Source organism: Vigna angularis, chromosome 1 (genome assembly GCF_016808095.1).
Source record: "Vigna angularis cultivar LongXiaoDou No.4 chromosome 1, ASM1680809v1, whole genome shotgun sequence".
Lineage (NCBI taxonomy): Eukaryota > Viridiplantae > Streptophyta > Magnoliopsida > Fabales > Fabaceae > Vigna > Vigna angularis.
This window is the reverse complement of record NC_068970.1, coordinates 42,313,822-42,458,000: the sequence shown is the minus strand read 5'-3', so window position 1 is coordinate 42,458,000 and position 144,179 is coordinate 42,313,822. Positions and strand designations below refer to the sequence as shown.

The following is a 144,179-nucleotide window of genomic DNA, read 5'->3' as shown; positions in this document are numbered from 1 at the left end:
CTATTATTAAAAACAAAATGAAAGGAATTTAATTCTAAAGTACTGGTGGTATTATTACTAAGGAGATAAAAGAGTCCTTGGTATTTTTTAGCTACTCCAATCATCTAGTAAGTATTCATCTGCACAATGAGACAATTGTTTTGATGAAAAATAATGAAACAATTATTGGAATGTAACAGTTTCGAAAAAAAAAAGATGAACAGAGAAATTGGGAACAAATAAAGTATTGTGCAAAACCAAATTGCCTAAAATGACCTCAGCGCGGACGCTTAGGGCCCTTGACCTAGGGCGCTCAGCCTGACTTTTCTGCACTGCATCTTTTTGTCTTTTTCTGCAATTCTGCTTGCTTCTTTTGGTTGGTTCAGCTCTATACATTGTTGGAGATTCCTCCAAACACATTATTACCTACAAAATAAAGGGATTATAGATGAAATTACATCAAAGTAGCCCAAAACACAATTATTAATAAAACTAAGATAACGGAGAGGATTAAGCAAGTTACAAGTTAGAAAAAAGTTGATTTTGTATCAAAATTGCATCATAAATAACGGTAAAATCAACCGTTATCATGCAGCTTCATTGCCTCTGTATGCAGCTCCTAAAATGCGTCCAGCAGTAGATCATATCTGACCTCAATTGGCTCATTGTTGAAATTATTGTCACTGCTTTAAGAACATACAAATTCATCCATGAGACACAACTCTTCCTCTAGACTCTAATCATCATCACTGGATGACTCCTCGTCACTGATCTCCCAGGCAATATAAGTTTTTCTCTGCTTTCTCCTCCTCCTGTCTTGAATGTATTTTACATCAGCCTTTTGCTTGATCTTCAAGCCTGGGCAATCTGGCATGATGTGACCTTCTTTCCCACACTCATAGCAAGTGAAAGTAGTGATCTTTGCATTCCTTTTGCCTCCTTTTGATTTTCCTGCAAAGCTAGTTGCAACATTTCTATTTTTCATAAACTTAGTAAATTTCTTTACCATCATGTTCATCACCTCCTTTTCTGAGAAGTCTGCATCTGATTCAATTCTTCTAGAGGTATTTTTACTAGTTAAATCTTTGGATTCAGATATGGTTGTTACCTTTGGCTGCTAACTCCTGTTGAGACTCTTTAAAATCTTGATGTTAATCTCGTCCTTCTCAAAGACTTACCGAGGGCTATCAAGTGATTGACAATGTGTGTGAACCTCTTCTGCACATCATAGATGGTCTCTCCAATTTTCTTTCGGAATATCTCATATTCTTGCACCAAGGAGTTCTTTCTTGCTCTCTTTACTTCATCTATGCATTTATGTGTTACTTCAAGTACCTCCCACATCTCTTTGGCACTCTTGCAAGTGGATACCCTGTAAAACTCATCAATAGTAAGAGCAGAGGAAATAACATTTCTAGCCTTAATATCATACTGTGCTCTTCCATTTTCCTCTTGACTCCACTTAAAAAAAAAAAATTTAAATGGGTTTTCCATCAATCAATTTAGTGGGTTCAAAGGAACCATTAAGAACAAGATCCCATACACCTTTGTCCACTCACTCAAGAAAGATCCTTATTCTAATTTTTCAAAATGGTAATTTTCACCTGTAAATAGAGGTGGTATTTTGTAGATGCACCTTCACCAAAAGTTTGAGAAACAAAAGCCATCAGGATCACTTAATCGATTTCACAGAAAATATAATTGATTATTTTTCAAATAATTTTTGAAAAATCTGCTCTGGTGCCAATTGTTAGAAATAAGGAGGCTTGTTTCTCAACACCAAAAGGGGGGTGAATTGTTGTTTTATAAAAACTTGCACTTTTAAAATCTTTTTGAGAAATTAGAATAATCTTTAAACTTTCTTGTGTTAGAAGTAAATGCTCATGCAAAGAAAATAAAGAGATAAGGATAGAAGATCAAACTCAAGATTTTTATCTGGGCCTCAATGTCTACATCCAGTCACTCTCCCAATCAACCTTAGTTTGGAGAGTATTTCACTATAATAATCAGAGTATTACAGCAAAGGTTTTATAGAGCTCTCTCAAATGCAAACACCTTCCAAACTCTTAATCAAATATATAAACAGAATACACCTGCACACATAGAACCGCTTGTCCTTGTTAGAAACCCTTTGAGAATCCCCTCTCAAACTCCAAGAGCTCCTCACCCTTCTTTCTGATGCGCACATCCAGGGAAACAGCAAATAAAAGATTGCAGAAACTTCTTCTGATCAAAACCAGATACACCTTCAGTAATGCTAATGTGATCAGTCAATGTAGCCCACGAAAATGTCTCTCAAGAATGCCTCAAGATTCTTCAAATTCTTCGCATTCTGGATTCTTGGAGCGTATGTGCAACGTGTAAAATCTTTTCTCATAGAGAATATCATATATGACAATTTACAATTGATCAAAAGTCCTTGAATTGTAAACAATGCATAAATATATAGTTTTTATCAGTTCAGACACAAAACAATCGATTACGTTATTTATGTAATCGGTTACATTAAACCAGATGTAAAAATATTACAACAAACTCAGCTCTCAATTGAATGCTCAATTAATGTAATCGATTTGCAATTAATGTTGGTCAAAAAAATTTAAAAATATGACCGTTAAAGTAGTTATGACTAGCATGAAATCAATTTTCAAAACTTAACAGACTTAATTGAATACACTACACATGTAATCGATTAAGCTTAAAACTTAAACATATTTTGAAAATGTTTCTTCTCAAAAACTCATCACAGCACACTTGAAAAAAAAAATATGCAAACACACGAGTTTTAATCGATTTAACAACTAATGTAATCGATTCAAACTAGCTATTTTGCCACAGTTCAAAACATAAGCTGTCTAATGACCTTAATTGAATACTACAACATTGTAATCGATTATGTCATGCAGATATGCCTTTGTGCATGTGGTTTTCATTACACAAAAACATACATTGTGCATACATAGATATAATCACATCATAATCACAATAGTATGCATAACCAACTCAGTATGTCCAACATACGCATTTACCATAGTATGTGCATATTACATCATAAGCATGTGCATATTCCACATATATATAACATAACACAGAAACACTTTTTTGTTGTGACATGACATCATTCATGTGTTGCTATTAATGTGTTGTCATCATAAAAAACAACATAACAGAGATTGGGTTCAACGATCACATTGCTCCCCCTATCAACAAAAGTAATGATAATCCTCTGAATCAAACACCAATAATGTTGATTAAAGTCTTGATTCTGGTATAAAGAAAATCTTCCTAGAAGATCTACTAGACACAAAATTGCTCCTAGTTATTTGGAAGACTTTTAAACTTCTTTTATCATTGAATCTGAAAAAAGGTCTAGCTATGTTTCTTGAGCAAGGTTGTCTCCTTCTTTCAAACATGTTGTTTGTTCCATTGATTCACATGAAGAACCAGACTCCTACAAAATTGCTTCCCAACATGCACACTGGTAGAAAGCCATGCAAGATAGCACTTGAACAGAATAGGACTTGGACTGTGACTTCTTTGCCAATAGGGAAACATGTTATTGGATGTTGATGAATATACAAAGTCAAATACAAAGTTGATGACACCATAAAACGCTATAAAGAGCGTCTTGTGGCAAAGGGATACACAGGAGGATCTCAATTACTTACATCCTTCTCACCTTTGGTCAAGATAACAACTATCATGTTGCTTCTATTCTTGACTTCCATACATAATTAGCACATGAAATAATTAGACATCAACAATGTACTTTTACAAGGTGATTTAAAAGAAGAAGTTTATAGGAAATTGCTCCCATGTTTCAATACTTATGATAAAAATCATGTTTTTTTGTCTCCGTAAGTCTTTGTATGGACTTAAGCAAGCTAGTAGACAATGATACTCTAATTTTCCAAAAATTTTATGTTCTTATGGATATAACTAATTTTTTTGTTGATCATTCTTTAAATCCCAATTTAATGAATCTCGCATCTTAATCTTACTTATATATGTAGATGATGTCATATTAGCAGAAAATCAATATATATGAGATAAATGACATTACTAATTAGCTTGATTGCACCTTTAGAATAAACGAAAACAATTCTTTAAGAACCAATTGGGGACAACATTTTAACAACACCAACTATCACTATCTGATTAGTGCATTTCAAATATGTTTTAAAAAACTAAAATGTGATGTGGAGGTGAATTTTGGAAGAAAAGAATGTTTCACAGTTTCTCCAAAATTAATTTCCTTCCACCTTTTTGTCTTCTCTCTCTGGCCATTTCTCATAGCTCTCTCTCATAATTTCTTATCTCGCTTTTTCTCCTTCTTTTTCACCGGTGTTTCCTCCACCATTGCTTCACCATCGTTTTCGCGTGATCTTCCTCCTCTCTCCTTCTTGCCATTTCTCCTTTGTTTCCCACCACCTATGACTTCGACAGTGACCTCCACCATCACATACATTGTTACTCCACCATCGCATTCTGCATCTATCACGTTCTCGACCATCGTTTGAAGTAGTGATGTCATTTCCTCCACTTGTTCAAGTTCTTATTGTGGGAAGGGGTGTCTTGGTTGGACGACCAAGGAGTAAAGGTGTCTACTTTTCTCATGGTGTGGGCATTTTTGGGTCAAAAAAAAGGAGTCTTCGGCAGTGTTGATGTGTGTAGAACCATAAAGTCATGGGCTATGCTTTCTCTTAGTGTTAATTTTTTTTGTTAATGATTGGGTTTTCTAAGAACTGGTTAGTTGATTTATACGTGTTGTTGTGTTATGTTGGTGTTATTTTGCTCTGATTTATGTTGGTTTGTAAAAGTTGTTGGTGATGAATTTTTTTTGGGTATATGTTATTATAGGAGATTTTGTTGGCATTGGTGACAGATGTTCTATATAGTTGGTTCTTTACGCGCATATTGTTATTATCAATTTAGATTAATGGAATCATCTAATAGCAATATAAATGCAAATTGAGTCATTTTACTTTTGTGTATTGTTGATTTAGTGTTATGGAACCATCATTGTTACAAAGTTTATTATCTTTTGACAATTTTATGAAGTAGCGTGTGCGAACATGTGTACATTCATCACCTATTATCGAGATGAATGGTATACTACGTGATGGTGAGACCTATCAACATTTCTTGTACTTTATTGAAGGAGATGGTCAGTCTCTGGGTTGAGGTTAATGAATCTTTTTGAGTCATGCAGCGGATGGTGCCCTTCACTAAGGTGGACGTATGCATGTGCTTAGGGTTAGTAGTAGGTGGTTTAGAGGTTACTTTTGATGAAAATGTATGTGGTGTTGTAGGTCAAATGTTTAGTATGAATTCAATATCTGTAAAAGACATTATAAATATCATTAAAGGGATTATAGAAAATTATGAAAATGATGTAGATGTTATATGTCGATTGTATGTATTAGTGGCAATATTGTTGTGTTGCAAGTAAGATTATTAAGCATTAGTCTGTTATTTTAATTCAATCACTTCATTGTGTTTTATACTTTTGCTAATGATGGTTTAAATGTAATTTGTAGCTTTGGGTTGTTGAACGTCTTGGTTTGGCTGGTCCTGATGCTGTTACATTCCCTCGAGTCCTACATTCCTATGGTAATTGATTACAAATGAACACATTGAGGATTCTAGTTCTTATACCCTGGGAGTCAGGTTGTCGGTTTTGAATATTCATTTACATAACTTAATTGGATGTCCTAGAACCATATAACAGTCACCAATGATAACAATCATCACTTAAAATCACATTGGACACTAAGTTTTTACTCAAACAATAAGTGACATCAATTATCACAATCATCACTCCAAATCACATTGGAAACTAACTTCTTACTCAAACTATTTTAGCCTCCAATAATGGCAATCATGACTTCAAATGACATTTCACACTAAGATTTTACTCAATAACAATGTTGAATAGAAATATGTGGATATATATTAGCATTGTCAATAATCATTTCAATTGATTTTTATTTAGTTTACTTTACAATGATATTAAATTTTTTCTAGGCAACCTCATACAAACAAAAACACTTAATACATATATCACAGCCATTTGGGATCATATCCGACGTAGGGAGTTGTTAGCGCATGAATATTGTAGCGAATGTGTCGTCCTTCCTTCATTCGCTTGTACATATTGCTTTGATCAATGCTTCCTTCGCCTTCAAACTAAGTGTTGATGTGGTCATACTGAACAGGCATATTGCCACAACAAAACTCCATTTCTGTCGAAATACACGATGAGCACCACTTCCACCAACACCTTCTTCGACCTTTTCACCACCCTCATCTTTATACTTCTCTTCAACCAACTTCTCTAAAACGGAAACTAAAGCTTCAAGTTCTTCAATTAACAATTGTTGTTCCTCCAATCCATGCATAAGAACTTCTTTACGTGTGGTATTATGTGTTCCTTTTTGCTCGTTATAATGCTCACCACTTTTTTCACCTGTTGTTTTCACAATTACATGACAAAGTTCTTCTCATGTCACACCAACATCATTAACCACCTGAAAATTTAAAAAATGGTTCATTATAAAAAGCCATTAATTCCTAAGTGACAATATGTATAACACAAAAATTTCAAAAAATTAAGTTCACACCTCAACCTTTTTCATAGCACGTTTGATGAAATTTTCACCCACATTTATATTAATCCAATGCTAACATCATTAACCACCTGAAAATTTAAAAAATCGTTCATTTTAAAAAACCATTAATTCCTAAGTGACAATATGTATAATACAAAAATTTCAAATAACTAAGTACACAACGCAACCTTTTTCATAGCACGTTTGATGAAATTTTCACCCACATTTATATTAATTCAATGCAACACCCTTGGAAATTTACCTACATGAGAGTGTGAACTCATAAAATGATCATAAAACAACAACTGAAGAATGTCAAAAACCAAAAACTAAGTCACATACCATTGCACACCATAAATAATTTACATTTAAATAAATATACATGATTTACGTGCAACATGTAAACGTATCCAACAACATGCACGTTGGTTGTACCTTTTCCTTTCTTGAATGCTAAGGAAGCATTGCATAAACTACCTACGCAATCATGATAAACTAAACTACCCCAACTATATTGGCCACACACCCTAAGTCATCAACAATGTTAAAAAGAATAGGAAATATTGTTCTGTTTTGATTAGGTATCAATACCATATCCCTAACAAAATATACAAGCTACAGATATGTGATAAAGGAAAGTTTTCATGTTCTTCCAACAAAAATTGATATATGATATTCACATATATTTTTCCAGCACCAAAGTAATTCCTACATTCACTATGTACACCAACCCCATTTAAATTTTTTCCAACTAAACTCAACCATAACCCTAAGCATATATCCATTTCTTTAAATTCTACAACTTTCTCTCTGAAATAAAACTCACCCCTCCAATCAACCCATCTAACACATAAATCATTTAAAAGACTCCTATCAATCTTACAATTCTCATACAACTCTAAAAACCAACCAAATGATGTGCTATGAATAAAACACCTTTGTTCTAGAGTCAATCTTCGACTCAAAGCACCAACTAACTTTGTCTTGAATGAATGTCATCGAGACAATTGGATTAAAAATTACCCTATTATGTCATAACAATGAAAAAAGGAAAAGGGGAAAGGGAAAAGCGGGAAAGGGCTTCCCAACAACTAACAAATACCTTGCTCCCATCACCACAGTCACTCGATGTTTTCATTTCACAACCCACAACACAAAAAAGGGAAAAGTGGAGAGGTGTCACCATTGGAGGTTGAATCAAAAAAAAATTTGTCCAAACGAAGGAGGACAACGTCTTAACGCCGATGATGGTGGACAAAACAAGAGATGTGTCATCGGTTGAGGTTGAATTTCCAAAAAACTCACTGTGGAGGAGAGAGAATGGAGAGATGCAAAAGCTTTTCCAAAAACTGAATTGCGAAATTTTGAAAAACAAAATCCCATTTTAAACTTATCTCCAATTCCATGTCAGTTTTTAGCATTAAAAAAATTCAAATGGACTAATTGCTTTGACACATGGCATTGTGAAAAGGTTGTCAAATTTTTGTTGTTAATATATCACGGTCCTTTATTTTAAAAAAGCCTTTTGCGATTTTCATAAGGTTGGATTGAAGATTTACCAAATAGTTGTTAAATGCTCGACTTCAAATGATTGTAAACGATAACTTCTTTTCATGTACTATTCATAATGTATATACTGCAGAGTTTATAAGAACTTCCTTAATTATAGAACAACAGTTTAGTATGGGAAGATTCTTGTTTTGTAAAACTAAAGTGCTACTGCAGGATTTTATGAAAGAAGCGTTTAAGTAGAGATAAATAATAAATGTACGGATATTTTTATACTAGTTCACTCCAACTGAGTTACGTCTAATTTCCTCTATCCACAAAGGTTCCACTATAATCTTCAACAAGATTACAATTGAGTATTCTCACCACTCTTGGTATCCTTAGTCGGCGAATAACCTTCTGTTACCCTAGACTAGATGAGTATTCGCACCACTTCTAGTATCCTCAATTAGCGAATAGCCTTTTGTTACCTTAGACTACAGGAGTATTTGCACCACTCCTGGTATCCTCAGTCAGCGAATAACCTTCTGTTACCCTAGACTAGATAAGTACTCGCACCACTCCTAGTATCTCTGATCAGTGAATAACCTTCTGCTATCCTAGATCAGTTGAGTATTCGCACCACTCCTAGTACTAGAAAATCTCGGTATCCTCTGATACGCTACCTAGATTTCCTTAACTCGACTAAGATCAACAAGAGTTTTAATTCTCTTCAGAATTGCAATCAACAATTTCTTACAAGTTGATCAGACTATTACTCTCGTAGAGAGGATGTGTCTACAATACAATATCGTCTAAACACTAGCAGATGTTTTTCTCTTTTCTCTTTTTCTCTCTTCTTACAACAGTAAGCAGATAATACAATGAAGCTCAAGAGTGTTGCTTGACTTCTTTTCTTCTCAGATATTTTCTTTTCTTTGAGCTCTTATGTGCTTCTCTTTTGAATGTTTTTCGTAGGATGAATTTTTCATTGTATGTTATCCTCTTGATTCTTCCTTTGAGAGTTATTCTATTTAAAGGCTCTCAAAGAAATATTCGTTAGATCGAGGTTTTAGATTTGATTCTTGTGTCTTATCTTTCTTTGTGTACAACATTCATTAGTTAAAATCAACTTGTCAAAGCAGGCATGCTTTTTTAGTACTTTGCTTGAAGTAGGTTGTACTTTCTTTCAAACACCACTTCTTAAGTAAAGAAGATTCCATGAATACCTCTTTTGTCTCTAACGTCCGCTTTTGATATTTTGAATAAAGCATGTGGATGTGTGTAGAGTAGGTTATCTGCAAGGAATATAGTAGATTGTGCATGTAATAGATGTGTCTTATCTCTTATTACTTTTGTTGTTCTTGAACGTTAAGCATTTAATGTCATTTAATGTTTGCTCAGAACAACAAAATGTTTTTTTACATTTTCTACCATTGAGGTAGCATTTATAAATTGAGCTTTTTTCTAAAGATACCAAGTGTAGAGTAACAACTTCATCGTTGGACGAAGTAACAGTTTTAGCTCATGATATCGTCTAGACTGATGAAAACACTTTTTGTGATATTGTCTTTAAGAGCAATAGCGTTTAGTAGGTCACATTTTCTTTAGGTTTTTGGTTTAAGCTTTTAGAGTGTTTCTTCAAAGATATAGTCTTGACACTTTTTTTCTGTTTTCCAAGAGTCCAATTGAATACCCTTTAGGTATAGTATAACTTTCGCATTTAACATAACTCTATTAGACGTTTTTAACTTACTAGTCGTTTAACATTGTGTCTGGGTGTTTTGACTTAGATATTTTTGTGTTTTCTACAATCCTAAGTATTTTCTACAATCTTAAGTGTTTTTCTCTAACTTTTCTGTTGTTAGAGATTTTGAACCTATTGTTACGTTTCTACCTATGGTATTTTCATATTCTTGTTTCGTTTAATGTTATTTAATTAAACTTTAAAACATGAGAGCGTTTAGACGTATAGACGATTTTGTTTTAACAATATCCCCCATTTTGATGTTTAACAAATACACATCTAAATGATATAATTTTTCTTAGTTTAGCACAAAGTTTTAGATTTTTATAGTTCTTTAGTTATTTTAAGTGTTTTGTCTTTTTAATTGTTTTTATCTTGTGCATGCAGGTTAGTGGTCACAATCGAAAATATATATAGCAACAATTAACTAAAACATCTTTAAACAATCAAAGCAAAAGGAATTAATAGTTTCCAGAACGACTAAAATAATAAACAAGAATAAATGTTTGATATTAAACACATAAACATATTACATGAATGTAAATATGGATCCTAAGATGAACTTCTAAGAATCTGGAGACTCCTCCTAATTTTGTGTTATCCTACTCTATCCTATCTTCTGGTGTACTCCTCCTTAGTACATGCTCCTAGATGTCGACGTGTTTACTCTTTTTCTCCCTCTTATTTGATAAACATCAAAAGGGAAAGAGAGAAAGGACATCACAACCTGACACAAGGTAGTAGTGTTGAAGAAAGAAAAGGGTTTAGATGTTCAAAGAAGGGTTAAGGGCAAAGAAAGAGGATGAAAGGAGTGAAAAGGGAAACTGAAAGACACAAGGTGAAACACTAGTACAAAAACAACGTATAACATCGCTGTTTTTCGGCCTTTCACGTCGAATTCGAGGTCGACGTCATATTGGGAGACGTTAAATTGACATCGAATTTAGAACAATTTGACGTTCATAGTAAAGCAAATTAACATCGAATTTTGTCAATATACAACATTAATAAACTTTTTTGTTTTTTTAATTAATTGTGATCCTTTTTTACAACTCTACGAGACTTGAAAAGTAGAAAAACAACAAATTTCAGTTTTTGGTATTTTATAAAACATGAGCTGTGAACTTGCAGTGTAGTATCAACAACAAACAACAATAACAAACAACAATAACAAACAACAAACAAGTTCAATCAAACAACAACAACAACAAACAAGTTCAACCAAACAACAACAACAAACAAGTTTAACAAAACAAAACAACAAATAAGTTCTTCAAAACGAAAACAAAACCTAACATTCAAAAGGTGGGTTCATCAAAATAAAGTGTTGCCACTAGTGAGAGAGAAAGCAGAAGAACACGAAAATAATTGGTCAAAATAAACAAAAATCATACCTAAAGTAGTTAATTAACTTGCATTTGTAATAAATGAAAAAAAGATTACATGTGATGGTCGTCAAACTTCGTTCCAGAAAAGTTTGAGCAAAGAAGAGAGTCTCGCGCATTAAGATAAAGTTAATGAATTTTCAATCTCCCACTCAAATTTTTATTGAATTCACTAACCTTTTAACGTCTAACGCTGTGACATTCGACGTTTTATATCCTTTTGAAGTCTAATTCTAGTGCATTCGACGTCTTACGTAAATACATTTTCACCTTCGTACCATGCATTTTCGCAAAATTTACCCAATATAACAAATTGACATCGAATTACAATTCTAAACGATGTCTAATAATTTCATTTATTTACAAAAATATCACCGGTCATTTTTGACGTTGGTTATTCAATAGTTGGACGTTAAACAAGTGACATTATACGCTGCTTTTGCACTAGTGAAAGTTGGGTAAGGCAGGGTTCAGCCCGTGAAGAAGGTAGGTTAGGTTGAAGAACTGCTTACGTAAGGTCGGTAAGTTCTGATAACGGGGGTAGGAAAGGGTGTTGGGATATTCATCTTGGTCTGCTAATCAGATGAGATGATGATGACAGTCTGGAGGTTTGGAAGAAGGCTTCATTGGTTTGGAATGTTGAGAGTGAGAGATCAGAGATTTGTGAGATCATGAAGGCAAGAGAGAAGAAGAGTTAGGGTTTTCGAAAGATTGTGTTGAGAATGAGAAGAGTAAAGTCTAGTTAAATAGAGGGAAAAAGTTAGTCATGAGAGATTGATTTGTCTTGTCTATTTAATGTGCTTCGTACGATTAGATTTGAAAAGAGATGTTGTATCTCTTGAAGAAAGAGAAATTTTGGAATCGTGTGTAGGGTGCAGCGAATAAGAATGACAAGAGTGGTAGAGTTAGAAGTTTTGTCGTTTTAAGGAAGAGAAAAGAGAGAGAATTGATATTAGGAGTGATGGTTTGATTGTTACATAGAAGATATTGGACATATTGGAAAGGGAAGGGTTTAGGTTTTGGAAATCCTAAACAAATTCTAGAGATGGGCTCAGTATTTAGACACAACCTAATGCATGGATGCAGATGTCTTATAGACGATTTGTCTTAGACATTGAAATGTATGACGTCATACAGACTATGTGTCTTAGACATTTGACTCTTTAGACACTATATGAGTACATTTGACATGTTGAATCAAATTCATTCAACAATTCTCATACCAATAAGGGTGATTAGGCGATTAAGTTTATCTTCAACTAATGGCTTAATGAAGATGTCAGCAAGCTAATCTTTTGTGTTTACATATTGTAAATCCATAATATCCTTATTAACATGATCACGTATGAAGTGACGTTTGACCTTAATATGCTTAGCGCGTGAATGCAATCTAGAATTCTTAAATAAGCTAACTACAGCATTGTTATCACAGTAGTTATGAATCTTACCTTCAAAGTGGTTGTAATCTTCTACTTAATTTCTGATCCATAAGAGTTATGAGCAGCAATCAGTGAAAGATAAGTATTTGGCTTCTACTGTTGAAAGTGGAATTGTGTTTTGTTGATAGTGCAACCCGAAATCGTATTATGTTGATAGTGCAATCGTATTTAGCTTCTTTTAGAGTGTTTTGTCAAAGATATAGTCTTGACACTTTTTTTGTTTCCCGATAGTCCAATTGAATACCCTTTGGGTACAATATAGCTTTCGCGTTTAGTATAACTCTCTTAGATGATTTTGACTTACTAGTCATTTAGCATTGTGTTTAGGTGTTTTGACTTAGGTGTTTTTGTGTTTTCTATAATCCTAAGTGTTTTCCTTTGACTTTTCTATTGTTGGGATTTCAAACCTAATACATATGTTTCTACCTATGATATTTTTATATTTTTAATGTTATTTGATTAAACTTCAAAACATGAGAGTGATTAAACATATAGACGATTTTATCTTAACATGGATGACCTATTACAAAGAAATTTGTAACCGGTGACATCATCTACATTAGAAATTCTCCCGAAAATCTAAGAAGCAACAAAATGTGTCAAGATACTTTTTCAAGAAGAGTACCACGCCATTCCCTTCACAACATGTGAAATCCAATAACTCCATCACCTCATCACTTAATGCAAGATCTTAGGATTCATTATCAACAATTTTTTCTTTTATATTGTGACAACCTTTCTGTTATACCAATGGTCTCCAATCAAATTTTTCTAAAAGACTAAACATAAAAAAATAGATTGTCAAAGAAAAAAGATTAAGAAAATATCGTCAAATTTTTTTATGTCAACACTCATCATCAACAAGCTAACTAAAGCCCTCTCTCTAGTTGTTTTCAACAATAGGTTTAAACTCCCATTTGGTCCTCATATTTGTTGGTCAATCTCAATATGGTCCTCGTTTCTTTTTCGGTCTCAATTGGGTCCATAAACTTGTAAAATTAAGCTAATTAAGCCCTCTCCGTTAAGTTTTCACTGACACCGTCTGCAGATGCTGACGTGGTACACACTTAATAGGTTGATGTACTGTTTGATTACGTGGAATTTTTATTTAAATTAAGACATTATGACATGACAAAATTTAATTGGTTTATGTTAAAATTTAGGGATTTTATTTGCTTTGAGTTAGGAAATTGGTCGGAGTGACGAACAAGGGTTGAGGTTGCTGGTGAAGGCGCGACGAGGAGAAGTCGCGGTTGGTTTTCGTGGTTTTGTAAAAGCGGCATTTGTTTGATAATATTTCTTTTTTTTTTAACTTGCTGAAGTCACGTATACAAAATTCATGAAAGGAGAAATATTTAAGAAACTTCATTGTTTGATTCTATAATTCCCATTGCCATAGAAATTCTAAAATATATCGTGCATTTTCAAATGGGGTTTGGTGGTGGGCGCAAATTACATGGTAAAACTTTCTCTTTGTATTATTGATGGAGATCAAGTCAAACTTAAATTTCTTACTCAGATACCAGTATTATTGTTATGCTTTGTTGTTGCAGTTGGTGGGGTCAGGTGGAAAAGTCATGGGGAGTACTGCGAAATTTTCCTGGACCATTACCATTCTACACTAATTTTGATTAGGTTAATAATTGCCATTCTTGCACCTTCGTAGTTTTTCTTTCTTGTCTAAGGAAGTTTTCTTTTTCCTTTGTGCATTTGGAATGCGTTTTTTTCCTTAGATTCTGAATAAAACTTTGAAGATAGTTTTTGCACATTTTATACAACAAGATTTTTTTTTAATTTAATTTCAGTGAAACTGATTCTAAGACTAATTTGTGAGTTGCAAGAGGCTGATGGTGGGTAGATTTTTTTTTCCTTAAAGACAAATTTTAGCTGAGTGCAGATAAAACTAGCAAGGAAGAGGTGAACTGGTGAACAACCCAAATCTAGTGTGGAATCTTCATTAATGAAATTTTTTTCTTCAGGTTATCTTAAAAGAAAACTTCATTGTTTAAGAAAACTTTTCTCCTTGATGAAAAGTGTTCAATGGCCTTGTGCCTCTTCGTCTCTATCCTCTGGGACTCATCATTTCTCTTCCGCTTATTCTGCTTCCTCAAACCCCCACCTTGGTGTGAGGGATTTAGATCAGAAGCACTTTTGTCGCTAGTGATGGGTCGTTGTTCAATTAGGGATTTGCTTTTAGGGGTGTCATATGACACAGAATCAGGGACGGAGGCAGAAGACACGGCGGCAGAGACAGAGATATTGAGAGATTGCGGTGCTTGAAAGAGGAAGGGCGACGAGGATGATTGAGGTTTTATGGTGTTGGCGGTGAAAACCTTTTTTGATATCTTGTAATCTCAAAACCCAATTTTTTTTCTTGCTTCCTCGTTTTCCAGCAGATGTTTGTTTTGGCGAGGTAATCTTGAAGGCGTGGTTGTTGTCGTCCATTTGAATATCGAAATCTAGAATAGAATGATTGTGATTGGTCATATTGAAAGTAAAAAGTGGTGAGGATGAGATGAGGTGTTGCGATGAAGAAGATGATGCGCGAAGATGGTGTGAGAACTGGTTTCGCATGGAAGTTGCAGTCGTGGTCTTGTTAGAGGAGGCCACGTAAGTTAATTTTAAAAAAATTCCACGTAATAAAATATTTTTACATCAGTGTGCATCACGTCATCGCAGTTAGACGGTGTCAATGAAAACTTAATGAAAAAAACTTAATTGACTCAATTTTACAAGTTTATAGACCTAATTGAGACAAAAAAAAAACGATAACTCACTTAAAATTGACCAATAAATATGAGGATGAAACGACGATTTAAACCTTAACAATATTATGTCAAAGCCGGGACTTTTTAACATATACTCTCAACTTGTCAAAATAGTCAACTTCTTAACCTAGTTTTGCGTCCAGCGTCTACCATCATTCAAGTTGCGGCCAGCCGTGTGTTCCCTCACCCGACGCATTTGCAGTCAAAATAATTATTACAGTTTAAGTCGTTTTGTTTTACGCGTGTATATATACCTCGTTTCCTTTCATTGTAACCTAACACAATTTTCTATCTCTTTTTAATACAAATATTCTGTTTTCTTTGTTTTCCTTCTCCCTCTGCTCATGACTCTCACCACCGTTAAGCTTATGCAAAATATCAATGACCTCTTCTTGCACATAAACCACATTAAGAAATATAATTATAAAGTTTATGAAATGGATATTTTATGTACTCAAATTTTCATTTTCATCTACTATATCTTATTTATTGAATATCTGCCAAAGTAAATTAGGTGTGGTAATCAGCGCCTCCAACCGCTACCATTTTAATCATGAAAAAAAAAATGAGTACGGTACGTTTTTTTTTTCAATTTCAATGCCTATCAAATTATATATATATATATATATATATGATTAATTGAACTTAAACTCATCAAAGTTATGAATAGGTAAAAATTGAAGAACACAAGTACAAAACTAAAATAACTAAATTGAAAAATAAATTAGGAACTAAAATCGCATATTTTATGTAAAAACGAAAATAAAATTGTACTAAAATCTTTATGTACGAACGATTCCTTTTTTAACATAATTATGTAGTTATGAAATTTAAAATAAGCTAATCTTAGTAATCATATGCACTTGAACATATCCATTACATTTAGATGTTATTAGTATTGACATTTCTAGAAATAACTGAAAAAAGTAGTATGAAAAAGTATTTTTGAATAATACAGTACAATAGTAATTACTTGCTTCGGGTTCTATAAAAGCATAAAATAGTGAATAGTAAGGAATGTTGGATACTTAGTAGCTAATATAAAATCCGAAAAGAAGGAAGAAAGTAAGAAATGAGTGAAGTGTGTGATAAATATATAGTTTGAGAAACGTAGGTCAGATATTAAAAAATATTAAATTTTTGGTCAATATAATTACAAGATTTCATTTTAAATTCTGGCGTGGGGGTGTGAGCTGTGGCCACAGATGAAATGGATAAACTTCTTACTTTTTATATATTATTTATGTGTGTGGATGGGGATAATAGTAGCAACAATAATAGTAATAATAATTATTATTATTATAATAATAGATTGAGTAAATAGAAAAGCAATACTATCTGGAAAAAGAATAAGATGGGTCCGTGATGCCGCGATCTACGAGAGGAAAGAAGGAGAGTGAGATGACGTGGCGGATATGCATGCAGTGGTATGACACGTGTTGACGAGACAGTGTTGGACCCTCAGCCAAACATGCCCTTAAAATCCTTTCTTGTTTTTTGTCTGTTTGGTAGCAGGGCTTCTTCTTCTCCTTCTTCTGCATACACAATCTGCTAAAATGACAAATATAACCCTTCACATTATTCCTATTATTACCCTCTCCCTCACGTGTCCTTGAAAAACGCTCCTGCACACTAATCGCCTCCGTGACCCTTCATTTAAAGTTATGATTTATCTTTAAGATAAAAACTATTCTAAACTATACTACCCTACAGTCTTATAACAACTATTTTAAAGTCATATTAAATATTTAAAAGATTATTGTTTGTAGTAGTTTATGAATGAATTACATTAATATCTTAAGATTTCATCAATCTTTTTCAATATTTATTTTTTAATTTCATGTTAATGCGTTTTTATATATTAAATAAACTCTCAATCGTGTACTCGCAAAAGAAACTACAGTAAATATTAGAAAAACAAAAGTCTTGTATAATTTCAAAAACTATAAATAAATTAATGAAATTATTCTAATAATTCTTTTTCAAGTCAAGTAAAATTGTTTCTATAAAAAAGAATATTTTCTTTTATCAAAAGATAATACCATTACTAAATTTGTCTTCTTTTACTTTTGTTTTCTTTTTCTAACGGTCCAAATGTGTCATCAATGAGAGACTGAACAGAATATTTCAGGGAGGTACACGCCACTATTAATAAGTCAACAACATTAATGTGTCTTCAATTTCTGGAACAAAATTAACTTCACAATACAATTATAATCCAGCAACCACTGATGGCCCTTTGATGTGATATAAAAAAATAGTATTTATGAAATTAAATATATTTATTTTATTTTAATAATTTTAAATAAAAAAATATACCTATATATTAAGAGTATCTATGAAATAAGGAAGAAAAATATATTGTTTACCAAAACAAAATAACACTATTAATGATATACTCTTTAGGTTTGTTTGAGTCAAGCTTAAATATGTTTTAATTTTTTAATTTTTAGTGAAAATTAGAATGAATTGTTTTTTTAAATTTTAACTTAATTTAATTTTTGCAATTTTAGAAATGTGTGGATTTAGTCTTTTTAATCAAATTTAGTTAAGTTTATTTGACGTTTTAAACGTATTTTATATAGTATTTGAGTTGTTGATTGACATATTTTTTCAGTATTAGTTGATAAACACATTTGAAACCTCAAATGAATTTAACAAAAGTTGATTAAAAGAAATAAATTCATGCCGTTCTAAAGATAAAAAATTAAATTAGTCCAAAGTTTTAAAAATTAACTAATTCTATTTTTCATTAAAAATTAAAAGGAAAAAATATATTTAACCTGTAACACCCTAGAAAATGGCATTTTACAAGTGGTGGTGGTGTAAAAATAGTGAAACTCGATTATTTTAATATTAAATAGTTTTAATATAAATAGTTTTGTTATAAACGAGTTTTATTATTTTAAAACACATCATCTCTAGAAACCACTTTTCTAGAGTTATATGACTTCTCTTCAAAAGTTCTTTTTCTCTATTCATCTAATTGAAGAACTAAGACCGTAGGAGTGATCCTGACGGCGAGCTCTTCAATTCAGACCGATCTGTTTCTTCGTTTAAGTAAGTTAAGTTTTGACCAATTTTCTCTGGTCCTTTCTTTCTTTTGTTACATGTGGACTCTGCTCATTTTGCATGTAAGGTCTGAGTCTTCTATAAGACTCTCTATTGATCAATGGTACTAACGATATACCTTGATTGTGTTTATGTTGTCTATAGGTATAGATAGAACTCTTTTGAGTTGTGTCAGCGGAATATGGTCTCTAAAGCGGTTGGTCTTCTAAAGAGATAAGGGAAGCTAGTGATTTCTTTTAATTGAGCTACAAAGTGTGCTTTGGTAGTTAATAGTATGTGAGTTGAATGTATGTTAATCTTGATGCTTCAATTGTGTGTTTTGCCATAGTATACATGTTTGATTGAGTGAATCTACTAGTATGAATCTGGTTGAATGTTCTAAAAGGTGATGAATCTGTTTGGAATTGATCCTTATATTGAATTTCTTGTGGTTCAGAAGCTATTGATGATATTTGATTGGAATTTTGGGAAAAGAATGGTTAAGTTAGCAGGAGTTTGAGAAATAATGGTCTAGAAGGAGATATTGTAAGTTAATAACTGTTGTGTGATTATTTGAGACTTAGTTGTGTGGTAAATTAGCAAAGAATTCGTCTAGAAGTGTGTAGTAGACAGTAAGTGGTGTCTTGGAATGAATTTTAGTGCATTTTAGAGGTTTTGAGTAGTGAGTTTTCAAAGTAAGTGGACTTAGGTCAAGTGAAGTGTTTGGGGTTTGTTATTGGGTCATTTGTGATTTTGTCAGACCCCTAAATGGCTAAGATGTGAGTTAGAAGTTGTAAATTGGAGTTATGGTCTATATGTTGAAATTGTAGTTAGTTTAAGTTAGAATTTCATTACAAAATGAGTTTAGTTTTGGTTTTAGTTGAATCGTATTTAGATAGGTCAGTTGTAGCTTAGAATACAAAATGGAAGTGTTAGAAGTTGGTAAAAATGGTTAGAATAGGTTATGAGTGATTTAGGAGTGCTAATTCTTAATTTTGGTGCTGTAGAATTATGCAGCAACGAGAGGCGAGCACGAATGGCTCACTGGGCGAGTTTAGAGGAGTTCTGGTAGTGAGTTCTAGAGGCTGAGTGTAAGTTTGGGGAGCTTGTTGTTTTGGCTCTCGTTGGGCATGTGGGGACTACTCGTTGGGCGAGTCTTTGGGGTTTTTGGCAGTAAAGTTTAAGGGTTGAGCGAGCTTCCTCGCTAGGCTGGGGAGGCTCCCTGTTTGGACTCTCACTGCGTGAGTTGTCTATGTTCGCTGGGCGAGCGCTTTGAGTTTGTTTGGTTGTTTTTGCTTTCTATTTCTCATTTGTGTTTAGATTTATTTGGTGAAATGTTTATTTGATACTCTATCACATGATGAAAAGTAGTGATGACATGTGAATGATGGTTATAAAGAGTTCAAGGAGAATTTCTATGAAATGGTTATGTGTGTAAGTGTATTTATTGATATAGGAAGCTAGAATTAGAGGTCATTCTGATGCTCTCAATAACCTCTAGTCTCAAGAAGAGAAGGATGATTATGTGGTGGAGAGTGGCAGGAGGCCTTAGTGTACTAGTTATTCGTTAGCCATAGATGCTTGAAAGGATTAACCTTGGAGTGTTTTGATTTGTTGATGAGGATGTTGTTGTTGTTGATGTTGTTATACCACCTCAAAGGCAGGATCTCTATAGTTCGATATCAATACATGTATCCAAATAGTTAGTCTAAAGTTAGATGATGAAATGTGTATGAATATTGTTTGGTTGTTGATAGTTGAATTATAAGAACGGCATTGTATAAATATTTTATATGTATTCTTTGATAAACTAGTTTACCCTTTCTTCTTTGTGTTGTTTGTTTGTTTTTCTTCTTCTTTTTTACAATGATCACCTAAATGGTGTGAGCTTAGGAAGATGTCTCTAGTGAGCAAGTGCTAGGAAGAGGTGGATCTAAGGCGTAGAGTAGAATGTTTGGTTTTAGGCTTCGTTCGTTAATGTAATTACCTTATTATGTTTTCGGTTTAGTGTAATATATTTTTTTAGTAGTCCAAGTTTTAGTATATAAAACATATCATAGAATACTCACAATTAACAATATTACAATTCAGTTTCTGAAAGAAAAAAAAGGGGTACGTTTATGGCCGAACGACCTTACAACATTACTCCAGAATTTAAATTTTACAAAACGAAAGACTAAATCGAACGGTTCCAAAACTATTCTTACACCGAACAGTTATACAAAATAAAACTAATTCTAACAACCAAACGATCCTTTGGTTCAGCTTTAACGTTCACTTCTTCCAAAGCCTCTTCCAGCAAACAGTCGTCTCCTTGTGCTCACATCCACATAATGATCATTGCAATAAGAAGAATAATCAGACGAACAACATGACAAGACCAGAAAGTAAGGTAAGCTTATGTAATTTAATTAATCCAGTAAAACATATAATTCACACAAAATCTCAGATTTAATAAAATGAATAGGTCAATCATGCAACAACCAATCATACATTTCCAACAATAATCGAACGGTAAAACATGCAATGACCAACCACTTTACTCTGACTGTCCGGACTATATGAATTATGTGTAGATACAACGTTTGTGCACCCAGGTGATGTAGTAGCTGGGATGCCCTCAACAGCTGCCACCCGAGGTCAGTCTATTATATCTCGCCCAAGTTCACCTTATGGACTAGGTCCTCCTGCCATTCTCACACATGATTTACTCCTCTCTACTTGAGAATGAGTAATCACATAATATCAGGATAAACGCCAGCTAAGCATAACCACATTCATACTCTACCATTCAATAACCAATCTTGAGATATTCCATTCATATCACACTTTAAATACCATCATACTTAATCATCAATACAGTCAAACCGAACCAAGAAAACAAGATCCCATCTTAGAACAGAATTGAAAGAGATAACATTAATCTTAGAAGCAAGACCGAAAGAGAGAAATTTTTTAGGCTAACATAACCGAACACTTAGTGTAAGACCGAGCGGTCTTTCACTTATCCACAGAATAGGACCAAACGATCCATACTAGGTAAGACTCATTAGAAGCTGAACACTTATGGTAATACTGGACGTTTACTCGCTACTCAACAGTTATGACCGAACGTTCTTTACTAGACAAAACTCCAAGAATGTACGGAAAACTATAGAATACATATAATTAGACCTAACTGAAAATCATGAAAGCTTTTATCAGAGACCTAAGAGTTTAAACCAAACACTACAAACTAGGGCCAAACACTATTGAGCTTGGCCGAACACTCTTAATATCTAATGAAGATAAATTACGAAATATATTATAAGACTGAGCACTTAGTTCGAAACCGAGCACTACTGAGACCGAACTCTTGGTTTAAGCACTCTAAAATTACATAACAGGTATAAGTTAGTTAAAAACACTAACATATAAAAATGCTTATTATCTGTAGAGAAACCTAACTAGACTGACTATTAAATAAAAATAGAAAACTACTAATTAATCAAACTCTTAAATTTTAATTATATTCAATAGATCACCTATCGATCATTAACTGAAATTGTTTCTAGAAAAGGAGTGGAGATGAAAGATTAAGATTGCGAGAGTGGAGATTTCCATCCAAACTCACGTGCATGCCATCCATCCAATGCTGCCTCATCAACCAATACGATTTACCTCGGGATCCACCCACACAAGATCCCATTCCCCATCTCCATGTCACCCAAGCGTGGTTCGCTTCCCGTGCACGTTAGAGACTCAGTGTTTCCCTGCTCTAAAATGCGCAGGCACAGCAGAAAACAGTGACAGGGTTGGATTGCAGTTCCTTTCCCAATGGAGAAAAGAAAGGAAAACTTTTAGTAATCCTAATAGGAAATTAATAGGACTGTTTTGAATTATAATAATAACAATAAAGCAATAAAAAAAATAAAAATAATAAAATATTTGCATGAAGTGTGAAGGGTGATTGGGTTCGGTTTGCGAGGAGGCACGTTAAGAAGAAAGAGGCTCGGTGAGAGTCCGTGAGTGACGGGAAAGAAGCTTGGATTGTGGGAACTGAAATAGAAGTGTGTTGAGTTTATGAGTGTAAAGTGGGGTCCACTCAAGGTAACGGCTATTTCACACTATCTATCTATCCTCAGCTGTCAAGCACCTTCAACAAACTTCCACATCATTGCACCATCTTACATATTGTTAACCTCTTAATAATGCTACTATACTTCTTTTCTTTTTTTTTTTAAATTAAATTTAGTTTTATTTCATACCAATCTCTAAATATGATTAAGAAAATCATATTTATAATGTTCCCGCTTTAACTATGTTAAACTAATATCTTTAGAATCCCTGTGTGTGGTGTTTATATAGAGCTATGAATTCCGTGACGAGTTGACGAAGACAAGGTCCAACTAATTAAGGGATAATCAATGTTTTATTAATTACTTTACCATGAATTCAGTTTTATTTAATTGATAACAGTTTTACTATTAAAAATATTTAATTGAAATCACTATTATAATAAAAGTTCAAATTATTGTTATTATTCATTGTTATTTTTGTAGTGATTTGAGAAAGATGATTTGAATGAATTTAAGTGGATTTGAGGGTAATTTTTTTGTTATTTTTTTGGGTGAATTTGTGGATAATTGAGAGTGGATTTGAAATTAAAGTTTGTGAGAATTAGTGTAGGATTTGATTGATGTGACAGATTTAAAAAATTAGTTTAATTGGTAGAAATTAAAGATTATCAAAATGCCCCTAGTTATTAAAGTAATATAAAATGTTGTTTATTAACGTTATATTTAATTGTAAAAATATTTATAAAGAGTAAAAAAATTAAAATAATTATTAAAATTAATTTTTAAAAATTAAAAAAATTATACGTAAAATAAATTTATTTTTAAATGTAGTATTTGTTTGTAATATAATTTATTATGAAGTAGTATGAACTTATTTATTATGAAAGTGAGATCGATTAATTTTGAGTTAACAAATAAACATGTAAGTATTGTTAATCATATCTAATGATATCTCCACTCAAAAAATTTTTCAAATCATTTTAAAGTTTCTTTTTTTGTAATTTTTAATGTGATATTATTTTTATAATGTCTTATTTAGATTTATTCCATTAATAAATATTTATTTATATTGAAAATAATATTTTTGAAGTTATCACAAGATCTAATTATACCAAGATATGAGTAAATATTCCTTGTCTCTTTTGCTTTCGGGGAACCCTCCTTTCATATAAAACAACTCTGTTTCTTTTGTATTTCATAAGTATTCATTCTCTTCCTCTTAACTTTTATCTTTATTTCTTTATTTCTTCACTATCGCTCAGAACACAAACCCTAACCCTCTTACCTCCAATTTACTGATAATTACTTTTCCAATTTCCAACACACACAGCATCAGCCATGGGTTACGAAGACGGTAAGCCATTAATGGATTACAATGACATTCAATCCGACTGCGAGCCTTCTCCGGAGCTGCGCCACAAGCTCAACGATTACGAGGATGATGTCAACAATGAGTGACAGGGCCGGGATTGGTCGCAGACGCCGATTTACGACAACGATTCAGCACGCTCGAAGCTGCAGAAGAGGCTGATCAAGAAGAACAATGCTGGAATTTGATAAAACATTGAGGACACATATGACTTTTACCTATAAATCCCTCCTAATCTCTTCACTATTGCAGGAAACCGAAAATTCATCCATCCCGTAAATTCATCGTCATCCATCGTTATATTTCCTCTCAAGCAAACACGAAAAACAACTTAATTCCTCGCTCACAAATATGTGAACAGTAAAATCGCTTCAAGCGACACAGTGTCATCAGTGATGAAGCAGTTTGATTGGTTTATTAATTAATTTACCAAGAATTCACTTTTATTTAATTGACTACAATTTTACTACTAAAAATATTTAATTGAAACCACTTTTGTAATATTATTGTTATTGTTCAATGAATGACGCGCTTTGATTGGATGGGAGTGTCAAAATAAGGCGCCGAATTTTGAACGCTGGCCCACGCAATTCTTATTCCTCTTTTTAAAACCCTCCCTTCAATCCTTATTCACGCATTTACCATGCCCATTAATGTCTTTTTACTTTCAATTCAACTGTCTCACGCTCTCAACACCACTGTCACTTCTTTTTTTTATTACTTTTTTTTTCCAAATCGTATTCATAAAATAACTACAAGCAAATTCTTTTAAAAATAAGTTTTTAATTTTTTTTCAACCAACTATTTTTATTTGAAAGTTAAAATCAAATTAAATTAAAGCAAATCTCTCACTACGTTAAAATAATTTTTTAAAGATTGATTTATTATTTAACTATATCTTGTATAATATTTATATTTATCAAAATATTATAATAAATTTGTATTATAGTTTCTAATTATATAATATATATATATATATATATATATATATATTATATGTAAATATAGCAAATTTAAACTTATAAATACGATAATTATTGTGAAAAAAATGCATTGCAGTAAACTTATATAATAGAAATATTGCAAACCGTTTAATAATATTGTTTAGTGACTATTATAAAAATAATAGTTTTATATAATAGAACTTCTATAACTTGTCTAAATTCAATCACTAAATATTCATTTAATTTGATTTCAGTTTTATATTTAAATACGATTTTTTTTAATTTAAGTTTCAATAAAATAACATTATTAAACTTAATTATATAAATTATTATTTATTTTAGATTTTGAATTAATTTTAATTTTATCTTTAAAAAGTCTCAAAGAATTAAATGAAGAATGTACATTTAAATTACTTTTTACCTCAATTTCTCGTATATGTGAATTCTTTTATTCGTAACATAATAAGAAATCAAACTTAGTTAAATGTTATTATTTTATATTTAATTAAAATAAAAAATGCAAACAAGACAACCTGTAAATCTTAATGTATTCCTTCTTCCAAAGTCTTGTCTAGCCTCGTGAATATACCTTTTTAATTATATATTATAAAGAAATAGGAAAATGAAAAGTATAAAGTGGATCTCCTTTTTTAGTACAAAAGGCTTAAAAAATATTATTATTTTTCCTATAATCATTCGTATGTCTCTGCTGTCCTCTACTTAGTTTCTTCCTTTTTAGTACTTTTATTTTTTAGTATCATAGTTTTTGCCACTTTACCTCTCCTTATTTTTCAACTCTTTTTAAATTTCAGCCTTTTCCTAATTTTTAAAATTTTAAAGCATCAAGTCACATTCTCCAAGGCTATCAAATAAATTAAGAATACTTTAATAATCTAAAATGGAATAAAGATATTTATACTCTAAGTATTCTTCAACAAAATCAGAAATGATATGATAATAATTATAAATACAAATGTATTTAGTCAAAGAGATATACTATTGACATTTAAACTCAAAATTCACTATAGAAAATTCTTTTTTCTGAATAAAAACACTTGTTTTTTTTTTCTCTCAACAATATGCGTCCTATGTAAATTATATCTTTTTGCTATAACAAGATTTAACCCATTTATAGAAAGGTAGTAACAGAAGAAATATTTCATGATATATTTATTTTAGATTAAAATATACGACTTATAGAACTTATAGAAAGTGATTTGATTTTGCTTCTCAATTCAACATTCTCTGTGTTTTTATTTGATGTATATTTCATTCATTATTTTTTTAAAAAGTAAATTATTTTAATTATCTAAATTATTCTGCTCTTTTCTTTATTATAAAAGTTTATTTTCTATAATAACTATATTATGACTAAGATAAATGATTATTTACTCCCATATATATTAAAATATATTATGGCTAAGAATCAAGTACTTTATAATTTAATTTAAAAACAAAACATAAAATTTTAAAATGGTTTAAAAAAAAATAAACAAACATATTTAATCTTATTTTTTAATATCTCTCTTTATATTAAATATCAAAATTGGTTTAGTCTTTATACAATAAAGAGTTAAGTTAATTGAAGACTGTGCAAACTTAAAAATAAATATCTTTATATCAAATTATAATATAATTTATATATTGAAAATATTTTACTTGTGAAATGTTAATTATAGAGCTTGGAGAAAAAGAATATTTATTTGTTATAATTTTGATGCACAAAAATTAAAGATTTATCTTATGAATATCATGCACAAATATCTATTAATAATGTGAGAACATTATAGTGTCTCCATTTATATATCAAAATAATTAGGTCAATAATTATAATACTAAACTAATTTAATATCAGAGCTAACAGAACTCATTATTAAAATAATGAGTTTAAACTTAATCCAATTTTAGAACAATATGACAAATTTAATTTAATATTAGAGCTAACAGAATTCATTATTAAAATAATGAGTTTAAACTTAATCCAACTTTAGAACAACATGACAAATTTTAAGGTGGTCAATCTTACAAAATTATTTAGGAAAAAGAAAGCTTATTTCATTTATATTTTATAGTTTAGTTTTATTTTTAATTTGAAATCTTCCAATTTCATTAATATAAATTTAAGTAAAAAAAAATACTATAACAATTTCACTATTCATTCTTACACATTTATTATATTATTTTATTCCTTTAAGTTGATTTGAACATACTCTTTTTTTTATGTACACCCTTGGTGGTCCAACTCTCAATATTTCCAAAAAATTGTAAATTCTATGATAATACAAAGCTCCTTTGACAAGGATCAGTGTTCCAACATCCACATAAATACATTTCTAATTAAGAGGAGAAATTGATAGAGTCTTATCAATACCATAATATCTTAAGACATGTTGATGAACAATTAAGACCATTATCATAATGTTAAACAACAAATATAAATTATAATTGACAAGAGTTTATCAACTAAACCCATACAAATAAAAGCCTAATACAACTAGGATAAATGAGTAAAGTAATATACTATTCATTATTGAATGTACTTTATTTATTCTCTAACTTAAGTGGGCATTAAAGTATCTTTGCATGGAGACCCTATCCATTGGTCCAAAATAATAAGAAGAAATACTAATAAAAGATGCCATTTCTAGGTTATAGAAGAAAGACAACAATGATCTTATGGAATAATATAACATACACACTAAAATATATATATTAAATTGAAATGAAAAAGTGTGAAGTATAAAGTTTCTCAAACAGAAAACTAACCACAAACTTAATAGTGTTTCTAGATGCGTTTACTTAATTTAAGCAAAGTGAAACATAAAAAAAGGGCAGAAGGACAAGTTTTCCTGTACAGATTCATTTTCAATTTTGCGAGATATGTTTAAGATAACAGAGCCCGTGTTGAAGCCTTTGTCAACAAGTCTTTGTACTCATCCAAAACAAAGCACAAAACTACACTACAACAATGTCCAAGAGAGAGAAAATAATATTTTTATAGTAATAATCTATTACCTCTAATAACTCAGACAGCTGAGAAATTGTTGTACAATTGTAACGTATTTCTCATTTTCCACATACATTTATATTCCCCAATTAAATACCAGTACGTTTCTTAAAAGAAAAAACAAACTTTAATTAAATAAAAAATGAAGAGAAATTTGTCTACATTCGGACACAGCTCAACACTCTCTCCCACACTCTCACCAATACAAATAAGCTTTAAGCTTTCCTTTGGCTCTGTCTTTCTCTCTAATCAGCCTCTTTCTGCTCTCTCTATCGCTTCTAGCTGTAGAGATTATTCCATACCTCTCTTTTTCTCTCATCTTTTTCCCTCTCCTTCTTCGTCACCCTTCTTTGCACCACTCCTTATATATCCCAAAAGAAACACTCCCAGTAAACACAATCATGGAGGGGTCTCACATGGAGTTCCTAGTAGTCTTTTGTTACTCCATGCTTTTTGCCTTCGTTACTGCCTCTTACGGGAACTCTCCCATCGTATCCTTTGATGAAGGTTACGCTCCCTTGTTTGGGGACAGTAACTTGGTCATCCACAGAGATGGCAAATCTGTTCATCTTTCACTGGATGAGAGAACAGGTTTTTCTTTTTCTTTTTCTTTTCTTTTCTTTTTCTCTTGCCACCTTTGTCAATCTAGGTGGGGTTATTGAGATGGTGATTTCTGTGTTTAAAGTCTTCACCTTTTTGGGTTTACCATTTCTGTGATGTGTTTGCAGGTTCAGGATTTGTGTCTCATGATCTTTACCTTCATGGGTACTTTAGTGCTTCTATTAAGTTGCCTGCTGATTACACTGCCGGAGTTGTGGTTGCCTTCTATGTGAGTATTTTGCCTCAATATTATGATTAATGAAAGTGATAACTTTTTTATTTTTTTTCTATGAACCGATTTTATTCCTGTTTTAAAAACTCAGCCATCCATCTTCATCACCAGCTCTCCCTTTTACAAAAATTTCTCCTTCACCTCAATCACCAAGTCTTTATAATATCGTTTTGTTTAAGTAGCAGCTTTTCTTATTTTCGAAAATATAAGCCAAACAGCTCTCAGGGATTGATTAATAAGGTTCTGAAATTGAAGAATACCAGTAAGTTTTTTATGATAAAATAAAAAGTTCTTATGTTTCCATTTTCATCCTGAACAGTGGAGAATGAAATTTAGGATTTTTGAGCATAAAATTTAGAACTTCTTCCTGGGCAAAAGTGCAATTTTGTTTGTTTGAACCTGAAACGTCATCCTGGTTTTGATTTTAACATTATGCGGAAAATAGGAAAAGTAATTTATTTCATCATGTTATCTGTTTGCAGATGTCAAACGGTGACATGTTCCAGAATAACCATGATGAAATCGACTTTGAGTTCTTGGGAAACATTAGAGGCAAAAACTGGAGGATTCAGACAAATGTTTATGGCAATGGTAGTACCAATATTGGCAGGGAGGAAAGATATGGTCTCTGGTTTGATCCTTCAGATGATTTCCATCAGTACAGTATTGCCTGGACTGATTCTCAGATCATGTGAGTAAACCATATTTGGTCATATCTTGCATTATGTCCACAACTTTGTTATGGTAACTTTTATCATCATTCTTGTTTCTTACCACACCCCCTCACACTGTAGTTTGATGATCTCTTGTTTATAAGTAGAAATTTGATGGATTTTGCTGGTGTTTGATATTCTCTATTGGTCTGGTTAAGTTTCATCAAAATATTTCATCTAGTTTTCTTTTTCCTTTTACCTTAATGTGTGTGTGTGCAATATAAGGGGTAAATGGCTTGTTAGAACCTCTCTTTTTTTCTTGTGGTTACTTGGTTTGGTTACTGAGAATGAATAAAACCAGATAGATACCAAGGTAACTAGTATACTTGAATGGTACATATCCTTGTATGGATTCCATGTTTTTCTCATTCAACTATGTTTTTCTTACATCAGAAATTGTTTTTCTTAATTGGGTGTGGTGTATCCATGTGCAGATTTTATGTGGACAATGTTCCCATCAGAGAAGTGACGCGAACAGAATCTATGGGAGGAGATTTCCCCTCTAAGCCAATGACACTGTATGCAACAATATGGGATGCATCTGATTGGGCTACGAATGGAGGAAAATACAGGGTTAACTACAAGTATGCACCCTATGTTGCCAAATTCTCTGACCTTGTTCTGCATGGGTGTGCAGTGGATCCTATTGAGCTGGTTGCCAAGTGTGAGAATGATGAAAAAGGCATTGCTTCTGGTGTTACACCAGCGCAAAGAATCAAAATGGAGAATTTCAGAAAGAAGCACATGACATACTCCTACTGCTATGACAGAATCAGATACAAATCACCTCCATCAGAGTGTGTCATCAATTCCCAGGAAGCCGAGAGGCTAAGAAAATTTGATCCTGTAACTTTTGGAAGCGGTCGGCACCATGGAAAACGACACCGCCACACCAGAGGAAGCCAGACAGAAGCAGCTTCATCATTTTAAGAATACCATAATTTGTTTTATTTCATCCTTTCATTTAGTTAAATTCCTGGGTTGATTTTTTTTTTTTTTTCTGTTTTTTCTTTTTTCTGGTGTATAGAGAGGGAATAGAATTCTTGAATATGATGATAGTTTTGATATGGTGGTTAATTAGGTTATTGCTGGTGGTGGTTGGTGGGTATGTGTATAGTTCACACCTTTAGGTTCCCAGGTATTTTGCTATTGTAATTCACGTCTTTTTGTTTACAAATTAAAATCCTTTGATTTTGTACTTATATTTAGACCATACCTCAGCGGTTCGGTTCAATAATTTATTTAGCATTGGTTATCTTTTAACTGCAATTCAGGCATTTATTTTATTCTTTTCTCATCACAGACAGACACATCTGAGTTAGGTCATATTTGTCAGTTGATCGTTACAATTATTTAATCAATCTTAATGGGATTCCAAGGTCAAGCTGAAGAATGATTAAGTGTTGTGCCGCTGATTCTTCAATTAATTTTGACCACAGTATCTGTCTTTTTATATTTTGTGTTTTGCAACATTCTGGTATATCTACGTGGAAACGAAAAGGCTAGTTGTTTTTGTTGACCTGCGTATCTGTTATCTTTTTACAACGAAAAGAAAAATATTTGCTTTCCACTTTCAAACGAATTTTCTTGTATCACTCTGTATCATGGTAATTGCGAATTCAGATGTTAAAGCAATAATGTTGTATCAAGTAGGAAGTTAATTCTGGGCTGATTGAAACGGGAGGGATTTCAACAAAATTTTGTAGATTTTCCTTTCACTATAATAGTCAATTTTTCAAGGAAAATTTCATCCATTTTATTCTTATTTTGAAAATTTTAAAATCAAATATATATATATATATATATATATATATATATATATATATATAAATTATAACCTTAATTTAATTTTTCTATGCATGAGAAAATAAAAAAAATATAGTATATAATTTAGTTTTTAATTTTTAACATGAAATTATAATTTATTTGTATTAAATTTTGATACAGTTTAATCTTGAAACTTAAATAATAATAAATTTAAATAATAAATAAATATAATGATTTTAATTTAACTGTTACATTTTTTAATATTAATTAATTTAACTGTTATATTTTTTTAAATTTGTTAAATAATGTTTCTAATTAACTTTTGAGTTATATACACAACTCTAAAAAATGTTATAGATGAAAACCAACTTTTATAATAAACACTTTATTAATTTATTATTAATTTTTTAGTATAAATAAAAATAGGAAATTGTATAAAAGTTACTATCTTTCTAGAAAATAAAAACTTCCCTTTCCTTTAACTTCTTCTAAATATTTGACTTTTTTTTACCCTTTTATATGAGATTAAAGTATACCATACGATTCTTGATGATGAGATCTATCTTTTTATCCAATCAGTTTGATGTAGAAAGTAAGTTTCTCCTGTGCTCTTTCTAAAGTCTTTTCGATTTTTGAAATGAATGTATAATTTTTGGTCTTTTTGTTTTTGGTTTTATCCAATCATATTCTCATAGATTGTGGTAAAAAGAGAGTAATGCTTTTAGACGCAAGGTGTTTAAAGCTAGTGTCTACATAACAGAGGTGGAATGAAGTGAAATAAGTGGTTAATGTTTTGTAATCTTAACTCAAATAGATGTTAATAGTGAAGAAAATAAAAGTTAGATACTAGTTGTAAAAAAATGTCTTATATCTCAAGCTAAGAGGGGGTGAATTGGATTAATTCTTAAAAATTGTTCTTTCCAAAATCTTTGTGAAATCTTTGGCTTTCTTGAAATCAATAAACAGGAAGTGATGCATCGACAATAAAAGAGAAGGAGTAGAGAGAAATATCAACACAGACAATACAAGACCTCAAGAAGTTTTTTTGGTGGTCAGGAATGAAGAAAGATGTGGCCCAATTTGTTGCTTCTTGTTTAACCTATCAGAAAGCTAAGGTGGAGCATCAAAGACCTGGAGGTTTATTACAGTCGTTGGAGATTCCGGAGTGGAAATTGTTACCAATAAGGAGTATTGGTAAATCTTGAAGAAATTTGTTTTGATGATGCTGCAAGAAGTTTTAGTTGAAGAAGATATTAGAATTAGTTAAAAGCAATTTGTAGAAATTAAATGTAGTAGGAAATTCTTGTAAACGTTGTAAACTTGCATTTTTAACTGCAATAATCGATTATGGAATGACAATAATCGATTATCACAGAGTCATACAGGAATAATCGATTATCACATCATATAATCGATTATCACATTTTGAAAACCCTGTAACGGACTTGAATAATTGATTATCACTTACAATAATCGATTATTCGTGGCAGTTGAAACTTAACCTTAGATATTCAGAGCAGCTGGCTATATAGTGGTTTTTCTGTGAAGATTAGAAAAAGAGAAAAACGGAGTTGAACACAGAGCTTTTGAGAATACAGTGTGATCTGAGGAAGTTCCAAAAGCTAGTTCATTGCATTGCCTAGTCTTGTGAAAAGGAGAAGCTCGCGCTTTGTGGGTCAAAGGTTGGAGCAGTTCTCTTCAAGTTGGCAAAGTTGCTGTTCTTCTGGTTCGTTCGTTCGAAGGAAGGTTTTATCTTTTTCTGTTTCATTTACTCTATTGTAAACTTGTGAAACTGATTTTAGTGAAAACGTTAATCACTTTTTATAGTGATTAACAACTGGACGTAGATTCTTTTGAATCGAACCAGTATAAAAATTGCTTGTGTGATTTTTTCTGCTCTCTGTACTGTTTACTGTTTTATGCACATCAACTATTTGGAAATTTGTCTCTAAGAAAATTAAATTTCTAAAACGGACCATCCTATTAAGAGTTTGACCGAACACGCTTTCCACTTTATAAGTTATTCCACTGCGTAACTCTATAACGGTACCGATTGTTCCGACAATTGGTATCAGAGCTTGCTTTGATATTTTTTCAAATTTTTCGAAAATGGCCGGTCATCAAAATCAAGTATATGCCGAGAGTGCTTCCATCAACAGACCACCACTCTTTACTGGTGATAACTATGCATTCTGGAAAGTCAGAATGGAAATTTTCATGGGGTCTGTTGACAGAGGCATCTGGGAAGCTGTACTAAATGGTCCCTATATTCCAAAAAGAACTATTGATGGTGTAGAAGTAGAAAAACCATACTTCAACTGGACTCCAGAGGAAAATAGAAGAGCTCAATTTGATATTAAGGCTCGCAACATTATTTCATCTGCTGTTGTACTTGATGAGTTTTATAGAATTTCAGTTTGTAAGACAACACAAGAAATGTGGGAGGTTCTCAGAGTCACACATGAAGGAACATAGGACGTGAAACGTGCAAGGAAGAACACTCTCATTCAGGAGTATGAGATGTTCAGAATGCAACCTGGAAAAACAATTTCTGATGTCCAAAAGCGTTTCATTCACATAGTGAACCACTTGATAGGGTTGGGTAAGACTTTTGATACTGATGAATTGAATGTAAAAATTTTGAAATCATTGGACAGGTCTTGGCAACCAAAGGTGACTGCCATCTCTGAGTCTCAAAATCTTACTCAAATGTCGATGCCAATTTTGTTTGGGAAACTCCGTGAGCATGAACTTGAGTTGAGAAGATTGACGACTGAAGAAGATCAAGGCAAAAGAAAGACACTAGCCTTCAAGTCCGAGATCTCCAAAGGAAAGAACTCTAAAAGGATTGAAGATGATGACTCCGATGATGATGAAGAAAACATGAGTCTTATGATTAAGAAGTTTGCAAAATTTATGAAAGCAAAGGGAAAAGACAAATACCGTGAAGAAAGGAAAGAAAATCATGGATCTTCTTCAAGCATTAAATGTTATGGATGCGGAGAAAGAGGTCATGTGAAGACTAGCTGTCCAAAGAATAAGAAAAGTGAAGAAAAGAAAGAAAGAAAGTTTCCAAAGAAAAAGAAAGCTTACATAGCCTGGGAAGATAATGCTTCAAGTTCTTCAAGCTCAAGCGATTCAGATGAAGAAGCAAACTTGTGCTTAATGGCAGACTTAGAAGATGCAGGAAGCCAAGTAAGTGACTCTAGCTTAGAGTCGAGTGATGAATTTGATTTACAGAAGGCATTTCTTGATTTGTTAAATGAATCGGAAAAACTTGATGTTTCTCATAAGAAGCTAAAGAAAGAACATAATGATTTGAAGTTGAAATATGAAAAAGTACTAGATGATGAAGTTGTTTTGAGAAACAAAGTTAGTGATCTGGAAACTAAGTTGTCTGAATTTGATGTTGTTGCACAACTTGTTGAGTGTCTATCATGCAAGAGTCATATGTTTAATATTGATATACTAGAGAATTTACTTGCAAAGGCAACCAGGTCTCAATCACATGTTAAAACAAATGCTACTAAAAACAACGTGAAAAATAAAGTCATGCATCAAAGCAAGAAGTCAAAAATAAAAAAGAACTAGTAGAGTTTGGGTTGAAAAAGGAACCTTGGTGAAAAATAAGGTACATGAGGTTTGTTGTTTTTACTGCATGAAACATGGTCACACATCAAATAAATGCAACATTAAACATTTTGGTGTACCAAATGGGAAATATGAATGGGTTAAAGTTATGAAATAATATTTGTTTATTTAAACTAACCCCAAGGACCCATAACAAGATTGGGGACCTAAGTTCTTGCTCTAATTTGTCTTGTAGGAACTTACTAAGTCAAAGAAGTCATTGTGGTATCTTGACAGTGGTTGCTCAAGACACATGACTGGTGACAAGAAAAAGTTTATATCTTTTGAGAAGAAGAAACAAGGTTTTGTAACCTATGGGGATAACAACAAAGGTAGAATCATTGGAACCGAAGACATTGGAGGAGGAAACACCTTAACAATAAAGGACGTGTTATGTGTTGAAGGTCTCAAACACAACCTACTAAGCATAAGCCAACTATGTGACAAAGGTCTCAAGGATATTCCTTAACTAGGAAAGCATACCGGGTGTTTAATAGAAGAACCTTGAAAGTTGAAGAATCAATGCATGTTGTTTTTGACGAAATTGTGGACCTTGAGGTGACTCCTCTTGAGTCAAATAAATCACTTGCAGGTGATGAGGATTATTTGAGGGAAGCTCTTGAAGAGATGTACCTAAATGAAAACTATCCTTCAGAAACACAAAACGAACATCAAGTAGTTGATCCCAAAAGCTATCAGCAACCAAGAGGACTTTCTCTGGACAACATCATCGGAGATATATTAAAAGGGGTAACTACTAGACACAATCTTAACAATTTCTGTTTAACAGTAGCTTTTGTGTCTCAGGTAGAACCTAAGAACATAAAGGAAGCTCTTCAAGATGATAAATGGTGTGTTGCTATGTAAGAAGAATTGAATCAATTTGAAAGGAATGATGTTTGGGAACTCATCCCTAGACAAGATGATTATCAAATCATTGGAACAAAGTGGGTGTTTAGAAACAAGCTTGATGAAGATGGAAACATCACCAAGAACAAAGCAAGGTTAGTTGCAAAGGGCTACTGTCAAGAGGAAGGTATAGACTATGATGAAACTTACGCTCCGGTAGCCAGGTTAGAAGCAATTAGATTGTTACTTACTTATGCCTCTTTGATGAAGTTTAAATTGTACCAAATGGATGTGAAAAGTGCATTTTTGAATGGTTTTATTAAAGAAGAGGTATATGTTAGTCAACCTCCTGGTTTTGAGGATTTTAAATATCCTAATCATGTTTATAAGTTGAAAAAGGCCTTGTATGGTCTTAAACAGGCACCTAGGTCTTGGTATGAAAGACTTAATACCTTCTTGATTGAAAATGATTTCTCTAGAGGAAAGGTTGATTCCACCTTGTTTATTAAGAAAGTAGGAAAACATATCTTGATTGTTCAAGTATACGTAGATGATATTATTTTTGGGTCTACAAATGATTCATTATGTGAGGGATTTGCACAAATAATGCAAGGTGAATTTGAGATGTCTATGATGGGTGAGCTTACCTTCTTCTTAGGACTGCAAATAAAGCAAATACATGGGGGAACTTTTGTCTCCCAAACTAAATATTGTAGAGAAGTGCTTAAGAAGTTTGGTATGGATACTTGTAAAGAAGCCAACACACCTATGGCAACGTCTTGCTATTTAGATAAGGATGAATCTGGTGAAGGGGTAAATGAAACCATGTTTAGAGGAATGATAGGATCCTTACTATATCTAACTGCTAGTAGACTAGACATTATGCAAACTGTATGTGTGTGTGCTATGTACCAAGCTAATCCTAAAGAATCTCATCTAATTGCTGTCAAAAGGATTTTGAAATACCTTAAAGGAACCACTTCTTTTGGACTTTGGTATCCATCTGATGCTTCACTTAGTTTAATAGGTTATTGTGATGCAGACTATGGTGGTTGTAAAATTGATAGGAAAAGTACTAGTGGCACTTGTCATTTTCTGGGTTGTTCTTTAGTGTCTTGGCATTCAAAGAAACAAGCTTGTGTAGCTTTATCTACTACTGAAGCTGAATACATTGCTGCTGGCAATTGTTGTGCCCAAATCTTATGGATGAAACAACAACTAGAGGACTTTGATATCTTCCTTGATCACATTCCTCTGAAATGTGATAATACTAGTGCTATCAACCTAACTAAGAACCCCATCATGCACTCAAGAACTAAGCACATTGAAATTAGACATCACTTCTTGAGAGATCACATTCAAAAAGGAGATTGCCAAATTGATTACATTGACACGTTACATCAATTAGCTGATATCTTTACTAAAGCCCTGCCTAAAGATAGATTCTATGAGCTTAGAAGAGAGTTAGGGGTATTAGACATGTCTTAGACTCCAGATTTATGATTCTTTGCAAATTTTCGTAAGATCAGCGTTAATAATCGATTATCATCAGGTCATAATCGATTATTCCCAACCTGGACAACATCCTCTACACTGAGATAATCGATTACCCCACCCAATAATCGATTATGAATCTTCAAATTCACCCCTGGAAAATCATGAGCAAATAATCGATTATCTTCATACATAATCGATTATCACACAATTTCTGGAATGTGACCAACGAGCAGATAATCGATTATCACTTACGATAATCGATTATCACGCTAACAGTTTCGAAAATAGAGCCGTTGGAGCCTCCCATAACGGCTGAAAACGACCATAAACGGCTAGTTTTTCCCTTCTTCTTTTAAATAGCCCCCTATAATCGATTATTAGACATCTCTTTGCACCCAGAAACTGCTGAAATCAAAATCTTGAGCTCCCAATCTCCATTTTTACTCACTTTCTCAAACTATCACAACCTCAACCTTTCTCCATGGCAGATTCAAGGAGACATCGCCGCAGAGCTGCTGGAGCATCCTCTTCCTCTCAACCACGTCCGGCAACCATTAATGGATGGATTTCAGATCAAGGAAAACATGCGGACTATGTTACTTCTTGGCAAGAAAGAAGAATCATGGCGGTAAAGTATATTCGCCTTGATTTTTTCCATTTCTATGGATTTCAATTTCTAGAGATTTTTAATGTTCAAGGACTCTCAAATCTGGTGGAGTAAAAAGGTTGCATTTATCCCGATCTCATCAGAGTGTTCTACTTCAACTTGAGATATCGAGATGGGATTATTTCCACTAAAGTCAAGGGTGTCCACATAATTTTAGATGATGATGTGTGGACCAACGTTGCCCAACTACCCATCTGGGATGATGCTGTCAAAGTTCATCTCGGACTCCAAGATTTCGATCGCTTGATGACTTTCCAATCCTTCCTGCGTCACCCTGAACAACAGACTAATCGAAGGCAATTGCTTGTTGGAGGTTTCAAGGTTGAAGAAAGGATGATTCACTACTTACTTGTCTGGATCCTATGTCCTAGAGCAACCAATCATGCTCAATGCTCTGAATAGGATCTACTTCTTCTGTATGGGATCCTAAATCAAATACACATCGATTGGCCTGCTCTCATTGCTGACACTATGGTAAAAGCTAAGAAATCCCACTCCTATCAATTTCCTTATGCTCTTCTTATTTCTAGAATCTTGGAGTACAAAGGTGTAAATGTTGAAGGAGAACTTGTCCAAGCCATTCAAGTTGTTGGCTCGGAAATTGACGATACTACCTTTCGTCAGATGGGATTCATTACTAGAGGAAGAGTTCTCATTCACAAAGATGATGACCATCCTGATGAAGATGAAGATGATGACATCGATACTCATATGGCAGAACCAGTTAATGCTGCTGCTCCTTCTGATGCTGGTCCATCTACCATGCCCTCATCCTCCTCACTCTCCATGGAAGAACATTTTGCTAGATTATCTAAGCAATTAGAGGATATGAGTCTAGCACAAAGAACACACTTTGAGGAGATTTATGAGTGGCAACAATCTGTTGATGAGTACATGGTTGATCAATTTCTTGATCTTGATGTTCGCCTATCTAACATCGAGAATCATCTCAACCTTCAACATACAGAGAGATCTCCTAGTCCTGAGTTTTAGATATAGGTTCTATGTTAGAATGTTTTGTTGTTTGCTTGCTATTTCATCTATGTTATAATTATGTTTGTTATGTGTCTTCTTATAATGTAATCCTTATTTTCATAAATAAAATGATCTCTTGATTATATGCATACTTTGTTTAATTGAGGGGGAGATCATACTTAGGGGGAGCCTTTAACATCAAATCTTTTTGCTTCTGATCAAAAAGGGGGAGAAGAATAATACAAGGGGAGAAGTATAAATTAATACAGGTATTGCTAACTTTGTTGTTGTCTGTTAGCTTGTATGTTTTGCAGGTAAGCCAAAATTGCTTTTAAAATTGAATTTTTGATCATCATAAAAAAGGGGGAGATTGTTACCAATAAGGAGTATTGGTAAATCTTGAAGAAATTTGTTTTGATGATGTTGCAAGAAGTTTTAGTTGAAGAAGATATTAGAATTAGTTAAAAGCAATTTGTAGAAATTAAATGTAGTAGGAAATTCTTGTAAAGTTTGTAAATTTGCATTTTTAACTGCAATAATCGATTATGGAATGGCAATAATCGATTATCACATAGTCATACAGGAATAATCGATTATCACATCATATAATCGATTATCACATTTTGAAAACCCTGTAACGGACTTGAATAATCGATTATCACTTACAATAATCGATTATTCGTGGCAGTTGAAACTTAACCTTAGATATTCAGAGCAGCTGGCTATATAGTGGTTTTTTTGTGAAGATTAGAAAAAGAGAAAAATGGAGTTGAACATAGAGCTTTTGAGAATACAGTGTGATATGAGGAAGTTCCAAAAGCTAGTTCATTGCATTGCCTAGTCTTGTGAAAAGGAGAAGCTCGCGCTTTGTGGGTCAAAGGTCGGAGTGGTTCTCTTCAAGTTGGCAAAGTTGCTGTTCTTCCGGTTCGTTCGTTCGAAGGAAGGTTTTATCTTTTTCTGTTTCATTTACTCTATTGTAAACTTGTGAAACTGATTTTAGTGAAAACGTTAATCACTTTTTATAGTGATTAACAACTGGACGTAGATTCTTTTGAATCGAACGAGTATAAAAATTGCTTGTGTGATTTTTTCTGCTCTCTATACTGTTTACTGTTTTATGCACATCAACTGTCTGGAAATTTGTCTCTAAGAAAATTAAATTTCTAAAACGGACCATCCTATTAAGAGTTTGACCGAACACGCTTTTCGCTTTATAAGTTATTCCGCTGCGCAACTCTATAACGGTACCGATTGTTCCGACAGAAGTGGGATAACATAGCCATGGACTTTGTTACCCATTTACCACGCACAGTGAGAAGTCATGATACTGTATGGGTGGTTGTAGATCGGTTGACCAAGAGCGCTCATTTCTTGGCAATCAACCTGAGGATGTCTATGGCGAAGCTGACACAACTTTATATTAAGGAGATTGTGAGACTTCATGGAGTACGTTCCAGTATTGTGTCAGACAGAGACCCTAGGTTTACTTCCAGGTTTTGGAAAACACTGCAGAGTTAGATGGGTAGTAGATTGCAGATGAGCTCGACCTATCATCCCCAGACGGATGGGCAGTATGGAAGGACGATCTAGTTGGTTGAAGATTTGTTGAGGACTTGTATCTTGGATCACCTAGGGGTTTGGGATGAGGTGTTACCATTGGTGGAGTTCACTTATAATAGTAGCTACCAGGCTAGTATCGGCACAGCGCCATTTGAGGCCTTGTATGGGAGGCGTTGCCGAACCCCTCTGTGTTGGTTTCAAGAGGGTGAGTCCTTATTGACTGTGCCAGAACTTGTACAACAAACTACGGATAAAGTGAAGTTGATTCAAGAAAGAATGAAGGCGTCTCAAAGCCGACAGAAATCATATGCTGATCAAAGGCAGAGACCATTAGAGTTTGCAGTTGGGGATCATGTGTTCCTCCGAGTGACTCCTATTACTGGTGTAGGAAGAGCCATTCGTGCTAGGAAATTATCTCCTAGGTACCTTGGTCCTTACCAGATTCTGAGGCGTATAGGATCGGTTGCCTATGAGATAGTCATGCCACCTCAGCTTGCAAATCTTCATCCAGTATTCCACGTCTCTCAACTCAGGAAGTATGTGTCGGACCCTTCACATGTATTAGAGGCTGAAGATGTTCAAGTTAGGGAAGACTTGTCTGTGGAGGTGCAGCCAGTTAGAGTTGAGGAAATCCAAACCAAACAGCCCAGGGGGAAGACTGTCAGACTCGTCAAGGTCGTTTGGGATGATAGGACAGGCGACTCTACCTGAGAGCTAGAGGACAAGATGAGGGAACCTTATCCCCACCTATTCACTAGTGAGTCTAATTTTCGAGGACAAAAATTTTAATTGTTGGGGAGAATGTAAGGGCCTGTGAAAATATAAAGGGGCCATTGGGCCTTATGTGAGGCAGCCAAGCCCATCAGACCAAGGCCAACTTAACCTTAGGAAAGACTTCTTAGAAGTCTGATTCATTTGCGAGAACTCTTTCTCTCTCTCTCTAAAACTCTTTTGCCCTAAATTCTCTCTGCCTTCTCTCTAAAAATTTCCATTCACTGAACCGTTCAATCTTGGATTTGAAGGTGCTCAGGCGTTCACCACACCGAAGGCTTCCTTTTGACGCGATCATATTTTCGTTTGGACTGGGTCAGATTGAGTTCTCGCGCTTTGAAGGGTACTGTTAGGGCAGTTTCAATTAGTTGTGCTTGGAGAAACCCAGGTAAGGGAAGCAAACCAAGAACCTTTCATTTTAGTTGGTTGAGTATTATTTTATGAAATATTCACTGTTTGTTCTGTTTATCAATCACTGTGTTTCTTGGCTTCTATATATGGTGTAGCGTTTCGTTTTAGTGAGAAGCGGGTTATCGGTTGGTTACTCCTCTTATGATCTTTGGTGTCTAGGGTTTCTCTTAGTTTATTTTCTGCAACCCTGAGAGAGAACTAGGGGGTTGGATGGGGGTTAGTGGATGTTGTGTAGGGTGACGAAGGTAGGTAAGTGAAGAAAGGTTGGTAGGAAGGGAATGACTTTTGTGTGGAAGAAAGAAAATAGGAGTGAAAGGAAGTTTTAGAGATGTTAACTGAAAGAGATAGGGGTTGTTGTAGTATTGTGGGGTTGTTCTATCAAGGGTGAAGGAGAGAAAGTTTAAGGGAGGAGAAAGAAGAAAGTAGGATGCGTGAGAGTATGAGTGGAGAGGGAAGACTGGTAGCTTCTTTGGGTGCGGTTTGTAATAATCCGTGAAAATCTTTTGGCGCATGGGTAGGTGTATTACGTGAGAAAATGGACATAGAGTTTTACTGTGATGGAAAGGAAGTGGAACGAATAAGAAAAGGGTTTAACTATTGGGAAAGTTAGTAAAAGTAAGAAAAGCAAAGAGTGTTAGGGATGGCATAGGGTCTTAAAATATTAGTATGGGAAGAGGATTTCAGAGAAAGGCAAACAGATTTTTAGTGTTAATGGAGGGTGGAAAGAAGTGAAGTTTTAGAAAAAGAAGAATAATAAATGGGTTGTTTAAAATGGCTTTATGGGGTGTAACTCTTTGGAATGGTGGACGTGATTTATGAACAGAAGGGAGAATATATGGTAGAGTTTAAAGTGAGGGTTACATTATTAGATGAGTATGTAGAGTAAATAAGTAGTTGAAGAGCATTGGTAGTTCTCGTGAACAATAAAATGAAAAATATGAGTGTGTGAGAGGAAGAAGGAGGTATACAGGGTTGCTGTTTAGGTTTCGTTTTGTTAGTAAAATAAGTGAGCTTTTATTTGTTTAAACATGAAGGGCGTTGTTATGTTGGGTACATTGTTTTGAAAGACTTGCATGTAGAGGAAGAATAGGATGATGGGTTGTTTGGGTTTTGTGGGAGTAGCTTCTAGGAATCGGAAAGAAGAGAAAAAAATAAAGAAAGTGGAAAGGTTGGGGTATGTTAGGTTAATATTGGGAGTAGTGCTGGAGTTAGCAAATATATATATTATTAATATAATATGGATATATAAGTTAGGAAAGTATGATATATATTATATTAATATAACATAGTTATATATATAAAATTAGTAGGAGAGATGTATAAAAGAAAATGATGATAGTTGGAGATGTTCATAATAATTTATAATATTATAATATAATAATATGAATGAATGTTGTTACGTTCGTTTAATATAAATATTAGAAATGTTTGTTAAGCTTAATGGTGTCTAATATAAATATTATAATAGAATTAGGTTTCATATTTTTGAATCCAGAGGAGTTTATGCATTGGAAAAAAATTATAAAAAAAATTTAATGTGTAGATTTTGTATTGATTTGGTTAAATATATGTGTTGGTGAGTTTCGTTGATGGCATGGTAATTTAGTTGAAAAGTTTTTATAAAAGTATGGTTCATGGACGTAATTCCATGATCCTCAAGGAGAGTATACATGGTTGTGCCCTAGTAGTGTGTAGAATGATTGCATGGTAGCTCAGCCTTGGGGGTTTTCCTGACGCTCCAATGGTCTTTCATTCTCAAGTAGAGAGGATTGATCCATGTGGTTAGGAATAGCAGGAGGTCCTAGTCTTGGAGGCTTCCAGTATGCTCCAGGGCGCGAAACGGACTAACCTCGTGAGTGTGGTAGGGTGGAACCCATTGGCAATGGTTTTGCAAAGCAGTAGAGGCCACCACAACCCGCCATAGCCCGACAGTCATTCTAGTCCGGACGAGTCGGTTTATAATGCAACAAGTCTTATAATGTCATTTACCATGTTTTGAGTGAACTATGCATGCTGTGTGTGACTGTATAACATGCTTTTTATACCTAGCTCACCCTTGCTTGTTTGTGTTGTTTGTGTATGATTCCTTTTGCGATGATCATCCACTTGGATGGGAGAAGATGGCGAGGAGGTTCCCTTGGAGACAACTTTGGAAGAAGACGACAATGCTGCAGTTTAGGCTTCCTAGGGGTTTTTTTTAGTCATTTGATGATATTTTGAAATACTTTTCCTCTTTAAGTTTACAGTTTAGACCTCTTTTGTTAAAGTTTAAATTCTGAAGCTATTTTGAGGATAACTATAATCCTAATTATTCTTGACTGTTTTCCTATATTATGCATGATGATGTCTTTATTATATATGTTTTTCTATATAATCGGGATGTCACATTTATGCTGGTTCAGCTAATCGCAAGCCTACATCCAGTCCTCCTTCAACAACCTGAGTTGAAGGGATTCCACTATAAATTGATTGATCTTACAAAAATATAGAGATACCCCTTTCAATGCACTTCTCACCACACTCAAAAACAATATAGCTACCCAAGAGATGAATAATCCTCAATCTCTTAATACAAGAGCACTCACAGCCCTTAAACCCCTGTAAACATGCATAGGAACACAAACACAAATTGTCTATGATGAAACTGATCTCCAAGTCACACTCCTTTAGTGCATATAAAATCAAATAGAGTTATCCCACTTTTCTTGAAAGAATCTTGATGTATAAGCAACCAATGTAGCCTTGATTCTCCAAGATCTCTTCTTGAACGTTCCTGTATTCAAAACTCAATGTAAACGTTAATATTTGAAAATGATATCATTGATTATTTTGAAACAAAACTCAAGTCACATATATATAGGATTTTATGAATCCTGACGCATTACAATCGATTAAGGTTTTTGTGTACTCTATTAAGCTTTTGCTTTTGTTTTAACAATTTTGCTTTTGTTTTAACAAATTGTCCTAAGTATGTAATCGATTATTTAATCACATAAGTCATTTATAAATTTAATTGATTGTTATAACATATTAGGCTATTAAATGAAATGAATTTAAACAAAGTAAACTGATTTAATCAATTGGACAACTTATGTAATCGATTAATCGTACACTTAAGCAAATTTTCAATCCAATTTCCATTCTAAACAGATTAACCCACTTATGAAACAGATTGTGGTATTGCTTTATGTTTTAATCGATTAGAGAACTTATGTAATAAATTACTACAGAGTAGTTTGCCCCTGTTAAGCATACAAAGTGATATAGTGAAATGTTAAATCGATGATTTCATCCAGAAATGATATCCTTAATATGTTTAATACATGATTCATTTAACACAAATGAATTCTCATATCAAGCACAAACAAGATATAAATAAAACAATTGTTATGTCATTTGTTGTGCAAGAAACTATAAAACCATTATCTTGTTCATCATCAAAAACAAAGATATGAAGGGTAGGTTTAGCCTCGTTTATCAACAATCTCCCTCTTTTTTTTATGATGATCAACAAGAAACATGTTTTTCAGTTATTCTCTCCCTTTGGACATTAGCAAAAAAATGGCAGAATAAGTAACATGGAATAAGATACTAGCTCTATGTAGCAGAATATATGATACAAGTATCAACACAACTATAGCAGAGATAGAAACACCTGCTTTATCTCACAATGATGCATATTTCACACTATATGATGGATTTCCAAGTGAGTTTGGGCTATATGCAACCCATGATATCTATTTCATGATAAACATATATATATATATATATATATATATATATATATATATATATATATATATATATATATATATATATATATATATATATATATATATAATGACATTTAAAACTTGTTCAGAAACCCACACATGCAATTAAAAGCATATAAATCCAGATTTAGCCGCATAATCGATTACATTATTAATGTAACAGATTATAAATTAGAGTACAATTATTTAACAGATTATGGAATTGTTTAATATGTTAAAAATTGCAAATATGATCAAAAACACGATATACGATCACTTTATAACCTGCAAAAACAACTTTCTGAACATTTTACAGTGTTAGTATCACAATAATCATGATTTGAGCAACAATTGTATACCAATGCATTATCAATGAATGATATAAGCAAATGAGCATATGACAGTGTGCAATTTCAGAATGCTATTCAAATTCATTGTGCACAACTTTGATCTAGAATGCCTAGCTAATTTCTAATTGTATAAAATCTTTCCTTTGATAATGGTTTTGTAAAAATGTCAGCCCATTGGTGTAAAGTATCTACAAATTTAATTTTAACTTCACCTTTTGAGACATGATCTCTGATAAAATGATGTCTTAATTATTTCTATATGCTTTGTCTTTGAATGCAAAATATGATTCTGTGTCAAGTTGATTGCACTTGTATTATCACATTTTAAGGGTATGTGATATAAGTAAATGCCATAATCTTTCAACTGACTTTTAATCCAAAGAGATTGAGCATATTAGATTTCAAATGCAATATACTCGACTTCTGTGGTAGATTACGCCACACAAGCTTGCTTCTTCGAATGCCATGTGATCAAAGAGCATTTGAGTAAATGACAAGTGCCATTGGTGTTTTTTCTATTAAGCTTGCAGCCACCAAAGTCAGAATCGTTGAACCCTTCTAAGGATATGTTAACACCTCTAGGGTACCATACGCCTACTATTTTAGTACCTTTAAGATATTTCATAGTTTTTTTTTTACAGTAGTTAAGTGAGATTCTTTTGAACAAGACTGAAACCTAGCATATAAATATATGCTATGCATGATATCAAGATGAGTAACAGTCAAGTAGAGTAAGGAACCAATCATACCTCTATACATTTTCTGGTCAATGTAGACCTTTCTGATCTCTATCAAGATAGTAGTTAGTGACCATCGGAGTTGTAGCTTCTTTGCATTCATCCATCTTTAGAATCAAACTTACCAAGGTTGTTTTTACCATTATTCAATATAAAGCATTTGCAACCGAAAACCCTTAAGTGAGTAATATTAGGTTTTCTACCTCTGAACAACTCATAAGGGGTAAGCTTAAGCATGGGTCTAATGATAGTCCTAACACATATCAAGTTCTGCTAACGACATCAGCTCAAAAGTGTTTGGGCAGGGATATTTCACTTAACATAGTCCTAGCAAGTTCTTCAAGAGCTCTATTTTTCCTTTCAATTACACCATTTTGCTGTGGTGTTCTGGGTGCATAGAAATTTTATGATATGCCCCGTTCATCATAAAAGTTCTCAAAATTTTCATTCTAAAACTCTTTTCCAGATCACTTCTAATTGCCTTTATCGTAAGCTCTTTTTTCGTTTTGAATAATAGAGGCAAATTTCTTAAAGATCCTAAAGGTATCACTCTTAGATGCAATAAAGAAAGTCCAAATGAACCTAGAATAATTATCTACAATAACAAGACCATAAATATTTCCTCCTAGACTTTTAATTCTTGAAGGGCCAAACAGATCCATGTGTAAAAGTCAAGTGGTCTAGTAGTAGATATCACCCGCTTTGATTTAAAAGAGGTTTTGATCCGTTTCCCTTTTTGACAAGCATCACAAAGTCCATCAGATTCAAACTTTATGTTTGGCAGCCCTAGTACAAGACCTCTAGATGCAAGTTTATTCAAGTGAGGCATGTGAATATGTGCAAGTCTTTTTGCTACAACCAAGGCTCAACTTCCTTAGACAACAAACATATAACAAATTGGAAAGATGTCATTTTGAAATCAATCATGTATATATTGTTATATCTCTTGCCTACAAGCACAAGTTCATTTGATGAAGCATGACAAATTAAGCAATGATTTGATTCAAATGTAACCTTTAAACCCTTATCAACAAGTAAGACATTTTCAATGATGTATGAGGAAGGGGTTTGTATTTTACCGATACCAATAACTTTACCTTATTATTATCCCCATATGTGACGTACTGACTTGTTTTGTGAGACAAGCTGCTGAACCTTGAAGGATCTCCAGTCATGTGTCTAGAGCATCCGCTGTCCAGATACCATATGGCCTCTTTTTCACCTTTCTCTCACTGTTTTCAACTTGGGCATATTTGGCCATCATGCTTACATTCGTTTGCTGTTTAGGGTGCTTTCTGACTTCACTTCTGCCTTCATTTTCTTCTTGAAGAGCTTGCTTTCTAGACTGCTCTTTACTCCTTGCAAAATTCAAGTTAGTTTTTTCTTCTACATATAAAAATTTTAGTAAACCTTTCTGCCATCATATTTGTTTCTCCTTTCTCTGAACTTTCTGTAGATTTCTTAGCAATTTCAGTAGCAGACTTCAAGGTGTTGATGTATCTTTTCTCCTATTGATTTTGCTTTCTTGATCTAAAGAGCTCTTTGACTTTCACCTTCTCAATTCTTGTCTTGATTTGTTCATGGGAATTGTTGATGACAACATCCCTTACACCTTTGCCTATTGAATTCAAGAAATCATTATTTTCATCATCAATTACACCTTTTCTCCAAAGGTTTGAGATATATTAGCCATCAGGAACGATTTAATCAATTATGTAATGAAAGTAATCAATTAAAATTCAAGTAATTTTCAAATTCCAGCTATGGTGCTAATTGTAAGAGAAGAAATGCCTTATATCTCAAGCCAAGAGAGGGGGGAGGAGGGGTGAATTGGATTAAGCCTTAAAAATTGATCTTTTCAAAATCTTTGTGAAATCTTTAGCTTTCTTGAAATCAATAAACAAAAAGTGATCAATCAACAATAAAAGAGAAAGAATAGAGAGAAAGATCAACACAAATAATCTATATTGGTTCGGCTAATCCCAAGCCTACATCCAGTCCTCCTTCAACAACCTAAGTTGAAGGGATTCCACTATAAATTGATTGCGTTTACAGAAATATAGAGATATCCTTCTTAATACACTTCTCACCACACTCAAAATCAATATAGCTACCCAAGAGATAAATAATCCTGAATCTCTAAATACAAGAGCACTCACAGCCCTTAAACCTCTTGCAAACCTGCACAAGAACACAAACACATATTGTCTATGATGAAACTGATCTCCAAGTCACACTCATTTAGTGCAGATCAAATCAGAACAACTTTAGCCTACTTTTCTTGAAAGAATCTTGATGTATAAGCAACCAATGTAGCCTTGACTCCAAGATCTCTTCTTGAACGCTCCTGTATTCAAAACTCAATGTAAAGGTTAGTATTTGAAAATGATAGCAATTGATTGTTTTGAAACAGAACTTCAGTCACATATATATAAGATTTTCTGAATCTTGATGCATTATAATCGATTAAGGTTTTTATGTAATCTGTTAAGCTTTTGCTTCTATTTTAACAATTTTTCTTCTGTTTTAACAGATTATCCTGAGCATGTAATCAATTAATAAATCACATAAGCCATTTATAAATTCAATTGATAGTTATAACAAATCAGGCTATCAAATGAAATGAATTTAAACAAAGTAAATTGATTTAATCGAATAAACAATTTATGTAATCGATTAATCCTACACTTAAGCAAATTTTCATTCCAATTTCCATTCTAAACAGACTAACCCACTTATGAAACAAATTGTGGCATTGCTTTTTATTTTAATCGATTAGACAATTTATGTAATTGATTACTTAATAGCAGTTTACCCCTATTGAGCATACAAAGTGATCTAGTGAAATCTAACAGATTATATACAATGTTAAATCGATGATTTCATCCAGAAATGATATCCTTAATATGTTTAATACATGATTCATTTAACACAAATGAATTCTCATATTAAGCACAAACAAGATATAGATAAAACAATTGTTATGTCATTTGTTGTTCAAGAAACTATAAAATCATTATCTTGTTCATCATAAAAAACAAAGATATAAAGGGTAGGTTTAGCTCCCCCTTTGAGCACTAGTGATGAGAGATTATATGGACATATTTCTAGATGAACTCCTTAGATTACTCTAAAAGAGGGAAGTGAAGTTTGCTCTAAATTTGATACCAGGTGTTAGACTAGTATCAATAGCCCTTTAACAAAATTGAAGATGCAAATAGAGGAGTTGCTTGAAAAATGGTTTATCAGACTAACTGTGTCACCTTGGGAAGCTCCAATGTTGGTTAAGAAAAAGGATGAGAGTTCTAAATTACTTGTTGATTATAAGCAACTAAATAAACTCGTTATTAAGAATAAATACCTTCTGCCAAAAATTGATGATTTGATGGATTGGTTACATGAAACATTAGTGTTTTCTAAGATAGATTTAATGTCAGGGTATCAGTAGGTCTTGGTAAAGGATGAGGATGTACAAAAACAACTTTCAGCTCAAGATATGGGCGCTATGAATATGTGGTGATGCCATGTGGAGTGACAAATACCCTAAGTTATATTCATAGACTACATGAATATAATTTTCTAACCGTCTTTAGATGAATTTGTCATAGTTTTAAAATATGATATCCACTTTAGAGAAGCAACTTTATGCCAAATTCTTCAAATGTGAGTTTTGGTTGAAAGAAATGCAGTTCTTAAGACATATCATATAAGCTTAAGGGGTTTAAGTGGATCCTACTAAGGTTGAGGGAGTGGTTAAATGTGATGCCTTTACACTTTTCTTGAATCGCAAGGTAAATGATTAGCAATGCAGCGAAAACTTAATCGAATATGCAAAGAACTTAATCGAATGAATAAAAGAGAGTAGGGATCAGAAAATTCAAACGCTATGTTTTTATTCTGGTTCGGCCAAGCCTACATCTAGTGTCTTTCCAACCACAGGAAGCAAATGCACTATAAAGATCAAGGTTTTTACAACAAAATTTTAATAGAGACCTCACGTCAAAAATATAAAACACCTCTCTAACCCTCTAATCTAATATAGGTAGTAATCAACAAGACCAGCAGCAAGAACACCCTCTTCTGCTGTCTAACCCTTTGAGGCACCCTCAAAGTCAAGAACACCATCGTTCTTCTTCCTGTAATCACAACAGGGAAACCAAGCCAATCTTCAAAAGATTGCAAATCCTGATCATCCAGTAAACACCCAAATGTGCAGATTGATCAGACGTTTGAAACACAGCAAGTCCTGCTCCTCAACAAATCTCAGAATCCTTGATCACCACGGTCAATCTTGATTCTTGGAGCTTTTCCCTTTTTTGTAAGATCACACAACTTTCTGTAAAAATATGAAAGTGTTAGAATCACAAAAGTTCTTACAGAATTCAAATCAGCGTCAATTTATAGTTAAACACATATCATACGCATTTTAATCGACTTTGCTACTAACGTAATCGAATATACCATTAAGTTATAACAATTTAGCAGCAATCACAACAATTCATTGAATGTACAATTAATGCAATCGACTATCATTTAATGCTTGGTCAACACAATTAAAAATATGACCGTTATGTTAGTTGTGACAAGCATTAATCAATTTTTCAAAACATCAACCAACTTAGTCGAATACAAATCACATGCAATCGATTAAGCAACAATACTTAGCACAGTTTTGAAAACTTTTCTTCTTGAAAAATCTCACAGCACACTTGAAAAGATTCTGTGCAAACACACGAGTTTTAATCGATTCACCCCATAATGTAATTGACTTAAAACTGTTGTTTTGCCACATATTTAAAGTTCAACTAAAGTGCATGTGGTTTTCCTTTTCCAAAAACACATGTCATGCATACACATATAAAATCACATATTTAACATAGTGATATGCAATGAACAACACAATCATGTTCTCATATATGCTCATACAGATTTAACACAGTAAAGAACAACATATAACATGTAAACACAGAACATGTAACACAAAATATACATGTGTTATTAATTATGTGTTGTCATCATAAAAAACACAGATAAGCAAAACCTATGCTCCCTCTATCAACAATCTCAATAGTTAGTCACAAAGATCATGAGTTTTATGGGTCTAATTGACTACTATAGTAGATTCATAAAAGGTGTCTAAAAAATAGTGGCTTCTCTAAGACAAATAACTCGCAGAGGTAAACCTTTTGAACGAACGAATAAATGTGAGCAGATATTTTAAGAGTTGAAGGCAAGGTTGACTAGTGCCCTAACTTTTGTGATACTAGATACAAACATGCTTTTTGAGGTATATTGTGATGCATCACATAAGGGTTTGAGATGTGTGTTAGTGTAGAAGAAGATGATTGATGAATCAATATTTTTCTCAATTTCACTTAGCTTATTGTACCGAATTTAATCAGGGAATTGTGCTAGAATATCCAGTATTATCCCGTTTTGCTAATTGTGCTTAACTTGACCAGAAATTCTAATTTTGATTAATTTGAATCATCTGAGCTAATTATTTGCATTAGTAATTGCAAGAAAAATATTGGAAATACAATTTGGGACATTTGGAAGAATATTCATTTACACATAGTGTTATTTACTTGAAAGATTTATTTTGTGTGGTGATCCGTTGAAACTTGAGATGAAATATTTTGTTTGGATTGGCTAAAAATTAGAAGTGCACGGTCCAAAGGTTTTGTGGGAACATCCAAAAATTACACATGCTTTCACATGAACTCTTTCATTTCTTGGATTTTAAAGAGCATTAATTGGCTTGGTACATGGCATGTCACGGCTGAAATATCAATCAGTGGAGGGCCCCTTGTTGAAGAAAATATGGAAAGAAGGTGGACACTTCACGGCTGCAAACAGGGCAATCTCTTTTGTCTTTTGGAAGTGGAGCCGCCACCTAGGATTGAAAAATTTGGCTTGGGAGAAGATATTGCTTTCACGTAGCCTTATCTTAGAAAACACACTAAATCAAGTTACATTTTAATAGGTTCACGTGAACAATTTGGAAAAGTGGTGATTAATTGGTGAATGGAAAAGCACACGGCCCACACATGCTGAAAAATTGGGAACACAGAACACGGTACTTGGAAGGCTGCAGAATGATTTAATGCTGGATGCCACGGTCAAGCAAGAGGTACTGTCACGGCTGGAGCAATGGCAGTAGAGAAGTCAGTAGCAACACGCATTCAAAGTGTTGGAGCATCCAGTGGAGCACACGGCTGCCACATGAAGAAGATGAACACTGTCACGGCTGGAATGGCGGGAAACTGTCCAGCAGAGGTGGAAGACTCACAGTACAGCACCAACAATTTACACAGTAGCACTTGGAGGAAACGGACCAGCACCTTGTTGAAGCAACCACATGCAGCGTGCATGAAGATGGAAGGCACACGTTCATTTTATTCCAGCAGCTGCACCAGCAGAAGGCACACACACTTCACGGCCACATGGAGAAGACTGTCACGGCCCTGGTCCAGTGTTGAAAACGGAAGAGAAGATTGAAGCTTGGAGAGCTCATTCCAGCAGCTTGGAGTCACGTGAATTAGTCGGAGATGAAGCTGTGAGGAGATTGAAGGAAGAGTTGCGCTCCAGCTGGAGCAATGGAGTTTTCACAGCTTGGTTTGGCAACGTTTCCAGCAGCCACAAGCAAAGATGGAGCATTCACGTCCAAGGGAGAATGGAATGTTGAAGGGAGCCATTCACGTGATTCATCTGAAAAGAAGAGGGCCCATCTTATTTTATTTTGAATGTCACGGGAGCAAGCTAACAGGGGAGAAAGGCAGCGTGATGAATGAATGAAAGAGAGCACCTCCAATATAAAAAGGGGTAGGAATTCCAGTAGAGGGACACGGCCTGGAGGCCTGGAAGGGGCTCTCACATTCTTCTCCTCCAGGAGGCTCTCGGGTTTCTATTTTCCCAAACAGTGCACAATTGTAATTTTATTTTTGAAGCATGTAGTTCAGTAAAAGACGGTCACAGTGTAGCATTTTGTTTGGTTTGAAATTTTATCTTCACTGTTCAGTAATTTCATTTCAAGTAAATTTTAATTTCAGTCACGTATTTTTATTTTTATTATCTCTTTTATTTTACCGTTTATTGTTTTGTGCATCGTTAAATTTTATCGTTTCTGAATATTTATTGTTCCATTTCTACCGTTTGGTTTTACTGCTTTGAAATTTATTTGAGTGTTTTTAAATTCTCTTTGGTTTAAATTCGAATTTTAATTTTATTTACCGTACAACACATCCACAAAACCCCCCTTTATTCGTGTCAAAATCTGAGACTGAACCCCAATATTGGTCCTTGAGAGACGACCTAGGAGTCACCTCCTAGTTATATACTGCATTAATTTCGTGTATCAAATTTGTATGACAGCGACAGTCATATCAAATTTTGGCGCCGCTGCCGGGGACCAATGACGGTTTGGTTTTAGATTCTTGTTGTGTAAAGTTTTTTTTCTGTTAATATGTTTGTTTTGTGTGTTTTGTCTTGTATATTTTTGTAGGCGACAACGACACCTTCAGCAAATTTTGGCGGCGTTGTCACTTCAGTCCAGGTTCTTGCTTTAGATTTTTACTGTTTTTGTTTTATTACGTGTTATGTGTGTTAATTAAAAAAAAAATTAAAAAAAAATAATAATTTTTTTTGTTTTGTCTTGTTTGTGTCTGAAGCATGTTAAATTGTGTTGTGTTTTATTTTGTGTTGTGATGTGATGTTCTGTATGTGTGTCGCATTTGTTTTATCTGTTAAATAAAAAAAAAATTAAAAAAAAAAGTTTTTAATTATGTTCTGTCTTGTGTATGCTTGTAGTATGTATAAATGTGTTTTGTTTTATCTGTTTCGTAATTTTTAGTATTTACTTTTTATTTGTTTTATTTTTATTTTTTCGATGTCTACCTATTTTAATTTCGTGAATAGTGCTTATTCTGCGAGTGCCTATAATCATGAATCTCCTTCTGCTTGTTACCCTGATTGTAATTATGCTAAATTCTATGATGAGAATTATATGTCTCATCCACAAACTTCTGAGAGCATGGAGATAAAGGAGTTACTGGAGCAGATGACCATGCAGAACATTCAGTTTCAGAAAATGAACATGCAGTTCAAGCAAGAGAGCATGGAAACTCAAGCTGCCATTCAGAATCTAACTGATCAGATCAGGCAGATGGCCACTCAACTCAATCAAGAACAGTGTCAAGATTCAGAGGAATCACCAATTCAGACTGTTCAGACTCTTGATGATGTTGGTGTCACCTATACAGGAGATGTGGACCAGAGTCATTTTCTCATTGTGCCACCCACTTTCCCATCGTCTTACGTCCCTACTCTTGCACCTGAGGAGACTGATGAAAATTTTGAGGAACAGGCAGATATAAGCAATAATTATAACCCAGGTAGACCACCTTCATCTTCCCACACTCTACCAATCTTCAAGGAAGAGGAGGTAAGCATACCTCAATTTGATTATATTGATGATTATACTGTTGAGGGGTATGTTGATGACTATATTGTTGTTGAATCTGATTTTAATTTTTCCTCTGTGCATGATGAGAACCGCTTTTTATTATCACATTTGAATGTTTCTTCTCCATGCACTGAACATGAATTTGAATTTGTGGTTGATAATGCATGTAATTTTGAAATTGATTCATGTTCTGAGGACGTATCTGAGGTTCAGCATGTTACACTGGATTTGGGTGTTATACCCTTGCATGAAATTTCTGTAGCGCCATTTTGCACTAACCATATTGCAGGAGGTACATATAAATTTGATCAGCATGCACCCACGCTGGAAGACAAAGGTGCCACTACATACAGCAGCTCGAAGATCAAAAGGCACCTGCTGAATCCGCTCAGAAACAACAATTGTTGTTTAGATCCGGCGGTGGAGGATATTTCCCTACTTGATCAAATCTGGAGGATGAAGCAGTTCGTCCTCAACAATTTCATGCTGGATCCTGAAGAGAAGAACATCTCCCTACAAGTCCAAAATTGGCAACTGCCACCCTGACCAGGGAAGTTTTCTTTTTCTTTCTTCCCCGTTTTCCTACTTTTATTGCATTTGTCCTTTATCTGTTTAGTGTTTTAATTGATGATCTTATGCTTAGAACACGTTTAGGACATTGTAGTTTAAGTGTGGTCTCGGGAAGATTCTGCATTTTGTTTAAGTTGTTTTTCCTTTTCTTCTTAGTTTTTGAATTGTCATTTTTAAAAAAAAAAAAAAAATGTTCTGTTTTCGGTCTGTTATTTTGTTAATGTAAATATGTGTTTTGTTTGCTGTTTTTGAAATATGTGTTTTATCTGTTTTGATTTTTTTTTTTGTGTTCGATATTAGGTCTTTTGTTTTGTTAAAATTGTGTTCTGTTTTATTTATTTCGTTTTTGTGTAAATTAAAAAAAAAAAAAAAAAAAAAACATAAAAAATTTTTTGTGATAAATTTTTTTTTTGTTTAAAAGTGTGCCAAATCTGTATTCTGATATGTATATTTATTTTTATTTTTAGCTTTCAAATTGTTATCCCTAAAAAAAAAAAAAAAAAAAAATCAAAAAAAAATCAAAAATTCAAAAAAATTGTTTTGCGTAGTCCTTGATTTTATTTCGACCCTCAGTACCTTTTATTTCATACCAATAAAAATTTTCACTTCAGATCTTATTTTTCCTTATTTTCCTTCACTGTAAATATAATTTCTTAGTTGTTTTCATACAGATTATTGATTGAAAAATTTGTTTAGACTAAGAAAGGTTTCATTCATCATTGCAAAAAAATTACAGTAATTGAGAAAAGGAAATTTATCAGATCTGAAAATAAAATTGCAGTAGATATTGATTAAAATAAAGTTGTCCGAGGGTCGATCATTTCTGATCGTTAATATTACAAGCCATAAAAACATAAAAAACAAAAACAAAAAAATAATTGTTCATATTACAGTCCTCATTAATATTCTGGCCACACTCGGCCAACTAAAACATAAAAAGAAAAAAAAACATAAAACATTAAAACTGGAAGAATTCTCGAGCTGGTTGTGGTGGTCTTAGGGAGAGCTCCGTTGAGGGAGCTCTGGTACGAAAAGTCACGAGCGGAGGCGGAGGAATCTCTGTTTCTGGATCGATTATGATGGGAATGGGGAAGAGGTCCAGCAGCCTCGGTGCCCTCATTACCACCCAGCCATATTCTTTCAAAAAAAAAAAAAAAAAAAATTCGTGTTAATAATAAAAAAAAAAAAAAAAAAATTCAATAAATTGAGATCTGATGAGAGCTCTTACCGTACATGTATAGCGGCAGCTGTGAAAACTGAGTGCCAGTGGGGTCTATCTCCGCTTGCCAGCGCCTGACCCGATTGCCGTGATTGTTGAACCAGCAGTGCACGTTGTATTCGCTGGCATCTCCGTAGGTCCTTAGTCGAGACGTGATCTCGACGACTTGCGCTCGGCTTGGATGAGTGACCCCATAGTTGAAGATGTTGGTCATCATCTTGACCTGATCATCTGTTGGACGCCACCGCTGACTGGTGTATCTCTCGATTTCCATCTCGCTCATCATATTTTCTAAATAAAAAAATATATAAAAATAAAAAGAACAAAAACATAAAAAAAAAAGAAAAACAAAACATAAAAAAAAAACATAAAAAAAAAGAAGCATAAAAAAAAATTTAGATTAGTTCTGTGTTTTCTTTATTTGTTCTTGTTTCCCGTTAAATTTATTTTGTCCTGTCAGTCTTTGTTTCAGTGTCTTGTCTCAGGTTTGTCCATTTTCCAGTTTTCGGTCCATCAGTTTTGTCCATGTTTAGGTCCAGGTCCTCGCAAAGGGTCCTAACGGATCTAGGTCCTGTGTTTTGTCCATTATTTTTGATTTTAGTTTGATTTTTAGTTGTTTTTAGTGTGCTTAATAATCAGAAAACTGGAAAGGATAAAAAAATTGAAGGGGAAGAAAGAAGATGGATCGGAGAGGGGAAGAGGACAGGTAATGCAGTAAAGAAAAAAAATGAATAATAGTAAGGGCAGGAAAGCATAATCGGGAAGCTGGGAAAGCGCATGAAAAATAAAGAGCAGGGCAGAGTGAAAAAAAAAAAAAAAAAAAAAAAAAAAAAGCAGGAAAGGAAATACTGAAAGAAAATAAAATGAAAAGCATAAAAAAAAGGGGAAAGCAGGAAAAAGGAAAGGGAGAGCATGGCAGAAATAAAAGACTGGAAAGCAGGAAGGTAATAACAGCAGAAAAAGCGGAAAGACAGGAAAGGAAGGGAGATCCAGATGCAGAGGACTTACCTGGAGTAGTAGGGCTTACAGGGGCTTCTCGCGGATCTCAGACTCTCCAGACGACGCGGGGTAGAGCTTCCTCACAGATCCAGACGCTCGGGAGAGAGGGGAGAGTGTAGAGAGAGAAGAGAGAGAGAAGGGAGGAGCAGAGAGAGAGGCTAGGTCAGAAATGCCGCTCGGAAGCCGAAGTAGAGCCCATTTATAGCCAGATTGTTTCCACTGTAGCAACAGTTTCGGTCATTGCCACCGAAACTGTTGTCACAGTACCGGTCATCTCCTTTTTCAGAAAAAAAAAAAAATTTAAAAAAAAAAAAAAAACAAATTAGCATCTACTGATGGGTGCTAGGTGATTTAGACATCTGCTGATGGATGTCAATGATAACATCTACTGATGGATGTTATTGAAAAATTTCTTCCCTTTTTCCTAATCTTTTGTTGCACTTGTCTATATTATTTGACTGCTCTGAAATTGTTAATCTGATGATTGTTACACACTGAGGACATTGTGTGATTTAAGTGTGGTCTACTGGGAAGAAATTCTGATTTTTCTGTTATTTCTGTTAGTTTCTGTTAGTTTGTATTTTGTGTGTTAAATTTTTTGTGTTTGAGTGTTAAATTTTTCTGTTTTAAGTTATTTTTATCGAGTTTTGTGTGCAATAAATTTTACATTTTTCTCTTGATTTCTGGATGATGTCTAAGTTGTAGATTTTTCCTTCACTTACTTAATACTTATAGATTGCAATCCTTGCTTTTCTCTGCTTAGAAAGATGATTATGTGTTTAAGAGGTTGATTTGATTGTGACGAATACCCTGTGTGAGATTTGAGCCACTTAATTTTCTTTCTTGTGTGTGATATGTATCTTGAATGCTTGCACATATGCCTTGGCTTGATTCTTTTTGATATACTTGATTGATATGCATGTTCAGACGTGATAAAGGCATTTTTGTTCTTAAGCCTCTTTAGCCAAATAAGCCTACCTTGTTATTATCCATTGATAACCCCTTTTGAGCCTATATTTTTCCCATTTATTTGTTTTGAAGCTCATACACTAGCCCTAAGTGAAAAACCATGATTACCTTAACCTTAGGGAAGTCTGGAGCTATAGAAGTATTTTGTGAATAAGTGTGGTCTCCATGGGAATTCTGATGAATTGGCTAGTTGGTTCCTCATCATGTTTTGAAATGATAATTTATATCCTGTTGTGTGATAAAAAAAAAAAAGACAGGATAAAAAAAAATGATGAGAAAAACAGAAAAATTGAAAAATAATGTTGTGAATAATGGAGTCGAGAAGAGGATTGAATTAGAGGTTTGGGCGTAATTTCACTGTATTTTCACTTATTCCCCATTGCTCCTCTATTTCTTTTGGGCTATACCTACTTATCCATATTTATTCTCCCCTGTCCTTGGCCCCATTACAACCCTGAAAGACCTTTTGATCTGAACATGCATATGTTTTAAGTATTGATAATTAGAAACTTGCCAAGTCTGCTTGTGTTTGCTTTCTTGAGTGCATTGAGTTGAAACTGTTTATCCTAGACACTTGAGAGAAACACTATAGTGCATCTGTGAGGTTTTGTTATTTTTAAATCACCTCTTGAGCTGATTAATTATTTTGCCATACTGTGAATTGCTTGGATGATTTCTGTAAGTATCTGTTATGTGATTTTGTGTTGGATATTGTCTACTTCTTTTATCTGTCCAGATTTCTTGAGAATTGTGTAAATTATTTTTGTTTTCTTGTGAGTCTCTGTTTTCTGTATGCTGAGTTTTGTGTCACTGTTCCTAAAAGTCCTTTGAACTATTCCCTGATTTGAGTCTTAATTTTGCCCAGGAGTGCAAAAGACTAAGTGTGGTCTATTTTGATGAATCAATATTTTTCTCAATTTCACTTAGCTTATTGTACCGAATTTAATCAGGGAATTGTGCTAGAATATCCAGTATTATCCCGTTTTGCTAATTGTGCTTAACTTGACCAGAAATTCTAATTTTGATTAATTTGAATCATCTGAGCTAATTATTTGCATTAGTAATTGCAGGAAAAATATTGGAAATACAATTTGGGACATTTGGAAGAATATTCATTTACACATAGTGTTATTTACTTGAAAGATTTATTTTGTGTGGTGATCCGTTGAAACTTGAGATGAAATATTTTGTTTGGATTGGCTAAAAATTAGAAGTGCACGGTCCAAAGGTTTTGTGGGAACATCCAAAAATTACACATGCTTTCACATGAACTCTTTCATTTCTTGGATTTTAAAGAGCATTAATTGGCTTGGTACATGGCATGTCACGGCTGAAATATCAATCAGTGGAGGGCCCCTTGTTGAAGAAAATATGGAAAGAAGGTGGACACTTCACGGCTGCAAACAGGGCAATCTCTTTTGTCTTTTGGAAGTGGAGCCGCCACCTAGGATTGAAAAATTTGGCTTGGGAGAAGATATTGCTTTCACGTAGCCTTATCTTAGAAAACACACTAAATCAAGTTACATTTTAATAGGTTCACGTGAACAATTTGGAAAAGTGGTGATTAATTGGTGAATGGAAAAGCACACGGCCCACACATGCTGAAAAATTGGGAACACAGAACACGGTACTTGGAAGGCTGCAGAATGATTTAATGCTGGATGCCACGGTCAAGCAAGAGGTACTGTCACGGCTGGAGCAATGGCAGTAGAGAAGTCAGTAGCAACACGCATTCAAAGTGTTGGAGCATCCAGTGGAGCACACGGCTGCCACATGAAGAAGATGAACACTGTCACGGCTGGAATGGCGGGAAACTGTCCAGCAGAGGTGGAAGACTCACAGTACAGCACCAACAATTTACACAGTAGCACTTGGAGGAAACGGACCAGCACCTTGTTGAAGCAACCACATGCAGCGTGCATGAAGATGGAAGGCACACGTTCATTTTATTCCAGCAGCTGCACCAGCAGAAGGCACACACACTTCACGGCCACATGGAGAAGACTGTCACGGCCCTGGTCCAGTGTTGAAAACGGAAGAGAAGATTGAAGCTTGGAGAGCTCATTCCAGCAGCTTGGAGTCACGTGAATTAGTCGGAGATGAAGCTGTGAGGAGATTGAAGGAAGAGTTGCGCTCCAGCTGGAGCAATGGAGTTTTCACAGCTTGGTTTGGCAACGTTTCCAGCAGCCACAAGCAAAGATGGAGCATTCACGTCCAAGGGAGAATGGAATGTTGAAGGGAGCCATTCACGTGATTCATCTGAAAAGAAGAGGGCCCATCTTATTTTATTTTGAATGTCACGGGAGCAAGCTAACAGGGGAGAAAGGCAGCGTGATGAATGAATGAAAGAGAGCACCTCCAATATAAAAAGGGGTAGGAATTCCAGTAGAGGGACACGGCCTGGAGGCCTGGAAGGGGCTCTCACATTCTTCTCCTCCAGGAGGCTCTCGGGTTTCTATTTTCCCAAACAGTGCACAATTGTAATTTTATTTTTGAAGCATGTAGTTCAGTAAAAGACGGTCACAGTGTAGCATTTTGTTTGGTTTGAAATTTTATCTTCACTGTTCAGTAATTTCATTTCAAGTAAATTTTAATTTCAGTCACGTATTTTTATTTTTATTATCTCTTTTATTTTACCGTTTATTGTTTTGTGCATCGTTAAATTTTATCGTTTCTGAATATTTATTGTTCCATTTCTACCGTTTGGTTTTACTGCTTTGAAATTTATTTGAGTGTTTTTAAATTCTCTTTGGTTTAAATTCGAATTTTAATTTTATTTACCGTACAACACATCCACAAAACCCCCCTTTATTCGTGTCAAAATCTGAGACTGAACCCCAATATTGGTCCTTGAGAGACGACCTAGGAGTCACCTCCTAGTTATATACTGCATTAATTTCGTGTATCAAATTTGTATGACAGCGACAGTCATATCAAATTTTCGCGGCCGATCAAATTTGATGTGCAATTAAAATGCAGTACAGTGCTAGGAAGTGACTCCTAGGTCGTTTCTCAGGGACCAAATGTGGTTTCAGTTTCTTGTCAACACGTAGTGGGGGTTTTTGGTGGTTTGGTTGCGCATAAATTAAAATATGTTTTTAAATAAAACTCAAAACAGTAAAACTAAATCAAGACAGTAAAAACGAAATTGGTGCATTAAAATAAAAAAAATGAAATTAAAGCAACATGAAATTATAAAAACAATTCCGGAAAAAAACTAACATACAGAAAATCACACTCCTCCTATTTTGGCTTATTATTTTCACTTGAAATACAGTTAAAGAAGACACTTAAAACTAGCAAAACAAAAACGTGCAGCAGCTATCAATTGGTATATGTTTCCATGTGAAATGAATTAAAATAAAGCCTTGGAACTAATACATAAAACCGTGGCAGCAGCACTTGGTTGAACCAACATTTTTTTTCTACAATAAATCCACCTATTCACAAAGAGTAATTGAAAGCTATTAAAATGAAAGCAATAAACGTGCAACCATTATTCCATTATAGTCATGTCCAATTCCAAATAGAATAAGAAATGCAATCAAATATTGGAAGCTATCTACGTGAACTACTCCATCTAGTCATCCATTCCAAAAGGAATAAAGAAGAGCAATAAAGGGGCCGTGGGCCACTTCTTTTGAATCTCATGAAAGGAACCACTTTGTTTAAGAATTCTAAAAAAAACTTGCATCCATTCACGAAAATTCCTTCTCCAAGAGATGCTCTTTGAAAGTTTTTGTCTTCTTCTCCAAGCATTCTTCATACGGCTCCACCTTCCTTACTTTCCATTTCAAATCAATCACTTCTTCTCTTAATAATAACAAAAGGAATCTTATTCTAAGAAACCAAAATAGGTACTGCATGAATGATTCACGTTTCTCTTCATTTTAAATGAAACCAAACAAAGTGAAAAGGGTGGAAGGGGCTGCTGCAAAGAGTCAATAACACGGCATTATCTAAAAGCAAGCAAAGATGACCAAGCATATTGATTGGAAGATGAAAACAAGTAGGACCTTGATCACACTTCCTTAAAGCAAAATGAAATGTATATTTGCTAAATTTAGAACCTCGTCACCGTGTACACAAGCTAAATAAATTCACTTCTCCCTCTTCTCAAACAACAAAGTTCTTCTCTTCCTCACCACGTCAAAAACAAACAAGCATATGGTTTCACTACTTCTCTACACCGAGAATTCCATTCTTCAAGTAAACAAATATTTTTTTCTTTTCTTAGGTGAAGGAAGCCTACTTCTATGAAAGGTAAATCAACTCCTCACTTTCTACTACTACTAAAACTTGATTCAACACAAGACCAATTACTCTTTTCACCAAGGTTACAGAAGGCTAGAAGAGTTTACATAAAGATGCAGAAAATCAATTGGAACTTGCCATCAGAATTCAACATAAACATTATCTATTCATTCAACATGAAATACAGTTCCAGTTTTCTTCAAGAAAAACATTCAAATACAAAGAAGCAAAGCAAAGTAAAGTGAAGGAAACAAACTAGCTGCCTCTTGGTCTTGTGTCTTCTTCCAGCAGTGATTCAAGAATCAAATACAGTTTTGCTTCCCTCCTCTAGCTCTTTGGACGTATATTCTCACACCAGCACCAATTCTTCTTTCATCCAGCCATGATCTCTGTAATACTCTTGCTATACTCCACGGGAAAAGAGGAAAAGAGGATGGATCTTTCAAATTGCCGAGAGGAAGAATTTAAGAGAGATCTCCAAATCCTTCTGTTGTCTCCTTCTGACCATAGGCTTTTGGCTTGTCTCCTCCCCTAGCATCTAGCTTCCTCATTTTTCTTCAATCAATTCCCTGTGCTTGGATGTAGCTATGCCATTTTTCTTCAATCAATTCCCTGTGCTTGGATGTAGCTATGCCAATTGGTGTTTCATGTTGACAAAAATTGATGCCTATAATCTCCACGTGCAATAAGCCAACTGCTGTAAAACTTCATTCTAAACACATGTGGCATACTGTGTCTTTTCTCAATGTGTGTTGAATTTCTCATTGACCAAGGTGGTGTGTGTATGGCCGTGACATTTACTTAGTAAATGTGGCAGCAAAATTGTCATCTTCCAAAGCTATAAACCGTGAGGTGTAATGATGCCAAGCCTATTTTGCTTTTATAAATCCAAGAAAAATATTTCATTACACATATCAATACACAGATTAATTCAATGCAGTACGACTTTGACTAGATAATACAATGTAAATAAATATTCTTCCAAATGTTCTAAAATGTTTACAGAATTTTCCCTGCACTCAATAATGTAAATAATTATTCTCAGATAATTCAAATTAAGTAAAATAAGAATCTCTGATCAAATTAAGCACAATCAGTACAAACGGGAAAATACTGGACAATTAAGCACAATTCTCTGATTAATTTTAGTACAGTAAACTAAGTGAAGTGAAGAAAATAATGACTCATCAATGATCATACCATATGCTTCAAGATAATTCATGAAAAGAACTATCCTACTCACGATCTTAAGTTGACAATATTGGTGTTTGCTTTGAAAATATGTAGGCATTATTTGTATAATGCAAAATTTACGGTGTTTAACGACCACAAGAGTCTTAGGAGCTTGTTTGAACAAAGAGAGTTGAATAAGAGGTAGAGATGATGATGAAAAGTATGCGAGATCTTATTTAACTTTTCGAAAGGCTAAAGTTGAGCACCCGAGACTGGGGTTTATTACAATAAGTGGAGGTACCTGAGTGAAAATGAGACTGTATTGCTATGGACTTTGCAACCCATTTACCATGATTAGTTAAAAAAACATGTTAATTTCTTGTTTGAGTCTGAAGATGTTTATGGCTAAGCTGACACAATTATATATCAAGGCAATAATAAGTTTGCATGAAGTGCCTTCGAGTATAAAGCCAACTTCAGATTCAAGATTTATGTTTAGATATTGACAAAAACTACAAGATACTTTGGGAAGTAAGATGAATAGGAGCTTTGCTTATCATCCCCCAACCGATGGACAATATAAAAGAACGATCCAGTTAGTAGAAGTCTTGTTGAGATCTTGTGTATTGGATCATTTTGGAGTTTAGGATGAAGTTTTATCTTTGGTGGAGTTTATATATAACAATAGTTATCATGTTATAATAGGAATGAGTCTTTATGATGATTTGTATGGTAGGAGGTGCAAGACTCATTTATGTTGGTATCAAGATGGTGAAACAATTTCGATAGACCTTGAGTTGTTACAATAAGCACTTGAAAAGTTTAGTAGATTCGAGAGTGAATGAAAGCCTCAATAATTAGGAAAAAGTCTTATGAAAATCAAAGGAAAAAGCTTTTGGAGATTGAGGTAGGATATCACTTATCCTTGAGGAAAGTGAACTTGGGTGTTAGGTCAGGTGATTCAACATGGGAGTTATAAAAGGACATGTGGATATAAAAAAATTTTCTTGTTAGGTAGAATGTAAGACTTTAGAAAATGCTATAGAAGAGAAATAGTTTTTATAATAGACACTTGATTAGTTTATTATTAAAAAGCTTTACTATGAATAGAAATAAGTTAAATCAAGTTCATTTTATTAAAACTGTTATCTCTCTAGAAAGTACAACCTTCCTACTCCTCTAACTTCTCTTTAAGTCTTTGACCTTTTTACCCATTTGTTTGAAGATCATAGTATACCCCATGACTCATGACAACGAGCTCTATGTTTCTATCCAATCAATTTGTGGAGCAAAGTAAGTTCCTATGGCCTATCATAGTGCCTTGTCTGGTTGTGATAGGCTTGCAATGTTATTTGAGATTGACTTGAGTATTGACTGAAAAATGGTTTTCTCGTTGATCAACTAACTACTTGGCTATTTGTCCAATCTGCAATTCCAAGTTTCTGATAGAGGTCTTTGTGTTTATTTGGTTGGTTGTTGAAACTTGAATTAATTGATTTAGAGCATCCTACATTTTAGGTAACCTATCTTGTTGGAAGGACTATTGGCCTTGGTAAGGTGCTTCTTGGCCTTTGGGAATTTCCAGCCTCTTGGTTCCACCCGAAATTTTAATTTTGATTGTTTCTCTAATGAGAATTCTAGTGGAAGTTAAAATTCTTTGGTCTCCTTCCCTGAACCTCTTGAGTCAATTCTATTGATGAGCATTGACCTCTTGATATCTTCCATCTACTATGAGCTACTATGAGCTAAGATGGAACTTTGTGTGTCTAACTCCAAAATTCCTCTTTTGGTTGGTTGGATCCTGTCATGTTGCAATTGGTTGTCACTTGCTGATAAGGACTTTATGATTGAGGTTGCTTCTTCTACGTCTTTTGTCATCATAGTTCCTCCTATAGAAGCATCCAAAATCATTTTTGTTTGCAGTCTCATCCACTATAGAACATCTTGAGCTTAACAAGATCATCAAACCCATGATTTAGGTACTTTCTTAGTAGAGATTTGTATCTCTCCCATGCTTCATATAAAGGCTCATCAATTCCTTGTAAGAAATTTACGATTGATGATTTGACACTGACATATCTTGATGGTAGGAAGAATCTAGTTAAAAACTTTCTATCCACATCTTCCTAATTGCTCATGCTTTGATTAGGTTGAAATTGCAACCAAATTTTTGTCTTCCATGTTAAGGGAAATGGAAACAATATGAGGTAAGTTGCTTCGTCTTCCTCTCTAGTATTCCCATGGTACCACATAATTCATAGAAAGTGGTTAAATGATTGTAGGGATCTTTCTTGTCCATTCTTACAAATTGATTTGAGGTAATTAGTGACAACAGAGTAGGTTTCATCTCTACTCCTTTAGGTGGTTTGACTATGCTTGAAAATTGCCATTTTTTCTTCTTGTTAAGGAATAACTAGATTTGGAGGTGATTTTTCATTGTTCTGCTATTGTCCAAGTTGTCATTGATGCTTCTTCCTTCTGGTTTTGCTATTATTTCTCTTGGATGTCTTTTCAATCTTAGGATCAAACATCAAACTTACTTCCTGTCTTTTTCTTGGCATACCAGATGAACATAAGATCAAGTGAGTAGAGCATAATACGTTTTTGAAATAAAACTAAACTAAACTAGAACTACCCAGATTATACTAAGATATACAACAAACTTAAACTGATTACAAATTATTAATTTATCTTAGTGCAAATCTCTGGCTACGATACCAAAAACTTGTTGATTGTTCCTCTAAAGATATACTTTTTCCAACAACTGCACTGGTTAGATTATATGACAAAACGTCATATCCATAAGGATTTGGTTTGATAAAACAATAATCTATGATCTATTCAAGTTTGTAAATGAAACAATGATAAAAGTTTGACTTATTTAACAAGTTTGATTGAATGATGAAAATAAGTGATGTTGATTAAGATGTTAGGGTTGAACTTGGCTACTCTTCCTCTACTACACTATTTTTAGCTCACTATAAGTTATATTCATTACTTTAGTGTTTTTTGAAGTACTCTTTATGGTAATTCTAAAGCCATTCTTGGTATATAGAATCTAAGGTTATCAAACTTAGTGTGATTCCTCACTCATGATTGAATGACTTCTTGAATTAACGAGCAAGACTCTTTAAACCAACTAAATCATTAGATTTATTCCTATCATCTAACAAGCATTAGGATATTTTATTGCATCTAAACTTAAATAAGTTTTCTCATTTCATTTAAGTTGATGAAGTAAGATAATTGATCAATTCATCAAAGAAATACAAGCAAATTAAATAACCAGCATATAAAGAAAAAACATAAGATATATTGACTCAAATGCAGTAAATAAGGTTAGAGAAGTTACATCAATCCCAAGAAGGAAGAGTTTAGCTACTCATAATAATTTCTAATACAAGCATAAAGAGTTGTTGTCTTCCTCCTATAATTCTCTCTAAATGTATTACACAACATGTCCTAACAACTCTAGGAATGAATTAAAAATTTTGTTTCTATTAAGCATGCAAATAACAAAGCAAGACTTTGTTTTTATGAAAAAAAATAACATTGCTTCAGCTCCCAAGATGTTGGTCAACCAAGATCTTTTCTCCTTAGGCGAGTTTTGTAACACCCTAATTTTGGAATGCCACGATTACGAGTGAAAATTTAAAACTTTTAAAATCATAATACCATTGCGGAAATCCAAATTCATTAAGTCTTTACAATTCAAGAAAAATAAAGAAAATTCCCATTTAATTATAAAATACCACTCGAAAGAGCTTTTCCTTTTACTCTTCAAGGAGCAGCTCAAGATTGGTGGTACTATCTTTCTACATGAATTACTAATTGGGATACTATAGAAAGACTATTTCTTGAAAAATATTTCCTAGCATCTCGAGTATCTGCCATCCGTAGAGAGATCCAAGATATAAGACAAAGAGATAGAGAAACTCGCAGTGAGTATTGAGAGAGATTTAAGAAACTTTGTGCTTCCTACCCTCAACTTCAAATAGAAGATTTCATTCTAAGCTTTTATGAGGGCTTAAGTCCAACAGATAGGTCATGGGCAGATGCTGCAAGCAGATGATCATTCTTAGACAGATAACCGGAAGATGTTATAGATTTAATAGAATGAAAGATAGTCGATAACCAACAGTATGAAACAAGAGCAAATTCAATGACCTTGTTACAGGGAATACATGAAATGGAAAGAGGTGCAATAGATGGAAAAATGATAAATGAAAGAATAGACGGGCTAGAGAAACGAAATTGTGAGCTTGATTAAAACTTCAACTCCACAAGTTGCTAAGGTATGTGAAATTTTCATTTCAACAGGACATTATATTGATGAATGTCCTAACATAACAGAAGCTATTGTGGAGGAACCATCTCAAGCTCTTGTTGCAAACATGTTTAGAAGCAATAAACCATATCAACAACACAAGCAACCTTATGTTCCACCTTAGTTAAGGCAATAATATACTCTAGATATGTCACTTCATATTATTCTCCACCTCCTCCATTTCCAAATCGGTTGAAGTTGAGAAACAAGAAAAGAGAGGAATTAGACCAAGAGATCTTTAATACTTTCAAAAAGGTGGAGATCAACATCCCTTTGTTAGATGCTATTAAACAAATCCCAAAATATGCTAACTTTTTAAAAGAACTTTGCAAAAAAAAAGGCATATTAGGGATAAATTGGTAGTAAATTTGGAAATAAATGTGTCAAGCTTGATTAAGAAGCATATTGAAATACCACAAAAATGCAAGGATTCAAGTATGTTTTATGTTCCTTGTGTTATTGGAAATTCAAAGTTTGACAATGTCATGCTAGATTTATGGGCTTCCATAAATGTAATGCCTTTATCAATTTTTACTTCTCTAGTCTCTAGGACTTCTTGAGACTACTTGTGTGGTCATTTAATTGGCAACCCGCACCACAATTAACCTTTTAGGTGTGCTTGAGGACGTGCTTGTCCAAGTTGACAAGTTAATTTTTCCTGTAGATTTCTATATCTTGGATATGAAGGATGATGAAGGAATCAGTCCAACAACTATTATCTTGGGAAGACCCTTCATGATGACAACATGAACATGGATAGATGTGCATGCATGATCATTGACAATGAAGATAAGAGACAAGAAGGTGCAGTTCAACATGTTGGAAACCGTGAAGCATCCGATGGAAGATCATTTTCTATTTTGCATTGACTTATTAAGTGATGTTGTAAATAATTTATCTTCTAATTCTTAGATGTTTTTTCAATTTTTTTCTCCATCTTTGGACTATTCTTTTTCAAAAATGTCATTCATAACTTTGGATGACGAAGAAAATTATAAAGCAAGTGTTATTGAGGACGTAGTGACAATAGATGATACCTCTCTGGCGTCCGAATGTGATGTTGGGGTGGCTGAGATAACCTTAGACAGTAAAATATTGCAATATGTGGAAGAACATTTTTTGCATATTATTGGAGAACATAAGAAAGAAATAGGTTGGATTTTGGCAGATATTCCTGGTATTAGCCCTACTTTTTGAATGCACAAGATACTTCTAGAAGAGGATGCTAAGCCAGTAAAACAACCTCAAAGAAGACTGATGAAGGTTGTCTAGAAAGAGGACACCAAGTTGCTACAAGTAGGTATTATATACCTCATTTCTGACAACACTTGGGTGAGTCCTATACATGTGGTTCCCAAGAAATATGAAATCACAATGGTCAAGAACGAGAAGGACAAGTTGACTCCTATTCAGTAGAGAAGTGGGGCACATAACTTAGTAGCTGACTATCTTAGTAGGATTGAAAAGGGAAAAGATAACATTCCGATTCAAGATGACTTTTCCGATGAAGTCCTACTAGCATTCCTTCCACCATGAAAGAGGTAAGTACCCTCATACTTTTCTCTGCATTCTATATATAAGGCATGCATTGAGGATAATGCATAGTTTAAGTGTGGGGGAAATAATTTTATTTGTTCCCTATTTTGTTTTTTTTAATAATACTGTTTTCAATAAATATTTGCAATGGATTTGAGAGTTTGAATGAGTAATTGGGATGATCATTAATTCAAGAGAAAAAAATGAGTCATGTTGATATGAGTGGATTGCTTTTTTGATTTGCTGATTGAGTTGATTTGGGAATTTCTTGGTTAAATCTTTTGTGAAAGAAATTTGAACCTTGTGAATTTTGGGCCAAATGTTAAGGGTGAACCACCATATGCCATACTTATTTTTCTTTAGTGATTTGCCCATATTTTGTTAGTACTCTAATATTTAGCTTGATTCTTTCTTTTACGGCTGAGGTAAATATGCATGATTTGATATGATTGAGACATTTCTTGTTTTAGCTACTTGACCAAATAACTTGTTCTAAGATTAATCCATTGAAAGCCTTTTGAGCCTTAAATCTATTTTCCTTATTTTCATTCATTGTCAAATGTGAAAAGAAGAAAAATATATGTTCCTACCTTAGGAAGAAAGAAGGAGTAATGGATTATGTTAAAAATAAGTGATGAATAAGTGTGTGGGTGGCAAAAAAATAATAAAAAAGACAAAAGGGGAAGATAAATAGTTAGAGTTTTGAAGAAAAAAAAATGGAAAAGAGAATTGAAAAGGCAAATCTTCCTTGAGAGAGCATCAAATAATAAAGATTGTTTTGGAAATCAAGTGTCATTACTCTTTCTATGTCTATTTCAAAAACTCAAAAATTTCAAAAAAAATTTCCTACCTTTGTTTGGCCTCATTATAACCTTTAAAGAGTCCTCATGATCAATAATTTAATATTTTTCTAAAGTATGTGAATATTAGAGTCTTGTTAAATATCAAGGGTATCTACTTACATAGGTATTTTAAGTGTAAACACAAGCCAAAAACACGTAAGAGAGTTGGGGAGAAATAAATACATACTTGAGTGATATCTCTCATATTTGATTTTCTTGTGAATTCAAAAGGTCAACTCATGTGGGAAGAATAAATTGATTTCATTGCATGCTCATGACAACTTGATTTCTAGATGATTGATTTGTATCTGGTGTTATTCATTCTTTTGATCTAAATGCAAATATGGAATGAAATGACCTAGAACAAAGTCTTGGAATTAATCATTTTTTACCAAGAGTGGAAAAATGTGGGGGGTGTGATGAGTGCATATTTATGCCACATTTATGCTTTAAAATTTAAAATTTTGAGGATTTCTTGAGCTTAAATGGTTGATTTAAAGTGAATTTGTGAAAATTGAATTTGTCGGGTTTGAGAATTAAAGATGCTTAAAATGTGATTTTTAATTGCATAAATTATGTTGGATATTCTAATGTTTATTGGTGCAACTAAAGTTAAAACTTTATTCATTTAAAGTTCAATTAGATGAAATTTTAGGGGCTTTTCTGTAATTTTGGAAAATTAAGAAAGACATAAATGAAATTTCAGAGACAATTATGTTGATATTTAAAGATAATTAATTTAATTTGAAAATATACACAAACAATATCTATAAAATATTCTTAAAAAATGATTAAATTTGTTGAATATTTGAAAGATATAAGATATAAGATAAAAGATCTTATCAACAAAATATTCAGAGTTGAAACCCAATTAAGCCTATATAAAGAGATTCAGGGGAGACAGAAATCATAACTCATTCATTCACTCAGACTCCTCCACTGGAAGCAATCATCCACCACTCCTCTCACTTTTATTTTACTTTATTTTCTACTCCATTCATGGAGGGCTAAGCTTCTAGGGTTATTCCATTGTAATTTCATTATAGATTCTAAGGTTAAGTTGAATTAATGTATTTGTTTCTTTTGATTATTGATTTTAGTTATTCCTTTTCCATGTCTTTCATCTCTCAATCACATTAAAGTAATGATTTTTACATCATAAGGTGTTTGAATCTACATGCATATTGATCATATGAGTTCAAAGGTTTTTAGGTTTGATTGAGAATATACTTTGATTAAATTTAGGAACTTTCATATGATTAAACGAGTTTTTGCTACTAATTGAGAATGTACTTTGATTAGTGATAAGAATTTCAACTATAATTAGTTGAGAATTTACTTTAATTAATTAACCTTTAATTTGGTTAGGAGATTTAAAAATAGACATGATTAAACACAATAGGATTTGATTGGGAATGTACTTTGGTTAAATTCATTGTGAATAATCTAGAAAGATCTTACATTTGATTGAGAATCTACTTTGGTTAATTTTATGATCGCCCTCAAGTTAATTAAGAATACACTTTAATTAATTTGAAACTCAACAATGATTTGTGGATAACCGATGACGAATCTATCTTGAAAATGTAGTGGAATTAGCCTATTTCATTATAATTGTTTCAAAGTTTCTCATTTGTTCTTCAATTAAAATCACAACAGTCTTCAACACCAAAGTCATTAGAATAGGTTTTCATTCTTATTTTTAAGCATTGCATAGCATTTACTAATCTTTTCAAAGTCTACATAAGAGTCAAGTATTGAAAAATAATTTCCTATTCATTGGAAAACGACTCAAAGTTACTTTAACTCTATTTGATTTCTTGACTACTAACTTGATAATACTGGAATTGTCTTATAAAGTAGTGTTAATTTGATAACTTCAACAACATGTCATGTATAAAAGTGGGGTTAGAATTTTGAAGCATATACTTAGTTACTGTGATAACTAGTTGTGCGCTTAATAAATATTCAGATATACACCATGTTGAAAAACCCAGCTAAATGCTCAGCAAGCACATTCCTAAAAGCTAGTTCACATAGTTTATTATAATTATTATTTTTAATTAATTAATTTATTATTTGTTGAATGTAACTGTTGGTAGTAGCTGTCTATCAACACTGATCTATAGTTTGTTAAGTGTCTCCTGAGTCTGCTCAAATTATTTAAATGGTTTATTGACCTTCAAATAAACATCTAATAACTTGAAAAGTGTAAATAGAGTTGGTTATTTAAAACGCTTATCTTCTGTAACTTAAGCTCCTATTCTTAAGTTATTAGATGATTAGTTTCATTAGTCAAAACTGTACGTTATTATTATGTTTTTTATAGAGGTTTATGTATTTCACATGATCAATCCTATCATTCTTTTTATTTTGTAAATCACATTTAATTATGTGTTCATCAAAATTAATTAATAAATATATCAACGTTTCTCTTTATATTGTATGTTTTATATTTTCTCTTAACACATTTATGTATGTATCAAATAACTAACAATAACATTTTAAATCTACATTTTCTCGAAAATGCAACGCAGCGTACTTAAAAGTCTTCCAAAATACACGTTCCAAAAATGAACTATACATGTAAGCTTCAAGTGATTCATAACTCAAATAAAAATTGGGATAACCATTCAATTTAATGTCCCTCTAAAAAATAATAATCTGAATTATTGCCAATGATAAACTTCTTTAATAATATCTTTTGGCTAATTGAGGAAGAATTTTTCTAATAAAAATATTTTAATCGAAATCTCCATATTCAAGTAAAAATAACTTCCATTGATGAACCATTTCACGGTATTAACCTTAAATAAGCATTCCTCAGTGAGGAATAGTAACAAGAGTACTAAATCTTAACCTCGCCATCTCTTTCCACAAATACAAAAATATTCTTAACATAAACTATAATATGTCACTCTTTTCATCATCTTGTAAGAGCCTGTCGTAAACTCTAGCAACGTCAAGTATTCTAAACATCAAGAAAACAATACAAAAAGAGCAAGAAAAAGGTATAACCTTTTTATGGATTTATAAGGCAGATAAAAGAATATCAATCCTTGCTAAACTTACCGTTCAGTGCTTATTCAAGTTCAATCAATATGGATACAACAAATATTCCTTTCTCTAAATTAAATAATATATTGGCCTATGTTATAGACATTTAACCAAAGACTACAAAATTTCTTGAACAATTATAAATATATACATTTGGGTCCATAAAAGAACCTAGCAGGACTCGTGTGGGACTGGATTCACAAATCCTTTGGTTGGAGAATAGCTGGAAATTCCAAGTAGCCAAAGGCACATACTAACGTAGCCAATCACGAAAAAACCTGCATTCATGCTGAAAAAATAGGCCAACTTAAAATGCTTCAATAACTTCAACTTGGGCTTTAGATTTGCCTTTTGGCCGACCAGACCGTCTCACGTCTTTTCCGGATAAAAATTCAAGGGCTTTTTCCAGTGTCACATCAGTTGGCTTGATATTCTGAATGTCAATTTCAAAAGAAAAAAAGTCATATAATACGAAAGGGAAACTCAGCCAACTCAGTTAATACGAAAGTGAAAAACTTTAGCGGTGGGAAAACATGCTTTGAGATGTTACTTTCACATAATGGATGTGTTCAGTTACCAATTGGACAGTGAATAAAAAATGTGAAAGGAAACATTTCTTGCCTCGGTCGCAGGCATAACATTTGCTTGTCATTGTTTTTCCAACGGAAAACCATGAACACTATTTTGCAGAATACATCGATAATAAAAGTGATTTATCCATTTTATGTTACTTCAAATTAATCCGAATAACTAATATTATTGTTAAATCAATCCGAATAACTAATAATATTGTTAGATGTAACAGACTTAGGACACCTTATTATATTTTTCTCATTTTTAAATGCATGGTAGTTTCTTCCTGCACCCCATTATAAAGAAATTTTCCATTAGACAAAAATGACTTATAGACTACATAATCTAGAAGACAAATTTGACTTCCAGAGATTGTGCAATTTGGAAGCAAAAACTGACTAGCTTATGGATTGTACAATCCAGAAGTTATTTTTTAAATTTGGATTATGCAATCCGAAGTAATTTTTTTACTTCTGTAATGCCTAATTTGAAAAGGGCCAAATAATTAATTTTGGTATGGTGGTGCAGGTATCCTATATGCTCTACACACAAGGATTCAGCCTATGATTTTCTTTCTTTTATTTTAACATGATATCTAAAATTTTGCTAGTCCACGGTTCCATTCTCCTCTTCCACCATGTTTATAGTAGAAGACATCATTCCCAACAACCATCAGGCGACTCATTTTAAGTGCCAACTATTTTGCCTCCTTTTCTCTCCTTCAACTCCTACAACTCCTACAACTGAGTCTGACCTCCCAATTACTCTTTGTAAAGGTATACGTTCTACTCGTAATCCCTCTCCATATTATATTGCTTTGAGTTGCCATAGATTATCTTCACCTTTTTATACCTATCTTTCATCCATTTCTTTTGTGTCCATCCCGAAATCTATCAGTAATGCCTTAGCCCATCTTGGTTGACATCATGCCATGCTAAATGAACTGTGTTCTTCATAATAGTAGAATTGGGAGCTTGTCCCATTACGGGAAATCTGTTGTTAGTTGCAGGTGATTTTTTGCTATCAAAGTTAGTCCTGATGGTACTATTGATTGCCTCAGCTCGACTTGTAGCCAAAGGTTACACAAATATTTGGATTGGATTATGGAAATATGTTTTCTCCAGTGGAAAAAAATGGCATTTGTTTGTTTATTTTTCACCATAGTTGCTCTTCAACAATGACCTCTTTATCAAATAGACGTCAAAATTGCTTTCCTCAAAGGAGATTTGTACGAAGAAATTTATATGGAACAACCTCCCATATTTGTTGCTTAGGGGGAGTCTCCGCAATTTATACATTTTCTGAATTGATATATCATCTCCGCAAATCTTTATATGGCCTAAAACAGTCTCCTAGGCCTTGGTTTGACAAATTCAGTGTGGTTCATAAATTTGGAAGTGAGGCACATCATTTAGTCTTTTACCATCACTCAAGTGTTGAATGTGTCTTTGATAGTCTATGTTGATGACATTGTTCTTATAGGTCATGACCACCATGACATCACCCAGATGAAACAATACCTTTGCCATCATTTTCGAATCAAAGATCTTGACAAACTTAGATATTTTTTAGGTATTGAGGTAGCACAATCCAATGATGGTATTGTTATAGTTTTACTATATTCAATAGTATTGAAATGGCTCAACCAGAGGAAGGTTGTTATAGTTTTACAATGAAAATATGTTGTTGATATTCTTGAGGTGATAGGGTAAGAAAATTGCAACCCAATAGAAGCTAATAGGGGACCAAGGTGAAATCTTTTTAGATCTAAAAAGATATAGAAAGCAAGCGGGAATCATATATCTCGCTACTCCAAGACTTGAGATCTCTATGTAATTGGAGTGGTCAATTTATGCAGAATCTTCACACTGGCCATTGGAATATTGTGAGGACAAAGAGAAATACTCAAATATTAGGGTATTGTATATCTCACTACCTATCATCATCAATATCAATCTTATTTTCATTTTGTATGCAGCTTCTAGTAGCTTTTAATGGTTCTATGGTAGATTATTAGTATGGCAATAGTGTAGCTGTTTGCTTCTCAACAGATTACATACTAAAAGATAGAAACTATTTTAACCAAAATTAGTAAAAAATAGAAACTGCATTTGCATTGTCAGGACAACCCTAAACACAGGTTCAACAACTATGTCGCTATGGTTGTATAGTTAGGAGGAGAAATAAAATCTAAAACTAGAAAATGCTTAAAACTACCATCATACCTTAGGAACAGAAGCAATTGTGCGCCGATGTCTAACAGAAAACCCAACTCTTGCAAGCTTTAATATGACAGGTTGTCCATCCTTGGGATGGTTACCCTAATCACAAGCAAATGAATTAGTTCAGCAATGACTTAAAAATGCAGACAGGGAAAGACAAAAGGTTTATTAACATTAGAACACAAATCAAAATATCATACAAAAGAATAATACTTTGAAGATAAAATTTTTTGAAAGAAAATGTCGGCAGAATATTAAATGTATTACTAGAAGCTGCTAGAAGTAGTTAGAAGATTCTAGAGATCTCACTGTAATTATTACTTTAGGGTTATAGATCTTGATGTAATTATTCCTTTAAGGTTAGAGTTCTCAATGTATAGAGGTTGATGTCCTGTTTCAAATCAATCAATTGGAATAAAAATCTTCTTTCTTTTATTAATCCTTTCAAGTTAGTATCAAAGCTCCCGATCTTTAGGGGCCCTGCTTCTGCATTTCTTCTTTATTGTCTTAATTACAGTTCCTTTTAGGGTTGCCTGAACATTTCCTTTAAAATATTGAGGTTCCTGAAGTGTCGCTAAACCTCTGTCAAAACCATTGTCGAAGCTGTCACCGAACTTTTGTCAGATCCATTGTTGAACTTTCATTAGAGTTGTTGTCAGAATTTTGCTGGAATTTTTGCCAGAGCTGTCACTAGACTTTCACCAGAGCCATCGAACCTTTTGTGGGAGCTCCTACAATTGCCATTGTTGAAATTGTCGTTGTTATTACTGCTGTCACCATCAAAGCTAAGAAGGGCCTGAGGCATCCCTGTTATTTTCTTAAAACATTGCAGCTCCAGCAACATTAATTTTCTAACTTCATAGGTACATGCACTACGTGCTAACGTTGAACATCTGAAATCTCTCATGGAGTCTATTACCTTACGGTGTACTTGCTCTCTAGCCATGACATAAACCCTTAAGACCCTATCAGAACATGGCGGGTCTAATTGGAGAAGGATATTAGTCACGGAGACTTTATTTCTTAAAACCTAGTTCCTCAATTTCCTATTTTGCAACTTCATGCCCAAAATTTTGCATGATCAGTTGGGTCACCCAAGCTTATCAAAGTTAATGATGATGGTTCCGAGTCTCAATCACATTCAAGTCTTAGATTGTGAGTCTTGTCAGTTAAGAAAACATGTTAGATCTTCTTACCCTAAAAAGTCTGAAACGCGATGTAATTTTATCTTTTCAACTATTCACTCTAATATTTGGGGGCCAAGTCGTGTTATTCCTTTTGGTTTTAATTATTTTGTAACTTTCATTGATGCATTCTCTTGATATACTTGGGTTTATTTAATGAAAGATAGATCTGAACTTTTGTCCATATTTATGTCCCTTTTTAATGAAATTAAGAACCAATTTGGAAGACAATTAAAATCCTCAAAAATGATAATACTAAGGAATATTTTTCTGCATTGTTTCTTCATTCTTATCTTCCCAAGGAATTTTACACCAGTCAACATGTCCCCACACTCCACAACAAAATGGCATTGCAGAGAGAAAGAATAAACATCTCATTGAAACTACACGCTACTTGATGTTGAATACTAATGTTCATGTTCATCATTAGGGTGATGCAATCCTTACTGTCTATTTTTAGATCAATAGGACGCCTTCTTCCTCTCTTGAGAGTAAAGTCCTTCACTCTGTCATTTTTCCCAACAAACTTCTATACCATGTCTCTCCTCGTGTATTTTTCCCAACAACTCTCTACAAAAGCTATTAAGTGTCGTTTTGGGATACTCTTGCCTTCAAAAAGGGTATAAATGTTATTCTCCCTCAACCAAGAGGTATTATATGTCTGTTGATGTCACATTCTTTAAGGATACACCTTTTCTCTTATCCTCCATGTAGGATCGTTCATTTGTTCAACAAATGTTTCCGTGACACTATCATGTGATTCCTTAGTTATTCCCACTCCTTTACCTCAAACTCAAAATGCAACAATTTGATGTGAAAAATGTTTTCTTACATGGACAATTAAAGGAAGAAGTCTACATGAAAATTTGTCGATGTTTAAGGCCTATTGAAGAAGGGAATAAAGGATGTAGGTTGAAGAAAGTCTACAAACTCAGGCAGTCACCCTATGCTTTTGGTTGACTCACACAAGTTATGATCTCCATAGGGTATTAAGATAGTCAAGGTGACCATACCTCGTTCATCAAGCATTCCACAAAAGGTAAATTTACACTACTCTTTGTATATTTTTATGATATGATTGTTGCAAGATACAATGAACATGCGAAACAAATCTTAAAAGAAACATTTGTTGCTTAGTTTAAAATGAAGGATCTAGGAGGGAATAAAGGATGTAGGTTGAAGAAAGTGTTGTACAAGCTCAAGCAGTCACCCTATGCTTAGTTTGGTCAACTCACTCAAGTTATGATCTCCATAGGGTACAAATATAGTCAAGGCAACCATACCTTGTTCATCAAGCATTCCCCAAAAGGTAAATTTACACTACTCTGGGTATATATGTATGATATGATTGTTACAAGAGATGATGAACATGAGAAACAAATCTTGAAAAAAACATTTGTTGCTCAGTTTGAAATGAAGGACCTAAGAATATTGAAGTACTTCCTTGGGATAGAAGTAGCTTACTCAAAGAAAGATATCCTTATCTTCCAAAGAAAGTATGTTATTGATCTTCTCAACGACATAAGTACGATTGATTACAAGGCCATTAGAATTCCTATAGATCAAAACCATAGAATTGGGAGTGATGAAAGCAGTTTTACTATGAATAAAGGTCAAGGTTTAGGGAAGAGGGTATTAGAAACAATGGCAAGTCAAAGAAGAAGGGAAAATGTTTTAAAGGTTGAGTTTTGAAGAAGGAAAAAGGTAGAGGGGAGCTAACATTCTTGTTTTCTTTCTTGTCTTTTTGTTTGTATGTGTGTATGATGAGTTGGGCTAAATTGTGGTTATTTTTGGTTTGATTATTATCTTTTTAAGTCTGAAAAAGAGTTTTCCTTTGAAAATATGTTGAGATTTTGAGAAATTGATAATTAATTTGGGACGTTACATTTTGTTAGCATATCTGTTCACGAAAAGGTCTTCCCACTGAGTAATTTCATGATCTCACATGCAAGCTAGGAATGATAGATATCCATTCACCAGCTTGAGGGAGGTATTGTTAGTAGGATATTAAATGTATTACTAGAAGTTGATGGTAGAATATTAAATGTATTATTGAAAGCTTATAATAGTTAAGTTGTTAGAAGATTCTATAAATAGAGGTTGATGTACTGTTTCAAATTAATCAATTTGAATGAAAATCTTCTTTCTTTCACATTAATCCTTTCAAGTTATTATAAGAACCTATAGTTCTAATTGAAAACTGAGAAACATAACAATGTCCATGGGTATTGTATTCATGTTCCACGAAGGGCAAATGGTTTTTCATACACTCTCTTTCATGTGCTACTTCCTAGGCTAAGTGATACTTACTCCAACAAACACTAAATGCATTTAATATGCGATACTTATAAATGGACCCAGAACACATTACAGTGATAACAACCTACGGCTCAAATTGAGAAGAAACATACCAATGTCAATGGATATTGCAGCAACTCGAGTGCATCTTCAAGAGTGATAGTACCGACATCCTTGACCTGAAACAACCCAAATTGTTACTCCTTTCCTTTCATTGGAAGATATAATAATTGTTCATATTTGCACAAGCAGCTCTAAACACATAAAATAACCTACAACCATAGGTTGCACAAATGCATGCGCAGCATGAGCAAACACAGATAGTCACATCAACAAAAATAATTAAAAAGGGTCCCTCCTACACCCAAAAAAGAGGCTACCCTAAACAGAAGAAAAATAAAAGACTTAATTGATGCATAATTATCAAATTGTTAAAACCAGAGAAAAAGGGTAAGTAAAGTATGTGCATTGACAACTCAACGGAAAATTGGTTTGTGAATCAAGTTTCAAGTTTACTGTCACTGAACTATTCAGTAGTGTTCATTACAAAAACATTAGATATCTCGTCATTCTTTAACTACATATTTATATCTTTCGTTTCAGGGACAAAAATGTAATACTTATATTAGAGTCTGATAGAGTCAAGTATGATTCTCTGTAGAATTAATGCTTCCAACAATTAAAGTGCAGCAAATTCTCAAATTTTATCATATCATAAATTCAACCAGATACGTTTCTGACATATCATCTTGTCAAGATCCTTTGAAACTTGAGTTAGAGGATTCCAATTTTACAGTAAATTTAAGTGTGAACTGTGAAGCCAATATTACATAAAATAAATCATGCCAAAGTTACGGAAGGATTCTGATATATTTTTACTATTCTCCTTTCCAGAAATATCTAGCAAACATTGTCATATAGTTTACAGTTGTAAATAGCAGATTATTGGGATAAAAATATTCCTAATATCTCCATAGTAATAAGGAAAAACTATGTTCAAAATCTTCCTATTCATTTAAGCATATACTTTTCCTTATAGGGCCAAAAAGTTGTGTCCCATTTGTCATTGCCATGAACACCATCATGGCAACCTCCTAAGCCCATTCCAAATTCAATACTATTGGACCTTTGTCTTAGGGTACTTAGATTCTCGATTCAAATGACTCCTTTTCCTAAGCTGTTTGACTTGTATGTCAAAATGACTAGAGTAGAACTCGTTAAAGTTGCAATGGTGATAGTGTAACTATAAGCAGATCTAGGAATATAACTTGAGAGTTGTCTATTGTAATATTTCTCACAATTGGAAAATAGTCTTATCTCACTATTGAAACCTACCAACATCTTCAGCAGCTGTTTTACGCTTATTACTATCTATTTAAGGACCTTGCCACAAGACAATTTTAATTCTTTGGAACAAAAGTGGGTTGTATAAGAGAAGTGGAAAAAAAGATTGCTCTAGGACTTTAAACTTGTTAAGAAGTGGATTTTAAGCCTAATTCAACCCCTTAAAACTAGCTTGTGAGGTTGAGTTAAGCTTAAAATTCACTTATTAACATGGTACCAAAGCCAAGTTTAGAGTCTATACTAACTAAATTTGTTCTCCGTTGGGCATATTGTTCCACCCGCTATCAGGATGAAATCGAATCACCCATTAATGTCTAGTGATAAGGCCAATTTAGAGTATATAAGTAGATGCAAACCTCACCTTATAAGCTAGTTTTGAACAATTAAGTTAGGCATAAAGTCCACTTCTTATCATTGTATTAGAGTCATGGTTTAGAACCTATCCCAAGGAAATTTGTTGTTTATTGAGCATATTGTTCCACCCGCTATCAGGTCACCTATTAATGTCTAGTCCCACGCACGAGATGTATATACCTCGACATGAGGGGAGTGTGTTTGAAGTCTCATGTCAACTAGAGATAAGGTCAATTTAGAGGAGTATATATATCAGTGCAAACTTCATCTTAAAAGCCAGTTTTGTGAGGTTGAGTGAGGCTTAACATGGTCGTTTACGGTCTAGCCTTGCTAAATCATTGTCTTGACAATTTGAAACCTTATACTTTATCCTCCTCCCTCCTAGCTTTCACTGCTGTAACCCAAATTTCAAAGTCTTTTCCACTAATTTGACACTTCCACCAAAAGTAGTTTGGCAAACATTATGTAACCCAGAGAAGCAAAAAAAAAATAGAGTATCTCATTCTAGTGTAGAAGTTGAATTTCAAGCCCTTGCTCAATGTATTTGAGAAGGACTCTTCATACTTAAATAAAGGTTGACTTCTATGAAATTCTGCTATGATATAAAGTCATGAATATTTCCCAAGCATAAAAATTGACCAATGCTTCATCGAAGATAGTCTTAGCAATGGTATTGTGCTTACAACACATGTCCCTACAAGACTTCAAATAGAAAACGTATTCAGTAAAGGGACTTCTCAAAGCATGTTCCAGTTCTTGTAGACAAGCTAGGAATGATTGATATTCATTTACCAACTTCAGTGTGTGTGTTGTATATAACAGATTATTAGGATAAAAGTATCCTCAATACTTCTATATTGATTAGGAGAACATATCTTTCTATTCATACCAGAATGTTTTTATTTCCTTATTTTAGAGAGCTTGATTGTTACAAATGAAGGTAATGAAAATGTAATTGGTGTGATTGTTATCAATAAAGTAATACTTTATTTCCTATAGTTCAAGAAAGTGGAACAACAATCGTCTTTTGTAGGAAGGTCATTTTAAAGATAAAGGATGTTTCTAATAAAAAAACCCAAGTTAATAGGAGTTATTGTTACCTATTCTGTTTAAAAATCACTGTATCAGATAATGTTTTTGGCACGGTAATCTTCCCTTGCTTAGCTAAGTTTCTGTCGTCTCATAATTATCTTTCAAGAATGTTATTTTATCCTTGATTATATAGGTTTATCTACTCCCGTTAATTAGCTTTGGATAGTCAAATTTTGGTGTACCAAAAGGGCCCAGAAATCGTGGGTAAAAAATTGTCCTTAGTTTAGTTCTGTGAACGTTTTCTTTCAACCATACAGCTTTCTATTCACAATCATAATTCTGACCTCCTAACTCAATTAAACTACCTTAACGCCTTCTACATTCTTTAAAATCAAATGATAACATCATCATCATTGTCTTGACAATTTGAAACCTTATGCTTTATCCTCCTCCCTCCTAGCTTTCACTGCTGTAACCCAAATTTCAAAGTCTTTTCCACTAATTTGACACTTCCACCAAAAGTAGTTTGGCAGACAGATAACCTTTCTACTTGGAATTTTTTTCTGTTTGATGATCATAAATAGACAACCGAGCCAACCAACATACTTTTAGGTTTGGATGAAAATTTAAAGACAGGTTAGAATTTTGGTAGCCTAGCCTAGTCTAGGCCTTGGCTAACCATTGCACCATAACACATAATATTGAATTTATAATGTGATTTTAATAATTATACAAAGTAAATAATTAAAAACATAATCTGGCAAATACACCGACCAAACTTTTTGGTCATCCGAGTTTGGGACAATAAAAGTTCATACCAGGACATGCCAAGGACAAACATCAGTTAATCGGACCATCCCATTAAGCTTGACATATTTTCACACACCTAAACACTTTATCCAGGCATGCAACACATTTTCCTCTTGAATTTTCAAGAAAGTGGAGTATCAAACTTCTATTTATCATAGATACTGATAGACTTCTTTGGTCAAGAAGTCTATCTATCACTCAAAACAGCAGAAACACAGAATACTGGACAAAACAAAACTGTATATTATTCTTGTAATCCAGAGTACACTGTACAGCACCCAACTCTCAAGGGAGGAGCACTCTCCCTCCACAGGAAGAATCTCCTGTCAACACAATGAATATCAAAAGCTACCACTAACACAAGACCTCCCTGCCTTCTTATAAAGGCCCCCCAAACCAACTAACCAACTAACAACTAATTCCTAATCTATTTCCTTTTATTCTGCATACCTTATATCCTATCACATTATATCCTATCAGATACAAACTATTATTGGGATACCTGACAACATAGCATCTAAAAGATTAAAACAAAATCAAAGTGTTGAAAACGGCAATGTGACATACATGAGACACAGAGGCTCTTTTGGGTATGTATCCTTTCCTGTCATCTCCGAGCTGAACATAAAATCCATAAGGGCCAGTTTTCAAAAGAACCTGAAGAAAAATAAGCAGCCCCAAAAGAAAATTAGAAGTTCGTTATAAGATGTAACTAAGAGCATGATCTAAAACAAACCTTTTCATTTGAACCACTGGTAACACCTAGAAGTTTTGGCTCCTCTACTCTAGTGCTTGGCTGAGATGAATCCTCTTCCTCCTCGGTACCGTATAATGTTTTAGCAATGTACCTGTTTTCAGCAACACAAGAAAAACTCATAACAGATTCATTTGTATATTTTGGTTACAAAAGCTAAAAGTGAAGGGTAAGTCAACATCATAACAAGGTACTAGAAAAATACTATTGAATAAACACAGAAATCATAAAGACATATTATTGAGTGAGAAGGCTTGCCTCTCCTCTTACATTAGCATTACATTTATAGGGAAAGAAAGTAACTACCCATTTCCTTTCCAACTCACTTTGGTTGGAACACAACTCACACACACACAGCTCATGCTTGACAGCACACACACAGCTCACACTAATCATTCTAACAATAATTCTAACACTCCCCCTCAAGCTGGAGCATACAAATTGTATGTACCAAGCTTGGAACCAATAAATTCAATTCTAGGTCCTCTTAAGGACTTAGTTAACATATCTGCAAGTTGATCATTTGACCCAACAAACTCAGTACAAATTTCTTTGGACAACAATTTTTCCCTAACAAAATGGCAGTCAATCTCTATATGTTTGGTCCTCTCGTGAAACACTGGGTTTGATGCAATGTGGAGAGCAGCTTGATTATCGCAATACATCTTCATGGTTTGAATGTTACAGAAGTTGAGCTCTTGAAGAAATTGCTTCACCCATATAAGTTCACTTGTTAGTGATGCCATAGCCCTATATTCAGCTTCAGCTGTTGATCGGGCTACTACATTTTGTTTCTTACTTTTCCATGAAATGATATTTCCCCCAAGGAGAACACAATATCCAGTAGTAGACCATCTATCAATAGGCGAACCTGCCCAATCTGCATCACAGTATCCAGAGACTTGAATGCTTCCTTTATCTTCATATAACAACCCTTGTCCAGGAGCCTTTTTTAGGTATCTTAGAATACGAATGATAGCATTCCAATGGCCAAGACATGGAGCCTGCATGAATTGACTGACCACTCCAACTGCAAAAGATAGGTCCGGTCTTGTAATAGTGAGATAAATCAGTTTTCCAACAAGTCTTCTGTATCTTTCTGGATCGGAGAACAAATCACCTTCGCTTGAAGCTAATTTTTGATTTGGGTCCATAGGACTGTCTATTGGTCTACAATCAATCATTCCTGTCTCATGTAATATATCAAGAGCATATTTCCTCTGAGAGACTACAATTCCATCTTTTGACCGAGCTACTTCAATGCCCAAGAAGTATTTGAGGCTTCCAAGATCTTTGGTTTGGAAATGTTTGCATAAGTGTTTCTTCAGTTGAGATATTCCAACAACATCATTTCCTGTGATGACTATATCATCAACATATACTATTAGATAAACACATTTCCCAAGAGATGTAGTACAATAAAAAACTGAATGATCTGCTTCACTTCGTTTCAAGCCAAATTGTTGAACAATAGAGCTAAACTTTCCAAACCAAGCACGTGGTGATTGCTTGAGACCATATAGAGAGCGATGCAATTTGCATACCATTCCACACTCCCCCTGAGCAACAAACCCTGGAGGTTGCTCCATATAAACTTCGTCCTCAAGATCACCATGAAGGAAGGCATTTTTTATATCGAGTTGATGAAGTGGCCAGTGACGAATTGCTGCCATTGCAAAGAATAGACGAATAGTAGTCATCTTGGCCACAGGAGAGAAGGTCTCACAATAATCAATGCCATAAACTTGAGTGTATCCTTTGGCAACTAAACGAGCTTTGAGACGATCAATGTTGCCTTTTGAATCAACTTTAACTGTATACACCCATCGACAACCAACTGCCTTTTTACCCTGTGGAAGAGGTACCAACTCCCAAGTTTTATTTTGTTCGAGAGCTCGGATTTCTTCAATCATTGCCTCTCGCCAACCAGGATGAGCAAGTGCTTCTTCCATATTTTTAGGTATATCAACTGAAGACACTGAAGATATAAGTGCACAATAGGAAGGAGATAATCTGTGATAACTAAGAAAGTTATAGATTGGGTGTGGGTTGCGAGTGGAACGAGTACCTTTCCGAAGAGCAATGGGCCAACCTGAATCATCTTCGGGAGTCGTGGGAGTAAGTGACGATGAGGAAGAATTTGAAGGAGAGGATTCACCATTTTCTGGATGTTCTACCTGTGTAACATTGGGAGATGATGGTTCAGGGGAATTGGGACGCTGAGTTGTAGACACAGGAGGAATATTTGACGCAATCATGGGAAGAGGAAGGACCTGTTGGATACCCTCAATCTCTTGTTTAGATGAAGTGAAGTAGGGAGTTTGTTCAAAAAAGGTAACATTTGCAGACATAAAGTACTTCTTAGTTTCAGGAGAGTAACACCTATAACCTTTTTGAAGCCGTGAATATCCCAAGAAGACACATTTGATTGCACGAGCAGAAAGTTTATCTAGTCCAGGAGACATGTCATGAACAAAACATACGCAACCAAAGATGCGAGGAGAGGTGTGAAAGAGAGGTTGGTTGGGAAAAAGAATGGAAAAAGGAGTTTTATGATTAAGAGAAGAAGAGGGCATCCTATTAATAAGATAACATGCAGTGAGAATGGCATCGCCCCAGTGATGAGTGGGAATATGGGCACTAAGCAGAAGAGTACGGGCAGTTTCAATCAAGTGTCGGTTTTTTCTTTCTGCTATACCATTTTGTTGTGGTGTATGAGGACAAGTAGACTGATGTAGTATACCATGAGAGCTTAAAACTGCAGAGAAATTGGAAGAGAAGTATTCTTTGGCATTGTCACTTCTTAGAATTTTGATAACTTGGCCAAATTGATTTTTGATTTCATTTAAAAAGGAGGTAAAGATGGATAACAATTCAGAACGATCTTTCATAAGATAAACCCAAGTACATCTTGAATATTCATCAATGCAAGTAACAAAATACCGAAAACCAAAGGACGAGACACGACTAGGTCCCCAAATATCAGAATGGATAATGGAAAAACTAGAATCACACGTTGTTTGTGAGCTTTTAGGAAAGGAAGACCGAACGTGTTTTCCAAGTTGACATGACTCACATTCTAAACTATTGACATTACCAAGTTCAGGGAACATTTTTTTTAATTTTAGTAAATGAGGATGACCAAACCGATCGTGTAATAGTTTAGGAGTAGGAGCTGCAACACATGACACATGGGGATGAGATCCAAAATGGTATAATCCTCCTGCTTCATATCCTTCTCCAATCCGTTTCCCTGTCCCACGCTCCTGTATAACAAAGGAGTTGTTATCAAAGGTTATTGAACAATTCAATGATTTGGTTAACTGACTCAAGGAAATCAAATTGAAAGGACAGTTAGGAACAAATAGAACCGATTGGAGATTTAAGGATGGAGACAGGGAGACATGACCAATGCCCTTTGATGAGACTTTTGAACCATTTGCAAGGGTTATTAAATGATATTTTTCTTGAAAAGAAAGGGTTGAGAACAAAGAGGTATTACCGGAGATATGATCAGAAGCACCCGAATCAATTACCCATGAAGTTTGATCTTTGGGAGATTGAGAAATGCACGCTGTACTTGAAGATGTTTGTGCCATACTATTGGATTTTAACCGTAGGTACTCCTGATATTCATCTTCAGTAAATTTTGAATCTGAAGGGTTAGACTGAGAGATATTAGCGGTTTTTGGAGGAAAACCATGCAATAAGTAGCAATTCTCTTGGGTATGACCCATCCTTTTGCAATATGTACACGGACCTCGCCCTCGACCTCCACGTCCTCCACGTCCTCCTCCTCTAGTACCGCGTCCTCTTCCGCGGGCAATAATCATGGCAGATTGCTCTACTGCCCCAAAAGTTTCTTGAGGGTGTGGCATCGGAACCCGAAGAAGACGTGTGGTCAAGGATTCCATGGAGGGAACTTCATGACTGGTGAGAAGTTGATCTCGGATATGAGCAAGGTCGGGATGCAGAGCTCGTAGAATCATTACCATATAATACTTGTCTAACCTTGTTTTGATATCTTCAGAAGATCCTGCTTCTAAAAACATCCGCAATTCTTCAGTAGCGGATTGGGCTTCAGCCATAAAGGATACCATATCATGATTCTCCATTTTAAGGGATACAAGTTTATTCGCCGTGTCATACAGACGTTGAATGTCATTGGCATAAATGCTTTGAGCTTTCTTCCAAAAAGAGTAACATGTCTTGAAAGCTCTAAGGGATATGAAGATTTGTGGTTCTACGGATTGCCACAACAAAGCACACAGTTGGAAATCTGCTTGTTTCCATTGATCTGCTTTTTCAGCTGGTACGTGTGTTCCATCTTGCTCAAGATGATCATAACATCCGTGGCCAAGAAACCACATTTCAACAGCAGCGGACCAAGATAAATAATTTTTCCCATTCAGTTTTTCAGAAGTGATATTGGGACTTCCTGACAATGAGATAATGCTGCCAGTTGCCATTGTACGGTGTCTATAATCTGAACTCTAAAAAAAAAGAAAGCAGCAATGCAGTGAGAAAGAGAAAATGAAGCCTTTTGTATACCCAACTCAGAAATGACTGTAATGGCTGCTATGGAGGGACAGAACAGAGAGAGGAAGGTCCGGCGAGTCGATTGGAAGCAGCACGAAGTGATTCCGACGTCGGCACGGCGGCGCGTGAACAGTACGCGCCCAAGCTCAGCCGGGGAAAGGTGGCGCGTGGAGGCGCGTGGAGAGGACGCTTGGACTGATTCCGGCGGGGTTATCTGTCGCTCGGAGAGGCGCTCCAGATCTGCTGGTCGCCGGACGAAACTGGGTTGACCGACGGCGGCGGACGGCGGCGGACGGCGGACAGCGGCGGATGGCGGCGGACGGCAGAGAAAGGTGGCGATATGTGGTGATGGGTGTGCCAAGCAGTGAATAAAGTTTGAGAAAAAAAAAAAGAGGTTGATATATGATTATGGTAGATGATGAGTGATAATGGTGGAGCTATATCTGATAGCTCAACTGAGGAAAGAAAAAACCAGAGCGGGATCGACCCGCTCTGATACCATATTGAATAAACACAGAAATCATAAAGACATATTATTGAGTGAGAAGGCTTGCCTCTCCTCTTACATTAGCATTACATTTATAGGGAAAGAAAGTAACTACCCATTTCCTTTCCAACTCACTTTGGTTGGAACACAACTCACACACACACAGCTCATGCTTGACAGCACACACACAGCTCACACTAATCATTCTAACAAATACCATTCATAAAACTTAGATGAGATCCCATAAGCTTAGCACACGTACTATTTTCACACACTATACGCTAAATGCACTAACCATTACTCGAAGGAGTATATATGAGAAAAACAGCTTGAGATATCTTAACTTAGATATATATACTGGTTCAGATTCATATATACAATATTAGGTTACAGATAGGTATAACACACAAGACCTTATACTCAAGATCATCTAAACTTTTGCAAAACAGACAAGATTGCTCTACGTAGACCTCCTCTTAGAGAGAACCACAAAAAAGCTTTTCGAATATCCAATAGATAAAGGAGCCGATGACGAATGGTTGCTAAGACAAGGAAAAGTACGACAATAGTCATTTCAGCCACTAAAGAGAAAGTATCATTGTAGTTAAGCCCATAGATTTGAATATATCCTTTTGCCATCAATCAAGATTTGAGGCAATCAACTTCCCCATTAGGTCCAGCTTTAATGGCATAGACACATCAACACATAGACACATCAACACATAGACACATCAACACATAGACACATCAATAGGAAATTGTCTTCTCCTTGAAACAAAGAGGATTTAACTCTATTGTTTTGTTATGTTCAAGAGTCTTCCTTTCAATAATTATGGTTTGTCAACATCCAAGATGAGCAAGTGCTTCCATCACAATTTTAGGTAGAGTAATAGAAGGCTAGAAGAAAGTATGAAGCAATGTTCAACAATTTGGTATGAAACAGTGTGAAGCAGATCATTTAGTCTTTTATCATCACTCGAGTGTTGGATATATCTACTTGATAGTATATGTTGATGACATTGTTCTTACGAGCGATGAAATAATGACAATTATTCGAAGTGAAGAAAGTAGGAGTCTAATGCTAGAGACCCAATTCAGATAATTCAGCTATGATTGTTGAAAGAGCAATAGCCATGGTTGTAGAACAAAACAAAGTAGGCCCTCTTCCAAAAATGGAGAAGAAAAATGAAGGAGTATGGTGCACCAATTGCAACAAGCCATGTCACACAAGGGGAAATTGTTGGAAGTTGCATGGAAAACCTCAAAGCAAAGATTGGAGAGACAAAGGAAACCCTTCAAGGAGTGGGGGGCAAGCTAATGTTGTCGGTCCTAAAAGTCAAGAACGATTTGTCCAACTCAACCATGAGGAGTTAGAAAGAGTACGATCCTTTCTCAGTAGATTGGAAAAACTCACAGGTATGTGTTCATTGTTGACATACTCAGGTAAGTTCCCATTTTCTTGTGGATTTAATGTCTCAAATACACCCTTTACCCATTATTGGATACTAGACTTTGGAGCCACATACATGGTAGCTAGTCACCCTACCACCTACAATAAGGGTTGTTAGGTGTAAGTGGGTTTATACTGTGAAGTAAAAGGTCAATGGGACTATTGAGGTATATTGGATGACATAAGGATTATATTGGGTGTAAGTGGGTTTTATGGCACAAGATTATATTGGAAGACTTAAGGATAAAGTGGGACAAACCTATGAGGTTATATTGTGATAATAAATCTACAATTAGTATAGCCCACAATATAGTACAACATGATAGAACTAAACATATTAAGGTGGACAAACATTTTACCAAGGAAAAGCTTGATAGTGGTTTGATTTCCACCCATATGTGTCCACTCAAGGTCAACTTGCATACATACTCAATAACAAGATGAGCAACAATAATTTTGAAAGAATTATATCTAAGTTGGGAATATAAAACACTTATTCAACAGCTAGGGGGGAGTGTCAATATATTTTTGGAAATTTTAGATATTATGCCCATGTATTTAATGTTATATTTTTTGTAACTTGGTATTATTACTAGTATAACAATCCCATAATTCCAAGGATTTGGTAGTAGAATAGGCTGCTTTTATTTCCTAAAATATGCAATAAGCTCTTGTATATATATCCAATGTATGTAAGGAGACAAATAATAAGAAATATATTATTTCTCCTAAATTTAATAGTATTCAGTGAATATTTGGAAGGAAACTCAGTTGATGAATTCAAAATATGTTGACAAACCTATGGATCCTAATACCAAACTCCTACCAAATCAAGAAAAGCCTATTTCATATACTGAGCACTATAGAAGATTAATTGAGAAATTGAATTACTTACAATTACTCATCCGAGCATTTCCTTTGCAGTTAGTGTGGTAAGCATATTTCTTAATTCTCCATTTGAATTGGAATGCAGTCATCCATACAACATTAAAGGTTCTCCTAGAAAAGGCTTGTTATATGGTGTCAACTGTTGTCCAGCATTATCCATCGTTGTGCGCTTCTATCAAGCCCAATTCATTGATGTCTGTTACTATCTGCATCTATCCCACGTTGTCCTACCTTGCTCACCAATGTTTGTGTTGTTTGTTGCCATCCACCGTCGATGTTTCGTTGTTTCAAGCCTCTGTCTGGTGCGGCTCGTGGAGCACAAATCAAACCCAGTTAGTGCACCTCCTGTCTCTTACTGACCCACCATCACCCTTCGAACAAACGCTTAGCTACCCTAGGCGCATGCCTCTCACGCACAGGCTTTTGGTGGTCGAAATCTCCCCAAACCATCATCTTCGGGCTCGCTAGAGCATTCTAAACCAGTATCCACCCTCTGTTATTCATTCCAATAGAGGAGGACGTCCTCAATGCTCATATTGTAAAAGAATTGCTCACACAAAAAGAAATTGTTACTCGCTTTACATTATTTTCCCCATAAGGCAGTCAATATTTCCTTGTCTGGAATTTCTGAGCCCAAGTTCTCTAATGCTCATATTGTAAAAGAATTGCTCACACAAAAAGAAATTGTTACTCGCTTTACATTATTTTCCCCATAAGGCAGTCAATATTTCCTTGTCTGGAATTTCTGAGCCCAAGTTCTCTAATGAAGAATACCAGGAATATCTCAAGTTAAAGTTTCAAAGCCAAGCACCATCTTTCACTTAGTTTTTTTGTCGAAAGCTTGCCTTTGATCATATCTCTAATAATGTTTCATTATTTTCCTCTATTTCTTATCCTAAAACTCTTTATTTCATTACTTTAGCCAATGGTTCCAAAGTTACTTCTCAAAGGAGTTTGTCAAATTTCCCTTTCTTCCACCCTAAACCCCAAGAATGTCCTTGTTCCTTCATTATTCAAGATCGTAGCACAAAAGACGATTGATTGGTGAAGGGCATGAATCTGAAGGACTCTATTATCTTGGTACTAGACCATCAGTGTCTTGTTTAGCTTCCCAATCTCCTAAGATTTTAAATGATTGGTTAGGTCATCCAACCCTAGGACTTTAAGAAAGAGAAATCATGAGAAGCTCTAGATGACTCACCAAATGGTACAGGATCAAAGAATAAAGGGCGAAAATTTTCCCTTTCTCCTTGTTCCTTCATTATTCAAGATCGTAGTACAAAAGACGATTGATTGGTGAAGGGCATGAATCTGAAGGAGTCTATTATCTTGGTACTAGACCATCAGTGTCTTATTTAGCTTCCCAATCTCCTAAGATTTTAAATGATTGGTTAGGTCATCCAACCCTAGGACTTTAAGAAAGAGAAATCATGAGAAGCTCTAGATGACTCACCAAATGGTACAGGATCAAAGAATAAAGGGCGAAAATGAGCTCAAAAGACTACAAGAGTAGGAACTGTGGTGGTCCAAAAGGATTTCAACCACAAGAAGGCGACACCCAATAAAACTTTTCTAGGACACCCAAGATGATGATGACGTTGATTAGATTTTGGATTTGCAATCACCGGGTTAGGTCACACTACTCAAGACGCACCACACCCAAGCATTGGCAAATAAAACCCAAGCGGCAAGTGGTTACAAACAATAACGAACGATGGCAAATGGTGATGGGATGGAAAATTCTATTTTGGTCAAAAACAACCAAAGCAGGATCGACTTGCTTTGATACCAACTTGAGAAAAACAGAAGAATATGGAATGAATGAGAGTGAATTTACCTCTCTGAGCAACTCATTTAATGTTCATAATGACTTTGGAGATTTTAGATACAATGTATAAGAGGGAAGAGAAGAGAATAGGAAAGGTCATATTTAGGAACTAGGTATCACAAAGATACAACAACTTTTCAATAAATCCTATTTAAGGCAACTTATTCTAACACATATATGCATACATGTATGTATATATGTATGTATGCAAATACGTGTGTATATGAATCATTAGATATCTAAGTATATTCTCAAGCTCTTTTTATCATATACACTCCTTGAAGTTGGTATCAAAGTATATTCCTATAAAGTTTGTTGGCCCCATTGGTTGTATGGAAATAAGTGTGTGTGTGTGTGTGTATTCCCATAAAATGTATTTAGTTAAATACTCTTGATGAACAAATATGGCATATATTATAAAATGCACCACATTGAACACGTCAAATAAGTTAGAGACAGAACCTATAAAACAAATATGGAATAAAATACTCACTTGCACGTTGGATGTTGATCACAACCAATAAAGTAGCCAGCGCCAAATCTACTTACTTTAAAAATAAGTGTGCCTTCCATGCAACTGAAACAAGTTCAAATATAAAATCAAGAGAAAATCTAATCAATATACAAGGCAACACATAACTACGAAATTAGCCAAGTATAACGACAACATTTTAAGACAATTCACATGATTTATGCTTATCAATTGTAGTCTTCTCTAGAAATGTTGACCATGCTCTAGTATTGAGTTTGTTGGGTAGTTATACTGCCAGTTAGCCATCACAAGTCAAACTAAAAATGAAAAATATTGATTGTAAAATTGAAACAGTTTTAGTTGACAAAATTAATATTTCATTGTCATCTGACTATTTTCCTCTCTTTCTGTTAGCTTCTTTGAGTTTCTCTCACTAAAATTTTTCATTGTCATATCAAATCTTAGAACAACATAGAAAAGACTCAAATATTATGTTAGGAACCAAAAATAGAAGCTAGAGAATAGAAAATAATGATTAAGTTTAGTGGACAAAAATGAACTAATCAAGGAAAAACATCATTCATAAAGAATCTCCATCCAAGGGGAATCCTCCTTTCGTTCTTACAAAGTGTTTTAGACCAAACTCAACCCTTAAAAGATCAGCTTATAAATTTAATGTAAGATAAATTGTTTCTAGTTGTTAGAAGTGGACTTTAAGCCTAACTCAACCCCACAAAACCGGCTTGTAAAGTGAGGTTTGCACCTCACTTATATATTATAAATTGGCCTTATCTCTAGTCGATGTGGGACTTCCAACACACTCCCTTCACACCGAGGTATAGACATCTCGTGTGTGATAGTAGAAATTTTTAATGGGTGGTCCGATAGCAGCCCGATAGCGGGTGGAACAATATGCCCAGCAAACAACAAATATCACTAGGATAGGCTCTAACCATGGCTCTGATACCATGTGAGAAATAGAGAAGATTAGGAGAAATATCCCTTGTGTGTATTGCATACACATAGGGTATTTTATTTATAATGTAAGATATGGGCCAAGGCCCTTAATATAAAATGGACTGAGCCCAATTAACATAAACACACATCTTAACATCTAACACTAGTATTATTTATATAGGAGCAATTGCTCTTAAATAGAATACAGAGACATAATAACTAAAAATCCTAATTTATGATGGATATAATCTATCCCTACAATTCAAGATCAATGATCTTTTGTACAAGAAATATAACATATATTGTTAGCTTATTAATCATCCTAATTATGTAATGTAATTAAATCTCCTAATTATGTAATTAATACTGTACAAAAAGATATTAACTACGTCATAAATCCCCTGATGTTGATGGGTGGATATCATCCATTCCCAATTTAACAATTAACTGAAATGTAGCACCAGTCCGGCCTTTTGTCAAAACATCTACAAGTTGATTTCCAGAGGATACAAGTGGTGTACATATTGTCCATTATTTAATTTCTCATTTATGAAGTGATTGTCTACTTCAACATATTAGTATGTTGCACAAAATTATGTGCAATATTTAGATTGACTAGTTATCACAGTACAGTCCCATAGGATTCTCTCAACAAATCTTCAAGTCTTCTCAAATTACCTTTAGTCATAGTATTTCCAAATTCCAAAGGCCATGCCTCTAAACTCTGCCCCTATAGTTGATCTTGACATTTTACTTCTTGCTCCTCAAAGTGACTAAATTTCCTCCAAGAAAAGTGCAGTATCCAGTGTTTGTGTAGGCTTCTAAAATCAACTCATTTCCTTTTGTAAATAGAATTCCTTTTCTAGGAGTTCCTTTCAAAGTAATGTAGAATGTGATAAACAACTCTGAGATGAGCTCCTCTAGATTATGCATGAATTGACTTACAACCCCTACAACTTAGGCAATGTCAGGCCTAGTGTGAGACAATAGATAAACTTCCCGACCAGCCTTTCATAAGATTGTCTATCTACAACTACATTTTCAATTAATTCACCAAGTTTTATTTTGTTCAAATAGGTCTCTACTAGTTTGCATCTTAATTTACAAATTTCAGCCAATAAATCCAACAACTTTTTTGTTGTGAGATGAAAATACCACGATGGGAATGACAACTTGAATGCACAAGAAATATCTCTATTAGCTTAACTTCTTAAATTCAAATTCTGTAATAACCTGGTATCTAGAGCACAGGAATAGTTCCCGCCAACTCCACGGTCTCCCGTACCCATTACCGCCACTGTCACTGCAGTCGCCGCCGCCACCGACGCTGCCGCCGCCGGAGTTCCAGAATCGACCGACAACCACACCATCGGAATCTTCTCGGCCGGGCGACCATCGTGGCACAAAGATCACGGTGAACGAACCACCCACGCACCTCCACGCGCCGCCGCAACAGTCACCGCTGCCACCGCTTCCCGCCGCGCGTGCCGGCGCGTCGTCGGAGAGTTCCACCGCCGATCAGAACACCCGTGATCGCCTCCTCGCCCTCTTTCTGGATCTGTGGTCGTTGCGTCAATCGGAGCACTTTGGATTTTTTTAAGGTTTCTCCCTCTCCATGGCTGCCCAACTTGATGATCAGAGTCGGTCTCGCCAACCAGGTAAAGGACGTCCAAAATGTGACCATTGTGGCAAGCTAGGCCACAAAATTGATAGATGTTATGCGCTTCATGGACGTCCTCCTCGACCTATAGCAATGGCTAATTCTGATCCTACTTCATCAAATACCATAAATAACCCTTTACTCTTTCAGGAATTTCTCAGATGGTATGAAGACCGTCAGCACTCTAGTTCCACTACATCTGCTTTTGTTATACGCACAGGTACTCCTTTTGTTGGTCTGACTCACTCTCTCGGATCTTGGGTCCTTGACTCAGGTGCCACCGATCATATCACTGGTAACAAGTCCTTGTTTTCTTCCTTGTCATGTCCGGTTAATTTACCCTCGGTAACGATGGCTGATGGGTCTAGAGTCTCATCTCATGGTATTGGTACTGTTCATATTTTTCCGTCCATATCCATTGATAATGTACTTTATGTCCCTAGGTCTCCTTTTAACTTATTGTCCGTAAGTCGTCTAACTTGTTCCCATTATTGTGTTATTTCATTTACCAAAGATTTTGTTTGGTTGCAAGACCGGAGTTCGAAACACATGATTAGCACAGGATGTGAGTCTCATGGCCTATATCATCTCAACCCTTCTCCACATGCTGGGGTAATCATGGAGTCACCATCCCTTTTTCATGCTCAGTTAGGTCATCCCAGACTTGCCTATTGCCCTCCGTAAAGGTATACGCTCTACCCGTAACTCTTCCCCCCATTATATTGTTCTTAGTTACCACAGATTATCTCCATCTTTTTACACTTGTCTCTCATCCATTTCTTCTGTGTCAATTCCTGAATCTGTGGGTGATGCCTTAACTCATCCTGGCTGGCGTCAAGCTATGCTGGATGAATTAAGTGCTTTACAGAAAAGTGGAACTTGGGAGCTTGTCCAATTACCATCTGGAAAGTCTGTTGGTTGCACGTGGGTGTATGCTGTCAAGGTTGGCCCTGATGGCACAATTGATCGTCTGAAAGCTCGACTGGTTGCCAAAGGCTACTCACAGATTTTTGGTTTGGATTATGGTGATACTTTTTCTCCAGTGGCAAAAATGACCTCTGTTCGCCTATTCATTGCTGTTAGATTTTAAGATGTGTGTTTCTGTTATTTGGGCTTAGTCTATTCTGTATTAAGGGCATTGGCCCATATCTTACAATATAAATAAACTACCCTATGTGTAGTCTAAACACATAAGGGATATTTTCTCCCAATCTTCTTTATTTCTCATATGGTATCTAGAGCACAGGAATAGTTCCAGTCAACTCCACGGTCTCCGGCACCCGTCACTGCTGCTGTTGTCGCGTCACCGCCGCTGCCGTCGCCACCGCCGCCGTCGCCGCCGCCTCCGTCGCCGGAGCACCAGAATCGACCGGCGACCACACCATCGGAAGCGTCTCGGTCGGGCGACCACCGTCGCACGAAGATCGCCGCGATCGGAGCTCTCACGCGCCTCCACGCGCCGCCGCAAGAGTCGCCGCTGCCGCCGCGCGTGCCGGCGCGTCGCCGGAGCTTTCCGCCGCCGATCAGCACCGCCGTGATCGCCTCCTCGCCCTCTTTCTGGATCTGTGGTCGTTGCGTCAATCGGAGCACTTTGAATTTTTAGGGTTTCTCCCTCTCCATGGCGTCTTCCTCGTCTACAAACACCTCTATTGGTAGCTCATCTTCTGATCCCTCAATATATACTAATTATGGGAATGTACACTTGTCCATTGACAAGTTAGATGGCACAAATTATGCAACCTGGGCGTCCGACATCAAACTTTGGTTGAAGAGTCAGGGGTACTTAGATCATCTTACTCAAAATGTGACTACTGCTCTCATAGATGACACTTCCCGCTGGATGAAAATTGATGCTCAGTTATGCATTGTTATAAAGTCCACCATTCACTCCTCACTGAAACAAATGTTTCGATCCTATGAGACATGTTCAGAAGTATGGGCACAAGCAAAGTTGTTATACACAAATGACACTCAGCGTCTTTATGGTGTTTGTCAGGACCTATTAACTGTTATTGGTCCGCGCAATCCTGGTCCCATGGCAGAATATTTGGGTAAAATTCATGCCCTTCTTCATGACTTTAATGATATATTACCTCCTGCTTCCACTCCTGCTGAAGAATTGGAACAACGATCAAAGTTCTTCATGTTGTTGGCATTATACGGACTCTCTGATGATGTTTCTCATGTCCGTGATCAGATTTTGGGTTCTCCTGTCATACCCAACTTTACTTCTACTTGTTCTGCTCTTTTGCGTATACCGAGCAAACCCGTCACTGAGACATCTCCTCGTACAGATGATTCCTCTGTTATGGCTGCTCAACGTGATGATCGAAGTCGGTCTCGCAAGCCAAGTAAAGGACGTCCAAAATGTGACCATTGTGGCAAGTTAGGCCACAAGATTGATAGATGTTATGCTCTCCATGGACGTCCTCCTCGACCTGTAGCAGTGGCAAATTCTGATCCACCTCCCCGATCACCGTCTGCAGACCATCCTACTTCATCTAATATCGTAGACAAACCTGCAATCTTTAACGAATTTCTCAGATGGTATGAGGATCATCAGCACTCTGGTTCCACTACATCTGCATCTGTTGCACGTACAGGTACACCTTTTGTTGGTCTAACTCACTCCCTTGGACCTTGGGTCCTTGACTCAAGCGCCACCGATCATATCACTAGTAACAAGTCCTTGTTTTCTTCCTTGTCATGTCCGGCTAATTTACCCTCGGTAACAATGGCTGATGGGTCTAGAGTCTCATCTCATGGTATTGGTACTGTTAATATTTTTCCATCCATATCCATTGATCATGTACTTTATGTCCCTGGGTCTCCCTTCAACTTATTGTCCATTAGTCGTTTAACTCGTACTCTTAATTGTGTTATTTCCTTTACTAAAGATTCTGTTTGGTTGCAGGACCGGAGTTCGAAACACATGATTGGCACAGGATGTGAGTCTCATGGCCTTTATCATCTCCGCCCTTCTCCACATGTTGGCGTAGTCATGGAGTCACCATCCCTTCTTCATGCTCAGTTCGGTCATCCTAGTCTTGCCAAACTACAACAACTTGTCCCGAGGTTGTCCACATTATCAAGTTTGTCGTGTGAGTCTTGTCAGTTAGGGAAGCATACTCGTAGTTCCTTTCCTCGTAGTGTCTCACAACGGGCGTCGTCCCCCTTTTCATTGGTTCATTCTGACATTTGGGGACCTAGTCGTGTTAAGTCCATTTTAGGTTTTCAGTATTTTGTTACCTTTTATTGATGACTATTCCAGATGTACTTGGTTGTTTTTAATGAAGAATCGTTCTGAGTTGTTTTCTATTTTTCAATCTTTTTTCAATGAAATAAAAACACAGTTTGGGGTGTCTATTCGAAATTTACGTAGTGATAATGGCCGTGAATACCTTTCTCAACCGTTTAAACAATTTATGGCTTCTCATGGCATTCTTCACCAAACCTCATGTGCTTATACCCCTCAACAAAATGGGGTGGCTGAGCGTAAGAATAGACACCTTATTGAAACAACTCGTACACTTATTATTCATGGTCAAGTACCCTCACGTTTTTGGGGTGATGCAGTTCTCACAGCATGTTATCTTATCAACCGCATGCCATCTTCCGTCCTAGATAACAAAATCCCTCATTCTATCTTATTTCCTCAAGACCCTCTGCATCCATTACCTCTTCGAGTTTTTGGGTCTACATGTTTTGTTCATGATTTTAGTCCTGGTCTTGATAAGTTATCTCCTAGGTCTCACAAATGTGTCTTCTTAGGATTTCCACGGTCACAAAAGGGCTATAAGTGTTTTTCCCCTTCCCTCAATCGTCATTTTATCTCTGCTGATGTCACTTTTGATGAGTCTTCTTTTTACTTTTCACATCTATCTTCTAGTTCTGTACCTCTCCCTGTTACTGTTGATATTCCTCTTATCTGTGATCCTCCTGGTGATGCTCCACCCATTTTGTCTTCTCCTTCTTTAGACTCTCATTCACCACAGGATCATCCTTCACCTCCACCCCTTCAGGTTTATAGTCGCCGTAATTGTCTCCCTCATGACTCACTTCCGGTGCCGCCTCATGTGTCTCCTCCGGCTCCAGCAACTGAGTCTGACTTGCCTATTGCCCTCCGTAAAGGTATACGCTCTACCCGTAACCCTTCCCCCCATTATACTGTTCTTAATTACCACAGATTATCTCCATCTTTTTATACTTGTCTCTCATCCATTTCTTCTGTGTCAATTCCCAAATCTGTGGGTGATGCCTTAACTCATCCTGGTTGGCGTCAAGCTATGATGGATGAATTAAGTGCTTTACAGGAAAGTGGAACTTGGGAGCTTGTCCAATTACCATCTGGAAAGTCTGTTGTTGGTTGCAGGTGGGTGTATGCTATCAAGGTTGGTCCTGATGGCACAATTGATCGTTTGAAAGCTCGACTGGTTGCCAAAGGCTACACACAGATTTTTGGTTTGGATTATGGTGATACTTTTTCTCCAGTGGCAAAAATGACCTCTGTTCCCCTTTTCATTGCCATGGCCGCTCTTCGACAATGGCCTCTTTACCAACTTGATCTCAAAAATGCTTTTCTCAATGGTGATTTGCAGGAAGAAATTTATATGGAGCAACCACCTGGCTTTGTTGCTCAGGGGGAGTCATCTGGATTGGTATGTCGTCTTCGCAAATCCTTGTATGGCCTAAAACAGTCTCCTCGGGCCTGGTTTGGTAAATTCAGTTGTGTTGTTCAACAATTTGGTATGTCTCGCAGTGAAGCGGATCATTCAGTGTTCTATCGCCACTCGAGTGCTGGATGTATCTATTTAATAGTGTATGTCGATGATATTGTTCTCACAGGAAGCGACTATCTTGGCATCTCTCAGATGAAACAACACCTTTGTCATCATTTTCAAACCAAAGATCTTGGCAAACTCCGGTACTTTTTGGGTATTGAAGTAGCACAATCCAATGATGGTATTGTCATATCTCAGAGGAAGTATGCGTTAGACATCTTGGAGGAAACAGGGTTAATGAACTGTAAATCTGTTGAGACACCTATGGACCCTAACATCAAACTCCTACCAAATCAGGGGGAGCCTTTCTCAGATCCTGAACGGTACAGAAGACTAGTTGGTAAATTAAACTATCTTACTGTTACGCGTCCTGACATTTCCTTCGCAGTTAGTGTGGTGAGTCAATTTCTAAACTCCCCATGTGAAGACCATTGGGATGCAGTTGTTCGTATACTGAAGTATATTAAAAGATCACCTGGAAAAGGTTTGCTATATGGCCCTAACAACGATACAAAGATCGTTTGCTATTCAGATGCTGATTGGGCTGGTTCCCCTTCTGATAGGAGGTCTACTTCTGGATATTGTGTCTCTATTGGTAGCAACTTGATATCTTGGAAAAGTAAGAAGCAAAGTGTTGTGGCAAGGTCGAGTGCAGAAGCAGAATATAGAGCTATGGCATCAGCTACTTGCGAGCTTGTGTGGCTTAAACAATTGCTTAGTGAATTGAAATTTGGAGATGTCACTCACATGATACTTATATGTGATAATCAAGCTGCTCTCCATATTAGCTCTAATCCTGTCTTCCATGAGAGAACCAAACACATTGAAGTTGATTGTCATTTCATTCGAGAAAAAATCATATCCGGAGATATCAAGACTGAGTTTGTTAACTCAAGCAACCAGTTGGCAGACATATTCACTAAGTCCTTACGAGGACCTAGAATTGATTATCTTTGTAACAAGCTTGGAACATATGATTTATATGCTCCAGCTTGAGGGGGAGTGTTAGATGTTAAGATGTGTGTTTCTGTTATTTGGGCTTAGTCTATTCTGTATTAAGGGCATTGGCCCATATCTTACAATATAAATAAACTACCCTATGTGTAGTCTAAACACATAAGGGATATTTTCTCCCAATCTTCTTTATTTCTCATAATTGCCATGGCCGCTCTTCGACAATGGCCTCTTTACCAACTTGATCTCAAAAATGCTTTCCTAAATGGTGATTTGCATGAAGAAATTTATATGGAGCAACCGCCTGGCTTTGTTGCTGAGGGGGAGTCATCTGGATTGGTATGTCGTCTTCGCAAATCCTTATATGGCCTAAAACAATCTCTTCGGGCCTGGTTTGGTAAATTCAGTTGTGTTGTTCAACAATTTGGTATGTCTCGCAGTGAAGCGGATCATTCAGTGTTCTATCACCACTCAGGTGTTGCATGTATTTACTTAATAGTGTATGTCGATGATATTGTTCTCACAGGAAGTGACTATCTCGGCATCTCTCAGATGAAACAACACCTTTGTCATCATTTTCAAACCAAAGATCTTGGCAAACTCCGGTACTTTTTGGGTATTGAAGTAGCACAATCCAATGATGGTATTGTCATATGTCAGAGGAAGTATGCGTTAGACATCTTGGAGGAAACAAGGTTAATGAACTATAAATCTGTTGAGACACCTATGGACCCTAACATCAAACTCCTACCAAATCAGGGGGAGCCTTTCTCAGATCCTTAACGGTATAGAAGATTAGTTGGTAAATTAAACTATCTTACTGTTACGCGTCCTGACATTTCCTTCGCAGTTAGTGTGGTGAGTCAATTTCTAAACTCTCCATGTGAAGACCATTGGGATGCAGTTGTTCGCATACTGAAGTATATTAAAGGATCACCTGGAAAAGGTTTGCTATATGGCCCTAACAACGATACAAAATCGTTTGCTATTCAGATGCTGATTGGGCTGGTTCCCCTTCTGATAGGAGGTCTACTTCTGGATATTGTGTCGCTATTGGTGGCAACCTGATATCTTGGAAAAGTAAGAAGCAAAGTGTTGTGGCAAGGTCCAGCGCAGAAGCAGAATATAGAGCTATGGCATCTGCTACTTGCAAGCTTGTGTGGCTTAAACAATTACTTAGTGAATTGAAATTTGGAGATGTCACTCACATGACACTTATATGTGATAATCAAGTTGCTCTTCATATTAGCTCTAACCCTGTCTTCCATGAGAGAACCAAGCACATTGAAGTTGATTGTCATTTTATTAGAGAAAAAATCATATCCGGAGATATCAAGACTGAGTTCGTTAACTCAAGCAACCAGTTGGCAGACATATTCACCAAGTCCTTACGAGGACCTAGAATTGACTATCTTTGTAACAAGCTTGGAACATATGATTTATATGCTCCAGCTTGAGGGGGAGTGTTAGATGTTAAGTTGTGTTTCTGTTAATTGGGCTTAGCCCATTCTGTATTTAGGGTTTAACCCTTATCTTACATTATAAATAAACTACCCTATGTGTATGCTAAATACATAAGGGAGATTTCTCCTAATCTTCTTCACTATATTCAACAGCTTCAATTCCTTCATGATCATTTCCTATTATAACTAAATCATCTATATAGACAATTAGTGCAGGAACTCCATGATCACCTTGGCTTTCGTTGTACCCCATGGTTTTCATTATAGTAGCAAACTAGCCAAACCATGGTCTAAGAAATTGTTTCAATCCATAGAGTGCCTTCCTTAGTTTACACATTGTTCCCTCCTCGGCTTTAAATCTCTAGGTAGGACCTCCATGTAAATTTCTTGCTCAAGAATGTCACGTAGAAAGGAACATGTGACATCAAATTGCTACAAACTCCATACATAGTTTGTTGCTAGAGACAATAAAATTCTAACAGTATTCATTTTTGCAAAAGGTGAAAAAGTTTCAAGATAGTCAATCCCATATGTTTGAGTATATCCCTTAGCAACTAACCTTGCCTTATACCTCCCATTTACCCTGAATTTAACAGTGAATACCCACTTATATCCAACAAGATTTTTTCCTTTAGGTAGATTCACCAACTCCCAACTTTTGTTCTTTTCTAGAGCAACAATTTCAACCTTCATTACATTTTTCTGATAATTACTATTCAATGCCTAGTCCACAGTTTTGGGATTAGTAACAGTATTTACATGACCAAGAAAGCTTTTGTGATTATGGATAGTTTGTCATAAGACACAAAGTGTGACAATGGGTACCTTGGATTTTGAGTACATGCTCTAACACCTTTACTTACTACAATTAGAGGATCTTGTACTTCAATGCCTGCCGCATTTTGTTCTTCAATAATGTCAGGTATTTCAGGTATAGTTTCAGATTCAAGGACTTCTAGTGATTGAATAATAGACCTCTCCTTTGTGAGTGTACTTCCAATGGATGGATAGCAATCTGAGTTGGGTATCCAGTTATCTTTTGGGCTTGACACGAGGAGAATAAATAGGAGAAAGACCAAGACTAAATTCAGTAGATTGTGAAGTACTAGGACTACATTCAATAGATGGTGGAGTATTAAAAGGATAAAATTTTGGGAAAATGAGATTCTCTATCTAGAATGAATTATCCTTATCTTCAATACATGAACTTTCCTCCAAAAGATAAGATTGAAAACATTGTGTATTTTCAGCAAAGGTGACATCACGAGACAGAAAAGATCGTTTTCATAGAGGGTGGTATTATTTGTATCCCTTTTGCATAGTTGAGTAACCAATTAAAGTGCAGTTAATAGCTCAAGGATTAAGTTTCCCCCAAAGATTAGAATGAACATGGACAAAGGTTACACAGTCCAAAAGTCAAGACACAAGACGATTTGTTGTCCTAAAGTTTGGAAAAAAATTGTAGAATAATTGAATAGGATTGTTATTACTTGGTGTTTTGGAGGGAAGATGATTAACCAAATAGGTAGTAGTAAGAACATCTTTTTCCCAATTCTGTTTTGGAACATTTTCATGGAGAAGAGAAGTTCGAGTCACCCTATTTTGTTGTACGGTGTTCACACAACAATATTCATGAATTATTCCTTGTTCATTGAAGGAGGATAATGTTTGTTTGAAAGACAATTTGGCATTTTTGAAAACTTGGCTCACTTCATTTTAAATTTGTAGAGTCTTCATTGTGAAGTGTGAGCTGGCAAAACATAATGTGTACCTTTTCCTGTGAGTAATAAAGTAAGCACTTCTCCTTTTTATCTTATTCATACAAATGTGTGGGTCCCTATAATATTCTTTATATTTCAGGGACTAAATGCTTTACCACCTTTATTGATGATTGTACAAAAGTAACAGTTTTTTCTCCTTAAACACAAATTCGAGGTTAGCTACATTGTTATGTAGTTTGTGTCGCTGATTATCAATTTGGAATTACTATCAAGAAAGTTAGGTTTAATAATGGTAAAGATTATTTCAATCATACATTAATTTGTTTTTTTTCAAAAGGGATAATCCATGAATGCATGTGTATACATACACACCCGAACAAGATAGAATTGTTGAACGAGAAAATGGGCACTTAAAAGAACAAAATAGAGCACTACTTTTTCAAAATAATATTCCAAGAAAATTTTGGAGAATTTCATACTTACTGCCACTTATTTAATTAACAAATTACCTTCTACTGTTTTGTCACTAAAATGTCCAATAAAAGTTCTCAACTCTTTCTATCCACATATAACTCATACACTTAACATTCCACCTAGAATATTTGGGGTGTGTCCCATTTGTACATGTTCACTGGCATTGATAGGATATAAGGTTGGGCCAAGCCGAACGGTCAAGGGTGTAGAAGTTTCTATTGTAATAAGGGAGCGGGTCAGAGCTGCTACAAATAAAGCTCTTGTAACTCTGTAGAGGCATTGAGTTTTCTTTTGTAAAGTCTGGACTTTGACCAGAAGAGGGAGGTTATGCTCCCAACCAAGGAGGTTATGCTCCCAACCATTCTTTGTAAAGAGATTTCTATCGCTGTCAATAATAGAACCCATTCTTTCTTTATTGTTTCTACCTACTGTTAGTGTTCATAGTTAGGTTTCCAACCCAGGAATCTATCAGACATCAAAGCACAAAACTAGATCCAAGGAATTGTTCAATGTGTTTTTCTAGGGCACTCTGTCACACAAAAAGGGTGTAATTGTCAGCTTCAATGAGCAAGTTAGCTATATTACCCATCCTCATCTTCAGGGGAGGAGTTCAGAGAGGATGATGATGAGCCTTTATATTACCAATTTTTTCTTTCAGACCAGAAAATGAAAAAATAAAATTCAAAACAAGTAATATTACTAAAATTGAAGCTAAGAGGGAAAGAGTAGAGGTGAATCAAAATACTAAACCTTCAGGATAAATAATTTGTCTCTTATCATTCCACATTTTATTAGTTAATACTAATTTCATCCAAAAATATAATATTTACCTTGGACAAACCCGATTCTGATCTGGAAGAGAAGCAAATAAAAAATCGCCAAACTTTTTTTCCAACATTTTCTCAACCTTCAAGCACAAAAAACGGATTCATGAGTAAAGATCCAAAAAAACTACAGGTGCATGTAGAAATATTCACAATTTCCAAATAGAACATAGCAACAAATTTAGAATTTTAGATCAACAAATTCCAAACAGTGAGCAAAAACAGATTTTATACCTGATGAATATGAACATTCGAAGTACGCTCACAGTACGATTTAAACCGTGTCCAATAGTCTCTAAGGAGGCCTTTCCATTCAGTCAACCCAGCAGAAACGTTATCAAGCTGGATGAAGAAGTAGACATAAGATAAGAAAAACAAACAATAACATCAACCAACTAGATCAAACCGAAGATAAAAGAATCAGATTAAAATAGTGAGGGAAAACGAGTCAATAAATGGCGTCAATTATAATAGTGATACAGCTTCCCAGCTTTAAAATTTGAGATGACAATGGATAGGTTATTGTAGGGTACTAAAGTATCTCTACTCCTCCCAGCTTTTAAGGAAAACAAGGGCAAGTAACATTAATTATATTCATGCAAACAGAAACCTCAATTTCCATGCTCATACGCAATGGATTCCTGTACACATGCACCCAATGCATGTGATTTGTGTGGGTACTCATTGGATTCAAATCACACGGTCATCATAATTTAAAAAACACATAAATTGGAAAGCTAAAATGGGGCCACAACCTAATCACAGTAGATACCTCAGTTTCCATATCAGCAGTAAAACTGTAGTCCGTGACCTCTGAAAAATGATGCGACAGAAAAGCTGAAACCTAACAATCACAGAAAATCTTGCATAAAATACCCATCATATCAAGCTCATCTAACATTTGTATAAAGAAAGCGATAATATTAAGTCATAAAACTTATAATAGAAAAGGAAAATATATCCTATTTCCCAGTATGCCATGGGAAAAAGAGAATAGGGTGTTAAACTAAAAGGGTAATTGTGAGAGAATGTTGCTGAATTAGAATGAGGTGAGTCCTCTGGTAATAATGTGTTAGGTTGATCAGCCCATGATGCAAAATTCATCATTGTGCTCTAATGGAATTTCTATTATTTATGGAAAAAGGGCACCAGAAGATAAGGTTTTCTGAACTCTAGCATAACTTAACTTTAAGGATCCAAAAATGACCATCTTAATCATCTTTTAATTTGTTGATTAACCCATAACCAAAATTTATCTTTGTATTTAAATGAAACTTCCCATTCTTTATGGAAATTAGGGCATCAAAGGATATGAGATTAAGGCAAAAGAAGAAATATTCTTAAAGCAGTGACCAATGGAATGAATAGACTAATATAACACAGTCATGGCACATGGAACATAGCATTATAAAAAGAAATAGAAAGCAATGAGGCCCACAACAGTGACTTAGCCCAAACATCTCTAGGCCCTTTAGATTCACAGATAGACTTTTGCACCTGGATGACAATGTCTAGAAGGATGTATGTTGTCATATGCGGGGTGTTAGATGTTAAGTTGTGCATTTATGTTAATTGGACTTAGCCCATTCCGTATTTAGGATTTAACCCTTATCTTACATTATAAATAAACTACCCTATGTGTATGCTAAACACATAAGGGAGATTTCTCCTAATCTTCTCTACTATTTCATATGGTATCAGAGCTTAGGTTTTGTTCTAGCCAGTTCCACAGTCTCCGGTACCCATCGCCGCCGTCGCCGCAGCCGTCGCCATCGGAGTTCCAGAATCGACCGACGACCATACCATCCGGATCGTCTCGGCTGAGCGACCACTGTGGTGCAAAGATCGCGACGAACAGACCATCCACGCGCCTCCACGCACCGCCGCAAAGGTCACTAGATCCGCCGCTTCCCGCCGCGCGTGCCGGCGCGTCGCCGGCGAGATCCGCCGCCGACTAGGACCGTCGTGATCGCCTCCTCGTCCTCTTTCTGGATCTGTTGTCGTTGCGTCAATCGGAGCACTTTGGATTTTTTAGGGTTTCTCCCTCTCCATGGCTGCCCAACTTGATGATCGGAGTCGGTCTCGCCAGCCAGGTAAAGGACGTCCAAAATGTGACCATTGTGGCAAGCTAGGCCACAAAATTGATAGATGTTATGCGCTTCATGGACGTCCTCCTCGACCTATAGCAATGGCTAATTCTGATCCACCTCCTCGAGCATCGTCTGCAGACCATCCTACTTCATCAAATACCATAAATAACCCTGTACTCTTTCAGGAATTTCTCAGATGGTATGAGGACCGTCAGCACTCTAGTTCCACTACATCTGCTTCTGTTATACGCACAGGTACTCCTTTTGTTAGTCTGACTCACTCTCTCGGATCTTGGGTCCTTGACTTAGGCGCCACCAATCATATCACTGGTAACAAGTCCTTGTTTTCTTCCTTGTCATGTCCGGATAATTTACCCTCAGTAACGATGGCTGATGGGTCTAGAGTCTCATCTCATGATATTGGTATTGTTCATATTTTTCCGTCCATATCCATTGATAATGTACTTTATGTCCCTGGGTCTCCCTTTAACTTATTGTTCGTAAGTCGTCTAACTCGTTCCCTTAATTGTGTTATTTCATTTACCAAAGATTCTGTTTGGTTGCAGGACCGGAGTTCGAAACACATGATTGGCACAGGATGTGAGTCTCATGGCCTATATCATCTCAGTCCTTCTCCACATGCTGGCGTAATCATGGAGTCCCCATCCCTTCTTCATGCTCAGTTAGGTCATCCCAGTCTTGCCAAACTGCAGCAACTTGTTCCGAGTTTGTCGAAATTATCAAGTTTGTCGTGTGAGTCTTGTTAGTTAGGTAAACATACTCGTAGTTCCTTTCCTCGTAGTGTTTCACAACGAGCGTCATCCCCCTCTTCATTGGTTCATTCTGATATTTGGGGACCTAGTCGTGTTAAGTCAACTTTAGGATTTCAGTATTTTGTTACCTTTATTGATGACTATTCCAGATGTACTTGGTTGTTTCTCATGAAGAATCGTTCTGAGTTGTTTTCCATTTTTCAATCTTTTTTCAATGAAATAAAAACTCAGTTTGGAGTTTCTATTCGCACTTTACGCAGTGATAATAGTCGTGAATACCTTTCTCAACCATTTAAACATTTCATGGCTTCTCATGGCATTCTTCACCAAACCTCATGTGCCTATACCCCTCAACAAAATGGGGTGCCTGAGCAAGAATAGACACCTTATTGAAACAACTCGTACACTTCTCATTCATGGTCAAGTACCCTCACGTTTTTGGGGTGATGCTGTTCTCACGGCATGTTATCTTATCAACCGCATGCCATCTTCCGTCCTAGATAACAAAATCCCTCATTCTATCTTATTTCCTCAAGACCCTCTACATCCATTACCTCTTAGAGTTTTTGGGTCTACATATTTTGTTCATGACTTTAGTCCTGGTCTTGATAAGTTATCTCCTAGGTCTCACAAATGTGTCTTCTTAGGACTTCCACGGTCACAAAAGGGCTATTAGTGTTTTTCCCCTTCCCTCAATCGTCATTTTATCTCTGCTGATGTCACTTTTGATGAATCTTCTTTTTACTTTACACATCTATCTTCTAGTTCTATACCTCTCCCTGTTACTGTTGATATTCCTCTTATTTGTGATCCTCCTGGTGATGCTCCACCCATTTTGTCTCCTCCTTCTTTAGACTCTCATTCACCACAGGATCGTCCTTCACCACCACCCTTTCAGGTTTATAGTCGCCACAATTGTCTCCCTCATGACTCACTTCCAATGCCGCCTCCTGTGTTTCCTCCGGCTCCAGCAAATGAGTCTGACTTGCCTATTGCCCTCCCTAAAGGTATACGCTCTATCCGTAACCCTTCCCCCCATTATACTGTTCTTAGTTACCACAGATTATCTCCATCTTTTTACACTTGTCTCTCATCCATTTCTTCTGTGTCAATTCCTAAATCTGTGGGTGATGCCTTAACTCATCCTGGCTGGCGTCAAGCTATGCTGGATGAATTAAGTGCTTTACAGAAAAGTGGAACTTGGGAGCTTGTCCAATTACCATCTGGAAAGTCTGTTGTTGGTTGCAGGTAGGTGTATGCTGTCAAGGTTGGCCCTGATGGCACAATTGATCGTCTGAAAGCTCGACTGGTTGCCAAAGGCTACACACAGATTTTTGGGTTGGATTATGGTGATACTTTTTCTCCAATGGCAAAAATGACCTCTGTTCGCCTATTCATTGTCATGGCCGCTCTTCGACAATGGCCTCTTTACCAACTTCATGTCAAAAATGCTTTCCTAAATGGTGATTTGCATGAAGAAATTTATATGGAGCAACCGCCTGGCTTTATTGCTCAGGGGGAGTCATCTGGATTGGTATGTCGTCTTCGCAAATCCTTATATGTCCTAAAACAATCTCCTCGGGCCTGGTTTGGTAAATTCAGCTTTGTTGTTCAACAATTTGGTATGTCTCGCAATGAAGCGGATCATTCAGTGTTCTATCGCCACTCAAGTGCTGGACGTATGTACTTAATAGTGTATGTCGATGATATTGTTCTCACAGGAAGTGACCAACATCTCTCAAATGAAACAACACCTTTGTCATCATTTTCAAACCAAAGATCTTGGCAAACTCCGGTACTTTTTGGGTATTGAAGTAGCACAATCCAATGATGGTATTGTCATATCTCAGAGGAAGTATACGTTCGACATCTTGGAGGAAACAAGGTTAATGAACTATAAATCTGTTGAGACACCTATGGACCCTAACATCAAACTCCTACCAAATCAGGGGGAGCCTTTCTCAGATCCTTAACGGTACAGAAGATTAGTTGGTAAATTAAACTATCTTACTGTTACGCATCCTGACATTTTCTTCGCAGTTAGTGTGGTGAGTCAATTTCTAAACTCCCCATGTGAAGACCATTGGGATGCAGTTGTTCGCATACTGAAGTATATTAAAGGATCACCTGGAAAAGGTTTGCTATATGGCCCTAACAACGATACAAAAATCGTTTGCTATTCAGATGCTGATTGGGCTGGTTTCCCTTCTGATAGGAGGTCTACTTCTGGATATTGTGTCTCTATTGGTAGCAACCTGATATCTTGGAAAAGTAAGAAGCAAAGTGTTGTGGCAAGGTCCAGCGCAGAAGCAGAATATAGAGCTATGGCATTTGCTACTTGCGAGCTTGTGTGGCTTAAACAATTACTTAGTGAATTGAAATTTGGAGATGTCACTTACATGACACTTATATGTGATAATCAAGCTGCTCTTCATATTAGCTCTAACCCTGTCTTCCATGAGAAAACCAAGCACATTGAAGTTGATTGTCATTTTATTAGAGAAAAAATCATATCCGGAGATATCAAGACTGAGTTCGTTAACTCAAGCAACCAGTTGGCAGACATATTCACCAAGTCCTTACGAGGACCTAGAATTGACTATATTTGTAACAAGCTTGGAACATATGATTTATATGCTCCAGCTTGAGGGGGAGTGTTAGATGTTAAGTTGTGTGTTTATGTTAATTGGGCTTAGCCCATTCTGTATTTAGGGTTTAACCCTTATCTTACATTATACATAAACTACCCTATGTGTATGCTAAACACATAAGGGAGATTTCTCCTAATCTTCTCTACTATTTCATAAAGGGAATTTGCATGCACATGAGTTGCTAAAACTGCATTTACATTGATTCCTTTTTCAATTTTATTTCCGACAAATGCAGTAAGCCAATAATTTTATTGTACTCCTTTTTTTAAAAAATTAGGTATGCAAAAGCATCACTATGTTGATTTTTACTGTATATTAAATACTCTTTTGATGAATGAAAGAAGGCAGTTAAAGATTGTTCTATAACCTTTCTGAATTAGCCTTGGGAAGTTCCTAGTCCTCGAATTCGAGTATGTCAAACTCAGCTCTATCAAATGGTCCAACCTGCCACAACCATGGCTGCTCAATAATACTCACAAGTCCACCACTAACCAGTTAAAGGAGGCAGTTCTCCACCTTACCTACAACAATCTACCTTCAAGACCAGTCAGTCATCAAGATCTCACCAATAAAGTGGTTGTGATCCTAGCCCTGTTTGTCCACTCTAGTCCTTACACCCCAAACACCTTCCCCTAACCACAATACAACCTCCTTTAGACACCCCAAGTCCCTTGATTCGATGGCCACAATCCCATGGGATGGATATTCAAAATATACCACTTCTTCAACTTATAAATAATAACAATAATAAAATTTATATAAATATAATAATAATAATAAATATAAAGAATAATAATCTTCTATTTTTACCAATTAAAACATTTTTTTAATCTATTAAATCTATTACATTACTCTTTAACTTTCATAAACCTTCATCTCAAATCCACTTCATTTTTCATCATCTTTTCCTTAATCCAAACAACTTCTCACCTCTCTTTTCCCTCAAATTCACTCATTTTCTATTTATAATTTTGTTACTATTATTTATTTTATTAATATTATTATTTATTTATTTTATTATTTGATTTATAATATTTTATATGATTGTAATCAATTAGATTTATTTGTTTAATAATTATAAAATTAGTTTTTAATATGCATTCTTCATTAGTTTTTATATTAACTTAGGAACTAATAATTAGGAAATTAGTTTTTATTTAGAACTCATTTTCATCGATCAATTTTGGTATAATTTGTTAAACATTTTGGTGCTACATTACACATGAGCACATCCTACCAAATCACAGATCCCATGGACAAATGGAAGTTCTTAGAAGAGTGATCCTACAAGAACTCAAAGCACACGACTACAAATTTATGAAGTCGTTGATGATAAACCACCATCCTCTTTGCTTGTTGGGCTCTTATTTGCTTGTTGGCTCTTTTTTTATGATAAACCACAAAGTACATCTTGAATATTCATCAAAGAACGTAAAATTAGAATTACACCTTGATTCAAATCTTTTAGGAAAGGTAGATCTAACATGTTTTTCTAGTTGACATGATTCACATTCTAAGGTCTGGAGACCACTAAGTTCAAGAATCACTTTTTTTTAATTTTAACAAATGAGGATGGTCAAGCCGATCATGTAACATTTTTGAACTAGGAGCTACAACATAGGACACATGTGGACCAAATCCAAAATGGTATAATCCGCTGGCTTCATATCCTTCCCCAATCCATCACCCAAAACCCCACTCTTGTATAACAGAAGATTTGTTATTGAAGGTTATTGAACAATTTAACGTTTTAGATAACTGACTTGTGGAAATTTAATTGAAAGAACAATTAGGAACAAAAAGAACAGGCTTTAGATTTAGGGAGGGAGATAGGGAGACTTGACCGACTCCCTTTGGGGAAACTTTAAAGCATTTACAAGGGTTATGAAATGATATTTTTCTTAAGAGGAAATGGTTGAGAACAAAGAGGTATTACCCAAGATGTGATCAGAAGCACCTTAGTAAATTACCCATGATTTTGACCTCCCATAGATAGGGAAATGCAAGTTGTTGATGTACTTGGAGTTTCAAATGTTTGTGCCAAGCTGTTAGACTTTAACAGTACATACTCTTGATATTCATCCTCTGGAGTCAGTTGTTTCAGCCTTAGAGACATTAATTGCCTTGGCAGGAAAACCATGTAGGGAATAACAATATTCTTGGGTGTGATCCATTCTTTTCCAGTATGTGCACTATGGACACCCTCGACCTCCACGTCTTCCTCTTCCTCATGTGACAACCATGACAGATGGTTTCAGTAGTTCATGAGCTTCCTTAGTTTCAGGCGTTGGGACTCGAAGGGGTGTGGTCAAGCAATCCATGGAAGGGACCTCATGACTTGTCAAAAGTTGATCTCTGACATGGTAAGGTTTGGATGTAAAGCACGAAGGATCATCATCACCATACAATATTTGTCAAGTTTCTTCTTGAATTCCTACAAAGATTCGACTTCCAAGACTTTAGTTCTTCCACAACATATTGGACTTCATTCATGAAGGATACCATACCATGGTCAGTCATTTTGGGAGATGCAAGATTGTTTGCAGAATCATAAAAGCATTGGATATCATAGGCATCAATGTTTTGAGCTTTCTTCCAAAAGGAGTGACATATTTTGAAAGCTCCAAGGGAGATCAAAAGTATTGGTTCTACAGATTGCCACAGCAAGGCACACAACTAGAAATTTGCTTGTTTCCACTGCTAAACTTTTTCAATAAGCACATGGCTTCCATCTTGCTCAAGGTGGCCATGATGTCCTTGGTTCACATTTCAACAGATGCAGCCCAAGAAAGATAATTTGTTCCATTTAATTTTTCGAAAATAATGGATAGACTTCTAGAGAATGAGATGGCAGCAGTTCCTATAGACATTGTTGATAAAGAAGAGAAAAGACTAGGGTCAAGAAACCCTAAGATGAATTTTGGTGTGATGAGACTAAATAAGAGAGAAATTATTTTCTTATAAACTTGAGAGTTATCACAAGCCAAAGGGGGTCCACATCTATTACAACAATGCAATTTCATCCAAACAAAACAAATTCAAAATTGCCCAAAGCTTACCATGCGTCCACGAAATTCTGGAGACAGAACTCGATTTTTTACTGTAACATAGTTTCTGTCCTGAGAGAACAAAAAAGATTGAGGACTCAATTCTATAAAACTTTATTTATAATACAAGATAAAATAAGATAAATATTAATTCTACTATGCACCATCATTAATTGTGTCAATAAATACCTATCACTGCATCGCAAGCTCAACAAAGACATGCGTACATCAAAAAACCATGATATATAAGAGTTGATTGAAGACTACTTTTACTTTAGGTTCCATACTAGTAGAAGGATTTGCTCATTCAGTACTTAAGATTTATCTTCAGATCAGAGCACTTTCATTATGACACAAATCTGCGTTGTCATGCTTAATGAATCAGAAACTTTATACAAACTACACTCATTCAATTATTGGATGACGAGAAATAGGTGAGAACTAAAGGGGTTTGGTTGAAGAAATAGGTTGTCAAATATATAGTGAGTCCTACTATTTTAAAATTAGTTACACTCTCTTTCTCTTACACCATACAATTCTAAATTATTTCCATCTCTCCGCCTTCCATTTCATCTTAACCAGAGGGTGTGATCTATCTAAAATGGCTGAAAACCTGAAGACATACTTCTTTGATTACACAATTTCAAATGATCATAAAGTGAACAATTATTTTTAACCAGATAACATTCAGGAATGCGCGATTTTTAGATTTTTTTTATGTGCACAAACAACCTAGGATACAAAGCATGTTTCGCTCAACTTATTTTAAAGAATTAATCACTCAGCTTCTAGATTGAGATTTTAAAACACAAATATTCTCTTTGAAATAATCTAATCCAAACATGCTATTAGATGGATTCATCAGTTAATTGAGCCTCTACAATTTCTGATATAGTGCAGAGTAATGAAGCGAAGGAGCTGAGTCCAGCCTAAAGTTACTAAGGTGTTTTGATGGTGTTTTCTCTTTTTAATTTATGAAAACTAGTTTATAACAATTTTTTAAAACTAAATTTAGAAATAAGAATGGGTAGAAGATGAAACATTACAAGGAAGAAGACAAAAATAGAAAACTCTAATTTGAAAACTAAAATAGCTCAGAGAAGTTCTGCTTTAAAAAATGAACAGAGATTTTTCATAAATAGACAACAAACAAACCCCAGATTCGATCAATAGACCAGAATAACTTATACAATTATCTAAATAAATCACAACATACAATTTAAATTGTTACATTTGATGTGATATAAGAGATAAGATATGCTATATTGATGACATTTACTGCTACGGAAGTAAAATACCCGTAAAACTTTTATTGTGGATGCATATGTTGATGGCCTTCCAATCCCTAGCTCCTCAAGCTTCTTAACCTATTAATATCATTTCGAAATCTTAAATGGAGAAAACAAGAGATGAAAGTGCAAAAGAAATGAACACAGTCTGCCATCCTTGACAGCACAAATCATGTTATAAATTCAGGGTAACATTATACGTTGCAACAAATCTATTTATTTTAGATAATTAAAAATTATAAATCATAATATTGATATATTGAAAATTTTAACATATGCTTACGATGCCAAATATAGGTCTCAACATGAAGTCATGAACCAAATTCCTTTATATAGATAAAAATTATAACGTTCCTGTGCATGAACAAATATTATAGTGTATAAAGTTTGAGAAAGAGTTATTAGCTATAGCTAGCTATGTAATGGATAAAATTAACACAGAACTCTTTTGTTCATAAAGAAGATGAAGGCAGAAAGCATAAAATTCTATGTACTACAGTCTTCAGTTTTCAGGCTTTATATAGAAAGAAACAAAATACAGCAAAAAACATAAAGAAAACTTAGATCTAAAGAAAAACAAAGATGCAAATCTGGAAAACTCTGATTCTGTTATTGCTTTTCTGTTTTCTCAAAGTGAAAGTTACAATTAGTGTAATACAATCATGAAGCTTGTAAATCAAGTCATTGATGTGGAACTAAACTCAAGAATACGTAAGAGAAATAGCCAATTTGCTAATGTAGCAAATTTCATGTCACAGTTTTACAAGAGCAGAGGTCTTATTCAATTACTCTATTACTTAGGTTTGTGAGGAACTCAAAAGATTGAGTTTGTCCCGTAAAGAAGTAAATTGAGAAATATAAAGTGCTTCTGAAAGAATATGAGTAGTTTGAGGTTCAGCAGGCACATAGGTCACAATTAAGACTTGTTGAGAAATTTTTCTCTGACAAAGGATATCTAGCTCCATATGTCTTCTTCTTTGTTTATCACAGTAAATTACTACAGTTGTGTTAGAACTGTCACTTATTTAAAATAGTTAACTTGCTAGAATTGATTAATTTGTGTATATTACTAATTTTCTGTATCTTGGATGCAACGAATTCTTATAAATGAATAGATGACCTAAGAGATCATACACTCTCTCTTAAGCATTTTTTCCATATTTCTATCTCAAGTATCAAAGCATTTCTGTTTTTGTTTTCCACTTGCTGGTGAGTTTTTGGAAATGAAGATCTAACATGTTTGTTTACCGGTATTGAACCCAATGGTTGGTATCAACCTAATAGTTGCTTGTAAAGTACATTTTATTTTATAAAATACATTAATGAAACTTGTAAAGAAAGCTTCACTGTTGTGGACTAACTTAACTAAAATAATCACTATGCTTGTGGGACTAAACTGAATAAGATGTAACAGAAATAACCACTTTACTAATGTAGCAAATGTCACTCGGTGTTACAAAAACAGAGGTGTTATTCAATTACTCTGATAAAACAAGAGAAAAGCATAAGAATATAAAGCTCCAAAAAATAAACATTGTCGTATCAGAGATGCCCAGATAATAAAAAAACAACCAAGTGTATGATAGAAAGAAATAAGGTATTTTCAGAAGTTATTATATGCATCCCATTTGCTGCAATGATTGGCAAATGGCTGAATTTAACCACAGAACCAATAAGAGATGAAATACATGATCATCCATGTGTCTTCACTTCATAGTTCAAGCCTTAGCAAATTGGACCAGTTGGTTCATGACGTGGTATTGAAACCTATGGCCAAGTCATCTAAAGTTTGATTTTTTGTCAACCCATTCTGATAGGTTCCTAAACTGGGAACCTAATCAAGAACTCCCTCACAGTCTCTCACACCCAGAAAACAGAGAGAAATATATGGTGAATTGTGTATTATTAACAGAAAGAATAGTGTGTGTATACAAGATCCAAAGGCATAACCCTCTTCACAGGTCAATGGCCTGTTAACAAACAATGTACTCAAAAACTGCCTTCTAACTATCCAAACAATCTATTTATACAATTCCTCTACCTTCTATCCTAATCCCATTTCCCATTATACCCTTATATCCTAATTACCCTATATCTTAACATTACACCCCCCTCAGAACAACCTTGTCCTCAAGGTTGGAACCGGAAAGCTCGATCTCATGGCTCCTCTTCATCAACCTGTTACCATATGAAGGGAACCCACTAGATGCTGCCCTCCAATTCAGATCTGGAGGCTTGGGTGGTGACCATTTCTCCTCCAATGACTTCCATTCTTCCTCTTTCCTTCTTATCACCCCCAAATTCCACACCAAGGTCCACAATTCTACTTCCTTTATTTTTAAGGAAGCTTCTGACTCCCCCCACCTTCTAGCTAGTGTTGGATCCCCCTTACTGAATACCTTCTTCCCTCTTTGATTGAACACCCTAGTCAATACCGTTCGGTTTCGTCCAATAATGGTCAACACCGTTCGGTTCCGTCCTATATTGGTCAACACCGTTCAGTTCCGTCCTATATTGGTCAACATCGTTCGATTCCGTCCTATATTGGTCAACACCGTTCAGTTCCGTCCTATATTGGTCAACACCGTTTGGTTTCGTTCTATAATGGCTGATACCGTTCGGTTTCTTCCTATAATGTGGACCACCGTTCAGTTTCGTCCTTTAATGGTCAATATCGTTCGGTCCCCTATCGAACATTGCAGCTTCATTGCTTTTGGTTGAATAGGGCCTCCAGTCGAGAGAGTGGACAACTCTGTCTGCTTCAGGTCTAATTCTGTCTCGAACCGCTCGGCAACCTCACTTGGGATATTGCGCTCGACCTCAGACCGCTCGGCAACACTCGATCTACCGTTCGGTTCCTTCCCGCTAACTTCAACCGTTCGGTCTGTGTTGGTTTTCTTCCTCTGCTCATCCCCCAAGCTCACCTGGTACGGTTGGGTATCCTCCATGGGTAAACCCCAATCCTCTACTAGTACCTTGCCTATGAAATTGTGGCTAGCTCCTTGCATTCGTCCCCCAAATGACTCGTCTTCTGAACCGCGACCCGCCACAATCTTGAGGTCTTGTACAGACTTGTCCACCGTCCCTTTCTGTTTAGATGCTGCCAAACGCTCAACGATGGTTCCAAACCGTATCACCAGGGCTTCCTTCAAACCATTCCAAGAATGATTCTTGGCTTTCTCCTTCCAGGCTCTGAACCAGTAACCCGCGCTTCCCTTTGTGCTAATGGCTGCCCGGTGCACCTTTTCTTCCTCCTTCACCCCCTGGGTCTTAAAAACTGTCTCCGCCCTAGCAATCCACCCCATCGCATCAAACCCTTCGAAAACGCGTAAATCTACTCTCCTCTCCCCGCTGGGTTGCACTTCATGGCGTTCATCCCCTCTCTCCCCTTCCTCTTCCTTTCGCTGGTCCCAATGTTGATCGTTCTGGTTGTGGCCTCGACCACCCATGATTTCTTGCAAATCTTGGCGTATTAAAGTATAATCTTGGCGTAATACTGCATAATCTTGGCATATTGCTGCATAATATGATCGCAGCTCCCCTGTCTGCACCGCCATTCTATCAACCTCAATTTCTTTCACCCTCACCCGATTCTGGCGCTGGTTCGAATCCGGCAGGTCAGACCAATTGATAGGTTCCTAAACTGGGAACCTAATCAAGAACTCCCTCACAGTCTCTCACACCTAGAAAACAGAGAGAAATATATGGTGAATTGTGTATTATTAACAGAAAGAATAGTGTGTATACAAGATCCAGAGGCATAACCCTCTTCACAGGTCAATGGCCTGTTAACAAACAATGTACTCAAAAACTGCCTTCTAACTATCCAAACAATCTATTTATACAATTCCTCTACCTTCTATCCTAATCCCATTTCCCATTATACCCTTAAATCCCAAATACCCTATATCCTAACAGATTCTCTAATAAACAGTTGATTCTCTACACAATACTTGTGTATAGCCTTGTCTTGTTAGAATTATCCAATATTAGGCATTTTCTACATGCAACAAGAGCAGTACCAGCTTAAAGCAGCATAAAATGTTTTCTATTTTTATTTCCAATTTTTCCTTTTGATTAAAGAAGTGTCACTTTTGTGTGTTTTCAAAGACTCTGAGAAACAACGAAAACAACATTTTATTGTGTTCATAGTTCCCTGTAGAAATAATATTTGGAACAAAAAGTAAATAAAGTGTCATGTTTATAGTGAAAAGCGAAGAATGAATACCAGCATTTTCTAAAGTAAAGTGGCCCATAAAGTATACAGTACTCCACCACTCCTTTAATATAATGACAAAAGCAAGATGACCTACCAATGATGCTTCAGAGTACCGTGGTGGCGGCTGTGTGTGGTGCTCACAAGGTTCAGTTTGAACCACGCATAGTGGATCCCCTGTCTACAAAATAGAAGTTAATGAAGAGTTGTGTTGTAAAGGGTACAAATCGTGAGTAATTATGCCAGACATAGACAAAAAAGAAGTCAACAATAAGTCTCATTCTGCTAAAGGCATATGTCCATGTCCTGTGGAATAATGACTATCAGTATAATAAAATGAAATTTACAAAAAGGTAAATGATATCTGTCCCTAAAGAAATCAATATTAAGAAAAAAAAGGCACATGTTAACACTTTAAAAATAGTCATTTTGCTGCAATTAGGGATTTCAGTTGGATTTATGATTGATTCCCTTTGTGTTCTAACTTATTATCATAAATAGAATACACGTGTACCTTCTCTGGCCCAATATTCAGATATTTTTCTTCTCAATAGGCATCAGCTCTTAGGAATATATTTTTATCCAACAAGACAAAACAATAATAAAGAAAATAGAAGATATTATTATTATTATAATTATTATAAGGGTACATGTGGGTCTATCTGTACGTCTATCAAAGCCCCCTCCCCTTTGAGAAATCAAATGACCAAGCAAAACATAAGGAAACCAAAAACAGCAACCTATCTAAATAAACAGAAATGGCAGACTGCCATATGAAGAAAGCATCAAATGATTTCTGTAGTATAAATTATATCTTAAGATTTCAGAAATATTTACCTTGAGAGAATTTAGTACTCCAAATGTTTTATCAGGGCTGGAATCATCACGGTCTTTATCGTGAACAGCTTCAGCAACAACATCCTAGAAGGAAAAACCACACATAAGTCAGGGAAACAAATCAGTTATAGCTTCCTACTCATATAAAGGCACATGTAGACATTCTCTACCACAGCTGAAATTAGTTGAGAAACAAAACCAGTTTTGGGCAGCTTTCATGTTGACCCAAAGGTTAGGTATCTCAGAAACATATATGGAACACCCACCAAAAGAATGAAACAAAAATTCTGTGTCAAGTGAGTGCCACTAAAAATAATATAGATTTGAATCAAATTTGACCAACATTAAATCCTTCAGTCCCTTTTATCCAGTAAAGCATACAAATTAGAACCACAAGGATATTCACGCTGAATTTTATACATCTTTTGGGATGAGGAAACTCTGAAGTAACCTCTGCATGCATTATAGCAAACAAGACAAAAAGTCTTTCCAAAACATTTTATGCTCAATTTTATGAGACCTTGTTCAGAATCGAAATGTGTTATTAACTAGTAAGAAGAAAACACATTCCAAATCCTGTAACTTCAAGAAATGAATTTTACCAGAAAGCAATATTTTGTAAATCCAATTGTAATATATTTCATCGCAATAGCAAGTAACTTGCACAAAACTCAAGACAATACTAATAGTAAAAATAATAAGAATTTAGTTGATTGAAAATAACAATAATCATTAATATAAAAATAGTCATTACATTTGAGATACTATCAACATCACTACATGAATAGTAAAAATTGCAATATATTTTATCACAGTAGCAGGTAACTTGTACAAAATCTCAAGACAATACTAATAGTAAAAATAATAAGAATTTAGTTGATTGAAAATAACAATAATCATTAATATAAAAATAAAGTCATTACATTTGCAATACTGTCAACATCACTACATGAATAGTTACATATTGTATGCTACCAACATCAATTATTTGTTGGAACCAACCGTACCGTATAAACTGCCTGATACCCAGGAAACTCAACCATTGAACTCGCAGTACGTAATACAATAGACTTGTCACCATTTCCAATATCAAGATGTATCTGGAATAAAAAGAAAGTCATGAAAATGTCTGATCAAACATAATGCCAGATGGAAGCAGATGAATATGTGAACACAAATGTAATTTCAACAAAGAAATTGTTCATGACCTTTCTGTAACACAAAAAGAATATACCATCAGTAAACATGGAATAAATTAAGTTACCATGAATAACTAACACCTCTAACAAATTAATGTGCCATACAACAGAGCAACCAGATCCTATAAGGCTATCTGTTAAATGGTGAGAGTATTATGGTGATGAGAGTCCAGAACTCCAAAACTTTGCCATTCATATATTGAGTTAGACATGTAGCTCCTCCACATGTGAACATAATTGGAGTTCGTATGAGATGATAAGTTAATACTAAAATATATCTCTAGAATAGAATTACCGGTCTACTACTTGCCTATCATATTTGTCTTTGCATTTGATTAGGTCCACACAGATAATAAATAGGCTAAAGCAAAGCCAATGAATAATGTTCTTGTTATGGCTAATTCAAAATTAGCTAAGAAGCAGAAAATAAGAAAACCAGTTTAAATCAATATTGATGATTGTTCATCCAATGATGAGTGGATTATGGAAGATGAGTAGAATGAAGCATTAGGTTTGGAGGTAGACAACTTGGATTTTGGATGAAAACTTGGTTCCAGTCCAAGTTGAGGAGGATGAAACACTACATCAACATGATTTTGACATTATTGATTTGAATGGTGAAGATGGAAATGGAGTTGAAGATATGGAGATAATGATTTTAACTTACAAGACTATTTGCTTAAGATAGAATATTATTTTGTAACTAGGATAGAATTACTTTTGGAAATAGGATGGAGCTATTGGTTTATTGTTCTGTAACCAGGATGTTATGTTACACCTAATGATTTATTGTTTTATACATTTATTATAATTTTTTTTTGTCATGTTGAATTGACGTTCAATTATGAGTTGAGTGAGATATAAGGATTTTGTGTATGCATATATGAATTTCATAAAATTTGCAGGATCTTTCTGTCTGTGTTAGGATCTCCTAATTTACAATCCACATTACCCTTTCCAATCTCTTTTAAGATCTTGATTTTGACTACATTTCTTCCAATGCATGTTTGATCTTTATCACCTAGGTTCTAGTTTCACTCTTTGTTCTGTTTTCTTGATAACAGGTATCTCTGTCCTTTTCTTATAAAAGTATTTTCTTATAAAAGTAAAAAAGTAGCACAATTTTGAATTCTAAATTAATCTCAGCCAATACTCTAGGAACAAATTATAAAAATAATGGTTAGTTTATTATACAGTTTAAGGTCCGTGTAAATATGCAATAACTAGAAAGAATTTATATAAAAGAAAGAAGATTTTTATTCAATTCATTCAAAACAATACATCCACTTCTATATAGAGAGAACTCAAACTCTAGTAATAATTACAAGAGATATCTAGAATCTTCTAACAACTTCTATTAATTTAATATCCTACCAACAATTTTTAGTATTGCATTTAATATCCAACTAACAATACTCTCCCTCTAGAATTTAATATCCAACTAACAATACTCTCCCTCTAGAATTTAATATCAATCAATCCCAGCTTGCATGTGAGATCATGAAATCGTTTAATGGAAAGACCTTTTGTAAACAAATATGTTAACTGAAGTCCAGATGGCCAGATGGGATGTAAGAAGTAGTGATAAGACCATTATCCAATTTCTCTTAAATAAAGTGTCTATCTATTTCTGTGTTTGGTCCTATCATGCTGAACTGGATTGTGAGCAATGCTAATAGCTAACTTATTATCACAACAAAGGATCATAAGTTCTTCACATGCCACCTTAAGATCATTTAGAATAATTATCATCCATAATAATTCACACACCCCTTGTGCCATAGCTCAGAATTCATCCTCTGCACTAGACTTTGCAACAACGTTTTGCTTCTTACTTCTCCAATTCACCAAATTTCCACCCAAAAACATCCAATATCATGAGGTGGATTTTACTATCAGCAACAGACCCTACATAATCAGCATCAATATACACTACCATTTTTAATTTCTCATTTCTCTTTAACAATACTCCCCTTCCTGGACTTGTCTTCAAATATTGAAGGATTTTGTTTACAACATGTAAATGTCTCTTCTTTGGATCATGCATGAAATGACTAACGACACTCACAACATAGGCTATATATGGTCCGGTGTGAGCTAAGTAAATGAGCTTTCCAACAAGTCTTTGATATTGGCCTTTATTCTCATAAGAACTTTCTTCATCACTCCCAATTTTATGGTTTATGGTTTTGGTCTATAGGAACTCCAATGGTCTTGCAATCAATCATACATGTTTCTTTGAGAAGATCAATAACATACTTTCTTTGGGAGATAAAGATACCTTTCTTCAAGTAAGCTACTTCTATCCCACAGAAGTACTTCAACTTTCCTAGATCCTTCATTTCAAATTGAACAAGTTTTTCTTTCGAGAATTGTATCTTATGTTCACCATCTCATGCAACAATTATATCATCAACATAGACTAAGAGTAATCCAAGTTTACCTTATGGGGAACGCTTGATGAACAAGGTATGGTCACCTTGTCACTTGTATCTCATGTTCATCATAACATGAGTGAGCCAACTAAACCAAGCACGGGGTGATTGCTTGAGTCAATACAAGGCTTTCTTCCACCTACAAACTTTATTCCCTTCTTCAGTAGGCCTAAACCCTAGGGGAATTTCCATATAGACTTCTTCCTCTAATTGTCCATGCAAGAAAGTCTTTTTCATATCAAATTGTTGCAATTCCTAACCAAAATAAGTTGCCAATGAGAGAATGGTTCTAATTGCAGTCATCTTTGCCACTAGAGCAAATGTCTCCTCATAATCAACACCATAAGTTTGAGTAAATCCTTTAGCAACTAACCTTTGCTTTGTATCGTTCAAATGTTCCATTAGATTTATACTTTACATTATAAACCCATTTGCATCCTACTGCCTTTTTATCCAAAGGCCAGTTAACAATCCCACTACCTTTTGATCTAGAGGCTTGTTAACAATTTCCCATGTTTGGTTCTTTTCTAAGGCACTCATCTATGCATTCATGGCTTGAGCCCAATTCTCATCATTCAGTGCTTCTTGAACTAAAGTAAGGACCCTAATTGCATCAATGGCAGAAAGGAAACTCTAGTACTGCATAGATAGGTTTTTAGTAGTGTCACAAAATGAGAAATGGGATACTTGATACAAGATTGAGTTCCTTTCCATAAAGCAATGGACAAGTCATCAAGGTCAGGTTCACAATTAATATTCAAGGAAATTTCCAAATGTTCAAGGGTGTCAAAAGAAGGAACACTTACCCTCGGACAAATGAGTGGTGTTGTTATTGGATCAAGTTGGGTTGCTTTTGTCTCCTTTGATATTTTATATGGAAGAAATTCTCTCGACGACTAATTTCTAGAGTTGACCCTCTCTCTGGAACAAAGTTGCTCTTGTTAGAAGCAACTTCAGAAATATGGCTAACTTTTGGAGCTAACCCTAACTTGGGAACAAAGATGCCCTTATCAGAAGCAGCTTTAGAGATATCCATACGAGCTGTCTCAGGAATACCAAGGGTAGTACAAGATGCTTCTTGCATGAAAGGGATAGAAGATGACTCCAAAAATTTAAAAAGACTCGGCTTCAAAATAACTCTCCCCGTAAAGTTAAGGACGTTTGTAAAAAGATTTAGTTTCATCAAAAGTGACATTCATGGAGTTGAAAAACTTTTGACTCGAAGGATGATAGCAACAATATCCCCTTTTATAAGATGCATAGCCAACGAATATACATTTAACAGTTCTAGGATCTAACTTTCTATGGAATTGACTACGAATATGGACAAATACAACACATCCAAATACTCGACTATGAAGACTACAGAGAAAATGAACAAATGGACAGAAGGAAGATATGAACTCAATCGAACTCAGACCATCTAAGACTCGAGAAGGTAATCGGTTAATAAGATAGGTTGCAGTGAGGAGAACCTCTCCCCAATAAGATTCAGGGACTTTTATTTGGAAAAGAAGTGTCTGTGTCATCTCAAGAAGATGCCTATTTTTTCTTTCAACAATGCCATTTTGTTGGGGTGTATGCACATAAGTAACTTCATGAATAACACCATTTTCAGAAAGGAAATTAGACATGTCATGATTCACATATTTTCTCCCATTAGCAGAAAGTAAACGTATAATTGACTTCCCAGATTATCTTTTTATCATATGGAAGAATTTGACAAATAAAGTAAAAACTTCAGATTTTTCTTTCATGAGGAAAATCCATGTAACATGGGTACAATCATCAGTAAATGTGACACACCATTTAGCACCAAAAATACTACAGTTTGGCACCCAAAGGTCGGAATGAATTAAATCAAAAGGATGGACACCCTTTGTATTACTAGGAGGATGTGGCACAATGGTGTTTTGCAAGTTGACAAGCATCACATTTAAATGAACTTTAGAAAGGAGAGATGTCCAAGACGACAACAAAGAAGCCAAATTTAAGAGGACTCGTAGTGCAAGATTGGAGACAAGAGGTACCTATTTGTGTACTAATACTATCTTTAGATCCTAAGTTGTTAAAACAATACAAACCTCCTTGTTCCTTAACAGTTTTGATCATCCTCCACATGGAAAGATCCTAGAAAATACAAAGAGTAGGAAAGAAGGTTACAAAACACTTCAGGTCATGGGTAAGTTTTTTAATGGAAATAAGATTATTAGAAAGGTTTGGAACATAAAGAACATCTTTAAGGTTGAGGAATGGCAAAAGGGAAACATTACCACATCCAATTATTGGGATATGAGTCCCATTGGCAACATTAATGTGATTACCGAAAAAAGAAACCTATGATGTTGAAAAAGATGAATGAGGGGTCATAATTCTTGTGGCACCAGAGTCAAGAACCCAAGAGTCCTTACATAAAGATGAATTGAAGATCTTACCAATCATAGCTACAAAGCAGTACCAGAAAGTGACTTACTGGTAGACTCCATCCGAGATTTAAACATTCAATTTCAGCATGCAATGCATGTATCTCTCAAGTTAGAAGCTCAACATTGCTTAAAGGAGCTGCCATGCTCTAGATGTGGCGGCAAATGACAGAAAAAGCTCCAACAAAAAACTTAGCAACAACTCCAACAACTCTAGCGAGGGTCAGAGGACAACTCCGACAATGGTTTTGACAAAGGTTCGACGAGACTCCACCGAAGGTCCAGCGAGACTCCAGCAAAGGGCAACGACTCTAGCGAAGGTGAAGGTCTGACAGCAGCTTCGGTGGACAGCAAACAGGATGCGAGAACAGAAAGAACCACAAGTTGGGTGCACTTCAGGCAATCCCAATATTTAAAGGAAATGGGTGCACTTCAGGCAACCCTAAAAGGAACCGTAACTAAGACGATAAAGAACAAATGCAGAAGAGAGGTTCCCAAGATCGGGAGTTCTGATACCAACTAGAAAGATTTAATATAAAAGAAAGAAGAATTTTATTTAATTCATTCAAAACCGTACATCCACTTCTATATATAGAGAACTCAAACTCTAAAGTAAAAATTACAAGAGATCTCTAGAATTTTCGTACAACTTCTACCAATTCAATATGCTCCCAACAACTTTCACTACTGCATTCAATATCCAATTAACAACACAATGTATGTAGACTAACCTGCTCAATGACAGCAGGTTCCATTTGACATGAAACTGTTCGTGACCAAATAAGTGTGTACAGCTTCAAAGATTCTTCATCAAGTATCCCAGCAAGCATTGCTGAAAAAACATCAACAATTAATATTACCAGCAGTCACCTCTGTACACCATTCAAGTAAAATATTCACAAAAGAAGCATGTGTTGTAATACATGGCAACTTGCGTATGTCGGTTGGTCTAATAGCTTCATGGGCCTCTTGTGCATTTTTCACCTTTTTAAAATATTTTGGAGCACTTTGTGCCGCAAAATCTTGTCCATACCTGATACAGAAAACTCTTATTCATGCACATGAAAAACAATAAAAATATTTTCTATGGCTTGGTTTTACTTCTATTGTTTTAAAGAGCATACCAAAGGTCTGTTTGGATGAGGGTTCTCCCATAAGCATTCATTGGGGAAAAAGTAATTGGAAAAAAAATCAGATTTTGGAAAAGCTAATATGAGGTAATTTCTACAAAAGTGCTCATGGAGAAGTATATTTCACTTTTTGCCTCTAATTTTCTTCTCCTAGAAGTGCTTATAGAAAAGTTTATCCAGAAGGGTCCATATTATATTCCCACATAATCTCCTTCCTTTCAAAGTAAAACTCACTTATTAAATTTTTTTGAAAACTATATAATGGTATAGTATACACTAGCATCATTGTATCTGTAAGGTTTAAATTCCATTTTATATTTGTGTTCAGTTAAATAGCTAGTAATGGGGTCACTCGGGTCGCATAGATACATATATAATACAAACTCAGTAGTAATAATGAAATTCTGAGAGCAAATATAAGAATAAAGGTAGTTTGGAGAAATGAACATCACCTTTCAATGATCAACGAGCGTATATTAGCAACAGCTTCGTCAGAAATCTAAGTAAATTCAAGGCAAGTTGTTAACAGAAAGAAACTCTAAACAAGATTACTGGGCTCACAAGAAACTCTAAGCATGTCATCCACACAGGCAAACAGTAAAAAATAAAAATTGTTATATGAAAATCATGGGTAATTGGTGATCACTTTTAAACAGGCAAGACTCATGACATGATTGTTACAAAAGAGAAATGTGGGTGGGAGGGAAGGGGATACAACATACAAGAATATTTGGAGATGGTACAATCAGCTTTTGTGGACAAATTAATCATATTTATGCAACCAAAGAGATACCTACATGGAATCCATCAGTTCTTATGTATGTTATTAGACCCACTGCTACACCATCAGAGAGTTCAACTCCCTCGTAGAGCTTCTGTGCAAGCTGCACTTGAAAGGCAATTGATATTAATGATAAAAAATAAGTCTAGAAGGCTTTGAAATTTAAACATGATTAAATATTAATTCAACATTCATGAATAAATATGGAAATAGATTAGGAATGAAGAAAAATTCTAGTACCTTCATTGTGTGACTTGCCGTGAAATGTAACTTGTTTGCAGCATCTTGCTGAAGTGTTGATGTTATGTAAGGTGTTGGAGGATTTCTTCGAGTTTTGCTTTTCTTCAAGCAAACAACATGAAAATTGGCTGAGTCTATATTGCTTTGAATATGTCTTGCCTCAGCATCAGAAGTAATTGAAAACTGATTCAACTTTTTTGAATCAAAATGGGTCAAGCGAGCAGGAAAAATAAAGTTCGTGTTTGATCCCAAATCCTCCTTTTTCAATTGAACCTCCACAGTCCAATATTCCTTCGATTTAAATTCATCAATTTCCATTTCTCTATCACATATAAGAGCAAGTGCAGCAGATTGAACTCTTCCAGCTGACTGACAACCAGGTAACTTCCTCCATAATAGAGGAGAAATATTAAACCCAATCAAGTAATCAAGAGCCCGCCGAGCAAGGTAAGCTTGAACTAAATTTATGTCAATCTGCCGTGGTGTTTGTAGGGCACCTTTTACAGATTTTTCAGTTATTTCTTGAAACACTACTCGTGCTAAGGATATGTTATCATGTAGAGCACCCTGTTGTTGTAACATCTCAATAATGTGCCAAGCAATAGCCTCCCCCTCTCGATCAGGATCTGATGCAAGAATAAGGTTTTCTGCTCTGCCAAACAACATAAAATGAATTAAGCAAGATACATATTATCAACTACCTATAATGCAAACATACTTCAAAATTGGCATCATATATGCATTTTACCATACTGGATACCCAAAATTGGCAGCCTTGGTTGTGTTATCTTCAAGATCTTTTGATATATATTATTTTATTTAGATAGTACTTATGATAATTATCATAAGTTGAATAGAATATTTTTATTTTGATTATACTTGTTGGAAATGGAAGTATGTTGTTAATAGTTAAATCATATTAATAGTCAATCAATGTATTGTAGGAAATAGTTATTTTAAAAGGTGTATTGCAAGTTGTGAATTATATTTACATTTATTATCTTTTAATCCTCCAGCCTATAAATAGTTACAAATTCAAAAATATTTTGTTCATTTCTTATTCTCAAATGGTATCAAAGCTCCCAATTTAAGAGAACACTACTTCCAAAAACAACTTTTTGTAAAACCCTGCCTGGGCAATTTGAGAGTGCTAGAGGCTCTGAAAACGTAACCAGGTGTCAAGTTCTGCTAGAAGAAGAATTTTATATAGAAGGAATGGGAATTGAACTTATATGATGCCAATTATGCAATGTCCATTATTTAACTGAAGCTTTACAAGGCACTGTAATTTCACCAAAGAAAATCTAGTAACTACGACGATAAAAAGCATGTTGTAGTGACCAATTCTGTGCTGAAGCTGAGATTCAGACTATGGCTCAAGGCATTTGTGAATAATATTGGCTCAAGATTATGTTAGAAGATTTGAATATTATATGGAATGGACTAGCGAAGGTTTATGCAATTAATCAGAAATCATAACTCATATAATCTTTCTTAATATGATCAAACTAAACATATTCAGGTGGACAGACATTTTATCAAAGAAAAACTCAATTGGGGATTGATTTGCATTTTGTATATTCTCCCAAGAACAACTTCAGGATATAACAAAGACAAAGCATAACAGCCCCATTTTTGAAATAATAGTATCCAAGCTGGAAATGAAGAATGCCCACTGACCAGCTTGAAGAGGAGAGAATAGAAAATTGAAATAATAATGCGAAGAAGCTTAAATCATATTAGTAGACAATCATAATCAGTCCAATGTATCATAGGAAATATGTGCCATAGACAATACTGTAATTTCAACTTTTTACTGACTTTTGAATTGTATTTGTCATTATTATCTTGCAATCCTCCTGCCTATAAATTGAAATATTGCTAATGCCAGGTGACATAACAACAGAACTCAATTTAGAAAATAATTTTCTTATTTTTCACAATGATTATGCCTTTCTAACAAAGTTTTCAAGAGGTAAAAACACAATGATGATAGTAAACCAATATAAATCAGCAATATTAAATAAAGAAAATCAAACTAATAAAATCTAGGCAATGTTTAACAATGATTATATTTTACTCAAGATGTGTTGTGCCCGTATCTTTATTTAAAAAGAAAAACTGTCCTATTTATATATTAATTGTACCCAATACACATACCCACACCCACTCCCATCCAGCACAGTCAACATATGCATTAAAAGATGGAAAGGAAACAAAACCACAAGTAATAATGACAAATCTGCATTACTCTAGTAACACCATATTGAAAAGACACCAAGATTAGCTCCAGAAAGATTTTACAACTGTAACAGCAAAACACACACCCCAACAAAATATCCATTATACTAGTATATCCACTGCTGCCAAAAGCAAAAGCAAGTGGGATGAGGGATGGGAAATGTACCCGCTCAAAGCAACCTTGATGCTCTTCAGATGAGTCCAGGCAGGTGCCGGAACCTCCCACACCATGCTAAAATCTTCATCAGGTCGAACCGACCCAGACCTAGCTGCCAAGTCTCTCACATGACCATAGCTTGGCAAGACTTCATACATATCACCAAGGTATCCCTTAATAACCTTTGCTTTTGTGACAGACTCCACAACCACCACAGACTTTCCAGAGGGAGGATACAATGGCTTGTGTGTAAAACTCCACAGTGGTTTCGCCTCTTCAATCAGAATAGAATTCCCATTTTGCTTCTTCAACTCATCCTTCACAGAGGCAGAATTATCCACTATTTCTTCAATTGCGCTGTCAGCTGAACTTTTCTGATAACCACGGTATCAGTGTCATTCTTGGAAGTACAAACACAGGACAAAAACATGATATACAAAATCATCTAAAACTAACAAAAAAACATAAATCACGAGAAATAATGTTTCAAAAGTAAGCACTGGTCACAGACATAATAAATACTAAAAGCTATCGAAATTATTATAGTGTTTTGATTTGTATTGGTACAAAACAAAATTGTAAACAATCTATATATAACAATACGACAAAAAGTATTCAAAGTGACCATGCAGTAAATTCCTAAGACAATGAACATAAGAACATAAACAACTAAAATGTATTAAGTTTCTTCAAAGGGCTAAAAATTAACTTATAATTTTAACTTTTACAAGAGCTTTCTGATTTAAGTTCTCAAAAGCTACTAATCTTAACGTAAGCATAAGCCACAACACAATAAATTAAAAGTGGTATAAGATCAAGGTTCAATTGGATAAACTTTTTTATAAGCACTTACAAAGAAGAAAAATAAATAAAGCAAGTTCGTGCCATAAATTAAAATAAACTTATGCACGAGTTAAAATCGGTTTTATCAATAAACTTATCTCGTTTTCGCTTTCCTATTTTCTTCTCCTGCGAACGTCAATGCCATTACTTCAGTAACGTGCATCATTGTTTTCTTATTTGAAAACTAGTAGCTAACTACCCATTACGAACCTTTGAAACCTTCTCCTAAGATATCAGGTATAAAATGAATTAAGTTTCTCATATTTCTCATATAATATAAAACCAACTAATACGCTTCAGCTTCAATAAAAGCTCTCGCATGTAACTTCTCCATTTATTTTAATTTATACATAAACTAATTTAAATTTACAAAAATAAAACTTCATTCATTTTATCTTTTTATTCAACTGCATAAGTTAATTACAGCTTATATTTAATTTAGTTTTTCTTTTGATTTTCTTCTTATGTAAGTACACTTCTGTCGGTGTCAATACTGACATTACTTCAGTAGCGCTTCAGTAGCAGATATCGTTATTTCCTTAATTGAAAAGGTTCGATTGCTAACCTTGGAAACCTTCTTCCTCTTCAATTTGGTAGATTTTCCAGAAACTTCTGCAACACACTCCTCATGCTCCGAATTGCTGGCAGCAGACACCTTCTTTTTCGGCGAAGGCTTCTTCTTCTTCACGCTTTTCTTCTTTGCAGTTTTCGCAACCTCTTCTTTTCCACTCGCAGCGTCGCTTACTACCCCGCCGTCCTTCTCCTTTCCACGAACGACGACAGCCTTCACTCGTTTCCCCTGCTTCCCACTATCCCCCACGCGCGTGGAGAACCCCTTCGAGAAGAGCCCGTGGTCAAACGGCGTCGTGCAGTTCGCGGCGAACGGAAAACCAAAATAGTCACCAAACAACGTCGTGGACTTCACTGCGAAAGAACGAGCGGGGATCCTCTTCGCGGTCACGCCGCGAGGGAACAGTAGACACGTTCGACGACATTGGAAGGTGGTGCCGGTGATGACCGATGAGGCGTGTGGTGAGAGCGCGTTTATGGGAGGCTGTAGCGCCCTGAACTGCAACTGCAATGCGACGCCCAACCAAAACACAATCACGTTATTGCCACGATAACAAGATAAATTGAAAAAAAAAATAGAAAATTACGGGAATAAGAGAGGGAGTGACCATGAAGTGACGAAGGGAGAGAGTGTGAGAGGAAGGAACTGAGGTTGAGGTGGAGAAGAAGGTTCTGTGAAGTTGAATCATTGTAGTGTTGTGTTCATTTCATAGATGGTTATGAGTGAACTGAGGGTTTTGTTATCAGAGGAAGAGGGTTTAAGAGTAACGGCAAAATAAATGGCGCTGCCTCTCTGCTATTGATAAAAGCTGCCTTTGTTCTGGATATGTATATGGAAGGAAACTAACTGGCTGGGCCATGCTTTTCCTCAATTTCTTCTTCCACTCTCATTCTTTCGTATGCAATCCCTAACTTTTAAGATACCGCTTTTACCCTAACAAAAGGTTATTAAAATAAGGTTAATTTAAATGGTTTTCTTCTCCTTGCTTCCCACACTACCTTCGTTCTCCTTAGAAATAGCAAAAAAAATTCATGGGTATGAGTATCCATGGGTAAAATCTGCGGCGGGTAGTTACTATTCACAGATATTTATTATCTGCAAGTAATAGGTGGTGGATATTTTAATACCCGCTTCTAAATCGGTCGGGTACGGATAGTATATTATCCGACCTACGGATACCCGTTACCCGTAAAAATAAAATTATATATTTTTTTAATTATATTTAATTAAAAATAAAATTATATTTTATCAGGTTAAATTTAATTAAAATTAAATTTTAATTTATATTTAATTTATATTATATAAATATATTTTTTGTAATTTTATTTCAAAAATATATAAAATATTTTTTTGCGGGTATTTGTGGGTACCCGCGAGTATTTTCTAAACGGGTACCCGTGTGGGTAGTGGGTCGGGTAGCGGGTACAATTTGATTCGACAGGTCGGGTTGCGGGTAGGCACTATCTATGCCCGATTCACCTGTAGTCATCCCTAGTCCTCACCTGGTCACTGCATTTATCTTCTTGTTATTATTTTTCTTCTTCTTTCTTTCTCAGAAAGCAAGAACCCATACAGTGGTCCTTGATCGATGGTCAAGAACTCATACAATGGTCCTTCTATGGCCCTCGACATCACCAATCGTACTCCTCCACCGTCTTATTCTTTATATGTGTCACCACCAACGACAACACCAGTATTGCCACCGTCACCTTGTGCCGCTCAATTGCCTCCATCAAAATAGCACTCTCCGCTCTCATTCCGCACATCATCACTATGTGCATGGAGAATACATGAAAAAGGAGAAGCACGCACAACACAATGTCTTCTTCATTTAGGTACATGTGCGAGTTTTATCTAGGGATGACAATGGATCGAATCGGGCACGGATAGTGCCTACCCGCAACCCGACCTGCTGAATAAAACTGTACATGTTACCCGACCCGCTACCCGCACGGATACCCATTTAGAAAATACCCACAGGTATTTTAAAACCTATGGGTACCCACGGATACCCGCAAAAAAACTCCTACATTTTTAAAATAAAATTTAAATAAAATTACAAAAAATATATATATAATATAAATTAAATTAAATATAAATTAAAATTTAATTTTAATTAAATTTAATCTAATAAAATATTATTTTATTTTATTTTTAATTAAAAATTATATAAATTAATTTGTTTTTTTATTTTTTGCAGGTAATTTGTACCCACGGGTCGGGTAGTATATTACCCGTACTCGACTCATTTAGAAGAGGGTATTAGAATACCCGCTACCCGTTATCCGCGGATAGTAAATATCCGCAGATAGTAACTACCCGCCGCGGATTTTACCCGTGGATACCCATGCCGCGGATTTTTTTGTCATCCCTAGTTCTATCCCTCTGTTTGTTGTCATGATGGTTATTAAAATTTTGGGCATCAGAAGCACCCCTTCGCTGGCCCTGTCATCTCCAATGAAAACGACAGTGTCCTTGTGTCATCCACTACCTTAACATCTACAACCTCACTCTTGTTGCCCTTCAGGAAACTGAGCAATTCTCTCATGGGTCATCGACGGGTATCACCTTGAAGAAGTGGTGTTACGCTTGTTGGTTGAGCTAGCAGACGTGGGGACAGGACAATTCTTTATTATGACAGGGGGCAGTGACTAGCACATTTTTTTTTCATTTTATTTTTTATATATATTTTAAAATTATGTTATATATTATTATATTATTATATTATTTATATTAAGTTAGTTTTAAAAAGTTTTCTTAAAATTTGAAAATCACTTTTTATCCTTTATTTTTCTTTTTCTTTTTTTTATCTCTATCTCTTCCTCATCTTTCCTTCTTATCTCAATTTTCATCCTCAAACTTTCATTATTTTTAAAATCAAATTGCATAATTCTAAACTTGAGGAGTTGAAGAAATATTTTACACCAAACAACTTTTTCTTTTAAGTTTATTTTCTACTTCTTTTTTTAAAGCCGATTATTTTCCTCTTACATTATGCTTTAAATGGAACTTTATGTTAGAGATTTTAAATCATGCTTTAATTATTGAACTTTTCTTTTTATAGATACAACTATTTTAGGCTTTGAACCTATATAAGGAAAGAGCAATATTAAGAATTTACTTTAAGATAAGGGAAGTTAATCATTTAGAAATTGTTAATTTTCTTGAAATATTGAGTCTTCGTTTACAGATTTAATTTAGGGTATTGATAAAAACATTTTTTTCTAAATAAGTGAGAGGTGAGGAATTTATTGTTAAGACAAGATCGTTTAAAGAGATTAGATTGTCTAGTAACTCATGTTTTGAAGTTTAACAAACAATACTCAACGAAATATTGCATATAGAATGTAGCGTCTAATGACAGTATATGCTAAAGAATAATACTGCATATGATAACTTTTTATCAAATACAATCGTTTATCCAAAGTATTGAACGGGATAAACATTTATAATGAATATAATGTTTCTAAGTAATTTATATCCAACAATAAACAATGTATTGAGCCACTAAGCGTATAATAGAACAAATCATCTAAGATATCAGTATAACGTGTTAAATGCTATCAAATTATATATTGAATATCTGATATCTCAAACGCATCTAATGCATAAACATAAAAGTGTCAAATGCTATAAAACTCTTGACAGAGTGTCTAATCACCATAGTGTCTCAACAAATGATAAAGCGTCTAAATGTTAACTCTACTAAACGATGTAAAGTAGCTTAGACAACTGAATGAAACAAATGTTTAAAGATTATATCATTTATATCGAATACATCAAACACTTTGCAATCAAATGATGCTTGTATCAAACGATGTTGACACGTGTCAAAGTGTTTTAAACACGCAATGTGCGTAATGATCATCAACGTTTAAAACATTTAATGTTGAACGAAAAAATGCTTCTTTGTTTGCATGTTTTGCTCTCTTTGTCTGCGTAGGTAATGACAACACCAAGCTTTATTCAGAAGCTTTGCACAAAGAGCAAAAAGATATTGAGAGATAAGAAGACATTCCTAGAATGTTTCTTCAAAACTTTTAGCTTTGGAAGACTGTAAAAGCTACTTATAAAAGAAAGCGTTGATAAAGCACTGTCACTCTACAACGTAGACCTAAGTCTGACTAACTACCTAAAAAGGCTATGAAGTCTATCTAAAAGTCAACTTTGTGCCCAACGGTCATCTCTCAAAGAAGGCTATATAAAAAGGACTCAAAAGAGAGAGAAAAAAACATAATACAAGAGATCATTGAATACTTACTCTACTACTCTACCTTAAAGTTCATATTGTCTAAGCTCTTCATTATAGGAGAAAGAAACTTACAAGTTTCAATTTTTATTGTATTGTATTTATCCTCACTCTGAGAGTTATTCGAATATATACTTGTACTCAAAACACTTGTGTTAATATTCATAAGTGAATTAAACATTTGCATTATTTAACTCAATTGAGTTAAGCGTTCTAGACAGGTTGTCTAGGGTTGATAACAAGAGTGGTTAAGCTCGGTCTAGTCAGTTTAACTAGGAGAACCAGAAGTGGTTGATAATACTTGTATACCAAGCGTGGAATGTACTCGTTTTAATTTTGTTAAACATTAGTGGAAACCCTTTAGAGGTCTTGAGGGAGATTAAACGTAGCTCAGATTGAGTGAACTAGTATAAAAATACTTGTGTTTTTTATTCTTTAGTATAAAACGTTTTCCTAAACTCTTTATTGAAAACACACATGTCTAAAAACTATTGCAAACCGTCTAACTCTTACAATAGTTAGTGTTGATTTGCGAAAGAGTTTAAAATACTATTCAACCCCTCCCCCCCTTTAGTATTTTCCTACATTTCATTTATATTAGAAAAATTATGATAAATAGTAAAAGAATTGATTCTTTTTTCAAGAGGAAGGCTTGTGATGAAGATGAAAAGAATGCATTTATGTCAACTAAACTTGAGAAATTTCATAAGAATCCCAAAATTGAATAAAATGAAAAATAAATCTCTAAAGTTAATAGATTTGAAAATTATTTAGAACTTGATATAGGGAAGCATCCTCAAATTTGGAAATACCCACAAAATCAAATTTATGAGGTACAAAGAGTTTATCTAAATGGAGTCCATATCAAGTGCATCTACAAAATTATCTGTTGTTTGGTAAAGATGATCATCAAAGAAGATTTTAATACACTTGGTTTAGCTTATTTCCTTCATGGTTAGAGTATTCGGCATTAAAACATGTTGCACATTTCTTACCTTGCTATCTTTTTAGTAAAAACCCAAGTGGAGAGCTTTAGTTCAAATGATTTCAATATTAAGAGTAATTCAATTTATTTTCATTGAATTTTAATTCACAATGAGTTAATTATCATCAATATGTTTTAACTTTTTTGAGTGTTTGTTTATAGGTTTTAAAAGTTGGAGGAAAGTTAATAATAGAAATAATTGTGCTTTCCTTAAACACATAGGGATGAATCGTTGTTAACCACAAAATATTGCAGTGTTTGCTTGTTAAGACTTGTTAAATCAAAATTGTCATATTATGAATGTTTTATAAGTGCAAAGCTCAGATCAAATTATAAAGAATCGGTTGCAAATCCTCTTGCCATGGTCAAGTACTTTCAAGAAGAGTGGAAGTCATCCTTGAAGATGGTATAAACTCTACTTTTTAGACCGTCTTTAGAGTCATCATGAAGCATAGCTTGGAGTAGTATAGGTTTCTTTAGGCCATGTATTTTGACCAAGTAGGTAGGTTTGTTTAAGGCTTGTATTAAGGCCTAATTAGTATATGGTTTTTCCTTAAGCTGGACATCCAAACTATGTGGAAAGTATGTGACATGTGTGATGCTTCCATTGGAGATGATTTAGCTTTAGTAGTAGCTACATGACACTTTAGGATTGAAGAGGATTTTGTTTTATGAGTGGCCACATGTCCTCCCCTCATTGGAGAGGATTTGTGGACACTTGTCCAATCCTTAGAAAGCCTCATTTTTGGCCAATAAGTGCAAAGGCGAAAGATCATGTTTTTAGGGTTTTTAGGAGAGATCCTTGCCTATATATAGAGGTGTCTTCTCTCTTGTAATCATCTTAGAAGTTTATTAATGTTATACTGCCAAAATTTGGTCATACATTTCTTAGATCAAGACTAGAGTAACCCTAGAGGCCACTCTAGTCACCTTCCTCCTTAAGTTGGTCTCACCTATCTTGGAGCCACCAAACACTACACCAAAACCACCACCATATCTCCTAGTGGTCGTGAACTTTTACATCTTCCCCACCATAACTCATCATCACTAGTGCAGAATTGGCCTTTAACGTCACCCAATAGACGTCCGTCCACGAAAACACCAATGTAAATAATTGACCGGTGGCATTTTCGTAAATAAGTAGGACTTTCGACGTCCGTTGTGGGGGGGCCCCGACGTCTATAATATTATAGACGTCGGGGCCCCTCCAACGGACGTTTCAGTGGCTGAAAAAGTTAACTCTTCAACTACCCTGTCAGCAACTTAAACGTCCGTTGTGGAGGGGCCCAACGTTTATAATATTATAGACGTCGGGGCCCCTCCACAACGAACGTTTAAGTGGCTGACAGGGTAGTTGAAGAGTTAACTTTTTCAGCCACTGAAATGTCCGTTGGAAGGGCCCCGACGTTTATAATATTATAGACGTTGGGGCCCCTCCACAACGGACGTTTAAGTGGCTGACAGGGTAGTTAAAGAGTTAACTTTTTCAGCCACTTAAATGTCCATTGGAGGGGCCCCGACTCTATAATATTATAAACGTCGGGGCCCTCAGTACCCACGTCTAGTGCCATTTATACTAAAATGGCGAACCCGCAAGGAGTTACACTCACTGTTCATCGTCTTCCCCGCGATTTCTTTCTGCGGCATTGCATTTCCAGGTGCGTTTTCTCTCTTTTGGACCGTTTAAATTTACTTTTAATCCGATTAAATTGCTCTGTGATGAAATATCTTTGATTTGAACCGATTAAAAATCGTTTTCGGTGCGTTTTGGTGCAGTTTCTTGCGTGTTCTTGGGCAGCATTTTTGACTCTTTTTGGCCTACGTTTTAGGTCGTGCACTCCTCGATTTCCCTCCATTTCATTTGGAATCTGCTAAAAATGTTATCTTCTTCGTTGATAATTTTTTTGTATGCATGTTATTGGGTTTTGTGTATGCATGTTTTTGACTTTAAGGTCTGCATGTGCTATTGACTTTTGAATATGCATGTATTAGTTGTGTTATTATAATTGACATGTTAGATTATAAGTATCAAATCATTGAGTGAAACTTAGTTCCCGTTTGAAATTTAACACAAACGATTAATCTTTTAATCATTTGTATTAAGTTTTGAATTGTCCGATTGGACAGTTTGAGAAAATTAATTTTCATAATTTTCTTGACTATTTAGTTTGTCATTTTAGTGTAACTAGCAGCAAGATTCATGGGAATGTGGCTTCTATGTCATGTGTTGGATTAAGACCATCATTCGAGCTGTCATTATAGATGACTGGAATGAGGTAATGATGCATACCTTGAATACATTACAAATCAAATTCATCTTTAAACATATATGAAACCATAATGAATCTTTCTTCAATTTTGCAGCGCTTCAAGAGTACATCTCCTATACCAGAGGACACAATTAGGCAGATAAGGCAGGAGTGGACAACTTATCTTCTGCAAAAATGGAGTTAGGAATAATTTTATTTGTTGTTGAACATTGCTTAGTTTTAGTTTAAGTTTATATCTTTATAGTTTTGGTATTGGATTATTGTGTACATTAAGTAGAACTTTCTTTATATGAAACGCATATATACTATACTATATATTTCTAGGACAATTTTCTGCTTTTCAGGTGTGGTTTTAATGCAAAAATAAATTAATTTAAAAAAAAAACACAAGTAGACGTCGGTTAGTGCACTGACGGACGTCTATAGACGTCTAGTAGTGCACAAACCGACGTCCAACCCCCTAATCCCTAAACAACCCGTTTCAGGCATATGGACGTCGGGAGTATCTTCTTCTGATGTCTATATAGATGTCGGGGGGTATGCCTCAGACGTCTATATAGACGTCGGGCCTGACCACAACGGACGTCTATATAGACGTCCGAGGTATACCCCCGATGTCTGACTAACGTTACCCACAAAGACGTCGGTACAAGTTTAAATTTTAACATTTTCAAATTATTAATTAATTTAAAAACAATTTGCTTCCCTAATAGTTTGATGATTACAACATCCTACCATGGAGTGCAAAGACCTTCAAATACTAAATTACAGAAGTGCACCATGGTGGGCTTTAGGGCTTTTCCTCTTCATACTCAATGGGTTCCCATTTCTATTTGAAAAGATCTACCAACTACTATGAAACCATATGTGAGTAAATTCAAATAAGTATCTAACACTTTTAACTTACCATATGTGAGTATTAAAATTAAGGAAAGAATCTAACCATTGCAAGAAGAATTCAAGTTAAGGAAGACTAGCATAAATATAACTCATAAGAGTAGGAAAAAAATACCCTCCTTTGGCAAAAATGGAAAATTTATCTATTTAACACATTTTAGAACTTAACCATTTTGTTTGATCATATAAGAGACATGCTTAAACAAGGAAGGAGAGTGTTTGGTGTAATAGAAATCAAGTCAAAGTTACTCATAGCACCTTTACATTTAATGACATAAATACAAGAATATGAAACTAAATATAAAAAAAAAATTCTAGCTAACAACAAATACGCTAAAAATCCTTTTAAACTACTACTTTATCAAATTAAATGATTTTTAAAAAATCTATTTATTAAATTGATCATCATAACATTTCAATTTCACTTACTATTAGTTTATTGCTATAATTTAAATCTAAATGTTCAGATTATTAAATTTAAAAAAGAAAGGATCATAAATTAGATTTCAACTTACTAGTTTATTTACAAAATATAATGATTTTTAATTAATTAAATTGTAATTTATTATATTTAAAAAAATTAAAATATATTGTAAATTTATATCTAAAAATTAATTTTTACTTATTAAGAATTATTTTAATCCCAAGGTCAGAATTTGGTCCTATTTTACCAACATGTGTGTTTTGTGATTAAATTTCGAAGAGTTTTGGTAATTGTAGAAATGATTTTTCTTTTCTAAAAAATGGAATTTCAAATAAACAAATTTAAAAAGTAATTGTTTATTTTAAGACTTGATGCCAAACCGCCATGGCTATATATAGAAAGGGCAATGACCAAAATCCCCAGTTCCTTCCAGAATATTCTCTGTAAAATCCAAATTCAGCACCCACCAGTCCTCAGATGCACATCAACAAATAGAGAGAGTGTGTTGTATTGTGTCGCGACTTATGAATTTGAGCCACCATTTAAGACTATAACACATGCGTGATCAATAAGCCATTCCTTGTGTGCCACATTCTTCATTAACCCTAGATCTTCCTCTTCAAGCTCCTCCCTTTGCGTCACCCCAACTCAACCACCTTCTCACTTTCAATCTAACATTCACCCTTTTCAAACCCAGATCTATTCAATTCAACAATTTTTACCTTAACGCTCTTGTAGATTTCAACGCCAAACCCATTTCATATTATCCGTTCTTTTCACTCTTTCTTGGCCTTGATCATTTCTTGGTGATCTTGTTTCTTAACAAGTTTGCTGTTTTTTTTGCTTTTTTGCTTTAATTGTTCTGAATTCCGCGTTTCATTTAGTGGGGTCCTCTTGAATTGCGCTGCTTTTTTATCTTATAAACTCGTTGTTTCCTTATCTAGATCTAATTGTGTTGGGGTATGCTTTATATGCGGTTGTAGTATATTCTTTGTAGTGAGTTCTCATGGCAATGCCATCGGGAAATGTGGTAATACCGGACAAAATGCAGTTTCCAAATGGTGGAGGTGGTGCCGGTGCCGGTGTTGGCGGTGAGATCCAACAGTACCATTACCGCCAGCAATGGTTTGTTGATGAGAGGGATGGGCTTATTGGCTGGCTGCGAAGCGAATTCGCTGCTGCCAATGCCATCATAGACTCCCTATGTCAGCATTTACGTGTGGTTGGGGACACTGGGGAGTATGATATGGTCATTGGGGCTATTCAGCAGAGGCGATGTAATTGGAACCAGGTCCTGCTTATGCAGCAATACTTTTCTGTGGCTGATGTTGCGTATGCACTGCAGCAAGTGGCGTGGAGGAGGCAACAGAGGCCTCTGGATCCAGTTAAAGTGGGTGCAAAAGAAGTTAGAAAACCTGGTCCGGGATACCGGTATGGCCATAGGTTTGATCCTGCAAAGGAAGGTTATAATTCTAGTGTAGAGTCCTATAGTCACGATGGAAATGCCACGTTTCCCAGAGGCAATGAGAAAGGGACTCCAACTGTTGTGAAGACTGAAGAACATAAATCTGGTAGCAAGGTTGAGAAAGTGGGGG

General features: G+C 35.1%; 4 protein-coding genes and 1 long non-coding RNA gene across 5 annotated transcripts in view; 2 read left to right on the top strand and 3 right to left on the bottom strand.

Annotated features, from left to right (window-relative positions):
- Nucleotides 1-28,043: 28,043 nt before the first annotated feature.
- Nucleotides 28,044-30,643, top strand: LOC108347872 (probable xyloglucan endotransglucosylase/hydrolase protein 28). Its single transcript, XM_017587324.2, has 4 exons — nucleotides 28,044-28,437; nucleotides 28,575-28,675; nucleotides 29,161-29,369; nucleotides 29,826-30,643. The coding sequence occupies exons 1-4, from the start codon at nucleotides 28,248-28,250 to the stop codon at nucleotides 30,319-30,321; spliced, it is 996 nt and encodes a 331-aa protein (XP_017442813.1). The 5' UTR covers nucleotides 28,044-28,247; the 3' UTR covers nucleotides 30,322-30,643.
- A 31,417-nt stretch (nucleotides 30,644-62,060) lies between these two features.
- Nucleotides 62,061-63,791, bottom strand: LOC128195483 (uncharacterized). Its single transcript, XR_008247076.1, has 2 exons — nucleotides 63,089-63,791; nucleotides 62,061-62,509 (listed from the first exon to the last, which is right to left on the bottom strand). It is a non-coding gene; the product is annotated as an uncharacterized LOC128195483 (long non-coding RNA).
- A 9,928-nt stretch (nucleotides 63,792-73,719) lies between these two features.
- LOC108347888 (uncharacterized) lies at nucleotides 73,720-134,624 on the bottom strand. The gene is made up of 22 exons (XM_017587343.2): nucleotides 134,367-134,624; nucleotides 133,754-134,263; nucleotides 132,355-132,719; nucleotides 129,948-130,599; nucleotides 129,724-129,810; nucleotides 129,379-129,425; nucleotides 128,720-128,829; nucleotides 128,528-128,628; nucleotides 122,747-122,839; nucleotides 121,740-121,823; nucleotides 121,000-121,083; nucleotides 116,696-116,764; nucleotides 115,410-115,469; nucleotides 107,609-107,680; nucleotides 107,071-107,178; nucleotides 106,843-106,919; nucleotides 94,024-94,107; nucleotides 84,321-84,432; nucleotides 84,152-84,241; nucleotides 80,158-80,223; nucleotides 76,566-76,661; nucleotides 73,720-74,200 (listed from the first exon to the last, which is right to left on the bottom strand). Exons 1-22 carry the CDS (start codon nucleotides 134,445-134,447, stop codon nucleotides 74,075-74,077), a joined length of 3,174 nt encoding a protein of 1,057 aa, XP_017442832.1. The 5' UTR covers nucleotides 134,448-134,624; the 3' UTR covers nucleotides 73,720-74,074.
- LOC128195385 (uncharacterized) lies at nucleotides 87,031-89,569 on the bottom strand. The gene is made up of 2 exons (XM_052872668.1): nucleotides 87,841-89,569; nucleotides 87,031-87,604 (listed from the first exon to the last, which is right to left on the bottom strand). Exons 1-2 carry the CDS (start codon nucleotides 88,805-88,807, stop codon nucleotides 87,567-87,569), a joined length of 1,005 nt encoding a protein of 334 aa, XP_052728628.1. The 5' UTR covers nucleotides 88,808-89,569; the 3' UTR covers nucleotides 87,031-87,566.
- Nucleotides 134,625-143,010: 8,386 nt separating the features above from the next.
- LOC108347893 (RNA demethylase ALKBH10B) overlaps nucleotides 143,011-144,179 on the top strand; it is a 5,721-nt gene continuing 4,552 nt past the window's right edge. The window contains exon 1 of the mRNA XM_017587351.2: nucleotides 143,011-144,179. This exon is cut by the window's right edge and continues 33 nt beyond it. Within this exon, the coding sequence (XP_017442840.1) occupies nucleotides 143,591-144,179 (589 nt within the window). The 5' untranslated portion in view covers nucleotides 143,011-143,590.

Bases quoted from the DNA above. Each gene is read 5' to 3' on its own strand.
- LOC108347872 (XM_017587324.2), top strand. From the start codon at position 28,248: ATGGAGGGGTCTCACATGGAGTTCCTAGTAGTCTTTTGTTACTCCATG. The intron at 28,438-28,574 runs GTTTTTCTTTTT...ATGTGTTTGCAG, and splicing joins TTCACTGGATGAGAGAACAG to GTTCAGGATTTGTGTCTCAT. The intron at 29,370-29,825 runs GTGAGTAAACCA...ATCCATGTGCAG, and splicing joins TGGACTGATTCTCAGATCAT to ATTTTATGTGGACAATGTTC.
- LOC128195385 (XM_052872668.1), bottom strand. From the start codon at position 88,807: ATGGCAACTGGCAGCATTATCTCATTGTCAGGAAGTCCCAATATCACT. The intron at 87,605-87,840 runs GTAATACCTCTT...TTTGTTATACAG, and splicing joins TGCTTCTGATCATATCTCCG to GAGCGTGGGACAGGGAAACG.
- LOC108347888 (XM_017587343.2), bottom strand. From the start codon at position 134,447: ATGATTCAACTTCACAGAACCTTCTTCTCCACCTCAACCTCAGTTCCT. The intron at 130,600-132,354 runs GTACATTTCCCA...GTTGTTTGGCAG, and splicing joins ATCAAGGTTGCTTTGAGCGG to AGCAGAAAACCTTATTCTTG. The intron at 116,765-120,999 runs GTAGGTCATCTT...TGATATTAATAG, and splicing joins GGTACTCTGAAGCATCATTG to GTTAAGAAGCTTGAGGAGCT.